The 105948-nt window shown below is 40.1% G+C and overlaps 2 protein-coding genes and 2 long non-coding RNA genes across 9 annotated transcripts; 2 read left to right on the top strand and 2 right to left on the bottom strand.

Moving 5' to 3' along the window:
• The first annotated feature begins 239 nt into the window (after nt 1-239).
• On the top strand, nt 240-31667 carry CD302 (CD302 molecule). Of its 2 annotated transcripts, none has more exons than XM_081936069.1 (6): nt 240-419; nt 4689-4799; nt 5767-5889; nt 11740-11913; nt 19045-19071; nt 31345-31667. In XM_081936069.1, exons 1-6 carry the CDS (start codon nt 332-334, stop codon nt 31449-31451), a joined length of 630 nt encoding a protein of 209 aa, XP_081792195.1. In that variant the 5' UTR covers nt 240-331; the 3' UTR covers nt 31452-31667. The 2 variants fall into 2 exon arrangements, with proteins under 2 accessions (XP_081792195.1, XP_081792194.1); XM_081936068.1 differs by lacking the exon at nt 31345-31667 and adding an exon at nt 20751-21555 and having other exon boundaries at nt 251-419.
• MARCHF7 (membrane associated ring-CH-type finger 7) lies at nt 23997-52406 on the bottom strand. Of its 5 annotated transcripts, none has more exons than XM_081936064.1 (11): nt 52276-52406; nt 47659-47821; nt 46146-46304; nt 40297-40474; nt 39721-39882; nt 34452-35559; nt 33237-33406; nt 31674-31783; nt 28249-28362; nt 26606-26654; nt 23997-24888 (listed from the first exon to the last, which is right to left on the bottom strand). In XM_081936064.1, exons 2-11 carry the CDS (start codon nt 47809-47811, stop codon nt 24824-24826), a joined length of 2268 nt encoding a protein of 755 aa, XP_081792190.1. In that variant the 5' UTR covers nt 47812-47821; nt 52276-52406; the 3' UTR covers nt 23997-24823. The 5 variants fall into 5 exon arrangements, with proteins under 5 accessions (XP_081792190.1, XP_081792191.1, XP_081792189.1 ...); XM_081936065.1 differs by lacking the exon at nt 52276-52406 and adding an exon at nt 52089-52208; XM_081936063.1 differs by lacking the exon at nt 52276-52406 and adding an exon at nt 51978-52203.
• Nucleotides 52407-52997: 591 nt separating this feature from the next.
• On the top strand, nt 52998-66217 carry LOC309383468. Its single transcript, XR_014173848.1, has 3 exons — nt 52998-53222; nt 53317-53438; nt 65854-66217. It is a non-coding gene; the product is annotated as an uncharacterized lncRNA (long non-coding RNA).
• A 5501-nt stretch (nt 66218-71718) lies between these two features.
• LOC309383469 lies at nt 71719-105456 on the bottom strand. The gene is made up of 3 exons (XR_014173849.1): nt 105325-105456; nt 103977-104050; nt 71719-71788 (listed from the first exon to the last, which is right to left on the bottom strand). It is a non-coding gene; the product is annotated as an uncharacterized lncRNA (long non-coding RNA).
• Between the last annotated feature and the right edge of the window lie 492 nt (nt 105457-105948).

Here is a 105948-nt window from a genome sequence, read left to right as displayed (position 1 = left end):
GATTTTATTTTTTAAAAGCTTTTTCCAAAGTCTTATTCACTGTTGTTTTAACCGGAGGATTTCTATTTCTTCGGATGAAGCGCCGCTGAAAGTGCAGAATGAAGCGCAAAAAAAGGAAAACAAGGGAGACTTGGGGAAGCCCCGCACCGGTGCAACGCCTGCCTCGTGCCTGCTCCGTGTGAAGGGAAAGCGCTTTAGGAGCATGGAGGACGTTTCCTCCCGCTTCCCTCCCTTCTTCCTCGCCCTGGCCCAAAGGGTGGGCGGCGCCTGGGCGGCCCCAAACCCCCGCGAGCGACGCGAGTGGGTCGGCCAGGAGCTCCCTTGCCCGGCCATGGGCGCCCCTTCGCCCGCGTCCTACTCCGCCTGCTTTCTCGGCGGCTTTCTCCTGGTGGCCGCCTTGCCTTCCTTGGGAGCGGACGGTAAGAGAAGGTGGGGCGGCGCCGAGACGCTGCTTTGGGAATCCCCCGCCCTGCGGCTCCTTATAGCTGCCGCCTCTTGGAAACGCGCGGTGCGCTGCCTTTGCCATCCAGAGTGAACTGCGCGCACCGGGCAGAAATTCTGCAGAAGAGGGAGTTTTGGGCGCTGCCTTTCCACGGCGTTTTCTCGCCCTCTTTCTCTCAGGGCGACGCTAGGGAAGGGTTCCTCTATGCAAGAAGTCTTCAAACTTGGCAACTTTAAGCCTTGTGGACTGCAACTCCCATAATTCACTGTTTTAACCGGAGGATTTCTGGGAGTTGAAGTCCACAATGCTTAAAGTTGCCAAGTTTGGGGACCCCTGAAACATTATAGGGCAATCTGAATAATACCCCGGCGCTCAAAGCTTCCCCCCCCCCGCTCTTTTGGCGTAGGGGGGTCAAATATCAGTTCTCTAAATGGGTGGGCTGCTGCGAGGCCTTTTTTTAATGGTTTTTAGAAACCTATTTAAAAGCCCCACAACTCTGTGGGGTAGGAGAGAGGAAGGGAGAGACATAGACATAGTGCCTGGCTGATCTGTTTGGACTGGAGGGAAACTTGAGAATTTGCAGAGGAGAAAAAAAAATAGGTGCTTCCCCCTGCTTTTCATTCGCCACAAGAAATCTAATTCAGTAAAATGACAGTGTCCTGTTTCGTCCTTAAGAAGATGAGAAAATTGCATTTGGTTGGGAGGCAGTTTGGCTGATGTACAGTTATTGTGCAAAGTAAGAACGCAAGCAAGGCTTTCAGACCAGAGGGCCTAAAATAAATATTTATGTAGCTAAATTTGCACTCAATCCAATCGAAGCCTCTGTTCAATTGAGCTTGTACTCCTGTGCGTTCATGGGTCCCCGACCTGCCTAACAATACAGAAGAGGATTGCCATTGTCGTCTGGAAAGTTTTTTCCCCCTCTTAACTTTATGGACTAGCCTGCAGCCTAATAGTCTCCCATCGAAGCATTACATATGCTCAACCATACTAGGCTTCTTCTGGGTCAACCAAGGTTGGTAAGGTCCTGTTGTGACTAAGCATAAAACCTAATGATTGATTAACCAGTTTCGAAATTAGAGGATGACTTGGATTATGTGGAAGTGGACGATTTAGGGAAATTAGTCAATGTTTGAAAAAGAAAAACAAAGGGGGGAGGGAAAATTTACTAGGGAAGGAGGTTTTTTTGTTTTTGTTTTAATTGCTTAGCCACTATCTTTATTCAATTTCCACTAGAGCCATGTTACAGCCAAGATGACTTTAGTAATAAGGAGGCGTTGATTTTTATCCAGAAACAGTATACTATATTGAAATTTGTATGCTAGGTTGGTGAAATAGAGGGGGGTGGAGCAGGGGTGAAATCCAGCAGGTTCTGACATGTGAAAAGATGGTGAAAAGAGTAAGGTTCTACATTTAGTCAACAAAAACGGAATGCACAGGTACAGTATAGGACTATAGGTGGTACCTTGCTCAACAGTGGTAACTGTGAAAGGGATCTTGGAGTCCTAGTGGACAACCATTTAAATATGAGCCAGCAGTGTGCAGCAGCTGCCAAAAAAGCCAACACAGTTCTAGGCTGCATCAACAGAAGGATAGAATCAAGATCACGTGAAGTGTTAATGCCACTTTATAATGCCTTGGTAAGGCCACACTTGGAATACTGCATTCAGTTCTGGTCGCCACGATGTAAAAAAGATGTGGAGACTCTAGAAAGAGTGCAGAGAAGAGCAACAAAGATGATTAGGGGACTGGAGACTAAAACATATGAAGAATGGTTGCAGGAACTGGGTGTGTCTAGTTTAATGAAAAAAAGGATTAGGGGAGACATGATAGCAGTGTTCCAATATCTCAGGGGTTGCCACAAAGAAGAGGGAGTCAAACTATTCTCCAAGGCACCTGAGGGTAGAACAAGAACCAATGGGTGGAAACTAATCAAGGAGAGAAGCAACTTAGAACTGAGGAGAAATTTCCTGACAGTTAGAACAATTAATCAGTGGAACAGCTTGCCTCCAGAAGTTGTGAATGCCCCAACACTGGAAGTCTTTAAGAAGATGTTGGATAGCTATTTGTCTAACTGTATAGGGTTTCCTGCCTAGGCAGGGGGTTGGTCTAGAAGACCTCCAAGGTCCCTTCCAACTCTACTATTGTATTGTATGTTCTGGAGAACCAGTAGCCGAAATTTTGAGTAGTTCAGAGAACTGGCAAATACCACATCTGGCTGGCCCCAGAGTGGGGTGGAATGGAGATTTTGCAGTATCCTTCCCATGTCAGGCCCACCAAGCCATGCCCACAGAACTGGTAGTAAAAAAAAAGTTGAGATTTCACCATTGGTGTGGAGAGAAGTGAACTTGCCAGTCTTCTCTGCTACCAAGGAAAAACAAATAAAAGACTTTTTTCAAATCAGGTATATTTCTCCTCGCAGCGCTAAAAAACATCATTTTCAGCCCTAGGACTCATTTTTCTGTTCATTATCAATCCACCTCATTCTTTTTTATTACTGCCCTTACTACTCTTTGTTGCTAGTACTGCCCTCTAGCAAGACAGGGTGGTGTATAACACAAAAAGATCACAATTAAAAATTCATCAATCCACATCCTGGGAGGGGGTTGTGCTGAATAAAGTGGTCCCTGATGTACTCTGGAGCTGCACCTGCACCACCACAAGGGGTTGTATCGGTATTGAATAGGACTTTGGATTTGGCCCAAAAGCCCATTGGCAGCCAGTGCAACAGTGGCAAAAGAGATGTTTCTCTAGGTCTCCTTTGTTAATCTCCTGGCCATGGCATTTCCAGCAAAACTTCTTGATCTTCAGAGGCATCTCCATATGAACCATCTTGCGATAATCATTTGTATAGTGATAAGGATAATAAAGTCATCACTACCAAGTCTTTTCTAAGCAAGAGATCTGTATCTGTGTTTAAGGAGAACTTTGGCAGGTGCTAACACCCTCCTGTTTTGCAGAAGCAGATTCATATGTCCCAGCACCCAGATTGTACTTCTTCTGTGTGAAACCGGTTGCTAAACTGGGGTGTATCCTCTTGAAATGCTAAGAACAACATGGTTATTAATTGAGTGACTAGCCCATCCTTGAAGGCATAGTGCTAAACTCCAAGGACAAGAAGTCATAAAATATGACTGCATGTTTTCTGAAGAGTTTGGTGAAGCCTTTTACTTTGGTGACATAGAATGAATCAAACACATCCACACATATCTTCAGCTATCAGAGTTGTAGGATTAATCTGATATTTAGCTAGGCAGAGTATTGCTCTTTCTATTATATGTCTTTTTTTTCCTTATCCTGCTCATGACCTATTTCTCTGCCATTTTCTTTTTTCCTCAAATAGAATCTGCATTGTTTCTGATGTCTTTAAAAGAGGGTGGAAGAACATTCACAAATTGCTCTTTAGGCCTCAAAGTTTAGGGCTTACCTTTTTTTTAGGCAGATCTCTGCCATGTCCCTTTAATTCTGTTAAAATTAGCCTTCTAATGTTTGACCTACCCTTCACCTGCCTGGTATTTTTTGTTACAGTCCCCATAATCCTGATTCTGTTGTTACTGACTGGAGCCAACTGGGACCTGATTTCTTAATGGTTTCCCATCCAGTTTGACCCTGCTTTATTCTTCAAGATCAGCCAAATCTGCTAAGTGATTCTGGAGATAGATGTATCTAAATGCTAAATATAACAACATAAAGAGTTTTCAATAGCAAGATTAATATTACAAAATAGTAGATTTGAAAACTAGAATCAAAATGAATGTGAAAAGTAAGATGCAGTTAAACATGGGCCAAAACAGCAATAAAACACACCTACATCAAAATAGCTGCAATGAATGTTAAAAGCTATGTGTATTTTATCCAAAGGGAAGTCTCAAGAATAAACAGTTATAGTAGATTGTTCTTTAAAGCTAAAAAGTAAATGTTGCTTTGGTTTAGGATTGCTAGGTCTGGGAAAGGAAGGTTCCCTTTTTTGCAATCAAACCCTTCCCTTCTAGCAGCTATTTGTTTTACTAAAGAAATAAGTGCCTGAACGTCACACTTAATCCTTCTTCACACACAAAAAAATGGACAGCAACATAATTTTTAATATTGCTGTTACTCTCATTTATTTCAAATCTGATTAGGTTGTGTCCAACTTGTCTTGAATGCTGCATGAATATTTGGAGAAACTCATTTCACTTCATTTGTATGTTGTGAAGCTGTGACTGACAACAGAAACAGATGGTTTCTTGTTCTCTTCCTTGTGTAGCCTGCCCTTCCATTGCTTGGATTCCATTCCAAAAGAGCTGCTATGCTCTACTTCAGGGATCCTCAGAGGTCTACGGTATGGATGATGCCAGGGAGCTGTGCCAAGGCAATGGTAAGACAGCTCTGCTCTGTCCAATCTCACCCCAACCTTGTGTGATGCACTGAGACCAATCAGTTGAGCCTACTATGAGCAGAAAGGGGTGGGGGAGGTGAGGGGGGGGGTCCTTTCAACATCTGAATGTTTGTTTGCCATTTTGAAGAATGTTAGTACTCACAGTAGTTAACAGATTGTGTTACATTACTTCCTCAGGATAGAGACCTGTCTGCTGAATGTAAGCTTTTGGGTTTCTATGGTTGATCCCATTCAATTTCATTCTGTTGCTGGAAATGCACACTTTCCCAATTGCATTGATCTAGCATGCTTGTATACTGTCAATCATTTCTAATGCTGGAGACAGAGAGAGCTGCTATTTCACTGAATTCTACCCCAGAATTTTCCAGACTGTTTATTTTAGGGAAATCTTTTGGCATTTTCTGTCATGCAGCACAAGGGTGTACATGCATGCACATGCACCCTTGAGTACTGCAGAGAGTATTTAGATATTTTTGGAAGCCAAAAACAGGCCAGTAACTGTATAATAAAAGAACTGAACTTGCCTATTCATATGGCCAGGATCGAAGGTGGTATTCAGCAGGTTCTGACCAGTTCTAGAGAACTGATAGTGGAAATTTTGAGTAGTTTGGAGAACTAGTAAATACCACCTCTAACTGGTCCTGCCTCCATCTATATTCTCTGCCTCCTGAGTCCTAGCTGATTGGGAGGGAATGGACATTTTATAGTATCCTTCCCCTGGAGTGGGATGGGAATGGAGATTTTACAGTATCCTTCCCCTGCCCTGCCCACCAAGCCACACCACACCCAAGCCGTGCCCACAGAATTGGTAGTAAAAAAAATTGAATCTCACCACTAGCCAGGATGATCAAGGCTAACAATGTACCAAATGAACTACAGCATTTATTCCCATTCACAGGAACTGACATTCAGTCTTAATGTTTTGTCTTTTATTTCCCAAATGTAGCTTCCGGAGCGGATATTATTACTATAAACAGCAAAGATGAAAATATATTTATTCAGAGTAATTTTCGCTCAAATTGGCATGGTCCAGACTACATATCTCTTGGCATGTTTTTTGACACAGATGGTAAGTAAACAAATCCTGTTAGAAATAGGCTCCACCTTTTCTCGATTTTTGAACTACATTTGAATTAAGAATTATCCTTCCTTTCTTAAGATGAAAAAGCTTTCTTGAAGGAGGAGCCAATGTCGCGACAAGACAACGTGCGATCTCAATGCTCTGAGATCACCGTTGATACTTTTGCTGCTGGGTGGTCCAAACGGACCTAAACCGTCCCGCAGAGATGGTGAGCAGGAAGAATATGTTTTGCTGATCTCAGGGACATCGCAAAGTCCCTGATCGATCCAAGAGTAGTTCTTCAAGCCGGCGACAAAAAAATCCAGTCATTAGGCTGATGAAGTCGGGGCAGCTCCAAAACGGAAGGATACGGAAAGAGAAAGTGTTTCCAGCTGGTGAGGAATTTTTACCATTTTAAAAGAGACTGCCTATAAAAAACTTAAAACTAATTTAAATTGGAGAACAGAAGAAATAAGCGGCGGAATTAAATTTGAAATGGTTTTGGACAGTGGGTTATCTTACTTTTTAAATGCTATCTTCATGGATGGAATTTATGCAAGCCTTTTAAAACGAATGGATTAAGTTTTCTATTTTTTTTCTTTTATTATTCTTTGTAACCTATGGACTAAAATTCTCCTCTTTCATTACTGTGGGTGTTCTTCTGACTCATTCAAGAATTGGACTTTTTAAAAAAATTGAAATACAAAAAAGATACAAAAAGAAACAAAGAAGATTGCAACAATAACACTGCTACTCGGGAGCTGGTGGTTTGTGTATTGGAAACGAAACACACTTACATTTCTCACTGATTATCCTGGCTAGGCACTCCAAGGTCTCACTGCTTGTTTATAGAGAGTGATAAGAAGAAAAGCATACAGATGTCCCTTTGAAGTATATCTTTAACCAGAGAAAGGTGAAAATAAAACATTATTGTGAATCTATGCTTAATCTTTTTTTTTTAATTGAAAAGTTTTAATAAATTTTTACAAATATTTTCCCCTTCCCCTCCCCTCCCCCCTCCCTTCACCCCAACCCTACCACCCCTCCAAACCTCCCTCTCCCCAACTTCCCAAAGCAAATACAGGGTATAAACCTTTAACAATCATACACTAACATAGGCTAACTAACTATAATATCTTTGCTCCCTCTTGTACTTTAACTCCTCTTTTATTAAACCAAATTTAGATAAACTATAACATTCCTTATTCATTCCTAGACTAATTAAAGTTCCTTCGTCCAATGTTTATTTTAAATATAGTTAGTCCATCTTCTCCATTTCGACTTGTATTTCTCTTCTGAACAGTCTTTCCAATATACTGAAATTTTCACCATCTCTGCTTGATTTACTACCTTTAACATCCAATCTTGAATGATAAGCAATTCCTCCTTCTTCCCACAATCTTGTTGCCATTAAGTTCAAAATCAACCTAGTCTCTATAAGTATACAGTCTGTAATTATACCTAGCAAAAACAACTGAGGAGTGAACTTCAAAATGCTTTAGTTTCCTTACAAATCCACCATACATAATAATACATAGCATCAACACAATCACATTTCCATTTAAATTATAAGTTGAGATACACACAAACTAACTTTTTAAGATCTAAAAACCATCTAAAAACATCTTATGAAGAGTCTCTATCAAATTTTATTCTTGCATAAATTATCATTTCTTACCCAAATTTTTTTCCGTATTCCCATCATTATTAAAAACTATTGTAAATCCTCCCATTTACCGTCTCTATCTATATTTTATGCCCTAATGTTCTTAATTATACTTATATAATCTCCCAATTAAAATTGTAATATAAACTCCTAAATATGTAACCTTTTTTATTATCTCACATCCTATTAATTTTTCTAATTCTTCTTTTGGATTTATCCTGGATCGTGAAACGCTTGTAGTATTCCATTCCTTGTTTCCCTAATAACAAAGTAAATTACATTATCTCTTGATAGTTGTCTCTGTCTGACGATCCATGAACTAACCCGATAATTTTTTTCAACCTGCCAGCCATATTCTGCTTTTAGTTCACTAGTTAACTGAGTGAAAGCTTCTACAAAAATTTCTTTCAAATTTACTTCGTTATATTCTTTCAAAACTCTTATTCTCAAAACAAATTCCATCACTGTGTATTGTATCATTGTAACTTCTGCCTCTTTTCAATCTTGATTTGAAGCTCATCGACATTGTTCTCCAATTTCTTGGAGATAGGGTGATTTCTTCCACCCTATCACCCAATGATGTTGCAAAAACAAACTAGCCCTTAAACACATCCACTGTAGCCTCTCTTATTTGTGGACTACGGGCTTGAATTAAGTCCTTAATTTCTGACATTTCATCAGACACATTTTTAAGGGCAGTTGCAATCCCCTCCTGCAAAAACAAAACTTGTGCCTCCAAAGCGCCCTGGAGAGCTTCAAATGTCACCATTTGTGTATCCGTTCCAGCACTCTTAGAGGCACTTGTATTGGTTTGTTTTAAAAGCATTTCTGAATATCCAAATCACACTTTCCAGCAACCAACTTATTGAGTCCAGAAAGTCCACTTAATCCCCAAGCTTGTTAAATCTTGTAACTTTAGACATGAGCTCTTGAGACTTTTAGCGACGATAACAAACAATTAAGAAATACTTTCCTTTTAAGTTTCGCTTTGATCACACCCTTTGACTTGCAGACGCCATCTTTATTACCCTTTGTTCTTTTCAATTTTCACAGAAGGAAGTAAAACTGCATCGGAGTTAAGATTTGTGCTCGCAGTTATAAAAAATCCCGTACTTGCTTTGCCTGCTTTTTATTGAAATGTAGATAAGCATTGATTGCAGAGGGTGGTCGCGACGTTTTGTTTCTGCTGCAGCAGAAGCGTCCCGAGATGCAGAGCTTTGTTGGGCTGCTGGAGAGCTACCTTTCTCACCACATAATTACTCCTGAGGGTTTATGGGGGGCTCTACCCGAAATGCCCGGCAGCTCTCCTCCCCCTCTTTTCCCGAGGGAGGAGTTTTCAAGCCGCTTGACAGCCGGTTTGCACTTAAACACGATCTCGAGGCTGGCGTTCCCAAAGAAACGTCTTCCAATGCCTACGGTTCCACCCGGAAGTCCAATCTATGCTTAATCTTGTTAAAACCTTCCAAATTAAAGCAGCAGTGTTTGTTAGCTGGAGATAATGGCACAATTTCAACAGCAGAAAGAAATTTTAAGTCTGCAAAAGATATTCTCAGAAATACAGAATCAAACACATATGAGAGGATAGAGATGAAGTTGGAAGACTTAAGAGTATCTAACAGTAAAATATGACGAAGAAGTTGGAGATGTTTATCAAATGGAAAAAGTGGTGGTAAAAATCCTAAAAATCGAAGAGGAAAATGAATATAAAGAAATTAAAATTGCTGATATTTATGGTGATTGGTTTGTCTTTGAAAATGGAAAGAGTGGAATACAGAAAGAGGAATTAAATGGAGGGGAAATCTACCCCAGATGGCAAGATACAGAAGATGAAAAAACAAAAGAATTTATGGATTTAAAGAGAGAAATTTTATTAGCAATATCATTGATAACACTACCGACAAAGATAAGCTGATTAAGGAAACAGAAGAAGGGCATCAAAATTACATGATAGATTTTTATAAGCAAGGAGTTGTTAAGAGGAGTCCATACAAAGTTGATTAAGGAGATGATTAGAGGACTGACACCACAAATGGCAGAAAATATGAGACTGTTTTGCTACTGGAAAGATACAGGTTGATAGATGGAAGAGTATAATTTAAAACTAGTTAAACTTAGTGAAATTTAGTGACGATAGTTAAATAATTGATAATGATAATAATGTATACAATGTGTAGTGTTATGATAAGTAATAATTGGATATGAATATTGAATGGTACCCATGAAAGGAAGATTAGAAATCCTTTAGGATTATATATAAAGGTTAACAAAAAAGAACTAAGTTAGGTACAGTTAAGTGTTGATTATTAGGGGGGAAATGTTATGATACATGATATAGTTAAATAAAGGAGGGATAATGATAACGTATATACAGGTATGGGTACAACATAAGGAAATTGGATGTAAATTGTAAACAGTGGTTTGGAAAGGAGGATTAGAAAACTTTGTTATTAAATATTATGTTTAGCTAGAATAGGATATAAGGATTCAGTGTGATTGGAGGATTTTAGAAATAGTAAATAAAATGCCAGTATGTGGTTATGTATTAAATCTTGGTATATTTTATGATGAAGGACATTTAAACAATTATAGTCAAATGAAAATAGAGGTGTGATGGTAACATGTATAAATATGTGAGTTAAAATACTTGAGTTAATATGAATTATGTTTGTTGACTGTGGAAGAGATGCACGAAAGCCTTTTTGTAGCCAACTGATACACTTTCTACAGTATGTAAAGGAGGATGTCTTGTGTTTGTTTTGAAATAAAAAAAATATTTAAAAAAAATTAAAAAAAGCTTTCTAGATATAATTTCAAGAACTCTCTTGTTCTGGTCTATGGAGATTCTCAGTCATCCAGGTCATTGTTGTCCCAAAAGTACTTTTTCAAGAGGCAACTGGACTTTCTGGTTTTTCTTTGAAGTCGTTTCGCTTCTCACCCAAGAAGCTTCTTCAGCTCTGACTGACTCTTCCCTGCCATTCAGTCAGAGCTGAAGAAGCTTCTTGGATGAGAAGCAAAACGACTTCAAAGAAAAAATAGTAAGTCCAGTTGCCTCTTGAAAAAGCAGCTTTGCATCTCTTGTTCCGGGTTTGGAAAATGGGCCTTATGGAATTCAGAGAGAATTGTGAATGCAAAGCCTAGAGCAGTGATGGCGAACCTTTTTTGGCTCGCGTGCCACAAGTGGGGGGAGCACAGGGGGGTCGAGTGCGGGCGTGCTGCACCCATAATGCAATGCGCGACCCCCCCAGTGCGCATGCGTGCACAACGCGCCCCCCCATTTTTACATGCTTTTTTCGCCCTCCCCAGGCTCCAGGGGCTTTATAGGAGCCTGGGGAGGGTAAAAAGAGCCTCCCCCGACCCCCCGGAGGCCCTACGGAGGCTTCAGGGACCATCCGGAGGCTTCCCTGAAGCCTTTGGAGCGCTTAAAACCACCCTCCGAGCAAACCGGAAGTGACTTCCGGGTTGCTCGGAAGGTCGTTTTAAGCGCTCCGAAGGCATCAGGGAAGCCTCGGACGGTCCCTGAAGCCTTTGGAGTGCTTAAAACCACCCTCTGAGCAAACCAGAAGTTGCTCGGAGGGTCGTTTTAAGCGTTCCGAAGGCTTCAGGGACGGTCCCTGAAGCCTCCGGGGGGGGGCAGGGGAGGCTCTTTTCGCCCTCCCCAGGCTCCTATAAAGCCTCTGGAGCCTGGGGAAGGCGAAAAATAGCTTTTAAAAAGGTGAAATAAGCTGGCCAGCGCGCGCATGCACGCTGGCCAGCTGAAAGGGCAGCGCCTCGCGTGCCCTGACAAATGGTTCCGCGTGCCACTTGTGGCATGCGTGCCATAGGTTCGCCATCACTGGCCTAGAGGAACACTACCAGGGGTACAGAATGAATACAGTGGCTGAGGCCTCTTCAATGAGTGCAAGAAAAGTGAAATAGGATGAGACTTTTACCGGGAGGGAATCTTAAGTTTTATCTGCTATTGATCAAAGGTATCACTGTTATTCATAAAGGGCTGTCCCTGGCCATCATTGTACCAGAACTAATGTATTTAAGGAAGGCAATGGGGAAAAATCCCTCCCTAAAGCATTCTACTGTTTAAATTAAATTAAATTAAAACCACTTATTAACAAATAGTCAAGTCAATGTAGGTTTTTACTTTGGCTCATGTTTATGAAGCAAACAAAAATAAATTGATATCTGCTCTATTATTACAGATGATATTTTCAAATGGTATGATGATTCCAAAGTGAATTTTACAAACTGGATAGAGGAAGACAGTAACAATGAACTTCTAAACACTTGTGCTACTATGCATACAGCTTCAGGTGGATGGGAAAAAGTCTCCTGCGAACACCTTCCACTGACTAAGATCCTGTGTGAAACCACTGGTATGTAAGAGCCATGCTACATTGCCTCAAAAATGCTACAGTATTGACGTTTTTCTATTATAGGAGAGGAATTTCACAGGCTTTGGAAGGGCTTTCAAATAGAGAAAACTCCTGCTGTTATTTACCTCCTCTTCAAAACACACTGGGGCTCTTCATCAATTACCAGTCATCATGGTCATTAAACTTAATCCCAGTGTCATTTTATTCCTGTACTGGTCATGTATGCAGTATAATTATGATAACACTAATTAGATGCAAATGAATTCTTCAAGAGAAACTGGAAACAGTACGCTATCTTGCTACTGGGCTTTTCACATAGCAGAATACACAAGAAAAATTACCTACTTGCTTCCCTGTTAAGGAGCTTAGTCCCAACTCTGGTAGGGTTATTGCTAAATGTCTTCCCCATTACCAGATTTAGGAAACAAATTCTTTTGATTATTCCTACTGCAGGCGTAATTAGGATGAGCATTGTTTTTAAGAAAGCAGTTGCCAAAGATTAATTTGGTTTGTGTGTTTCCTGATTCCAGCACTGAAACTGAACAGACTTCCAAGACTTCAAGATTCACATTCTAGGTTTTATCAAGTTTTAACTTGATAAAGTTAATAAAAATGAACTGTGCCTTTCCTATCTATCAAAATTCTTATCGGTGGTGATATACTCTCAGGCTATCAGCGCAATGCTGTTTTTTCCTTTCTGTGGGCGGAATCATTCTCTTGGGAAAATGACCTGGGAAGGATTTTTGCTTGTGAGATTTTTAGAGGATACTTTATTCATTATTATGGTGTTCAATCTATGATCAATATATAATTCATTTACAATGAAAGCAAGAGGTTATCTGCCCTTTTAGAAATTATGCAAATCATATTCCAGTCATTTCCTATTCACAAACACATCCAGTCATATGGTATAGTATCTGGTTTACTATGCTAACACATGAATAAACACCAGAATCAAACTACAGTCAGTAGGCCTCTGTGGATGAACAGTACTGTACCTGCATTTGAATACCCATCTAATTTACATCCACAATTTCCAATCTCAAGGAGGTCCCAGCACAGAAATTACTTCAACTGGATTTTACACACATATTCACTCACACACTTTTGAATGACCGTTGGCTTACCTGAATGGTCTTTCTCTAGGCGCTGCTTGGAGTGTCCAAGCACGGGTTAACATCAGCTTGCTGCCCAAGGACTGAGTTCGAATTCTTGTAGCTCCGCCTCTTGCTCCCCTCAGAGGCTCAGTTTTAAAAACTCAGTCGCCCTACAGGACGCAATTTGGGGAGATCCAGTCCTTGAGCAGCAGACTGGACCCTCTGGTTAGTGTAGTTTGCTCCATTTAAGTAAAATTTCAAGTTTAGTTAGCTCCTAGATAGAAGTTTGTTGTTTTTTAGTATTTTTCCTGTATTTTTTCGAGTTTTACAGTTTGAATTTCGCGCGCGAGCCAGGCTGCCTGGAGCGCGACTCGCTTCTCGCAGCGACGAGAGCTATCGCACTGGAGGGGGTTCGTTTGGCGGCTGCCGACGAACAGCTGGGGAGTAGGTAGGAGTCTAGGACCCCAGAGCACAGCATTAGGCTGTAGCCTTTTCCCCCGGTGCCGCTCCAGGCGTGAAAACGCGAACGGCGGCCATTTTTTATTCAAAATTTTGGCACGCTTTTTTTGCCGGGGCTTTTAGCCTCATCGCGTTGCCTGCGCTCTCTGCAGATCGTCGCAGTAGGAATTGAAGAGGACCAGCGCAGGGTCTCCTGACTGGGTCTCTTCCCTCCAGACCTACAAAGCGGCCGCAGGGGTTCTTTTGGTCATCCAGACCATTCACCCTTGCCTTCTTCAGCGCGGATCTGCTGGCTTCCAGCCTCATCTCAGCCGGATCCGTTTTCCAGCCACCACTTGCCTACAGCACGAGGTTCCCAGCGATGCAAGCCTCAGATTCTACAGCACCTCAGCCATCGGGAAGGATTCCCAACGCTATGGAGAAGCAAGTGGATCAGCAGGCTGGCCCACCAGCAGCTAAACGCAGCAGGACCAACCCTGCTGCTAAAGGTGAAGGGGTGGGATGCCCAGCTAAGGGGAAGGCTCCTAAAGCCAAGCAGCCTTCTAAGGCTGAGGAGAGACTAGCTGCTAGGAGGCAGAGGGCCCTTGAAAAGCAATTCCAGAAGGCCCAATCTGTCCAGCAGGCCCTTCCCCCAGCTCCTACTCCTGGGGAGGAAGGGGTTCCTGTTCCATCCACCTCCCAGCAAGGGATACTTCCCTCCCTTCCAGGGGAAAGGGAGGAATTTGATTTTTCCCCTAATCCTTCCAGGGCCTCTATGGGTTCCCCAGGCCATTCCCTGGCAGCAGAATACCTTGATGAGGCAGACTCCCTGGTAGAGGAGGGTTCCTTCATCTATTCAGTAGCTGGGCCAGATACTCCTCAGGCCCATGATCTTCCTTTGCCCAAAAGCATGCAGGAGGTGGTGCCAGAGGCCATTACTCGGGGTATCACTGATGGGATGATGCAGCTGGCATCTAAACTCCCCTTTGCCTCTGCTAATCCCAGTAAGGGAAAACCGGCTAGGGCACAGGGGCCTCCAGCTAGGGAGGCCTCACCTGCCCCCTCAGGCATCAGTGAGGTTTCTGATTCAGCGTGATGCTCCAGACCTCTCTGAGGATGAAAATCCTACACCAGAAACCCCCCCCCCTCTCTGGGTCTTTTTAACTCTTCCATGTTTCGGGCTATCCTGACCAAGGCCCGGGCTGCAGGACCCCAAATGGGCCTTCCAGCCCCTACGCCCAAACCTGTCTCAGATCAGACATCCATGGAGACCATCGGTCCCCAGGACCCAGGGGCAGGGCTTTTCAACGAGGTTTCTCCTCCTCTAGACTTGGTTCCAGCCCCTCAGCTGTTCCTCGATATTATCCAACGCCAATGGGCCCAGCCTGGCTCCTTGGCAAACCCCAGTGGGAACGACAAGAAGTTATATACCATGGAGGAACCTCTGGAGGAGCTCCTAAAGCTCCCCCAGGTTGATGACCCCATCATGTCCCTTACCTCTAATTCGGTCCTCCCTGCTGAATTACTGGAGGGGCTCAAGGCAGAGGACAAGAGGGCTGAGTCGTCTTCCCTCAAGACGCATATGGCCACTGCTTGGGCCATGAGAGCATCTTCTGCCTCTTCCTACTTCGGAAGGGCAGCTCTCTTTTGGCTCCGCAAACTGTTGTCCGGCCTACCGGCTGGGGACACTAAAATGAGACAGAACGTGAATAAGATCATAGCAGCCATAGAATACTCTGCTGATGCCTCACTTAGTGCCACCAAGTTTTCCTCCAGGGCATTAGCCGCCAATGTGACCTCACGTTGCCTGCTGTGGCTCCGCCCCTGGCAGGCAGATGTCAAGGCAAAGTGGAAGCTGGCTTCCACTCCCTTTAAGGGTGGGAAACTTTTTGGGGAAGCTTTGGATTCCTTTCTGATTGAATCCAAGGATAAGCGCAAGGTACTCCCAGCCATGACCAAGAAAACTGAACGCAAGGGCCAGCCCTTTCGTAGGGGTTCCTTTCGGGGTTCCGAGCCTTCCACCTCCTCAGGTGGTCCTGGCCGTCCCTTTTCCCAGTCACAGGAACGTTCCCAGGACAGACCATCCTACAGGGATAGAAATAGGCAACAGGGCTACCGTAAACCTTCCCGAGGGGGGTTCTCCAACCGCCCCTTCCGGAAATCCAAGTGACCGTCACAGGGACCCTCCCATAGGCGGCCGTCTCCAACTCTATGCCGCCCAGTGGGAGGAGACCACGACGGATGCGTGGATCCTCAACACGGTCCGTCACGGCCTGACCCTGGACTTCCTTTCCCCCCCTCCAAGATCCCGGGTTCGCTGCCCCACTCCCAGGTCACCTCACAAGCTCCAACTAATGAGGGCGGAGATAGACCACCTTTTAGAGATAGCGGCCATAGAAAGGGTACCCGAGGGTCAGGAAGGCACAGGCTTCTATTCCATCCTGTTCCTAGTCCCCAAGCCATCGGGAGGGGTGCGGGCAATTTTGGACCTCAAGCGACTCAACAAACATCTAGAGTACAAACGCTTCGAGATGCAGTCCCTGCAGACCATCCTGGGTTGCATCAGACAGAGAGACCTCTTGACTTCGATAGACCTGAAGGAGGCGTACCTGCACGTACCAATTCACCCGGCGCATCGCAGGTTCCTGAGGTTCCAGTTTGCCAACCAGCATTTTCAGTACAGAGCCCTTCCCTTCGGACTCTCATCGGCCCCACGCACCTTCACCAAACTGCTGGCCGCCATCGCAGCTCACCTGCGCTCAATTCCAGTGAGGCTGGAATGCTACCTGGACGACATCCTTATCCACTTGTCATCCAGGGAGCAGGCACAGCAGGACCTCAACACCACCATTCAGGTCTTGCAACAGCACGGCTTCTTGGTCAACCTGGCCAAGAGCCATCTCAACCCGACCCACAGGATCCAGCATCTCGGCACCATCATCGACTCGGAATCCTGCAAGGTCTTCCTCACACAAGAGAGAGTGGACAGCATCAGATCCCTCGTGCGGAAGATCCGGTCCACCAGGTCAGCAACGGTAGTTTCCCTCTCCCAACTGCTAGGGAAGCTGGTGTCCTGCATTTCGGTGGTCCCGTGGGCATGCCTCCATGCGAGGGACCTCCAGTGGTTCCTGCTGCCTCTCCAGAGACGCATGGCCAGCAACTCCAAGAGGGTGATACGTCTCCCTCCCAAGGTAATTCGTTCCCTTCGGTGGTGGCAGTCGGATGCTCTCCTGAAGGGCTCCTACTTCAAGGAGCCAGAGCGCCTGGTCATCACGACGGATGCCAGTCTCTTCGGGTGGGGGGCGCACCTTCAGAACCAGGTGATCCAAGGCAGATGGTCGCCAGCGGAGCTCGCCCACAACATAAACTGGCTAGAGCTCCGGGCTGCCAGACTGGCCCTGCGGCATTTCCTCCAGCTGGTCAGGGACAAAGATGTGCTGGTCCTGACCGACAACATCGCCACGAAAGCATACATCAATCATCAGGGCGGCACACGATCCCTTGCTCTGATGACAGAGGCGGAGTCCCTGGGTCGGTGGGCGGAACGGCACCTCAGGTCCCTGCGGGCGGACCACATCTCGGGGGAGGACAACGCGACTGCAGACTGGCTCAGCAGATCCACCATCCAGAACACAGAGTGACGCCTTCACCCAGAACTGTTCCGTCAGCTGTCTCTGCGATTCGGCCTTCCAGTCGTCGACCTCTTCGCGTCTCCGGCCAACGCCCAGTTACCCAGGTACTTCACGAGGTTCCAGTGCCCAGGGGCGGAAGGCACGGATGCTCTTCGCTCTCGCTGGCCCCCGGGCCTGCTGTACGCCTTCCCGCCTCTGCCGCTAATCCCACAGGTCATCGGGAAGATTCTGGCAGAGGGAGCAGAGATACTGCTGGTGGCTCCTCACTGGCCGAGGAGATCCTGGTTTGCCGACCTGATCAGTCTCTCAGTGTCTCGTCCCTGGCGCATTCCTCAGGACCGCATATCCCTCAGCCAAGGGGCCATCCAACACCCGGAACCCCAGTGGCTGAAACTTGCCGTGTGGCACTTGAAGGGGAGATCCTGAGGCTCAGCGCATATTCGGATAAGGTGATCCGCACCATCCAGGCATCCAGACGTCCATCAACGGTCAGAATTTATGAAGCTACCTGGTCGGCCTTCTCTCGCTGGTGCCTTCAACACCAGATCTCTGCCACTTCTGCCACCGTTCCCCAAGTTCTGGACTTCTTGCAGGACGGTCTTGACAGGGGTCTGGCACCCAATACTCTCAAATGCCAGACTGCCGCCTTGGCCTCCATCCTGTCTACAGGGTCGCACCTGCCCCTCAGCAAACACCCGCAGGTGCGCAATTTCCTCAAAGGAGCCACCAATCTGTCTCCTCCTACCATCCACAGATATCCTACCTGGGACTTGTCCGTGGTGCTGCATTCTCTGTCCGGGCCACCATTTGAGCCTCTTCGGACAGTTGGACTACGTCACCTGACCCTCAAGACGACATTCCTCATTGCCATCACTTCGGCACGCCGGATCTCTGAACTGGCAGCCTTGTCAGTCAGAGAGGACCTTTGCGTCATCCACTCCGACAGAGTGATATTACGACTGGACCTGGCATTCATACCAAAAATCAACAGCGTTTTCCACCGCTCGCAGGAGGTGATCCTCCCGGACTTTTGTCCGCATCCCAAACACTCCAGGGAACGTGAGTGGCATAAGCTGGACGTCCGCCGTGCCCTGCGGATCTACATGAAAAGAACAGCTCCTTTCCGCAAGTCGGAGGCCCTCTTTGTGTCCTTTCAACCTGCCACCATGGGTAAGAAGGTCACCTCCGCTACAGTAGGGCGCTGGATAAGGGCGTGTATCCAGCTGGCCTACGAACATCAGGGCAGGCCGGCGCCTCCTCGTATCACTGCACACTCGACAAGAAGTGCTGCCACATCGGCTGCATGGGCCACCCAAGCATCCATTGAGGACATCTGCCGGGCTGCTACGTGGTCAGGCCCGTCACCGTTTGTCAAGCATTATAGACTGGACACCCTTGCCTCGGCTGAGGCAGCCTTTGGGAGAAGAGTTCTGCAGAGGGTTGTGGCTAGCCCCGCGCCCGTGAACAGTTCTTCCCTCCCTGGGGGATCATAGCTTTGGCATGTCCCGTGCTTGGACACTCCAAGCAGCGCCTAGGAGAATGACCGTTGGCTTACCTGAATGGTCTTTCTCTAGGCGCTGCGGGAGTGTCCAACCCCACCCTATCAGGGGTCGCGGGGTAGTTCTCCATTGGACTTGGCCTATTGCATTGACAGTTCCTTTGGACCACTCCTTTCGTTTTTAAAACTGAGCCTCTGAGGGGAGCAAGAGGCGGAGCTACAAGAATTTGAACTCAGTCCTTGGGCAGCAAGCTGATGTTAACCCGTGCTTGGACACTCCAAGCAGCGCCTAGGAGAATGAGCAGGTTTTTCAGGTTTGATATTGATCACTGTTATTTGGTCAGAAAGTGGCTATTGCCAACTATTGGACAGTAATTATTTTCACTACTTCTCTATGAGATAGTAAAATGTATGTATGTATGTATGTAATTAATATGTTCTTATTTTTTCCTTTGCATGTTGCTAGTTCTTTATGAAAAGACACGCTTATTTGGTGAGTAATCTTTTTTTTTCTTTATATTGTAATGAAAGAGTGCTAAGATAGTGTCTTATTATTTCAGTTTCCTTTTTCAGGAAATAACATTTGAGTTATCATGGATTGGTTCCATGTGTGGATATCATTAATAGCAGGTCCATCAATGTAATTTAGCCATGACTAATTTAATTCATCCCACTGATTTTAATAGACCTTTTCTAAGCAAGGAATTATCGTTGTGTATTCTATTTGGATATGCAAGAAGCCATATTAAAGATATCCATTCACTGTTAAATGTCACTGATTCCACACATTTTTGTTGCCATTTGTCTGGTACATGTTGGATGATTTGTTTATATCATGGAGACAGGCCCACTGGAAGCTGAATCGGTCAGGATCACACGGAAAATCAGAGCTCCGTAAAGACAATAACTCAACCATTTTTCAAGCTTATTAAAATTCTTATTAAACTAATTAAATTGTTAGGGTGAAAATGGTAAAATTATACTTGGTGCATTCTAAAATGGAAAATGTGAGCATAAGGAAGATAGTTTTGCGTGTATCTGAAGCAGCATGATGAAACATGCTTCAATGGTAGAAGTTACAGTACTTACCACATACACAAGAAGTAATACAGGTAGTTCTTAACTTACAATTGAATGCAAAATTTTCGTTGTTAAATAACACAGCTGAGTTATGTTCCATTTTATGGCCTTTTTGCCAGAGTTGTTAAGGGAATCACTGCAGTTGTTAAGTAAATCATGCAGTCATTAAGCAAATCTGGCTTCCCCCACTGACTTTGGTTGTCAGAAGCTACCTAAGGGTACAAATGGTGCTCCCATGACCCTGGGATAGTGCAACTGTCTTAAGTACATGCCAACCCAACCCAATTGGGTTGCCAAACACCCAAACTTTGATCACATGACTATGGGGATGCTGCAACAGTTGTAAGTGTAAAAATCGATCATAAATCACTTTGTTCAGTGTCATTGTCACTTCAAATGATCACTAAATAAATTGTTGTAATCTTTGGACAATGCAGGCTGCCTCGGTTAAGAAACAGAGATAAGAACTGCCCCTTAGAGTCAGACACGATGGGACAGGGAAACCTTTCTCTTTTTTAAAGTTGAGGACCATCTATAATAGAAAGTAATAAGTGACATGGTAACATCAAAGTATTAAGGAAACATTTCTAGATCTGTTTATTATCTCAGGTAATTCCCCACATCCTAGAGAACTAGGATTGTGGTCCATTGACCTGTATCTGCTCTATCTAAGAGCCGTGGTGTCGCAGTGTGTTAGAATGAAGTATTGCAGGCTAATTCTGCAGACTGCAAGCAGGTTGAATCTCACCAGGCTCAAGGCTGACTCAGCCTTCCATTCTTCCGAGGTGGGTAAAATGAGAACCCGGATGGTTGGGGGCAGTATGCTGACTCTAAACTGCTTAGAGAGGGCTGTAAAGCACTATGAAGTGATATATATGCCTAAGTGCTAGTGCTATCTTAAAAGTCTGTGGAGATTCTCTGTAATTAAAAGATCTTAAAAGATTTACTGGATAAATAAAAAGCTGTGCATAATCCAATCAGGGAAATGGTCCAATAATATCAGAATGTTAAACAGCTGAAAAGTATTTGCAGTTGCAGAAAACAACATATCTGATTAATTATGTACTTTTCTTGTAATCTCCGACGTTTCAGAAACTGCTTGGACGAGCATCATAGTCATAATATCAACAATAACTGTGGCAATCTCTGCAGCATTTCTCTGGTTTCTTTTTCAAAGGTTATCTTCTAGACCAAGATGTAGCATACATAATTCCATCACTCAAATTCCATGTGACAATGAAACATTTTTTATAGATGAAGATGAATATTCTGCTTAAACTGTTTTCATTTAGATACTGTTACAGAAAGAGGCACTGGCACAAAAGCAATCTTCAAAACCACTATCCTCTAGTCTAATGAAATATAAACCAAATAATGTTTCTTAAATTGTTTTACATATACGAAATGATCTTCTATCTAAATGCATTTTTCAACATGCTTGATATCCTTTTAATAATATCATAGTTTAGAAATCATTTTTATCCAAAACGCCCAAAGATCCTTTGGAAGGAAGAAGCTCCTGCATTGTGCTAAATTTATTCTGGTGAGACATTGCCAACAGTCTCACAGCACTCATTTGTTTATGAAGTTCAAAATTCCAATTGTGGACTAACAGTCAAAAACTCTTTTTATCATTACCAAAATTTTAAAGTGCAGGACTTTAAAATTTTATCTTTAAGAAATGTGGAGCAACTGCAATTATGAACAATGGACAGGACAACGTATTAAAACCTTGTATCTTTATCATGAAGTCTGCTTATTCTCCTAGTGAATGTCAACTTTTTTTTTAATATTAACAAAATATGGAACGATGGCAAGGACCTTCAACATAATCCCAATCTTTTTATATATGTCTATTTTAATACTCTGTTCTTTGAAATAAAATTTTGATTATCAATATTTGCAGTTTTTGGAGCTCGAATAAAAGCGATAACTAAAACGGGCCTTTCTAGAATTGCATACATAAAGCAATTCAGTATTTACAATTAGGCTATCAATTACTGATAGGCACATCGTGTTTGGGAATTACTGCTTATCATACCAGAGACTGAATAAGAAATTGCTTAAACAACATTATTCAATGGTTGCCTCATGTTATATTATATCTAGCATTGGTCACAATTAGGCTAAAATATACATACATTTCTGTATGAATGAGCATTATATCAAAATAATCATTTGGATGGTTGAATATGTGTATCACATCTTTACTATACTAGCTGACCTTTATATGCCCCTCGGTGCCAGAGAAAAGGCCATATTTCTTAAACAGGTATAATATCCCGTACCGTCCCATCTCTCCTAAATTAGTTTTAGTCAATTTTTTCATAAACAAAAGGGAAGAGAATTTAGAAGAATGTAGCTCATAACATTGTAATTATTATTTTTTCTCTACTCGCCTTTTTTTTCCAAAATGAGGTACTAGCCTTCATAGGCAGCACTTTTCAGATTACAGCTCCCAACAGCAAATACAAAAATTTTCTATAGAACAAAATATGAAGACTCAAAATAAGTAAAAAAAATTCTTGACATTACTTGCTCTCTTTTAACTTTTCCTCAAGATTGGCCTTTGTATCTCTATTCCAGTATTTCAAAAAACAGCAGTTAACAGTAGAAGATACACAAACTCTGGACTGCAGTTTTAAAGCATTGAATAAGTGTAGAATACCTATATGGATTTGGAAAAGTTGATATTGTTTGCCAGGCTGTTAATCTTTCTTGAAGTAAAACAAAAACCTGTACTGTAGCGATCCATTGGGCTAAGGGTATCTTAGAAGAATATAGAACTTCTACATATAGTCCTTGTTTAGTGATTGCACAGGGCATATTCAGTTAAAATTGTGTTGAAGAAACAACTTTTCAACCAATAGTTGTATTTACAATCTTTGCAGCTCTGTAAAGCAAAGGAAAGCTGAAATAAGATCATAAGCAGACTTGCAGTTTCACTCGGCAACCATTTTATTTAACAAGTTGCCAGTTCTAAATGTAGTCACTAAACAAAGACCACCTGTACTCTATTTACAATTGGGCAAAGTTGCCCACCAATGAATATCCAGCTGTATTCTATCAACTAAGATTCATAGAGGTAGTCCTTGGTTTACTATCATAATTGGGACCAGAATTTCTGTTGGTAAGCAAGGCAGTTGTTAAATGAGTTGCGCTTGATTTTACAACCTTTTTTACCACAACTGTTAAACAAATCACTTCAGTTGTTAAGTGAATCAGTTTCCCCCACTGACTTTGCTTGTCAGAAGCTGGCCAGGAAGGCCACAAATGACGATCACATCACCAAATGTCATAAATATCTATTGGTTGCCAAATGCCCAAATGTGATTGTATGACTATAAAGACGCTATGATGGTTGCAAATGCAAGGACTGGTTGTCACTTTTTTCAGCGCCATCATAACCTCAAACGGTCACTAGATGAATGGTGTAAGTCAAGGACTTTGTGTTAGGAAGAAATATTCAACTACACAGAAGTAATATGGAAAACTGTTTGAGTGCAACAAGGATTTTTTTTAGATGCAAAGAATTCTGTGAGAGCTGAAACTCTTAATGCATTAATTCTAAGTGGGATTATTATGTGGAAGGAACAAGGTAGCACAATGTACTTTGGATGACAGCTTTACGACTTTAGTTGGATCTCAAGCAACTCATTTTGAAGCGGTCAAAAGGATAAGTTAAGCAATATGAATGTATTTTATATGAATGCATCTGCAAAGACAATATTCTGAAGCTGCTGATTTGGAGTAAATAGAATATGTTCTACAGGTATTCCTTGACTTATGACCGCAATTGAGCCCAAAATTTATGGTGCTAAGTGAAACATTTGTTAAGTGAGTTTGCCCCCTTTTACTATCTTTCTGGCCACAGTTGTTAAGTGAATCACTGTAATTGTTAAATTAGTCAAACTGTTAAGTAAATCTGGCTTCCCCATTGCCTTTGCTTGTCAGAAGTCGCAAAAGGTGATCATGTTTTTCAGTGCCATTGCAACTTTGAATAGTCAGTAAACAAACTGTTGGAGGTCAAGGACTACCTGCATTCATATAAGGGGAAAAGGATGCTCTCTGTAAAGGGATCATTCTCAGAAAGTGCTTTCCTAGAAAAAATGGCAATGAATGGTTGCCAGGAAACTTGTATGGATGCAACCCTGAAATCCTAGAGCTAACCTAGGAGGAAACATTAGTCTTATGAGCAACACAGAAAATATATCCCCATTATGGTTTCACCCCAACAGATTCAATCAGCACTGACATTCTTAAACAAAACAAAATTCCTATGTGGATACAGTTTAGACTCTAAATGTTACCTTATTTTAAAGAGGTGTAGACAAACTATAGGATTGCAATTTTTATTTAACAAACAAGTGACAACACTAGAAAACACATTGATAACCAGTGCCTTAACAGTGAGTGTGGGTTCTAAAAAATGTTCATTCAGATAAATAGCTTGGTTAAGATTCTAAACCATAAGTTTTATTCCTTCCTGGAATGCTGAAATGTTTGTGTTTACTGCTGTAATTCCTCATTGGAATTTGTACATAATATTATCAAATATAATCCGCAGTTTTGAAATCAATACTTATAAAAGCCTTAATTAACACTTATTAGTAGCCCCTTGCAAGTTTATTGCTTTGAGTTAAACACTCCTCCAGAAAAACATAAGAGAAACTTAACATTAATTACAGAACCCATTCACTCCCTCATTCAATCTAGGTTGTTAACACTGGAACCAAAATGATGAGACTTCCCAATAGGTATTTTTAAGTGGTAAGTTAACAAAGAATTATCCCCTCCCCGCGACTTGAACTTGCAAAGTCATTTAACAGTTCCACTTAGTGCCGGCAGAAGAGCAAAACATGAGAAACATTTCCCAGAATTTATAACCGATTTCTGTAAGAAGTTTATACAAAAAGAATCCTTCCTTACAGATAAAAATCACACCCTTGAGAAGAAGGCATACATCGTCATACTCTGAAAGAAGAAAGATACTCTTGCAGACTGAATGAGCAATACCCAGTATCTATGGATACCAGTGTGCAACAGCAGGTTTTCTGTTTGACTCAGCAGTTCTTCAGAAATCTAATAGAATTCAGCATGGTTTACTAAATAAATGTGCACTGGTGATACTTGTGTCAGCTGAGCATTCAGCCCTTTCACTCCATTTATGCAGCATCAAAGGTCCTATCGAGATCACCATCTTCAGAATCATCATCATCATCTGAAGCTGCTGGAAGTACAGAATATAATCAGAAACTTTTATTTTCAAGGACATTATTTTTAATGTGACATAACTTATATTTATGTATGTTTGAACTCGGTGCTTCGTAATGGAGTGCTTCCCTAAACTAATATCTATGTACAACTTTAACTTGACATCTCTGAAACTAAAAATCAAAATGCACCTATGTATACTTATGCTAAAGTATACTGCTTTTAGTAAGCACATGAATGTAAAAGGATATCAAACCTTGTTTCACAAGTAATTTGAGAAAGGAGAAGGATAAAGTTTAGAAAATTAAGTAAAAATATGTAAAGCAATTATCTTTTGGTACAATTTTAATAATTCTCAATGGGAGCCTACTAATGAAATTCTTGTATACCTTCTAACAACTACAATTCTATAAAAATGTAGACACTTACTTGCCAACTCTCACAATACTGTTCTGCCCATCATTTCAATTTAACATATGTTAGCAACCTATAGGAATAGTTTGTGGTTTTTTGTTGTTTTTTTACAGCTGCACAGGTTAAGAATGATAAAGGGCCAGATTTTTATCAATGCAATAAAGTGTTCAACATCATATATGATTTTGCTTTGGTTTTCATGTGCAAGTATAGATATATGAATGGCAATATATGAATAACTTTAGCAGGCATCTTAAATACCAAAAAGACTAACAAAGGATATCTTTTCCCCAAAATCCAAATAAACCTAAACCTAAAAGAGTATGATTAAATTACATGGTTAAGATTATTATGGAATAAATGTGTTAAGGAGTAAGCCCTTTTAAAGCAAAAATCCAGATGTAGCTAGCATAAATGAATGGTCCAAATCCAACATGTCCTTAACAGGAAGCCTAAAATTGTAAATGAAGTAAATAATACCAAATAAATAAACGAGGTTTGTATTAAATACCTATATGTGTGTGAACAGGGAACAAGAAAATGATATATCACCAAGGAAAACTTTTATGGACACAAATAACGTTCATTCACAGAATATAATTCTAGTTTCTTTTATCATCACCCTAACCTATGTAATGGACGGTAGGATATGTAAGTGGGGCCTTTAGGCATAGAGATGTATAGGAAAAAGACATCAAATGTACACACAATCTAAAGAGGCAGCAGAAAAATGGGTTGGCAGTAACAAGGGTTCATTACAGCTGCTGTATCAGCAACCGTGTCTTAAAAGGAACTACCTCAAACAGACATCACCCCGTAAGATGTTTTATTAAAAATATACATTTCCCAAAAGATAATTAGATTCCTATTGAGACTATTCTTCAAAAATCTTTAGCTGAACACAATCCCAATGCCTACCTGAAAGCAAGTCTATGATCACATGTTTGAGTCAGCAAGAACAGCCTTTCTTAGGTATATAAAAACTGATCAAGGCTAACCAGGTTCTAGTAATTTCAGTGGATGGACTTTGTTTCTTTCAATTATAAATGTTAAGTATATGCATACTATGGTGAGTTTAGTTTAGTTTTTGCCATTCAAACTTTCTCAGAGAACAAAGTGCAGGGGACTTTGAAACAAGTAAACAGATTGCGTTTCCCCAGGAACCAGATTTTGAGATTTGAGTTCTTCAGGTGCCCTTACAATTTCTTCTAATTCTATCTGAAAACTGCAGGTCAACTCAGATATTTTGGTCCTTAATATTACATATAAGAACAGACTGTACTTTATCCTTTTTTAAACTTAGTAGTAAAATCACCTACTTTCAATATCATCCATGTGTGCCTGAAGAGTTCTTGCAAGATTAATAAACTAGAAGCAATGCAAAAAGGCAGTTTTAAAAGATGCAAATCACCACAGGACCTTACACCATTAAAAATCCAATACCACAATTAAATTTTTCAAGAATTCCTCATTTCTCACATATGTGAAAAGTCCCTACTGTCTACAGGAACACATCTTATGTAAAAACATGTGAACTGGTGGATTATAAATGCATTTAGACCCTCTAAAGTAGAGAAGATTGCATGCAGCAATGAGAATGGCTGTGACCCAGCGGTTCACTTTTTACATTTTTCTGTTAAGAAATGTAAGGCTGCATGCAACTGAGTCAATGCTGCTGGAATGTAAAAGCAAAAATTATGCATGATTTGAGCATGTTTTGAATTTAAATTCTCCTGGAGGTTTTAGCCTGAGCTGATGAATGGGCAAAATTAGCAACACTGCCATTCAGTTAAACATACGGTATTTAAATCTCCACCTTATAAAAAAGAACTATTTAAGAACAGAGTCTAAATATTAAGGGCACTTTCTAAATTATCAAGAATTCAAGAAAGCTGTTAAACTGCTGTAGTTCTAATAGACCAAAACATTACAAAGAAGAGTCCGTTAAATATACGTGCATATCCAATTCATATTTCATCATTTCTGATACAACTAAGTGCTTAACAATTTAGTTGCAGATTGGGATATACATTATAAAAAAAGAACAGAATATAAATAAAAGAATATCCCCACATAACATTTTCCTAAAATATATTTAAGATTTGTTCAAAATAGATATGTAGAAGCTAGAAAATGAGAAAGACAATAAAAATATTATGGTTAGTAATAATTACGACCACAATTTCTGTTGCTAAGTGAGACATTTGTTGAGTGAGCTTTACCTTATTTTATGATCTTTTTTGCCATAGCTGTTAAATTAATCACTATTCTGGTTACGATAATAACACAGTTAAGTGAATCTAGCTTCCCCATTGTCTTTGCTTATCAGAAGGTTTCAAAAAATGATCACATGTCCCTGGGACATTGCAACCGTCATAAATATGCAATGGTCACAAGTGTGGAAAATGGTGATGTCACTTTTTTCAGTACTGTTGTAACTTTGAACGGTCACTAAATGAACTGTTAAGTCAAAGACTCAACTGGACAACTGGAATATTTTCCCTACAAAGAAAAACTAGGATGTTCCCATTTTGGGAAATGGACTTAGAAAATTAAGACTTTCCTTTATTTTCAGGGGGCCAGTAAATCAGCCAATAAGATAGTTGCCAGATTACAGTAAAATACCCAAAATATATTCTGCTTTGTTGTCTATCCCAGCATACCTTTTAAAGCAGGTGTTACCTTAGCTATGTAAACCCTAAAGCAGAAAGGCTGAATTATCAACACAGCATACGTCTAGCTACTCTCTGGCCACATTCCTTTCATTGCTATGGTTTTAAATGGAACCCCTGACCTTCTTGAATGTCTTTTGGGGAGCTGTGCAGAACATTAGGAAGAAGAGCAGAAAGCGTTTGAAATTAGGCTCTTTTGGTTCTGGACATATAATATTTGAAAGAGATGGAATGTGCTTTAATTGTAGTAACAAACTGGTTCTATTACAGAAACAAGTCATATCCCTTACCCGGATACGTGTGTTGGCCTCACTTGTAGTTCCCAGCATATCTGAAAAGCGTTGTTCACACAAATGTAACAATACTACAAGGTAAAGCCCAGAACTGATAAATTCATAGTCTGCCTGGAAAGAGAAGGCATTAGAAGTCAGATACTCAAGCTTTCCAAAATATATACTGTGTTTTCATGATTATGTTCCCCTTGATCCCAGGGGTACAATTACTTCAGACTTGGATCTGAACATTCTTGAACATTTGAAGAAATAACTCATCCAATCATACTTCCTGATGATTCTTCATTTCAATTTACTGGCTAGTTCTCCATTCCAGTAATTATTGTGAGAAATCATTTGAGTAAGGGGAGGGTTGAGAGCTATAGAATTTACATCAACTGTTTTGAAGTCCGTGTTGCTAAACAAGCAATGCCTTTAATACCCAAGTTCACAATCTGATGTTCAAATTTAAACAGTTATAAAAAGTGAGATCCAAATATTAGACAGTACATTTCAACTATTCTAACTGGAAAATTAATACTGTTTAGCATTTATGAGAAATAAAACCCGATCCATTGGTATATAAGAAAGTAATTAAGAAAGAAAAGAAAAGATCTGGGGAACCAATCAGAAAAAGACCCTTGGATTCCAATTCTCCTACAGACTTTTTCCCAGTGGTCAACTGGGCAAAATAGTATAGGCTCAAATTTAGTAAAGTGTGTATTACACTGCAGTACTTTTTGGAAAGGAAAACCAATTGTCACTGCCAAAGAAACCCAGTGTCTTGAAAGATTTATGCATGTTCCTTAATCCCAAGGATCCTTATTTCAGCAGTATTAGCAAATGAGACAGGTTTATTAAAGTTCATTCTCACTTCCCATTTGTATCATTTTCAAATTCTAGTCTTCCAAAACCCCAGGCAAATGAATTTGAGAACACATAACACAGCACAGCAAGTTAGACGATTCTAAGACGTCCTTCATTCTCCGTCACTTTCTCACATATGCTCAAGAAAAAGCCACAAAGTCTAATAAATGGTATACAAATCGAATACAAATACCCTCGTCCAGTTCCCAGGACTCCTAGCAGGAGCTAGGGTTCAGATCTTTGGAGCCTAGACACTCTAAAACCTATTAATAGCATAACTGTCTGTAGTAAGATTTTTCTCATCAACGATTTGATGGGAGGACAGATCTGGGCTGTATTGCTGCACCTGGATAGGGGAGGAATGGAGAATTCCCCTCTTAAAAATCTGCCCATCAGTTTCAGGTTTGATATCAACCACTGCCTTTAGTAGCAGCAAGACTCTATTGCATCAAGAGGTGCTACTCCACAGAAAACCAAAAGGGATGCTTTCTTTGTGCATGTAGACTGGAGGGGTCAGTTGAGTAGGCTGCTTCCCATGCTATTCAGTAGCAACTCAACCTTGCAAGACAGATCCAACTACTCAGATGCAAACTGAACTGTTGTCTGCTAGTGAAGATAACTGGACATCTTGTGATCTGGAATCATAAGTTTTTGAGTTCCAAGTAAGTAGATAGGAACCTATGCATTTAGTTCCATTATTTCTCCATTTGTTGGTTCCCTGCCTTCACAGTTTAATAAAGCCTCCTGTGAGATGGTAGAATCTGAGTAATCAGTAATTCTCTGAATAAGAGGTTGTTACGGACATCTCTGAAAATGCCCCTACTTAAAAAAAAATATTTATTTGATCCAACTGACTTGTTCCCAACCTTCCTCTTCTTAAAAATAAGTGGTGACCTACAAATGAAAAACGCCCTAGACTGAGGGAGCAGATTGTTTGGACTCTTGGCAATCAGAATTCAAGCTGGGTTACAGCACGGAAATGGCAGGGGTTGTCCTTGTAGATGATCTTTGAAGAGATTGGGATTTGGGAGCGCAACCCTCCTCCCTTCCTTGATCTGTCAGCAGCTTTTGATACTACTGACCATGGCATTCAGGAACTATCTCCAAGGGACTGGAATAGAAGGCCCTGTTTTGGAATGGTTTGCTCCTTCCAGAAAGCCCAGTTCCAATTGGGTTAGTAGGAGAGGTCTATGGGCAGATTTTGTGAAGCGCCTCTCCCCACTCTCCATTCCTTTTTAACATTTACATGAAGTCATTGGAGGTGATCCTCTGTGGGTTTGGTATCCATATTCTGATCATACTGAAATATATGCCCCATTCCTGATACAATAGAAGTGCTGACCTGGTGACTAGAGATTATCAGGGTCTGGCTGGGGATGAAGAGATTTCAACTGAACCCTTCCAAGATGGAATTTGAGTTTGTGGCCTGAATAATATCAAGGAGATACCATATTTTATTCTGAACAGGTTGTACTTCTTTGCAATTTGAGAGTCTTCCTAGACTCAAGAGTTCCTGTTTGAGAAACAAGCAGCTTTAGCTAGGAAGACATTTGTAATTACAGCTTTTGTGTATGTATACACACTCTACATGGGGCTGACTATGAAGTATCCTAGAAGCTACAGCAGATGCGGAACGCAGTGGCCCAAGCAGTGATAGACATATATTGATATTCTTATGTGACCACACAACTTTAGAAGTTGTGCTAATTACCAAACCCAATCCAGGTGCAATGCAAAGTGCTGAATTGAGGTCCTAGATGGCTCTAGAGCTGATTATCTGAAGGATCACTTTTCTCCATATTTACTTGCCTACTCCAACCAGATCATATAGATATACTTCTTACAAGGTGTCCCTATGAAATTGTTATCTAAAAGGGCAAAGGATGCAGGCAGGCATTTTCAATGGATGCTTCCACTCTTTGAAACTGTCTCCCAATAGGAATTCTATCAGCCTCATCCCTCCTATGTGTCAGAAAAACTTTGAACTTCAGAATCAATTTTGTTCTATTTTGCTTAGGGGAGTGCACTTTGACCAGGAGATATGTTTGTTGGTATATGGTATTGGTATTTGTTGGTGCTTGTTTTTTTATTTTTATGCTTATATGTATATGGAGTTTAAATATATATTTTTATGCTGCTATGCATATGGAGTTTCAGCAGTGTGATGTCCTAGTGATAAAGATGCTCGCCTCCCACTCAGAATGTTGAGAGTTCAATCCTAGATAGCTAAAGCTGTTTCTCTCCTAGGGGGCAAAGAAAAAATATATGCTGTGAACTCCATGTGGCATCAGGAAGGGCATCCGGCCATCAAGCGCTCATCTCCATCTAGTCTCCCTGACTCTACCCAGAATTAAGGGATTACACAGTTGTAAAAAGGGAGGTGTTTTATGTATATGAAGTTTCTTGAAGTATTTTACATGTTTATATTTCAGCCATCTAAAACTGAAGAGTACAACATTAAGCAACATCAATTGTCTGTCATAAACAGATTAATACTTCCACAGTTGGGGGAAAAAACCTATCCTAAGTCACAAGCACTAAACTGACACTTACCAAATTAGCCAAAATATACTAACTTGTTCATTTGCATGTGCTCTATGGAGTTCATGGATATCAAAATTGTCAAGATTGAGCTGAAGCTTTTCTTTACACAATTCACAGGTAGTTACATCTTCCAATGAAGAACCTGGGGGGGGGGGGGAGGAAGTTATACCTTTTATTTTATTTAGCCTTGGCATTGAAAACATTCAGAAACAGTCAGCAATTATGTTGAGAAAAGTACATCATTAAACAGAAAACTAAATTCACTACTATATATACAACTATGATTCTAAGAGAAATAGGCAAGAGCAGAGAAATCAGAATAACCATCTAAAATTCAAGTGTCCCTGTTGATTGTTTTCACAGATTATGTATTAAGGCTATATTATTATGATAGTTAAGATCAAAAAGATGAAATAAACATTTAATAGCTGTCCGTTCTATTGTTTCTGTACATTATGTATTTTTCAAAAAAAGATTTGCATTAAAATATAAAATATCACAGGTTTTTCTAAACACATATCTCAGTATGTATGTATGTATGTATGTATGTATGTGTGTGTGTGTGTATATATATATATATATATATATATATATATATATATATATATATATATATATATATATATATATATATATATATATATATATATATATATATATATATATATATATTTCTGTGTATTTCTTCTAATGAGTAAAATTCTAAATGAATTTTGAAATATTCTTGAATAAAACTCATGTTGAAACATGGTTGCTATTTCTGACTTCCTACTGGCTTTCCCATTCATTTCACTTGTCAGAAGTCAGCAAAGAAGGTTGCAAATAGTAACCACATGGTGCTTTGATATCATAATCACAGCCAGGGCTGGCGGGAGGCGGGGGGGGGGGGGAGACAGCATGGATACCTCCTGCAGTACTTTGCCAGCCAAAACAGGCCGCGGGGGAGGGGGGGTTGTGAGCCCCCCCGCGGCCCATTTTTGGCTGGCAGAGCACTGCAGGAGGCAAAAACGGACCCCGTTTTGGCTGGTAGAGACACCATGGGCCAGTCCTTTGATATTTCCAGGCCGGCCCCATGGGCCAGATTTAAGCACTCTGCGGGCCTTGAGTTTGATACCCCTGTGCTAGATGCTTTCAGTGTTCCCCATAATAGCCCTGGAGAGGCAGCAAGTTGTTCCTTCCTGGCAGGGAATAGGTCACTTTAAATAGGCCTACCGAGCAATCATCTGGGGATTTGTTAAGAGCAAAAGAAACCCATTGTTTTGCTGTTCTTATTGCCATGATGCAATTCCAAATATGGACTCTTACTTGTACCAATAAAGGAGAATATTTGTAGCTCAGGGTTAAAATGAGGGGTCCTTGGTGCTTTCTGAGCTTGGTTGTTTTCTTTCAGACAATGATGTTGCATGCACTGATGATGATGCCTAGTTTGGATAATGAAACATCTGCAAGAAAACAACCAAGCTCAGAGAGCACCGAGGACCCTCAATCTTACATGCATCCAGCCAGTTTCATTCATTTTCCAAAATCCCCTTTTGTGATCAACTTTCAAATTAGTCTATTTTTCCTGAATTGTGATCTTAAAAATGAATTCTTACCTGAGTTAATCTTGGATTGTAGCCACTTTTTCATACATTCCTGGTGAACATACTGCAGACTTCCAGCACATTTACATGGCTCGATTAAGAGATTAGTGGCAGATGTAGAGGACATTTGACAAATCCTACATATGTCTTCTTCCTCTTCTTCCTCTTCTTCTGAAAGAAGACTGAACAGAGATGAGAAAATTTATGATGTTGAATTAAATTGTTTGCATATTATGACATTAATCAGATATATCAGCATCCCCAAGATATTATTTGTTGCAATAAGTATAGGACTTACTTACTTACAATAAGTATAGGCCCAACAAAATGTATACCGTATATACTTGAGTATAAGCCGAATTTTTCAGCCCACTTTTTGGGCTGAAAAATCCACTTCGGCTTATACTCCAGTTAACAAAAAAAAAATGTGGCTCTTTAAACATTTTAATGCGGCTCTTCTGTGTGCCGGGCGCCCGCTTCCCTCCCTCCTCTCGGGCTTTGGAGGGAAGCTTCTGCATAACCCCGGCGAGTGACAAGTCTCCCAGGCTGTAATTTGCCGAGCTGTACGTGCGCGCCTGTTTTCCACGGCGTGGAGCAGCAGCGAGATTCTGGGCAGCAAGCGATGATTCCGGGGGCCATCAGTGGGGGGGGGGCAGGGTCCCCCCTCGCGTTCCTCATCTTCCCAGATGGCCCTGGAATCATCTCTCGCCGCGCAGAATCTCGCCGCTGCTCCACGCTGTGGAAAATAGGCGCGTGCGCACAGCTCGGCAAATTAAAGCCTGGGAGACTTGTTGTCACTCGCCTTTGCAGAAGTTTCCCTCCGAAGCGTTCCGAGGGAGGGCTGTAAACTTCCCTCCGAAGTCTTGGGATGTTCTGAGGAGCCCAAGGCAAAACGCCGCTGCCAGGTAGTTAAAAGTACGTCTCTGATTCGTCTCTGTAAGTCTCTCTCTGATTCCCTCTCTCTCTCCCTCTCTCTGTTCCTCTGTCTGTCTGTCTCACTCACATACACACACACTTTTAGCAATTTTATTGTTATCTACCTGTATTTTTATTTTTGAAATTTACCGTGAGCTGCTGCATTTCCCAGCCTCGGCTTATACTCGAGTCAATAACTTTTTCCAGTTTTTTGGGGTAAAATTAGGGGTCTCGGCTTATACTCGAGTCGGCTTATACTCAAGTATATACGGTAATTAAAACATCATTCAAATGATAAAAATAGCTGTTTACCTCTCTTTAATTTTCTGAAGCTTTTCTGGGTCTCTTGAAGATGATATTTTAGATTTGTCACTATCTTGTCCATTAGACTGACTCCAATTTGATGGAATAATATCTACAGTTATCATAACATTGTCGGACAAGTTATTTCCCAAAGTTGGTGGCATTGCAAACCGAAAAAGAGAGCCGGGAAACATTCCTGATATTCCTGAATTTCTTCTAGGAGGCACTGGCTCTGACCCCGAAGGAACAGGTACAGTACCACTGGGTACTGCAGGTATCGATGGCCTCGGCCTGAGGGACTCCCTTTGTGCTTCAAGAGGTACATCCCCCGCAGATTCTCTTCTCCTAAAAAGATGCAGTGACCTAGCAGATGTTTCAGAGGTAGAAGTTCTTGCAGTTTCATCTCTTCCTTCTCTTCTCCTTCTTGAAAACAAAGGCGTACATCTGTTCCTCAAAGATGATGACAGCCAGGAACCTGCATTTCTACTTTCAGAATTATGTCTGTAATTTCCAGATTCTGACTCAGCACTAGGATTTGGTGAAATACCTGCCAAACCCCAGCGTCTTCTAAGGAAGCTAAATCCCTGAGGACCAGGATCAGATGTTTGAGCTTCTGTACCTTCAGGAGTTGTAAGTGGGTTAGAAGAAGTCGCCTGGGTAGAAGCTTGAGCTCTTAGAGCACTTATATCTCTAGAACCTAATGATCTTGAAGACGTCAAAGAGTCTTGGCCAGACCTTCTTGGGAAAAAGGTGGAGGACATACTAGATGCCAAGCGAGATAGTAACTGCCTTGTTGAACGCCTTCCTTCAGTATCAGCAGAAGGCTCACTTAATGACCTTTGGGTTGGCAAAACTCCTTCAGAAAGGTTTGAGGTTCTGGTCCCACTTCTCATGGTATCATGGGTAAACTCTGGCTGTATATTCCTTTCAGAAGTCTCTGCTTCTCTTGGGACATAGTTAGATCTTGAATTCCAGCTATGCTCTCTAGAGAGAAATGAAGATTCATGTTCAGAAGGCAACTGGCGGTTCATGGATGTGTTCAGCCTTAAAGAACTCAATGAGTTTTCCTTTGGTCTAGCTCCCTGTGCATATGAAGAGGCAGGTCTTTCCTGCAAATCTAAGAAGAATAAAAGAAAGAATTAAAATTATACACCATCTACAGATTTAATCAAATTAAGGAAATATACTTCTTACAACATAGCTCTATCTGTGGAGTCCTTGGTGATCTCTGAGCTTGGTTGTTAGGCTACATACATTTTGTTCTCCGACTGTCTATGGTAGGGCTAGAGAAACTCAGCTTTCCCCATTCCCAGTCCAGCAGCTGACAAGGCTGGCTTTCAGTTGCCAAATAGGCACAACTACTGAGTAAGCACAAGTTAACATCTGACCTTTAAAGCTGTAAGCGACTCAGGATCTGTCTATTTCATAGAAGATTTCTCTTGCTATGAACCTGCCCAGATCAGCAGGAGATACTATTCTGAAGATGCCCCTGCTGCTGTAAACTCAGCTTTTTGGTATGTGGGAGAGCGTCTTTTCTGGGGTTTCCAGGCAATGGACTTGCAACATTCTACAGGGAGATGGATTTGGTCTTTATTTTCTCAGTATTTAGGAAAACAATATGTTATTTTGCAAACATCAATTGTTAATTTATTTTAATTGCAGTAATGTTAAATTCATGTTTTACAGTTTTATCTTCGTTTCAATTGCTAAACTTTCCTAAATATTTACAGGGGCAGAGAAGCAAGGTATATTCATTAACACTTTTATTCAGATTTTACTCTATTTGGGCTTTAAATAAAAATGAAAAAGAAAAAAGTTTTAAATGAATTTATGAATCATATAAATTGTTAATCTCAATCCTATAGTAAAGCTAGCTAAAAGCAGTAATTATTCTTTGAAGAACAATTAAAACACCAGGTGTCATAGAATGAAACATTTTTGGCTGTTTGAACTGGCTTAAAGATCAAATATGTTCTGGTAGTTACACTGCTTTTCATTAGCTGAAACTAGTTCTAAGAGTGATGAAGGCTATTTAAAATTACTGGTCCAGTATGTTTTTTCTATCTGCTTTAATGTATAAAAATGAGGGAAAAAAGGGTAAACCCACATAAAAGGAAGCAAGGGGGGGGGGGGAGAGAAAAGGGAAAAAACAAAGCATATTACATTACATACAGGAAACCGGGTATATTTTTAAACATTCCATATATTACTGAGCAAGATCAGACTAGAATACATTTCATGATAATGCAGGTAGTCCTTGACTTATAATAGCTTGTTTAGTGACCATTCAAAGTTACAACACACTGAAAAAAGTGTCTTATGACTGTTTTTCAGAGTTACGACCTTTGCAGTATCCTCACCATCATGTGATCAAAATGCAGATGCTTGGCAATTGGTTCATATTTATGATGGTTGCAGTGTCCTAGAGTCATGTGATCCCTTTTTGCAACCTTCTGACAAGCTACGTCAATGGGAAAGCCAGAGTCACTGAATTATTAAAGGGTTAGTAATTTAACAATAACAGTGTTTCATTTAACAATTGTGGCAAGAAAGGTTGTAAAATGAGGCAAAACTCATGTAACAAATGTCTCATTTAACAATCGAAATTTTGGCCTCAACTGTGGTGGTAAATCGAGGACTATCTGTATGGGATTTTATTCCGGCAGATAGTGTATACATTTGAAATTGAATCTGCTTATTGGATGGGTTTTCATTTCTATTTGACCCAAAACTAAATGTCAGTGTTGTGAGATATCTGAGATCTATAATACAGGACTATATTCTTTATCTGTTACACCAAGTAAAACCCCTGAATGAAAAGATGATAGATCCAGATATTCTTCCATTGATGGTTCAGAACTGAAAATGATCTAGTATACAAAAAGAGACTAAATCTTTTTTCTTTTTCCAACTTTTTAAAAATTGCAGGATGCAAATTAAACAGGTAATAAACTTAAATAACTTTTTAAAAATCTACTATTTACAATGGGCCCTGGAGGTGGAGTTTCTGTATTATAATTTCTGAACATCCTATTTAGGAATACTTGTGGGTTTAGTTTTCTTTTAGTTTTTATTCCAGTATTTACTTCTGGCTTTTTTTAAAAAAAACTTTTTAATAAAAACATTTATTACTTGTCCTTGTGTGCTTTTTTTGTTGTGCTTTGCTTTGTTTTTTTTCATTTTTAAAAATGTGTATCAGTCTGTTCCTGACTTATATCAATTATTTTAAAGAGTTGCCCCATTTTTTCCAGATTTAAATATTTTAAGTTGAAAGGATATCAAAGCTATTTTATGTACCATGAGATTAAGAGATACACTGAACCATTTAAAAAAATCAAATTTACAGGTACATGTAATTGCTGTTATTTGTGTAGCTCAAAATCAAGAACTTTTACAATTTGATGTCTTTAAAATTAAAATTAAATAAAATTAAAATCATGAGATTTTTACTGCTTACTTTCTTTATAGCATATAGCTTGCTTCAAACAGCTGTGACTGAAGTTCATATTCAATTTAAAGACTCTTCCATGGATTTTAATTAAATTATTTGGGAACAGCTATTCCAAGGAAACTTTCTTCACATATGTATATAAATATTTCAAACATTTTAACACAGTAGATAAAGTTGATATTAAAATCCCATCAACCATATAAGGGAAGATAAATATAAAGATGCATATCACTTCAACGCTGATGTACTTAAGATATATTCCTTGCTAATATAATGAATGTCCTTTCCATTTAGTGCTGTAATATTTCTAAGCTGCTGGATTTTCTTTATTTAAATAATAGCTATCATATGATAATGGAAGTTTATCTTTCCTGATTCTCTGCTTTATCACTGAACACATATTTTGAGTTCAATGTGTCTATGGATTGTTAAGTGATAAAAGTCAAACATATTGTTGGCAGAGTTAGAAAGAATGTGACCTTGCTGACATAATAGCAAGACAATTCCATCTTCAGCCAAAGTCTATTATAGTTTCTGCATTAAAGGACAATTGGAAAAGCTAAGATGTGGTAATTTTTACTCTTATTCACATGACAAATTTACACTCTGGAATAATTTAAATTTGAAAATTGCAAGTAAATCTCTTGGATGGGAACAAATCATGAGAATTAATACCTTAAAGCTATTTACTGCCAAACATTTTTTAAACAATCTGAGGTACTATAAGAGGAGTTTGAATTGCCTAAGACTTGAAAATGGCAGAATATTCAAAACATATCCTAATTTCACTCTGTGGTCCAGATGCATTAACAGTATCTACATTTCCCATATTATTATCAGTACTGAAATGAGTTTTAAATGTTCTAAATGTACAGTATTTTATAAACTGTTAAAGAATATTGCTAAGGTAAATGGCAGTTATTTACAATTAATAAATCAATGGCTAAGAATCTTACAGAATATTATGTTATTATCTTACCATGAAACAATTTAATATAAATATAAATCATACAAATGTAAGATACTTTTTATATTTGTTGGATATTTCAAAACATGTTCAAAATGTTTGGCTGTCAACCTCACTATGTTGAAAAGGGGTAAGGTACGTTTATTCAAAAGGTATGGACCCACTACTGTTTTATTTTAGTTTAAAATTCCTAAGACTACAGTAATATCTATATCTATATATATTATATTATATACAGTGTAAAGACATAAATGTACATCTGAATTATGTATTAAAACTTGGACATTCTGTCTCTAAAAATGTCAATTCATTGAGCAAAGGGAACAGCAAACATTACTTTTTTGGCATTTGAAATATACCAAAGATCTTGAATTTCCAATGTGCTTGTTATCAACTTCTGAGCTAACTCGTTACTGACATACTGTAAATGGAAAGACTGATCAATAATACTTTATGTGGTTACAGTTTAATTATGCATTAAAATTAGACCAAATATATTTCGAAATGGCCCAAATAGGGGCTTTCATGTCCCTGGCAGGAGCTGGAGCAAAGGACGGGAGCTCACCTGCCCCACGGCAGCACTTGAGTCTTGAACATGGGCCTGTTGTTTGTCAAGTCAGCATCCTAACTATGTGAGCCACCATGTTCCTTATATTTCAAAATAATTTTCATTTAAAAGGCACAGTAGAGTCCTAAGATATTTAAACAATTAAAAATTAACTAGATCCTTGCTAGTAGACAGCAAGTTGTATGTATGAAGCAACTAATCAATAGTCAGACATTACGAGAGCAATATAAACATCCCAGGCAAGTTTAAGGAACAACATGTAACTAAACATTCTCAGCTTTCCAATACATACATGCTGATGGAGGGAAATCACCATTCCTTTGACTATAATCCAAAAAACCAACAGGTGGCTCTGTCCTTTCTAGCTCTCTTCTCTCTCTCACAAGTTCAGTTGTTAATGATCCAAGTACCATAGAAGAAGATCTGGGCACATCACTGTACCTCCATGGGGAATCTAAAGACAAGTTAAAACTATTTTTATTTTCCAGCCTCGTTATTTGCTTTAGAAATTCTACATTTAATTTAAGGCAAATCCACTTCCTATTAGGTACTGCTATCTGCAGAAACTTCAAAACCATACCCTTTCAATTGCTGTTCCCCTTCTCTGAAATAGCTTGACGTGGACATCAGAAAGGATCTATCCCTCATGGTTTTTAGAAAATCAATTAAAATATAGTTTGCCAACAGGCCACAAGTAACAAGAATGCCATTATTACTCTGATGAGGAATGGTGTTTTAATTTTGACTGAATATGGCATTCTTGTTTTTTACACCTTCTATTTATTTTCCCTTTGGAGAATGGAGTGGCAGTTTGGAGTGCTAATAAGCCTTATTCTACTTTTTTTTTACTATTTAACATACAACTTACCTGAAACTGTGCTTAAACCACTACTTCTCATACTAGAGGTAGATGTATAAGAAAGTTTAGGTCTTTTTGAATCAATATCTTGTTGTTGGCTATGCAGTCTTGAAGAATATGCTCCCTGAGTTCTTTCAGATTCACTCAACCAAGATGGTGCAGGAAGTGATGATGATGATGAGGTAACCTACAAATTGGGATTTGAGAAGGTTATTAATATACTGATAAATGACTTGTTCTGCAATAGTAAACAAGAAGAAGATTCAACCAAAACTATTATGCTGAAAAGGCTTGGATAAAACAACCGAGAACCAGTAAGTAAATGAGAACAATTTTAAAAGAATAGTCTAATAGGCTATTATTCAAACATTACAATAAAGTATAAAAAAATTGCATTACACTAGAGATAATACACAAATGCATCGTAGTCCTGGAAACAAGGTAACAATTGTTCTTTTTGGAACAGTTCTGTCAAAACAGTTTAGCATTATAAACTCTATGGTATTTTCTTAGTATTTGGAAAACTTGTCTGAAATGTAAATCAATGTTTTGTTTCATATGAATATTTGCAAGCTCTTTTTTTTACTCAGATTTCATGCAAAACTCATTTAAATATGTACAATCCTTTGAAGTTGTTATCCCACTATTTACTTTCATATTACATAAGAATGTATCTTCCACATTCAGGCAGCTTCTCAATTTAACTGAGTTGCACCTTAGGGCAGTCTTGAAAATAGTTGAGAAACTTAACATAAATTGCATAGCAGTTTCTCAGTTGGAACTGCATATGAAATGTATCAATACCTGCATTTTAAAAAAATCTGAACTGGCTGCCAATTCTATTTCAGACTAAATCTATCCTGACCTTCAAAATTCCAACAGTGTAATCCTAGTCCTTTTATCTGATTCAGAACTAATTCCCACAATCTTACAGAAGTGTATTCCAACGCAAAAATGTAATCTGCACAAGTTTATCCCAAAATCTTTGTCCATACATTGCCCTACCCCAACTCCATTAAAATAATGTATGGGATTAAATAAAGGTACCAATACCGGAGGCAATATTAATTCCAATAAAGCAGAGGACTTTTAGTAGTGCATTTTTCTGGGCTTTAAAATTATTGATTTAGGATATTTTGCCATGAGTGTTTTCAATCTATGATTTTATGTTTACTATACCTTTTTTTAAAAAGAATTTTATTGGTTTTTAAACATTTATGGGGAGAGGTAAAAGGGTACATAGAAAATTTTGGAAGCTCCCGTGCTAGTGGTAGAAGTCCCCCCAAATCTCACAATTTTTACAATGTTAAAGACAACGTATAAAAGATAAGCAAAAACAGAATCTTGTTCTACATTATATCAACCATGTGTTCAATCATCTTTTTTGTCACTTTCTAGTATATCAACAATTACAATATTTCAAATGCATTTATTTTTGTGACCTGAGCCTTTTCGATATTGCTCCCTCCTCCCTGTCCCCAGATGGAGCCACAGCCCCTCCCTCCCTCATATCTTATTTTATTTATTTCTTAGATTTTTAGACCGCCCCTCTCCCAAAAAGGGACTCGGGGCGGTGTACAGTCAATACAATAAAACCAGTCATAAAATTAAATACATTTAAGCTACATTTAAGATACATTTGGAGGGGAGATAGGCTGTACTAAGAAATAAATAATTCTAATCCTAAAAACATCACAATTAAAACCCCAAACCCTAAAATAAAATAAATCCCTGGGAGGTAAAACTAAGAAAGTGCCAGGCCAGCTGATTGAAACAGGTGAGTCTTTAACTTTTGCCGGAAGGAACGGAGGTCGGTGGTAGTTCGAATGTCGGGGGGGAGGTCATTCCAGAGGGTTGGGCCCATCACAGAGAAGGATCTACTCCTAGGTGTCGCCCGCTGGCATTGCCTAGCAGACGGCACCAGGAGGAGCCCCTCCCTGTGTGAGCGGATAGGTCGCAGGGACGTATGTGGAAGGATGCGATCCTGCAGATAACTAGGTCCTCTGCCATGGAGCGCTTTAAAGATGGTGATCAATACCTTGAAACGCACCCGAAAGGCCACAGGTAGCCAGTGCAGCTCGCGCAGGAGAGGTGTTACGTGGGAGTAACATGTACTTCCCATAATAACCCGCGCGGCTGCGTTCTGAACTAGCTGCAGTCTCCGGATGCGTCCCAAGGGAAGCCCCATGTAGAGGGCATTGCAGTAGTCCAGGCGAGACGTCACCAGCGCATGAGTGACCGTGCGCAGGGCACTCCGGTCCAGTAGGGGGCGCAATTGGCGCACCAGGCGAACCTGGTGGAACGCCCCCCTTGCCACGGCTGCCACATGGTCCTCCATTGACAGCCGGGCATCAAGGAGGACGCCCAAATTGCGCGCCCGCTCCACAGGGGACAGTTGTTCGCCCCCTATGGCCAGCGATGGGGTCAGCTGGCTGAACCGAGGTGCCGGTAACCACAGCCACTCGGTCTTGGAGGGGTTGAGTTTGAGTCTGTTGTCCCCCATCCAGACCCCGATGGCTTCCAAACACCGGGACATCACTTCGACAGCCTCGTTGGGGTGGTTTGGGGTTGAAATATACAGCTGAGTATCATCAGCGTAGAGATGGTACTCAACCCCAAAACCACGGATGATCTCACCCAGCGGCTTCACATATGCGTTGAACAGGAGAGGCGAGAGGACCGACCCCTGTGGCACCCCACAAGTGAGTGGCCTCAGGGATGACCTCTGCCCCCCTGTCAACACACATTGCTTCCGGTCGGAGAGGTAGGAGCCGAACCACCGCAAATATCTTGTACATTACTACCTTTTTCACTATCTCCCATATTTTCGTCTTCTAGGAGAGAGCCGTGTTTTTTAATGAAGGCTTCTGCTTCCCCCACTGTATTAATTCTAATTCTGTTTCCCTCCCAAAAGATCAACATTCCCTCTGGCAATAACCATCTAAACCAAACTCCTTTATTATATAATTTCTTTGATAAGGAGGAATACTTCCTCCTTTTCTCTTATTTTTTGGGGGAATTTGCTTAAGAATGATAATTTCTTTGTCTTTATATTTTAGTGGTCCCCCCCCACTTGAGCCCCTAGCACCTCATCCCTTGTGGTCCTCCTAAGAAATTTAACATATACCTCCCTTGGAACATTATGTGTTCTAGCGTATGCTGAATTAATCCTGTAAACCAGATCCATATCCCACCACAACTGCCAAATGCTGTTCCCTGCCCTCCCTCCGTTCCCCGGCTCCTGGGGCGAGGCTGGAAACACCCCCGCCGGCTGCCGCCGCATCAGGGGGGCCTCCAGTAAGCCGCCCTGCGGCAGGTGGCCCCTCCGAGACCCCCTGTGCTCCTGAAAGGAGCCTACCAGAGACACGAACAGCGGACAAATGTCTGTCGCCTTCAGTAACCGGAAGTGATCTTCCACTATATCTTTTTATTTTTTACAAGCAATAGTAAAGCAAATTACAGAGTTTAGCATTATTTTTTCATAATGTTACTATCTGATTAAAAAATAAGCACAGAATCAACTGGAAGAACAAATTGATGCAGTATATTGTTTTTTTTTTAACTGAAACAATATTCAACTGCATATAAATAATTATGATTTGGAAGTACCTATTACTTTAAAAGAAACTTTTAAGTTTAAAATAATAATGTTATTTACAACTTGCATTCATACTCTGTGATGGAATTTAGATCTATATCAGTAGCTGTCTGAACATCTAAAAAACTAAAACTAATTTATTTACATTTTCTTTAATTTACAAAATTTGGAGACTCTGACTCCAATGCAACTCTGCATAGTCTATATGGAGAATAAAAAACAGTAAGAGAGAGCCAATACACAGAAAATATAATTAACAAGGTTCCATAACTATTGTACAGTACACTTAAGGGCCAGACAGAACAGTTAGCTTTTCAAAGATTTCTGCAAGATCATTGAGAGTCCCAGAGATCTCTGGGGAATAATGTTGCAAAGAGTAGGCAGGATGCAGAGATTGCATGCTTCCTAGGTCTTGATAGATCAATTGAAAGGCTCCAAAACACACTGTCTGCCCTTTTCTCAGCAAGGCGAAGCTAATAAACAACCTCTTTAAATTGTTACTAGATAGCAATTTATTAGAAATACTATTAAGAAATAGAAGTTACATGGAACTAATTAAAGTCAAGGCAAGATTTGAAAGACCAAAAAAAAAAAAAAAATCTGCTGGAATTGCCCCCAAACTTGGCAGATTTGCAAAACAAAACTTGCAGGCCAATGCAAATGACCTGCTTAAAAGATTAGATCATTATAGCATTGCTTATACATCAATAATCCTGGAGAATTCTCAGAAGAAAACCCTTTCGTCATCACACCTTACTGCCTGATATCCATAAAGAAAACCTTAATCAGATTGTAACACTGAAATAAAATATTGAGACTCATTCAACAAAAAATGAACTATCCAGCACCAACTACACAAAATACATTTATGAGAAAAACTATGAAGCATAAAAAATACCATTCCAACTATTAAGTGGTATATGTTTGTGCATGCAACAATACATAGCCAATATTGAGAGAGATTCAATGACATATCGATACATCCCAGAAGCTAATTTCCCACAATCAGTGAAAAACTGATGCTGAAAAGATGTAGGATCGAGGTTTATCTCTAAACAACCATAAAATATTTGCAGAAAAGGTTAAAATAGCCTTCACAATCATAAGATGTTTGTATTATTGAAATCTGTGGAAGAAACCTCAAAAGGGCAGTACATGGAAAGATACTGAAGAATATTTCTGAGCTAAACAAGTTCCATAATGAGCATTGTGGAAAAAATTCCAAAAGCAAAAACAAAAAAACTCTTAGTTGGCTACAGAAAATATTTGGAGACTGATATTTCTGCCAAATAAGGTGTTACAAAGTACATTTTGGGGTTTGTAAACGTAAATTTTGGGGTTTTTAACTGTTTTAATTGTTTTAATTTATTGTTATTTATTTGAACCCAGTGGCTTCCATTTGTATTTGACTGTTAAATATTGATGTCACCTCCTCCATGCCACACTTGTATTTTGATTTAATTGTACGTCGCCCCGAGTCCCTTTGCGGAGAGGGGGCGACTGATAAATCGAAACAAACAAACAAACAAACAAACAAATAAATAAATAAGGTAGTCCTTGATTTATGACCATTCTTTTAACAACAGTTTGAAGTTACAAAAGCACTGAAAAAGTGACTAATGGCCATTCCTTTCACTTACAATGTTTGCAACTTCCCTGCAGTCACATTATCAAAATTGGGTGCTTGCCAACCAGCATACATTTACAATGGTTACAGTGTCCCAAGATTGCTATTTGTGACATTCCTTGGGGGGAGGGGCACTCCAACAAGCAAAGTCAGTGGGGGAAGCTGGTTCCACATTTTGGATCAAATGCCCAGAAAATATCTTCCCTGTCTCTTTCACTGCCTCCCAGCTCCCTCCCTGCTTTGAGCCAACCTCAGATTACAGAGAGAAACAGAGACACCCAAAGGGGAAAATAGACTCTGGCTAACAAGATGTGTCAGAGTTTGTTGGAGAAATCACTTTCAGAAAGCACACACAGATAACTGATTCAGCAGGATTCATTAACTTCTTTATATACATAACACCACATGAGTAAATGTACAATCCCAGTAGCTGATTCTTCCAAAGTGATAGTAGTTACAGGCAAAACACAGGCAGAAGAGAGAAGCAGTTTCAGTTCAGCAATCTAGTTTGCTTTAGGTTTTTTAAAAAAATGTTTTGTATTTTAATTTTTTTTCAATAAACTAAATGTTTTTACACACACATAACATACAGACACAATTTTAACTTCAACAGATTAACTATGCAACTCTTACCAATCTATTTCTGCTTCCCAAAAATCTTCCAGACCAGGGACGATCAAGTGTTCCTGAGTAGTGAGTTGGAGAAGAAGCTGGAAGCTTCCATGAACTTTCATATGCTTCTCGTTCTTCAACTGACCAGTCTCTATTGGAACTATGCAACCTGCCAGATTCCTACAAAAAATATGTTTATTACTTAATGCCTTGCTTGGGCCATCATTCCACACAAGAAAATAAAATCTATAACATCTGCACTTTTTAATTAATCACACTTAAATATTTTCTATAAATCAACTGTTCCTATCCCATCTACAAAAATAAGTTTATCTCATCCTAAGTGGGTCATAACTGTAAGTTTACTTCGTTAAAAATTCAGCTTCCATTAAGTTATTTTCTAAGTCGGATCAAGCATTACTATTCTCCTCTCACTGAAGAGAACGACTGAGATTCTGCTATACTGGCAACATTTGAAGCAATTGCAAGTCACTTTAAAACAATAGTTGTAAATTACTGTTTTATACAATTACTTACACTGGGGGGAGGAGCTGAAAAGGCTACAAGTACTTGGTAAAACTCCTTGTTTTAAATTTCTTACAGAGAAATACTAAATTTGAAAAGAGTCATGTGAAGATTTTCTATTTTCGGGCACTGAATTTTGCTAACCCTCTAAAATGCAAATTAACTCATACCTCACAAATTATTCATATACTTCTTTTAGCCAAAACCAAATCATGCCTACTTATTTAAGGAATTTAACTAGTTTTAAGAAAATAAAGTACTAAACAGACAAAAGTAGAACTGAAAAGGAAAAAAACAGAAGTGTATATATTCTTAAAATAGAAATAATTTCTTATTAGTTTATAATCAATTAATTCTGTACCAGCAAATCCTTTTTCCAGGGATAAAGCAGCATATACAGTATGCTGCAGAATGAACTGTGGTAACAGCCAAAAATAAGTGGCAGAATACATGCAGAATTCCCAGGCTCAACACCTATAATTTTCAGTCATGTTAGAAAAATTTTGCTTGAAAAGCCACTGTTGGTGTCAATAATACTTGTCTAGGTGATCATACTTAGGACATAGCAGTAAATATAACAAAATCCCAACTGAAACTAAATCCCAAATAGATACTACAGTTATACTTTCTCTGTAAGTTTTTTTTCAATAGCTATAATTTCAATAATTATCATTACAATGAAGAGAGCAATAGAAAGAGAAGAAAAGGAGTGGGGGATGTATCTTCTTGTTTATTATAGGAAATAAAGTTATGCACTTCCATGAACTCCTAGCAAACAGCCTGGTCAGCCTCAGCACAGCCTGATTTAGCACGAGCAGCTGATTGGTGGTTTGATCGGCTTCCTGGAATACCAACGATCAGTTGTTCCAGACTGCGGGGTTCATTGCCTATCACCGCCTTCACGCACCCCATTTTCAGCCTCCACAAGCCCGAGTTTTGGCCAAAAAACTTCAACAATTTGAACTCATCAACTAGAGAAAGATGGAGAATATACCATCATAAAAGTTACCTGGCGTCCAGAATCAAGTCTTACTGAAGACTCTCTCGTACGGTATGAATCAGTTAAACTTGTTCCACCACTTCCAGCTCCTATCCTACCACTTCGAGAACCAGATGGCTGAACAGATAACCTCCGTGGGATTCTTGATGGCTTTGATTCCATTTTGTGTGCACTATATTAAAACAAATATTCAACTTTGCTAGTTAGATAATGAACTGTGCAAAATATAGGAAAAGCTATAGATTTATAATTCAGATACTAATCAGTGGTTAATTTTGCCCCTATGTTTGTACACTAAACCACTGATTAATATTTTAAGTACTACAAATGAGATATAAGCATCAAAAAGATAAATTTTATAAGTTGCTGGTGATATTTAGCCAGGGTTAGGTGCCAGGTCACCTGAGAGATGCCATGGAGGTTCAATCTCAGTGCCTAGAGGATATGATAGGACCTGGATAGGACACAGCGGAATTCAACCTAACAAGACCAAGTGGGCTTTGAGTTTTTTGGACTATCTGATTCTAGAGAGTTGTCACTTTTGGTTCTGATGCGGTAGCACTGCGTCAGATAGACAGAGAGCACAATCTGGGTCTTCCTGAACTTACAGTTCTTGCTTGAGAAGCAGGCTGCAACTGTGGCTAGGAAGGCCTTTGCATAGCTTTTGGGTGTCATCAATTCCACCTAAAATCTAGTATCACTTTCTAGAGACCACTAATCTGTAAAATCTGCAAACCCCAAATTCATAAAATCTAAAGAAAGGACATCAATTGGCTAAACATTTCTGAAATGTGCATTAGGTGTGAGTAAAGCATAGACACCTCATACATATATGATTTACATTATAATCAAATTGGACAAAAGTCACCATTAAACATCACTTTTCAATAATTTTTATTGCATCTTTACACAATCATGTAATCTAATAAACTTGTAGTACAGCATTAATACACTTCTAAAAATTTAGTTTAGAAGATATTATTATACCTTATTTTACAATTCATATTGTCCCCCCGAAAACTGACTTCGGAATATAAAGAATATGCAATTCATTAAACACTGGTTTAGAAACAATTATTTAGACACATGGCCTAGAAGTAAACCTTGCAGGCAAATAGAACTTTTATCTTATTTTAATGCATATAATGTATCTCTGTATTTAATCAAGTATTCAATATTATTTTGTGTGAGAATCTGTTCTGTCAATCTCTGGTTTTCTACTATTATTATATATATGGATTGATTTTGGAATATTAAAAAATTGAAAAATATAACTTAGATCATGGGATGGTTAGCTAAAAATACATTCTGACCAATACTGGAAGCATACCTATATATTAGATATCTATATATCTTAAATCCTTAGGATCTTAGGAGATTTCATTATCAAAAACACATTGCATTTTTTAAAAAAAATCCAATACAAGCCAATTATATTGATAGAGGAGAAATGACTCAAAGTACTGTATATTGTTTCATTTCTGCACAGCTGTAAGCTAGCAAATTCAATATCAAACTAGACCTAAAACAGCCAATATAATTACTTTGAATGTTATTAATGTTGCTACTCTTCTCTCAGACTGAATTCAAATATAATCAAAGTTGTGCCCTATTGTTCTACTTTTGACTATTTTGGCCACAGCAAAATCAAAACTAAAAGAGAAGATAAATTAAGCTCTTATCAATAAACAAGAGTACATACATATATATCTAGCTGAACAATCCAATCTTCCTTTCTGCTCACAAATGACATGGTATGCAACAGAAAGAAGTTATAATCTTTTTAATGGTGCAGCTTAAAACAATACTTCTTTCCTTACAATGTCAATTTCAAAAAACTGTGGCAATACTAAGTAGTAGAAAAAATTGTAGGCTTATTTGCAAACTGATCCATGAGAATATCTGAGCAATTTCCTATTTTAGAACCCATTTATTTCTACACTATTAATGTACATCCAAATGCAAAAGAAGCAATCCTAAAAAAGTCTCTGTAAAAGGGTTAGTAGTCACGTATCATGTCTCAACATTTTTCTAGCAGCTAGTCATTTACCAGTCTTATTTCATAAAAAAATAAAATGGTCCAGAAAATTTCAAATATGATTCAAGATGGGCCACAGAATTTTAAATATCGAATCTCCAGGTCATTTTAATATGAACCAGACAAGTCTTACTGGATTGTTCTAAGTACCAGTTTTAAATGGCAAAACTGCATTAAACAAAGGGAAATGCATTCCAGGTGTGTATTTCAATAATAGAAGGGCTCATGACTGGTGCTGTGCTTGCAACATCCCAATTAGAGGAAGGAAGAGAGAAGCAGTTAAGTACTATTTCCTTAACTGTTACAGGAAATCGGAGTTTGGTAGCATTTTTTAGACTAACAATTTTATTAAAACATATAAAGTTTCAGGAATTGTAGCTCACTTTAACAGATATATGGAACGGTTAACAGATTTAAATTATAATGGGACATGAGGGAGGAGAACGGGTTGGTACATATGAAAATAGTTATAAAAATTTGATGAATTGGCTATTGTAATGTGTTAAAATCATTGTGCTTGGCTGGGACCTTCTGGGATAGGCAGAAGAGTGTCTCTCAGATCTTTGAAGCAGATGAAGAGGAAGGATACAAGCAAAGGCAAAGATAGAAGGAACCAGCAACATAAGCATCTTTGTCCTATTCAATCCACAGAATTTAGCTGTATCAAACTCCTGCTGATATAGAAAGAGCAATCTATCAATTCACAGGTTTTAGACAAATCCAATTTAGGGCAAGTTAGCACATTTGTTATTCAATAGATAACATCCAGCCTCCATGTTCTCCATCTACTACATAGCCATTTCACTGTAAAAACCATAGCTAGAGAATTTTTATTTATAGAAGTTACACATATGCCTCATATACACATATGCTCAAATTAGTTGTGATATTTATTAGTCTAGGCCTCATGCTAGGGGCCTCAAAATTGCTTCCTTTCACAGGGGGCTTATATGGCTTAGCTGTATTTGCTGGTGACCAGTAGGAGGTACTACTCAACTGGTTTTGCCCTTATTGAGAGTTTCCAGATGTAGGCATCCTCCATAATGGACTTTAAAGAATTAAAGACCATGTAGTATGGTGGATACTTATCCCTTGAAGAGACCCAATAAAGTCAAAAGTAGCCAAGTGGCATACTTGGCCAGTAACTAATATAATACTGATATGGTCATAGGGTTGCAACTAAATACAATACTTTTCACTGGAGGGAAATCATACCGTTAGTGAAGGCAAATGAACAAGTCCTCTAAAAATCGGATACTCTCAAAACTGCAATAATTGCTGGGGATTTTTTTTTACAGTCTGTTCTAAATACTAAAAAAGCCCCACCCCAATCCATCTATTTCAGTGGTTCCCAACGTGGGCCCAGGCCCCACAGGGGAGCAATTTGATTTTTAACGGGGCAATTTGAACCTTGTTTAAACCAAAGTTAATGGCCTTTTAGGCTTCCTCCTAAAAGCCAATGTAGGTTTTTAGGAGGAAAGAGTTCTTTTTGAGTAAGTAAGAATTATATGTGGGGAGGGCATGGGGCATGGGCAAAAAAAAGTTGGGAACCACTTAATTCAAATAGATTCTATTTGAATACGAAATTCAAATCGAGACTAAGCAGCACCAAGGGAGAAGCAGCAAACCGAACTGTTATTGGCATTCCTTTTTAATCAGATGATTTTTTTTTTTTAAAAAGGCCATCCTAAAAAGCTGGTTGGGAAGAGAGACTTGTAAAGGATTAGTCATGTAACCTGAATGACAAGTTGACTTAAGCACTCTATAATAAACACCCCAATGACCTCATACTGGAGACAGACCAGGCAACTCCGGGTTCCGACATTAATTTAACCACCTGAATATAAGAAGGCTGGCTTCTGACCCCTCTGAAACTGGATTACCACGGAATAAAAAAACCTCTTTCCTCCCAAAACCCCCTTCTGCGCCAGCCGACATTAAGAACAGCGGAAGGTTTCTCTTTCCCGGACTCGATTGCACAACGAAAGCCCCATGGAGGAGGGCGTCTTTTCGTCCCTCCTGCGGACGCGCCCAGAGCAGGCGTGCAAGCCCCGGGGTCCGTTTGCCGAGTCAGAGCTCTCTTTCCGAGCCGTACAAGGCGAACGGGGAAGGGGAAGGAAACGGGGCCAAGAACGGCCAAGAACTTCGCCGCCCCAAAGCCCCACAAAATGGAGACCTTCCTCCCTCCGCTCTCAAAACCGTGGCACTTCCCTCCCGCAAACTCCCGCGAAGCCATGGGCCTCCGCCTGCCTCTTCGGCTTTGCTTTCTCCCTCATCCGCAAGGCATCACCTGCTTGCATTGGCCGCCGTCTCCCCCAGCGCCGCTCGCCGCCTTCACGGGCTCCCCCCCCCTCCCCAGCCGCTTGCCGAGCCGACAATGGCGGCAGTCTGACTACCGTACGGTCTGTCCTGAGGAGGAAGCTCTCTCTCTCAGCGCCGCCTGCCAATCACCGCGGAGTCAACGGACAACCCGTCCCTTCAACTCTCGCGAGAAAAGCGGCCCTCTAACCCAGCCCGAAGCTTTTATACGGAAGTGTGGCTCTCGGGCTCTCCCCCCAAGACGTAGTGGGGTGAGGCGAATGGCTCACCCGGAGGCTGCTGGGAAAGCGGAAGCGGTGGAGTTGCGTTAGTTGCTCTGAGCTCGCCTGGCGCTGGTCTTCGGTGGCTTCTGACGTACATCATACGTCACTGGGCGGCATTACATATTGTGCGGTGGATGAGAGGCTCGGGGCTCTCAGAGAGGGAAAGGCGCAGGCGCGGCCGGGAATAAAGGGGAAGAGACCTTTTTGCAAAATTTAGGGATCTTACCCGTGTACGCTCACACCACATAAGAGGAACTGATTGCACCAAAGAAGCTGCAATCCGAAAATAAATTGCAAACAGTGTTCATAAGCTTTCTTCACTTTATTTATGCTGTAGTGGTGTAGGGTATCCTGCTTGGACGGGAGGGGGGGGTTGGACTAGATGACCTGCAAGGTCTCTTCTAACTCTTAATCTATGCTATATAAGTGTTGATGTGCAACCCATCAATCCGAAAAACAGGCTGCCAGTGATGGCTCAACCTTCTTTCTCATCAAGAAGGCTATAACCAGTGGTACTGCTATTGTTTTGGTTTAAAGGCAAAAAAACCCCAACCCTTTAATGAAATTGCATTCCCTTGACATTGTTTCTCCTCTCATGAAGTGTCTATCACCTGCCACTGGGAAAAACAATCATCAGTTACTTAATTTGCAGTAGAATGAAGCCAGGTGAGCATAGTTGGATATTTTGAATAGCAGGTATAGCTGCCTGTCAAATTGTCGTCCTAAACAATTTTCAGACATGAACGTGGCCTATGCTTGGCTTGTGATTATTATGTTGAATCATTTTTGAAGTGGGTCAAGTACTCTTTCAAAAGAATACTAAGCCAGTGTCCAAAGCAGCCTGGATGATGGGTGGCAGGTACAGAAGCAGAGAATAAAGCAGGAGGAAACTCTTGGTGTAAGCCTGAACTAGCCATTCAAAACCAGAAAAATACCGTATATGTTGGAATAAAGTAAGCATCAAGGGGGGAAGTGGGGGGCAAGAAGGTACTTCAAAGCAGGAATGGGCAAGCTTTTGTTGCCTTAATTCAAATGCTTTTTCCCCAGGATGGGATTATGAGCCAAGGAGATGAGGCAGCTTTTTAATGAGATGCTGACAGATGTATAGCACATGGTACACCTGCTGCAAAGCATCTTCAGCTTCAATCTGAAGTGTTGCATATCCCTTGGTAAGTTTATTAAACATGACAGATAAATATATTTGTATCAATAGTATTGCATTAGCAGGACTACTTACACCTTTGTCCTATCCAGGAAGAATCTTCAGAGGTTCTCATCTTCTGTTCTATGAACAGGAAAGGCTTGTCAACCATGGATGCTGTAACATCTGTATTTAAAATTCCTCAAAACTTAATATATAGGTAGTTCTTACAACCACAATTGATCCCAAAATTTATGTTGCTAAGCGAGATATTTGTTAAGTGAGTTTTGCTCCATTTTATGACCATTGACTTTGCTTTTCAGAAGTTTGCAAAAGGTGATCATATGATCCTAGGACACTAGGCAATGGTCATAAATACAAATTTTCAATACAATTGAAAATAAGTCATATATTTCTTTTCTCCTAATTGGACTGTTGAAATGAAGATATCTTGAAGAAACAGAGCTTACTGAGCTTACTATAATACAGTGCTGAAAGTGTATTTATGGATTATACATGCGCACAGGAGTATCTGTTAATTCTAAATCTAGGCTTATTTCTTCAGGTTTCTATTTTGTACCTTCCATTAGCTGCTGTAGCTTCATGATTTTTAATCTCAGCAAACAGTATACAACTTCAGCTGAAGGTTAACTCTAAAATATCCTAGAACCTCACTTCCCTTTCTGATAAAATAACAGACCACCTGTTCCAACAACTCTTGAAAATCATCAAAGATGTCCCTCTCTTCTTGTCCTCTATTATAGGATATAGTACAGGGAGTACAAAGAGTGACCTTTGCATAAAGAGTCAAGATTTTTTACCAAATCAACAAGGCAGAAATCATGGCTTAAGCCTGTCATGCAGCAGACATGCAAAAATGTCTCCAGTAAGTACTTCCCTAATTCACAGCAGTATAAGAGGAAGGAGGTAAAGCACAGTCAGACTTGCACATTTCTTTTACCATAGTAAATCTTAATTTTTAAAAAAAATAGTTTTAGTTTCTCATCTACATTCCAGAACTGGCATCTGATCACTTAAGATCAAATCAGAAACTTTTGTTTCTGCTTTTAAAGCAACCACAAGATGCAGTGTTGCACAAAGCCAAAAAAAACCTGTTGTTTTATTGAATAAAATTGTGTGATAATTTAGGGTTGTAACCTGTTTACTAATTATATTGATTTGGATCTAAACAGGTATTTTGAAAGATGTTGGTTAAGTTCCATGATCCCTGGACTACTTGCTTCTCTGATCCCACACCCATGCAAATATTATCCCTTCAGGGCTGAGGAACCATGCCAAGTGAAATGGGTCATGATGTGGATTAGGGTAAAAGGAGGAGGTCACAGGACCATGTATGGAATCATGTTCAACTTTAATCATGAAAATACTTCTGTCTGCTTTTTTCATACTCACTTTCCTAGCCTTCCCCTACTGCAATCCAAAAAAAAAAGTGTATAAAAAGTACCATCTCACCACAACACAGATAAATAAAATTGTCTAAACTACTGAAATATAAAACTTGGGGACAATAAGAGAAATATCTCTGCCTATGTCTTTACATGAAAGGGGATGCATCGGTGTTCCATAAAATAGCCCTGCTAATAATAAATTCCTCAGGAACCATTTGGTACAGGTTGTCCTTGATTTATGACCACAGTTGAGCCCAAAATGTCCATTAGTAAAGAAGATAGTTGTTTTGCCCCGTTTTGCTATCTTTCTTGTCACAGTTGTTAAGTGAAGCACTGAGTTAAGTTAGTAACACAGTTGTTAAGTGAACCTGGTTTTTTCATTTACTGTTTGTCAATGAAAATCCCAATGACCTTGCGATCTTCTGTAACTGTTGCAAATACATGTCATTTGCCAGGCGGCTGAATTTTGATCATGTGACTATGGGGATGCTGCAACAGCCATAAGTGTGAAAAACAGTCATGTCACTTTTGTCAGTGCCATTATAACTTAGAAGAGTCACTAAATGAATGGTTGTAAGCCAAGGACTATCTGTAATGACTTTAGTTTTAATTTACAGTGGTACCCTCCTGGAGCAAGATATATGGAATGCATCCCATTGTGTAAAACATCTGAATCATATTTATAACATTGGATATTTTCTCATTCCAGAATTCTCATTTCAGAAACCTACTCTGTATATAACAGCAATCAGCCATGTTTTTCTCCTTTATTGATATTTTCTCTGGTCCTTCTACCAAACTAGTTTTTCTAGAACTGAGTTCCATGGCAACTGATTCAAGTCTGAGTTAATACAAATTCATTTCAAGGTTCCTAATCAGGATAGCACAGTCCTCTATTAAGTATATCACAACACTGTTTGAAGTTGAATTCACATCTTTGAGATACTGGTTTTGTAAGATTTCCCAGTCATTCATTCATTTATTCACTCAAAATCTATCCTAATGTATCCCTGATCACTTGCTGCTTTTCAGCATATCAACATATACTTTAATATTAAAAACCAAGATTCTAAAGAATGACATCTTATCCTGAGGTAATATTATAATAGACAAAATTGTAATTTGAAATTAAAATAGGTGAGCAATCTCAAAGTACATTGTAAATAACAATATGATTATCCTGACTATTGAAGTGGAAAAATAAAACTATATGAGTTGGTGGGTGCCAGTTCAAGGGAATTTCCTTGCTATTCCCTTTCTTGGAGATTTTCATCTATTTTTAGGGTAGAAAGTTTTCTCAGTCCACAAGTAATGGGGCTAAGACAACAAGTTCAATTTTGTTTACAGTTACATTTATTTAAAATTATAGTTAATATATTTTGATGGTCATTTGTTTCATAAAAAAACAAAATCTGACTTTTTTTTGAGGCCTCTATAATCTACATCCAAGATTTTCAGAAACCAAATATATCCCTGAAGGTTATGGCATGCGCTCAATAACCTGTGGGCTTCAATGACGGATCTCGTTCATTCATTTGGTTAAATTAACTTTGTACACATAAATTTATTTAAATCATGAAAATATTCAGCTGCTAAATGGCAGTGGTTAAAGCTAGATTTAATCATATTTAAAGCAATTCAATTTAGAACTGTGATTTAAATTAAGCATTTTTAATTGATCCTTGATTTTAATCTGTCTCCTACTCAAAATACGGTTAATAATTAATACTTGGGCCCCTTAGACATTTATAAAACAGATTGCTCATCTTTCTGCCTCTTGAGATTAAAGTGAAAAAAGAAAACTACTGCCAAATTATCTCCTTCATCTTTTTCCACTGCTGTATTCTTCCTGCAGCATCCTCAATATTAGAAACACTCAAAAAATCTGGCTAAAGTTTAATAGAGAATAGAAGAACTGAAGTTTCAAAAAAATCCTCGGCACTCCCAGCTTTTTACCTACATTATGTTTACTACAGATTAGACAAGCTGTTTCTGTATAGTTGGGGGAATAATTAAAATGTTATTTTCTTTACTTCAAAATTGTTCTGCTAATTCACATTCCATCTTCTTATTGGGTTGTTGATCAATGTACAGGAGGAGGAGTTACCATGATGAAAACTATTAAGAAATTTACCACATCAGACGTTGAAAGTTGACATGTAGGGGGGTATTAAAAGATACATTGGGTCAAATTGTTTGTTCTCAGACAAGGTATTCATTGTAGGTTGCGTTTTTTTTTAATGTAACCAATTACTTAAAAGAATTCCATTCCATCTTGTTACTGATTCTACTTCACTCACTTTAGGGCAAACCTTTGAGCTGCCTGCAGCTCCAGTAACTCTGAGATGGTGCCACTGAAAATTCAGTGACAAAATGACAGGACCGGACAGGACCGGGAGGAACCCACCTCTGACTGGAATACTGCAATCAGTAGCTCCCCCCCCCCCCCGCAAGTCCTTCTTTTTTCTAGACTAGTCAACCCCAAATCCTGCAACTGTTTTTCATGTTTTAGTCTCCAGGCCTTTAATCGTCTCAGTTGCTCTTCTTTGCATTTTTCCCAGAGCCTCAACATCTTTTTTGTAACGGGGTAACCAAAACTGGATGCAGTATTCCAGGTGTGGTCTTACTAAGGCTTTATAAAGTGGTACTAATACTTCACGTGATTTTTGGCTACTGCCACACACTGCTGATTCATGTTTAAGACTCCAAGGTCCCTCTCATAGTTACTGTTTTTGAGCCAGGTTTCGCTTAATCTGTACTTATACCTTTGGTTCTTCCTGCCCAGGTGTAAAACCTTACTTTTCTCCATGTTAAATTTGTTGGATAGGGCCCATTGTTCAAGTCTGTCAAAATCTTTTTGGCTCCTGAGCTTGTCTTCTTGTGTTATTTGCTATTTCCAGTGGTGTATTAATCATTAAGCAGACTAGGCACATGCTTAGGGCACCAGGCCCAAAGGGGGCACCACAAAGTTGAGAAAGAAAGAAAAAACAATGAAGATTTGTACAGTATGTACAAAGGAGGGGGGCATCCAGATTTGTCAGTGCTTAGGGCACCAGTGAGCCTTAATCCGCCACTGGCTATTCTGCCAGCTTAGTATCATCTGCAAATTTGATGAGTTCCCCTTCTATTCCCTCATATAATACCTGTGTTTCCAAACATACCAAAGTCAGAAATGTGAGGCTGTGTCAGCAGACACCTAATTGTAACCTATACATAGAGGTAGCCAATGAAATCAGGTCAGGAATACACTCACAACACAACTTCCTATGTTACGCACTCCCTTCTAGTCAAGGAAGGCTCTATGATTAGTCAAATCCACATGATATTCATTTGGAGTCTCCTGGAATTTATTTTTGTGAGAGCAGTCATGATGTGCTGTAATGTACTTATTTATTCATTTAGTTGCTCCCTGCACCTTTGGTGGGTACATAAAGTGGTTAATTAATTTAAGAAGAATGAATATTGTTAGATCGGGCAGTAAGAAGACAGACACAGGCTTAATGCAACGACAGCTCTTTATTCAGACAGTCAAGTATGTACAATCCAGCAACTGTTCGGTCTGACAGCTCTCCTTTTATAGGGAGATGTCAGACCTCTTAACCAATCAGATTAAACCTCTGCTCCCGCCAGAACAGAGGACCAGAGTGGAAACTATGGTAGCTAGTGTTAATATCTAATACCCCTCCCCTCTTGGTTGGGATGTTCCTATTGGTCACATATACTTTGAGGTAGGCGGGTCTTTGTTTCGCTGTACCAGACCTGCGCAGTTCAGTTGGAACCGGTTCTTCAGGCAGGTCAAACGGACCTGTCTGCTCTCCAGCTCCGCTCTGTGGAACCTGCTGGAACTTACCCCAGGCCACGGCTGGAGTTTCCTGGCTTTGCTTGCTTGGAGCTCGCTGTGGGCCTGCAACAAACTCAGATAGGTTTTCCGGTATCTGCGGGTTTGAGTTGGCTGTGGAAGGAGTGAATGTTAGCTCCTTTTGGGTAGGGCCTTGGCTGCTTTGTTTCAGAATTTTGTCTGGTGCCCTAAGATTGGAGTGGGAGAGGCGACCACGGAGTTGGTCAATATGCCTCCTCCAATTTCTACCATCCTCTAGCTCTAATAGATAAGAGCGAGGCCCGGTGATGCCTATCATCGTAGCAGGAATCCACAGAGTTCCCCCAGCGTAATTGTGGGCGTATACTGAATCCCCTACGCTAAAGTTTCGAATTTTGCTTGTGGAGTCTGGGGGCGATGTGGTAGAGTAGTTTGGGTGTAGCTGGTCTAAGTGGGACCTTAGACAGCGACCCATGAGAAGCTCGGAGGGGCTTCTCCCGGTGGTGGCGCTTGGCGTAATATGTTGGATTAGTAAATAGTGATCAACCCGTGTTTGCCAATCACCCGGGCCCATTCTGGCGAGGGCCTCTTTAGCCGATTGCACCATTCTCTCTGCCTGACCATTGGAAGCCGGGTGGAATGGCGCGACCAGGGCATGCCGAATTCCCTGGCTAGCTAAGTAGGTCTCGAATTGCATGGCCGTAAATTGAGGCCCATTGTCTGAGACCAAGATGTTGGGCAGGCCGTGCGTGGAGAAAAGTCTCCGTAGCACCTTGATGACTACCTCTGACATGGTAGTGGTCATCAGGGCTACCTCTAACCATTTCAAATATGCGTCCACAACTATGAGGAACATTTGGCCATGAACGGGGCCTGCAAAGTCAATGTGCACCCTAGACAAGGATGCCTGAGGGCGCTCCCACTCCTTAGCGGGGGCCTCTGGGGGAGCTGGTCTGGATTCCTGGCACCGAGTGTAGGTAGCCATCCACTCTTTTATCTCCCTGTTCATGTTAGGCCACCAGACGTAGCTCCTAGCCAAGGATTTCATCCTGACAATGCCAGGATGCCCCACATTTAATGCCTCCAATACTGCCTTTCGCAGTTTGCTTGGAGCGACCACCCGGTCCCCCCACAGTAAACAGCCCTTGATTACCGACAACTCAGCGCGTTTAGTAACAAACATTTTAAATTCGGCCTCAACAGGCCTCTTGGGCCACCCCCTCCACACCCAGTTCAGAATCTGCTTAATAGTAGAGTCTTTAGCAGAAAAGCGGGCAACGTCATTTGACAATACTGGTCCAGAGTCCAGGCAGTCAATGAGGAGGACCGGTGTCTCGGGAGTGGGGTCGGCCAGCAGTTCAGGTAGGGGACAGCGGCTCAAAGCGTCAGCATGTCCCAACGTGGAACCAGGGCAGTGAACCAGTTTCTATGAGTAGGCAGCCAGGAAAACAGTCACTATAGGGGTCTCCCAGCATGCATGGTCGACTGGCTCTAGGATCCACAGGAAATTGACCAGTTTGTCAATTTCCCTATTGATTTTAGGGCGGAGAGCAAAAGGTACTCTCCTGGGTTTGAGCCTAATAGGTGCTATGTTGGGGTCCAAGTTAAAAGAAATGGGTGTCCCTACATACTTACCGAGACCGGAGCCAAAAACGTCCTCGAACTCCTTAAAAATCGCCTCGGCGGCGCTGTCTTGTATGGCGTTGATTCCGGTAACTTCCAACCCCAGGGCTTCAAAGCAATCGAGCCCCAGGAGGCTCTGTAGCGGTGCACTGGCCACGGTCACGGGAAGCTTGGCGCTGATGTCTTTAAACTGCACTCGGAAAGTGCCTTGGCCCACGATGGGGACTCGGTTCCCCTGGTAGTCATGCAAGCTGATGTCTGGGGTGTGCAGGTGCCGTTTTTTCAGGCTTGGGATGGCTTGCTTCAGTGTCGACTAGGAAATGATCATAAGGGACGATCCAGTGTCGACTTCAAGCTCGCAGGGAGCGTCCTCAATGAGGACTGTGACTTTCAGCTTTTTTGGCCTCCTAGTGTGGACTTGTCCTATCGTGGTTTGATAGGTCACTTTAGGTTCTCTCTTTGGGCACCCTTGAGTTTTCCGCCAGGCCCCTGGGTTGGACCTCTGTTGGTGGTTTGGATTTGGTTTTGGCTGCCAAGCGGTGGCAGGGAATTTGCTTCGGCACACTTTGGCAATGTGCCCCTTCTTGTCGCAACGCTGACAGGTTGCGTCCCGGAAACAGCAGGTAGACTGGGCATGGTCCCCTCCGCAGCTTGCGCAGGGCGGCAGGTGTGAGTTGAAACTTCGCACCGGTTTTGTGCGGCTACTGCGTATGCGGTAGCTGTCATCGTCTTCGCTGTCAGAGGATTCTTGTTCAGCTGCCTCGTAATGTACGGGCGTTTGCTTCTGCGCGGTTTGTGGCATGTTATGTTGGTGCTTCAAAACTTCCGTGGACTTGCCTGCAGATTCGGACGCCTTGGCTTCGTCCAGTATGATCTGCAGAGACATATTTGATCTGGCTAGCAGACGTCTCTGCAGATTAATGTCCCGCACACTGCAGATTAAACGGTCTAAAATTTGGTCGTCCAGGTCATGGAAATAGCAATATGTTGCTGCTTTTCGCAGGGCCGCAACATATTGATTTATGGACTCTCCTTCTTGTTGGTTCCACATGTTGAATTCATGGCGGCGAACGTGCCTCAAAGGTTTGGGCGCGTAGTGAGTTTTTAGAGTCTGTTGTAACGCCGCCCAAGGAACTGCTTGGCTCGGAGTTGGCTCCAATAAATCCTTCGCTGTTTCGAAGACCTCTCGGCCGCCGTAACCTAGGAAGAGGTTCTTCTTGCAGGAGTCGGGAACCCCCATAAGGTCGTTTGCCTTGAGAAAGCATTTGAACCTTAACATATACGATTCCCAGTGTTCGGCCACCAGGTCATACGGAGTTGGTGGGGCGTGCATGGCCATTCTTGACTGAGGCGATTCGAATTTGCCGCTCGAAATGGTCACTCGATGCCGCGCCGAAGCTCCGGGCTGGATTTACTTGCTGGATGTCTTGTTGTTGGTTTCTTCGCCTATCTGCCTCTCAATCCCACCTTCATTGCCAGTGTTAGATAGGGCAATGAGAAGAAGACACTGGCTTAATGCAACAACAGCTCTTTATTCAGACAGTCAAGTATGTACAATCCAGCAACTGTTCGGTCTGACAGCTCTCCTTTTATAGGGAGCTGTCAGACCTCTTAACCAATCAGATTAAACCTCTGCTCCCACCGGAACAGAGGACCAGAGTGGAAACTATGGTAGCTAGTGTTAATATCTAACAAATATTACAAGTTAATAAAAAGTAACATTTGCATTAAAGTAAACTCTTAACCAGGGGTGAAATCTTCCCAGTTTGGCTGAACCAGTAGGGATGATTGTCCTTGGTTCTGCGAACCAGTAGTAAAAAAAAAAGCTTTTGAGGATTGCACAGCTCAGCTGTGAGCTGTGCAATTGTCGGAAGCTTTCCCCCTGCTTTTTAAAGTATTTTTTTCCTGTTGGTTTGGGCGAATAGGCAGGGGAAAATGTTTAAAAAGCGGGGCGGGGGGGGGGTGTTGTGCTGCGAAAGAGAGAAAGGGGGGGAGGGAAAAAGGAGAGGGAGGGAGGACCACAAACCTGGCACTAGATGCAGCTTCAGAGGATACCTTGAAAGAGCACAGCAATCCAGGGCTGAAAGGGACCTGAAGGTCATCTAGTTCAACCCCCTGCTCCAGCAGGACATTGTTAAAGTGAGTTTCTGTCTTTTGACCCACCCAGTCACATGACTACATAGCCACACCCACTCAGTTACATGACCCCACCACCAAGCCACGCCCACGGAACCGCTAGGGAAAAAAATAGATTTCACCACATCCCTTAACTAACCACTGAAAACCCGAGAAAAGAGATGTGTTGTAACCTGGAGTCAATATGAAAAGTCCCATTCTCAAGGGAATGGGTTCAATGAACTGGGTGCAACATAGGAGAAGGCCCCTCCCTGTCCAAGAAAAATAGGGTCCTAGAAGGAAGCATCTTCAAAAAAAAACACCATATGGATATTTCTTCTAACAAAGTCTGCAAAATCAATGGTTTTGTTAGATAATTAGTTTTTAATTGGGAAAATGTAGTTCTGTGAAAGGATGTGATCCTGGCTTTACTCCTTTGCTCTCCCAGAGCCGTCTGGCAAGACAGGAGATCTTAAGAGCAAAGAGGTGTTATGGTGATGTGGCGGGAGGTGTGGCTACCCTGCAACCATCCTTGCCCAGTGAATGCATTTCAGATTCCTAACATGCTTTCTTGTTAGCTTAGGGGGGGGAATCAGTAAGATGCTGGCTTGCTTCCAGCTACACCTTCCTGTTTGTAACTGAGGTGCAGGCTGCACATTAAGGGTGACAAATGACCTCAGGGCACCAGTTTAGGGCCTTACCAGATCTTAATTCAGCCCTGCAAGTTTCCCAACCATGTTCTAGGCCAGGGTTTCTCAACCTTGGGAACTTTAAAACGTGTGGACTTTGAGTCCCAGAAATCCCCAGCAAGTAAGGCCCGCTAGGGAATTCTGGGACTTGGAGTCCACACAAAGTTTCCAAAGTTAGGAGATACTGGTCTAGACTAACTGCTGTTTCCCAGACAGAATTTCACCTCAAATTGCTCATCAACCTTTTTCTTAACGTTTCATCTTTTTATTCTAATTTGAATTTTTTTTAGCACATTTTAACTTTTCATTCTATTGTAAACTGCCCGGAGTCACTGTGTTAGTATGATGGGCAGCGTAGAAATTTTAAAAAATTAAATTAAAATAAAATAAAATAAAACACTCATTCTGTTTTCTTGCTGGCTAATCCCTATTTCTTCTTTTTTTCCCCCTTCAGCTTTCTTATGCAACAAGGAACTGAGTTCTATCGCTTGGCAATAGCACCAATAATATTTTTTATATACTCGTGCACAAAGATGTGACTTTTTGCTGTGTCATACAGGTAGTTCTTGACTTACGACCACAATTGTACCTAAAATTTCATTTGCTAAATGAGTTTTGCCCCACTTTACAACCTTTGTTACCTCAGTTGTTAAGTGAATCATTGCAGTTGATAAATTACTAACCCGGTTGTTAAGTGAATCTGGCTAACCCATTGATTTTGCTTGTCAGAAGGTTGCAAAAGGGGGTCACCTGATTCCAGGGCACTGCGGCCATCATAAATACGACCCAGTTGGCAAAAACAGAATTTTGATCATATTTTCATCATGGGGATGCTGCAAAGGTCGTAACTCTGAAAAACAGTCATGAATAACTTTTTTCAGTGCCATTGTAACTTTGAACGGTCACTAAACAAAGTGTTGTAAATCAAGGGCTACTGTATTTAGTATAAAGCTGGGGCTTTTAATCAAGAATATTCTATCAATAGAACATGATATTGCCTCGTGCAAATTCATGCTACAACAGTTGGGTATGGGAGAGATAGCAAAGATTTACTTTTTTTAGGCAAAGAAATAGGGCACGTGTGTCACTCGCCACATCACGTTGCCGTCGCGGTGTTTTGTGATGATTTCCCATTCGCGGAGCTGGGGTGGGTGTGGCCTGTGCTACACATGACGCATATGGGCCGCCAGTTTAACTCCCCTGAGATGGGGGGTATCTGACATAGATTGAAGAGCCTTCCTGATTTAGAGTAATGTAGCAATTAGGTGGGAGAGAACATCTATAAATACCAGGAGAGAATTTTCAAGACAGGAGATAGAAATAAGAATAACCTTTGTACTTTCATTAAAGATCAGTTGTCTTTGACATTTACATATGAATGGCATATTCCTCAAGAGTTTTTAAAGTGTTAGGAATAGGAAGTAGATTTCTGAAACTTACTTACCAGCTAAAAAATTAAATAGTCTTTTTTTTACTTCTTTAATATCAGATATCAGTAATTTAATATCAGATATCAGTAATTTCTAGAGTAAATCATGTAGTCCAAGTGCTAATTTCACTGCCTTCTCCAGAATATGCTTAAGGTATATTATACATATTCAGTTTATTTTGTAAAATCATAATCTATAGCAGTGTGTTTAAATACGCATGTGTGCACATATACTCACTTAAAAATCTTCTTGCTACAAATATAGGTAGTCCTCGACTTATGACCACAATTGACCCCAAAATTTATGTTGCTAAGCGAGACATTTGTTAAGCTTTACGACCTTCCTTGTCACAGTTGTTAAATGAATCTTGGCAGTTTCTAAGTTAGTAACACAGTTGTTAAGTGAATCTGATTTTTCCCATGGACATTGCTTGTTAGAAGATGATCCCTGGGACACTGCAACCGTCATAAGTATGAGTCAGTTGCAACTGTCTGAATTTTGATCATGTGACAATGGGGAGATGCCGACCTCCGCTCCTTCCGTAAGAAGCTAAAAACCCACCTGTTCAATTTAGCCGGCCTGGCCTAATTCCCAATTTTAGTCCCTCAAGCCTGCATTTTTAAGTTTTTTAGGAGTATGCTTTTTAGTTGCTTTTAATTCTTACTTTTCTGTACAGCTGTATCAGGTTTAATTCGTTTTTAAGGGGATAGGATATTTATCTTTTGTATTTGTTTTAATGAGACGCCTGTACACCGCCCCGAGTCCCTTCGGGGAGAGGGGGCGGTCTATAAATCCTGGAAAATAAATAAATAAATAAATAAATAAATAAATAAATAAATAAATAAATAAATAAATAAATAAATAAATAAATGCTGCAATGGTCATAAGTGTGGAAAATAAACGTAAATCACTTTTTTTTCTGTGATGTAGCTTTGAATGGTGACTAAATGAACTGTTGTAAGTTAAGGACTACCTGTAAAGCAGAAATTGTTGCTGTTGAAACAACTGACTTTCTTTACTGGGGGGAAATAGCCAAGAGAATAAAAATAGGACAGGCTCCTGGCATTTGTACTCCCCCCATTAAATGATCTGAAAGAGAAAAAAGAATTTCAATAGAATAAAGCTGGAGATGCTGTAACACTTTATTCCTACAACAAGCAAAGGCTTACAATGGGACCAGTGCTCAGGGTCTGAATAGCAGCCTCTTGGGGGGTGGAGGGGCTGGCTATTTAGCAACTTTTGTGTGATTGCTTTTGCTGAGAAAACGTGGCATTTCAGCTGTTGTTCAATGCAGAAAAAGGTCAGAGAGCAGGATCTCCAGAAACTGCAATACATTATTTTTCACTTTCTTTATGCACAGAAGGAATCCGCACTGCCAAGACTAGGCAGGACTCATTCAAAATAAGGTATTCCTGGCAACCCTGAAGTATTTACTGCTGTTAACAAAGACTGGCATATCAATGGAATTGAATCACAAACCCAGTCAACTACTGAAAAAAGAAGACCAGAAGCCGTTCACTTTCTGTCCGTTGGCGGTTGGTTGGAGTAATACAATCAATTTTTGTTTGGAAATGTGCCGAGTCATTGCTATTGCAAAGCTTGTTTTAAATAAGCAAACAAAATATTGCTAAGGTATTAAAAGTTACCACTATGGGTGTAAATGCTGTGATGCAGCCGTCGGGTAATCAAGAGCTTGTAATATCAATTTGTAATACCCCCCCCCCCCCAGTCTCTGTAGAAATATGCCCTGTTTGTGCGATTTCCGTGCTTTCAAGATTGCTGTTACCCAAACATTCCTGCGTGTTAAAAGTGATCCAATTAAATGAAATGTATTTTCAATATATTTTCTGTGAAATTCATTCAGACTTGAGAAAAGCTTATGAGGTACTATGACAGTGATAGCTAACCTTTTTGGTGGCGAGTGCCCAAAGTGCATGCACGCAAAACCCCAGAATGCAATGCGAGCGCACCACACACATGCATGCACTTCCCCGTGCATGTCCCCCCCCTGTGCATGTCCCCCCCCCGAGCAAACGTTTTTTGCTTCCAAGTTGGTGCAGGAGGCCTCTCAGGCCCAAAATGGGGTGTGGGGGGGGAGCACACATGTGAATCCCCAAAATGCAATGTGAGCGCCCCCACCCGCACATGCGCCCTGTGCATGTGCAGCATGAAAAACAGTTGGCTGGTGGGAGGCGCACACACATGCGCGGTGGAGCTGGGCTGGGGCGACAGTTGGCATGCCCGCAGAGCGGGCTCTGCATGCCAATTGACAGACCATGGAAATCAGCAATCCATTGCTACATTTATCCTCCAATATTGTATCGTATTACTTTTGTCCAGCTTTCCAGCATGAAAACTTCACAAAGTTTTTGGCTAGCTCCCCAGCATGAAAACTCCAAAGTCTTAAATTCTACCTGCTCACGATATGGCTAAGCTAAACGTATGTCTCTATAATTATAACTTACAGTATACCTGCCTGTAAGCTAAAAAGTTGAATTTTTCTTTTCTTTTCTGGTCACCGGTTTTTCTGACCGCTGCATCACACCTTTTCTTCCCCAGGCACCAAAAAGCCTCGATTTTTAAAAACAGCAAGTAACATCATTTTCAAGCATGGAATTACACGCTAAATCCCATACAGGCATCCGTTTTTGCATTTGGGTTAAAAAAAAAATGTCTTTCCTGGCCACCGGTTTTCCTGACTGCGGGATCAGGCGTTTTCTTCCACAGTCACCCAAAAGCCTCAATTTTTTAAAACAGCAAACAACACCATTTTCAAGCATGGAATTCCACCCCAAATCCTGTGTCGGCATTCATTTTTGCACTTGGCTTGGGGGAAAAAACCACTAGTTTTCTTGACCGCTGCATCACACAATTTCTTTGTCCAGGCACCAAAAACCCTCGATTTTTAAAAACAGTAAGTAACACCATTTTCACGCATGGAATTGCATCCCAACTCCCATACTGGCATCCATTTTTGCAATTGGCTTGAAAAAAAATTTGCTTCCTGGCCACTGGTTTTCCTGATGTGGCCTCACACATTTTCTTTCCCAGGCAGCAAAAAGCTCTGATTTTTAAAAACAGCAAGTAACACCATTTTCAAGGATGTAATTGCATCCAGAATCCACTACTGGTATCCATTTTTGCATTTGGTTTGAAAAAAAAAAGCTTCCTCTCCACCAAAAAGTCTCGATTTTTAAAAACAGCAAGTAACACCATTTTCAATCATGGAATTTAGGGGTGGGTGCTGAGGATTCGCAGGGGTTCAGCAGAACCTCTAGCTAAGATTCTGTGCATTTCAGAGAACTTCTAAATCCCACTCCTGCCTGGCCCCGCCCACCCATCCCCTCCCAGAAATCCCCCCGCAGCCCTTTTTGGATACAGATAAATAATAATAATAATAATAATAATAATAATAATAATAATAATAATAATAATAATAATAATAATAATAATAATAATAATAATAATAATAATAATAATAATAATAATATTTTATTTGTTAGCCGCACCCTCTCCCGAAGGACTCGGGGCGGCGTACAATAAAACACATAAAATATACAAATGAAAAATACATAAAAATAAACACATACACGTACGTACACATATACATATACATATACATGGAGGAGGTATCAAATATATAAAATAGAATTTAAAATAGACAATTTAAAACACCCTCGATTAAATTACACGATATTAAAAAACCCGTCAGGAGCGATAAGGTAAAACTATGGTTGAGCCAGGCCAGCTAATTGGAAGAGGTGGGTCTTGAGCTTTGCACGGAAGGAGCGGAGGTCAGAGGTAGTCCTGATATCAGGGGGGAGGTCATTCCACAGGGCTGGGCCCATCACAGAGAAGGCTCTGCTCCTAGGCATCGCCCCCCCGACATTGTTTGGTAGACGGCACCTGGAGAAGTCCCTCTCTGTGCGAGCGAATTGGTCGTAGGGATGTATGGGGCAGGATGCGATCCCGCAGGTAGCTAGGTCCTGTGCCATGGAGTGCTTTAAAGATCGTAATCAGGACCTTGAAATGTAGGGGATGTGCAGAAGCTCCAGGAAGCTACCAGAAGTTCAACATTTTTGAAGCCCACCCCAGAAGAAATTCCATTCTGAATCTCATCCAGACATCCCTTTGGGCATTCGGGTTGAAAAAAATGTCGCCCTCCCAGGCCCCCACACCCCTGAGCTTGGCATCAAGAATATTCTTTCCAGCACACAAAAGACACTTTTTAAAAAAATAGCACCATTTTTAAGCATGAAATTCCACCAGGAATCTTGGCCCGGCGTCCCTTTTTGCATTCATGCTGAAAATAATTTTTGCATCCTAGACCACTGTGACCCCAACCTCAGCATCAGGAATTTCCTTCACCCAGGGAGAGGAGGAAACAACGTTGTGACGATACAGACATGCGGTCTTGATGCTCCAAGATCGCAGCTGATACGTTTGCCGCTGGGTGGTCCAAACGGACCTAAACCGTCCCGCAGAGACGGTGAACAGGAAGAATGCGTCTTGCTGATCTCAGGGACATCACAAAGTCCCTGATCGATCCAAGAGAAGCTCTTCAAGCCGGCGACAAAAAATCCAGCCATTAGGCTGATGAAGTCGGGGCGGCTCCAAAACAGAAGGATACGGAAAGAGAAAGTGTTTCCAGCTGGTGAGGAATTTTTACCGTTTTAAAAGAGACTGCCTATAAAAAACTTAAAACTAATTTAAATTGGAGAACAGAAGAAATAAGCGGCGGAATTAAATTTGGAATGGTTTTGGACAGTGGGTTATCTTACTTTTTAAATGCTATCTTCATGGATGGAATTTATGCAAGCCTTTTAAAACGAATGGATTAAGTTTTCTTCTTTTTTTTCTTTTATTATTCTTGGTAACCTATGGACTAAAATTCTCCTCTTTCATTACTGTGGGTGTTCTTCTAACTCATTCAAGAATCGGACTTTTAAAAAACTTGAAATATAAAAAAGATACAAAAATAAACAAAGAAAATTGCAACAATAACACTGCTACTCGGAGGCTGGAGGTTTATGTATTGGAAACGAAACACTCTTACTTTTCTCACTGATTATCCTGGTTTGGCACTCCAAGGTCTCACTGCTTGTTTATAGAGTGATAAGAAGAAAAGCATACAGATGTCCCTTTAATTATATCTTTAACCAGAGAAAAGTAAAAAGAAAACGTTATTGTGAACCTATGCTTAATCTTGTTAAAACCTTCCAAGAAACTTTAAGTCTGCAAAAGATATTCTCAGAAATACAGAAATTATCAAACACATATGAGAGAATAGAGAAGAAGTTTGAAGACTTAGAGCATGTAACAGTAAAATATGATGAAGAAGTTGGAGATGTTTATCAAGTGGAAAAAGTGGTGGTTAAAATCCTAAAAATCGAAGAGGAAAATGAATATAAAGAAATTAAATTTGCTGATATTTATGATGATAGGTTTGTCTCTGAAAATGGAAAGAGTGGAATACTGAAAGAAGAATTAAATGGAGGGGAAATCTACCCCTGATGGCAAGATACAGAAGAAGAAGAAGAAAGAATTTATGGATTTAAAGAGAGAAATTTTATTAGTAATATCATTGATAACACTACCGACAATCAAAGATAAGCTGATTAAGGAAACAGAAGAAGGGCATCAAAATTACATGAGAGATTTTATAAGCAATGAGTTGCTAAGAGGAGTCCATACAAAGTTGATTAAGGAGATGATTAGAGGACTGACACCACAAATGGCAGAAGATATGAGACTGTTTTGCTACTGGAAAGATAAAGGTTGATAATGGAAGAATATAATTTAAAACTAGTTAAACTTAGTGAAATTTAGTGACAATAGATGTAGTTAAATAAATAATTGATAATGATAATAATGTATACAATGTGTAGTGTTATGATAAGTAATAATTGGATATGAATATTGAATGGTACCCATGAAAATTAGAAATCCTTTTGGATTATATATAAAGGTTAATAAAAAAGAACTAGGTTAGATACAGTTAAGTGTTGATTATTAGGGGGGAAAAGTTATGATACAGGATATAGTTAAATAAAGGAGGGATAATGATAACATATATATAATGTATGGGTACAACATAAGAAAACTGGATGTAAATTGTAAACAGTGATTTGGAAAGGAGGATTAGAAAATTTTGTTATTAAATATGGATGTTTAGCTAGAATAGGACATAAGGATTCAGTGTTATTGGAGGATTTTAGAAATAGTAAATGAAATGCCAGTATGTGGTTATGTATTAAATCTTGGTGTATTTTATAATGAAGAACGTTTAAACAATTATAGTCAAATGAAAATGGAGGTATGATGATGGTAACATGTATAAATATGTGAGTTAAAATACCTGAGTTAATATGAATTATGTTTGTTGACTGTGGAAGAGATGCACGAAAGCCTTTTTGTAACCAACTGATACACTTTCTACAGTATGTAAAGAAGGATGTGTTGTGTTTGTTTTGAAAATAAAAAATAAAAAAAATATTAAGAAAAAAAGAATTTCCTTCACCCAGCAACCAAAAACACTCAATTTTTAAAAACAGAAAGCAACATTACTTTTAAGCATGAAATTCAACTGGGAATGTAATTTTGGCATCCGTTTTTGCATTTGGGTTAAAAAATATTGTTGGCCTCCTGGTAACCTGCGTCCTGACCTGGGCATCAGGAATTTTCTTCCCCAGGCACAAAAGACTCTTGATTTTTAAAAACAGGAAGCAGCAACATTTTTAAGCATGAAATTCCACCCTGAATGTTATCCTGGCATCCGTTTTTTAATTCAGGTGGTATTTTTGGGGGGGAAGGGGGCTTCCTGGCCTCCACATCCCTGATCCCCAGCATCAGTAATTTTTTTCTCCCAGCACCCAAAGGACTCTATTTTTAAAAACATTAATGGTTACATTAAGTCTAAGTATGCTTAGATACATAATAGCACTTAGACTTATTCTGAAAACTGGAAATAGGAGACCACTAGGTGGAGGTGTAAACAACATAGTGCTTGTTGCTTTTTCTTTGCTTTGTTAAAGCCGCATCATTTTGCCAAAAATGTGAAAGGAAACAATGGAGAATCAGTCATACACAAATGTGGCTTTTATAGTTTAAAAATATTCTCATTCTTTGTAAAATATATTTATTGTAATAAATTATTTTTTCTTAGAGTTGAACTGATTACATTATCATCCTTGGCTTGTAATTCTTCTCCTTTTTTTTGACTCTCTCATAACTCTTTTTCTTCTTGTGATGATGTCTTTCTCCTTTTCCTGAATGGTATATCAGCCCCCACTTGACTGAGAAAAACAATGAGGGATATCAGGAAATTCAGGTAACTATGAATGAAAACCATTTAATACTTTAATACTTTGTATGCTGGATTTCACTAGTCTGCCTACCTAAAGCTTAATTCTGAGGGTTCCCATTCCACATACAGCTAAATGCACAGTGTTGTGTATTTTCTTTTTAATGTCACATTAACCTAAAAAAGAGCTGACCAAGCTACAAAGCAGACCAAGCTATTTCTAGTTATCTGAATCTGACTTTAAGTACCTTGCTAAGAAATTGCTTTGTTGTGCAAAAATATCATACTGCTGTGTTGTGTAATTTATGCATTCTTTCCCAGAGTAATGTAAGGAGAACAAGGTCACTTTTTACATCACTTGAATGATTGAGTACATATTCTGGGGTTAAGGGACTCTCTTTCTTTCCTGAATGTCCAGGCTTTCGTCTTTTAATAAATCTAGATGGTCTCTTCTCTCGATACACAATCCTCCCCCCCTCCCAAATTGCCTTGCATATATAAAACATGGACACCAGATTCATTATTTTGTATGCCATCACCAATGTTGAATATTGTCTTTGCAGCTCAGAAAAATACTTGGTATTAAGCAAGAATCGTAACGGGTGACATTCTCTCCCCACCCCTGCTTGGTCCTAATCAATTAGGCCCTTGCTAGGTTTGAAATCCGTCAAGGCTTTTCACTTGTCCATGGATTCTTACTCAAGATCATCACTCTTCCTCAGCTAAGGTTGTAATAGAAGACTTAGCATAATGCTGAACAAGGAATATTTGTCGTGAATTTAAATAATGTATTATACAGTAAGGGGAGAAATCTTTATATGTTTAAGTGCAGCTATATCAAATTGTGGATTATTGCTTATCTGTGAAGTTTAAGACCCTGGATCAAATATATTTTAGCATAAGCAAAATAATAGCTAAAGAAGACTGTGAAGCTTAGCTAGATATAGTGTATAATGCATGCATTCCTGAATAACAACCAACAACTGCTTTAAACATAATTATTTGATTCATCTATGCCAGGGGTGTCCAAACTTGGGAACTTTAAGACTTGTGGATTTCAACTCCCAGAATTCCCCAGCCAGCTTCGGTATGGTATGCTGGCTGGGGAATTCTGGGAGTTGAAGTCCACAAGTCTTAAAGTTCCCAAGTTTGGACACCCCTGATCTATGCCATAAGATGTGAGAATGGGTGTGTTTTGGTTTTCACTGTGTGAACGCAATCTTTATTTATTGAAAACTGTGGTTTATGGCTTAGCATCTTGTGCAAGATTTGCCAATTATTGTGTATTGAGTTCACCTAGTTAAGAAGTAAGGGTGAGTGATAACTTCAGTCACTATAGGTAGCTGTACAAAGTACAAGCTTAAAAGGAAGAAATAGAGAAATGTAAATGAATGAATCAGAGATATAATTACAGTGCATCTAGGGAGGTGAATAGTCGAAGTGCAGGTGCTATTACAGGCACTTTTGTCCCATAGTATTGTAGCATTCAGCCTTGTGACTAAGTGAATGATGGCCTTTCATCCACTTGAAGTCAATTGGGATAGTGACCTTAGAAAGCTACTGGACTTCAAGCTTATTTTTAAAAGCCCTTAATCTTTTGATCTGGGTTGGGAAATCTATTGATAGTCAAATCTCAACAGATTTATGATATTCACAAAGGCCTTTTTAAAAAGTACATCATAGAAATTTATCTAGTTTGTGAATCATTTTCATGCATTACTTATTTCTTGTTATCCTGAAAAGAAGTTTCAGGTGCATGGTATATAGTTTACTCAAAAATCTGTTATGCAAAAAAAATATTTCTACAATTCATATTAGAGCAATATCATTAGCAGGCTAATTCAAGGCCATAAAATGTTCAAAATGTCAACACTAATAATAAAGATATGAATAGAACAGATCATTGCTGAGAGTAAATGACATTTCCATTTTAAAATGTGATTTGACTTTTGATTTAATGACAAATGCATACATTTGCTGTATAGAATCCAGATGGCTTCCCAACATTTCTATTCTGTCCACATCATGATTTTCCAACACCGAAACTATGATCTGGGGAGGGGGCGGGATACATTTTTCCACATTATCGATGCCACAATTATTTTTTTGATCTGATTTCTCTCTAGGAGGAAGTTGTGGGAATGCCCTGATAAACATTTACTTGATAATCAGAGAAATAGAGAGAAAGAGTCAATTGAAGAAACAATTTGTTGGCATTCAGGTCTAGCCTGCTCTTTCACCTTACCCGAATAAGATGTGCACCCATAATCTGAATGAAAGGCGGATCTGCACCTGGTCTTCCAAGCCACATGTTTTTAAGATGTTCGTTAGGTAAATGATTTAATGGAAAAACTCCAGTCCACCCATTCTTCATGATGCTTGCATGAACTATAAATCCCTCAATTTCCCACCAAGATCCCTGATATTGCAGAGAAGTAGAAAATACATCAAAGTCTTACTAGCCTCCAGTACGCTATTTATATACATAAATGTACATTCGCTTTAATATTCATTTTCCCCCTCCCGTTTTGTCTCTTTATTTTACATTAACCACAGTGTGATGGCACTATTATTAGCTAATAATTGAACTAAAAGATAGGGAATGTTTTAATAACCCCTGTCAAATCCATCATTCCAATGATGGGAACAATGGACATATACGTGGTATCCCAACCCAAATTCTATACAACCAGTAGATTTTTTTCCAGTTACACCCAAATAGGATCAGATTATCATAGAGATGGCTACATTAGCTTTTTTTTTCTGACAAGGAACACATTAACAAACAGTTGGTGGGCCCATTAACACTGTGACATTCCACATACAATCTCTTTTTTCAGACTGATAGGAATACACAGATCTCAAAGTTGATTTAATAAGCCTAATGTTGGGTTCTCTGTGCTTTTTCCTCGTCCCCATCTTTCCCCCCTTTTTGTAATATATTGCCAATATATTGTAATATATTGAATTCTGAAAATCTCAAAAGGGTACAAAAGTAATACCTGGTCATGGATTCCTTCTCCCACCTCTTTCCAAAATGCAAATGATATTAACCAAATTAATCTTACATCTATTTTGGGTCCGACATAGATTACATACCAAAAGTGTTAGCAATGTGAATTTAACTGACCTACATACTATATATACATACATACTCATTATTTCCCTTGTTGGAAGTAAGAAACTGTTTATTTATAGTTTCTCTAATTCACCTGAATCCCAGAGTATTCTGATGGTGTACAACACCAACAAAAAGAAAACAACAAATAGCTATTAAAACAAAATAAAAATAATCACAGATACTGAAGATAAACCCCAAATAAAACCAAGCATAGTCCCAGTCAGCTGGGATTAAAAGCTCATTGAAATAAAACAGTTTCAACCTGTTTATGAAAGTGTAGCAAAGTAGGGCTGCGTGTTGAGGCGAGGAGTATTTCATTGGGTAAGGGCTATTACCAAGAAGGTCTGCCATGCCTTAAAGCTCTCACGTTCCACAGCTTGTCTTGTTGAGAGGACCAGATGGACAGATTCAATTTTGACAAAGCATTGCCTATTATATCCTAAGCAAACATAAACTCAACATTCAGCTATAACTTCTGTGTTGGCTCCAAAGGCAGCCTCACATAGAGTTGTTCCAGTAGTTCAGTTAAGATAGGATCCAGCCATGCATGATTGAAGTCTAGACATCCTGGTCCAGGTAAAGTCATAACAACTGCACCAGCCACAGCTGCCTAGTGGCTTCCCAGCTGCGCCTTCTACCTATGACTTGAACAAAAGTTGGGAGTCCAGCAGAAACCATGAGCCACCACATGGTAGCTATCAGGAACAATTATTATTGGAATATCTATTTTCTGCTGACCACAAACAATTCTGTGCAGGTATTGGTAAGTTTTTATCTGCATTTGTATCATCCAATTCAGATCCTCACAGCTTCCCAATATCAGTTCAAGCTTCAAGGACATCAAGGCACAATATACAGAATACAGAAAAGGAATATGAAATAGTAAGTTGAAGAAATCAAAGCCAGGCAATAAATGCAAAGAAAAGGAAATTAGCTACAGTAAATCAAATTTGCTATATTCATACATTTTTATCTTTGCAAACTATCCTTGCTTCTACTACACCCATGCACTAATTCATATCTCTCTCTCTCTCCCTCCCTCCCTCTCTCTCTCTCTCCTTCTCCATCTCCCTCAAGTGTCATGGTATGGATTTATTTAAGAGTACCTATCTACAGGTACCACCCTAGAGAGTTCTGATTCAGTGGAATCATCCTTGCTTTGTAAATCAGTTGATAACTGAAAGTCAGACATATTCCATTACTTACTGGCAAATTTCCCAGATTGCCTACTGTGCTTCATCATGTCGAACAGTTTACAGCCAGGGAAGCTATCATGAATTTCTACGCAATCCTCACCTCCCAAATACTTACCAATATTTAGATCTGAAAAATGGTCATACACTGCACATAATAGAATTTCTACCAGATCCAAGACTATCAATGGAGAAGACAATCTGGTCAACACTCAAGACTGCTCCTTTCCCTCCTTCTCCCCGCCCCGCAAAGGTTTTATACCCCAACATCAACAGCTCTGGGATCAGACAATATCCCAAAAAGGTTCCATGAGGTTTGTATAATAATTCTCAAGGCAGAAAAGTTGGACTACAGAGAGAGTTAAGAGAAATATTGTTTTTGAGAAAAGAAAAAATATTTTAAAAAGAAAAGTCTTGTGCCCCTAAAAGAAAATCCGGGATATCCTCCTCTTTTGGGGTAGCAGCTAAAGACAACAAAGAGCAGATTTAAATACAAACAAAAGGTTAAGAAACATTCTGTAGCCTAAGTTGAGACAGAGTTCCTTCTTATGTTCCCAGGTTTTGTTCGGTTTTGTTTTCTTGTTTTGTTCTCTCATAGAATTCCCAATAAACTGTTTTCCCCCTTGGTCAAGTCAAAAAAGGTTGTAAAATCAGGCATGGTCACGTGATGACCCACTTAATGATTTGAACATCACAAATTATGATCGTAATTGCATGCTCAATTGCAGTCATAAATCAAGGAGTATCATATAGCAATAGCAATAGCACTTAGACTTATATACCACTTTACAGTGTTTTACAGCCCTCTCTAAGCGGTTTACAGAGTCATCCTATTGCCCCCAACAATTTGGATCCTCATTTTACCCACCTCGGAAAGATGAAAGGCTGAGTCAACCTTGAGCCTGGTAAGATTTGAACTGCCTAATTGCAGTCAGCTGACAGTCAGCAGAAGTAGCTTGCAGTACTACACTCTAACCACTGCACCATCATGACTCATATGTGTCATATGGTCAAGTTGCTGGAGTTTTATGCCAAAACTGGGAACTCTATTTCTTCCTTATATTTAACAAAAACTAACATTCTGGCTTCCATTAACAGTCATATATATTTAGCTGTTATTTCTATGACTTTTATCTTTTACGTTTTCACTAAAAAAAAAACCAGAATACGGTAAATCTATTTTTCAAAGGAGATTGGATATCTTTTTTTCCATTCAACATTCAACTCCAGTGATTTCCCAGAGAAGCAAACTGTATTTATACAGTCTTGTATTTAACGTTTGTTTAAAACATAAGCAGTGTTTTATATTGGTGCACTGTTCCATTAAATTCAGTAACAAACACCACTTTGCTCTTTTAAAAAGTAAATAAAAGAAAAAAAAGAATAAAGAGGTATTTGAAATCTATTTTATATCAGCATAAGCACTAGATAACCTTGAAATATTCCAAAGTGAAAAAAAGATAAACGTTTCTGGTCTGCTCCTTCAGCTATTAATTTTTCCCCAAGTTTTTTATTTTTTATTTTTTTATAAACATCAATGTGTGAACAGTGTGGCAACTGAGTGTCTTACATTTTAGTACCAATAAAATAATACTCATCATATTTACTACATTTGACAAGCTTACATAATTCTGGTAATAGTACATCTATTTTTGTTGAGTTATAATCTCATTATTTAGTTATTCAATATTTCAATATGTTATTTTATGCCAATCACCATATTCTGAGTGTCATTCCTTTTACTACAAATAAAAGATTAATAATCATATTTGTTACATTTAGCAGGTTTATATGGTTCTAATAATAATATCCATATTTATGTTAAATTATAATCTTCCATTATTTAGTTATTCAGTATTTCAATATGCTATTTTTATGCCAACCACCATATTATTCAAGCATGCTTAATAATACCATCGTTCAAGTTCTGATTTCTCCTCTTGTTATTACTTCACCTGATGTGGTGATGTTGCGGCGATATCAGACTCAGGAACGGGTTCCTGCATTCCCTGTGCTGAGTTCTCCCTATTTGTGGGCTCAGAGAGGAGCCAAAACCACCTTGTAGGGGAGGCAAAGCTAAGTAGGGGCACCCTGAGAGGTTGCAGGCAAGATTGCAACTCTCCCGCTGAACCCCACGCTTTTTTCCCCTCTATGCCACAGCGAGGAGAAGAGACAGCCTAAAGATGGCTGCCACAAAGCTGGGACAGCCGAGAAGCACTTAAGAACTGTACTGGTGCGGAGTCGGTGAACGGTGTCTGGAACTGGGGTAGAAGAATCCTTTTTATTTAAAACTCAACCCCCAAAAGATATCCAGGAAAAGAAAGGCTCACTGCTACTTTTTTTTAAACAAAATTTTATTGGTTTTTAAAAACTGTACAAGGAAAGGGGTAGTGGATGAAGTACAAATTTTGACAGTTACATTATGCAGGAATGGCCCTCCCCCCCCATTCTCATAACTTTCATTTATTAATACATTAGATTGTTGTTACTTATTAGTATTTTGTCAGCATATAAACTTTTATCTTAAAATAATTTCAATCATTTTATATCAAACAGATTTTCAAGTTCATTTTTGTGATCTGAGTTTTCTCAATGTTGCCTCTTCTCCTCCCCCCGGCAGAGCTCCGGCACCTCCCGTATCCTGTATGTCCGGTGTAGTGTCATCAGGTTTATCTAGAAGGACTTTATTTTTTTCCATGAAGGCCTCAGCCTCAGTAGTTCTATTAATTCTAACTCTCGTGTCCTCCCAGAATATTAGCATACCTTCTGGAAAAAGCCATCTAAACCACACCCCTTTCTGGTATAATTTCTTCGCTAAATGGGAATAGTTTTTTCTTTTATCTCTAACTTTCTTTGGGATCTGTTTCAGAATGGCTATTTCTTTATCCTTGTATTTTAATGCTTGTCCCCTTTGTGCACTCAGAATCTCATCTCTTGTGGTCTTTCTGGGAAATTTAATGTGTACCTCCCTTGGAACGTTGTGTGTTCTGGCATATGCTGAGTTTACTCTATAAACCAGGTCCATGTCCCACCCCATCTGTTGTCTGTCTTTGTTAGTATATTCAGCCAATAAATTAGTCATAATATCCCTCAAATCTTCATCATCAGCCTCAATTACATTTTGAAATCTAAGGGAAAAAGACATCCGTTCAAATTCCGTTTTTATCTGGTGGTTCTCAAGTTCTTGATTTCCTTTCTGGACCCCCTTCACCTCTCTCCTCATCTCAGCCGTCCCCTCCTCCAAAAGTTCCAGTCTCTGTGAATTTTGGATCGCGCGATCTTTATTCTCTCTGAGCTGCTCGTTCATTTCTTTCAATTGGTTTTTTAAGTCCTCCTGCCCCTTTAAGAGTTGTTCAAACATCTGTTGAAAGTCCACCTCAGAAGGCTTAGGCTGGAACAAAGAAGTTAGTGTCTGTTGTCCGCTGGGGCTGGACGTTGAAGATGTTGGGGCGGAGCCCGCAAATCCCGGCTTCCCCGGTGGTGGTCTTTTAGGTGGCATTGTAATAATCAAAGCTCAGAGATGGAGATGTCAGTACAGAGAAGAAACAACTGGGAAGGTGGTTAGCCGAGAGAGATCGTGAGGCAGGGAGCCCAGGCAGATAGGGACCTAGGCAATAAAGCGATAAAATCCTTTGTTCCAAGTCCAGGGTAAAGTGTAACACAAGATTTCTCTGAGTGTCACAGAGACAAAACCAAAATGCCTGCAATTTCTGTGGGTGGAGTCAAATTTCAAAGTACATAAAGACAACGGAAGAGCTCACTGCTATTTTTAAAAGCAGCAATCTAACATTTTGAGAAGAATTTCAATACAAAAAAATGGATTTCTAAATTGGATAGGTGTTGTTTTGGATAGGGATTTCAAAATGCTGGAACTATTTACTTAAAAAACTAATATCACCTTTATATTATAGATTGTAACTATTAACATTGGATAAAACTGGGTAATATTGAAATTTGTGTTAAGAGTGCCACATGCTAAGAAAAGGAAGGCATAATACATTCCCCAAATCCTGGAAATACTTGGCTATTGGAGATTTAAATATGAGAATAAGAAAGATATTATTATTAAAGTGAAGGCTACAATACAAGACTGAATTTATAGAGGGATTTAAGAAGGTTCTGGGGGGGGGGGGGGAACTATCCAGAGGAACAGGTCTATTAGCTTTGGGGATATAAAGATTCATGAATATTGAACTTTTTGAGGTGACTTTAGATATGAATATATGATTTTTAGATTATTGGACAAAAGAGGGACAAAATAAAACTAAATGAGATTCTCCATCAGCAAGAAATGAGTAGAATTTGGGAAGAAACAGCATTGACAACTCAAAGTATTATGGATACTTTGACAAGAAGTTACAAGGGGATTATGAATAAAATGCAGAGCATAGATGGAGAGCTGGAAAATATGATACAAAGGACAAGGAGTGACCAAGACGCCCAGGAAGAGGAGGAACCAATTGAAAGAATAGATGAAAAAAACAGAACAGATAAACCAACAAATAAAACAAGATGACAAGAAGGAGATAACAACAAAAATAATAATGGCTGATGAAAGAAGCCCAGGGGAGAGTATTTTAAGGGAATTAAAAAAGGAACTGGGATTGCAGGAAGAGTTTTTTGGAAGAGAGATAGGGGCAAGATAGATATTTTAAAAATTAGACAATGGAATAGGGCAGAGAAGGGAGAAATATTTAAAATGATTGGTTAAGATGTGGATACAGATAGAGATAAAGATCCAAGAGAGGAATATGGGAGACAAGCTAAGAAACAAACAATTAAAGCTTTAAAGTGGGCAGGGCACAATGGATAGAAAGGGAATATTTTTTTAAATATAATAGTGGCATAATTAGAAATTAGAATAGGGATGGAAACTAGAGAGGGGGTATTAATGGAATACACATTTTTATATAATAAGGTGCTCCATCAGTTATTAATGAAAGGGGCTATAAGATCTTTGGAACTGGTCCCTTCAGGCAAGCCATTTAGCACACAAGAGCCCTTAGGAGGTTCTCATGGTTGAGATTGTGCTATTTTGTACCTCCGTTTTCTATATATTTTGTTTTCTGAGGTTTTCGCGGGTGTTTGTATGTACATCTTTGGTTGTTCGGGTTTTCGAACTGCTCCTGGAAGCACCAAGCCGGAAGCACCAGCCTGAAGATGATGAATGAGACTTCATCGAAACGTCGTGAAGATACTTCCAATTCTACGTGGGAGAAAACCCAAACAACCAAAGATGTACATATATATATATATCCCTCCCATATTTGGGCATACCAGGGGTTGTAACACAAACACATACTTATTTCCCTGGCTTAGCTGATAAAGGAGGAGAACCGGTGGTGTAGTGGCTAGCAAGTCTGCCTAATATGTAACACATCCCAGGTTCAAATCCCAGTAAGGGTATGGCTAGCTGATGAGAGCTAAACAGCTTGAAATGGATCCATACTAGTCTCCCTTTATTTATTTATCAGCACAAATACAACACACACACACACACACACACACACACACACACACACACACACATATATATATATATATATATATATATATATAATATATATATTAAAACAAACAAAACACGTAACATAAAAACATCTTCCATTCCGTACAGTGTGTTGATTGGTTACAAGGTTTTTGTGCATCCTTTCGTAGTCATCCCTTAAATTTTATATAAAGTCACATATTGTCAAGTATATTTGTATACATTATTATTATAGTACTTCATTTTTTTGACTGTCACTATTATTTGTTCATTTTAAACAAGGTATTTTAAATATGGGTTCATATATATTATAATAATTATAATAATTCGTTACATCATCTTCAATGCCTCCGTTTCCCACAGTGAAATATATGTGGGTTCCTATAAAATTTACAAACAAGGTGACATCAGAAACAGGTATGCTGTTATCCAACCCATCATTACTTGACATTTTTTTCCTGTATCATTTGTCAAGTATCGTGTAAAGAATGGGCAGCTGTGCAGCTGATTCCAAACAATTCTGGGGTCCATCAAAAGTTAGTTGCACTGACTTTTGCTACATTGTCAAATGCATCAAATTATCAATTCCTATTTGCTAATTACTTATCTTGCTAGGCAAGAACAGCTCAATTCTGTTGGCTATATAATTTTAGCATGCTCAGTGTTCAACTAGTGCACAAAATTTGGAGGGGTTCTATGACTTGTCGGTTTCTAATTTGACCATTCATTACAACAAATAGATCTTGGATAACTTGGGGTTTAGAATTCAGCAATCCTTTTAGCCTTTGAGATATAGCCATCAGAAAGGAATGTTTAGTACTGAGAAATGTTCGTCATTCACTTTGATCTCCTTTTTTTAAATACTATAGCTGCTGATTGATTACATTCCCTCTTCACTCACCCTGATTTCAGTAGGTTTAAAAAGATAGGACAGTATGATTCAGGTAACTTTAATAGAGTTCTCAACTGTAAAACACACTCTAGAATTTTGATCAAATTGTAACAAAAAATGTTTCCTCTGTATACTTCATCACTGTGGAAATCAAAAGCTGCTGATTCTGAAAGCTGCCCACATCCATCCACTGACATCTAAAGTTACTCTGGAAAACTGTCAGCCACAAGAATCTGAATGTGGTTTTTTTTAAGTTATGGGTTTTCCAAAACAAAAGGGGTGTGGAAAAAAAAATAACTTGAAGAGACTGGTTCAAAAATCTTGTTGACTGACAAGACTGTGCAAAGGTAAAACAGAAGCTCCACAGCAATTTCTTTTCGATCTGTTAATTTGAGTCCCCCAACAGTGCCCTACAGGTACTTACAGTAACAACTACTAGTTTCTTTTCTCTGTCTGAGGTTTTCTTTATTCTCCTAGTCCTTGGCTCCAGATTACTAATGTCTTCCTTACTGAACAAAAGACAGATCTGCTGAATCTAGTTCTTTGAACATGGTTCTAATGGTGTGAAAATGGCAAACTGCTGACAGTTTGCCCTTGTCTGCACTGTTATTTCAACAGAATCCAACATTCTTTTAACTGTTGCTGACATCCTTCGCTGACAGCAGATAAATGTCTGGGTTGACACTACCTGTAATATAAGAATGGCTCAGTGATAAAAGTGTAAAATAATTTCTGAGAGGAGAAAGAGATGCAGAGTAATTGAATGAAGTACCTGTGGGAATCTTTCCTGGAAAAATACTGGAAAAATTCAAGTGCCTGAACTACACTGACAGATAAAGAGAAAATGCTTTCTAGAACAAATTGATGAACTAAAATTTAAAAAGTTACAGCTATTATGCTATATATCAAAGATTGAAAGAGCAGACCTACATTATTCGGCTTTTTCCTAAAATCAGCCTTCTTACCACAAAGCTGAAATTAGCCAATATAAAATAATCTGACTACATAAGGAAATAAACAGAAAATCAAAAACTCATTAATCTTGTTAATCAGATGGCCAAATATAGAGTTCAGGGAGATCCAAAATCTTCCCAAATAAACCTATGCATAATTTAAATAAGGGTTCTCCAACCTGCAGTTTGTGGACTGGAACCAGGCTGCGGCATGCCAGAAACTGGGCAGCACAAACAAGTGAGATGCAGGCAGCACCGAAACCACTCTCCTTCCGGCCCATGGAAAAACTTCTCTCCATAGAACTGGTTCCTGGTGCCCAAAAGGTTGGGGGTCGCTGCTTTAAATAATCCCCAAATATCTGGTTCTATTGCATCGCAGAACATTGCAACTATGGGGCATTTTAACTAACAACAGTTCAGTACCAGCACCAGGGATATAAAATTCATTTCACAGAAAAACTGAATTTTCAGATAAGAGTCAATTTAATTTTAAAGAACATTTGGAACATAATCCCTTTCTCTTTTCTCTTTGCATACACACATGTACGGATGAGTGTTTGTGTAAATGCACAGTACACACACAAATAATTTTTGATTGTGCTGTTTTATTGTTCAATGTGTTTATTAATTGTTCCTGGTTATATAGCTACATTATTTTATAAGATATTTTGTGCACAGATTAGGTTGTAAAACAGGACAAATATATAATCTGGTAGATATCTATGTGGTCACTAAGAGTCAGTACCAAATTCATGGCACATATTGAATCAACCAATCAAATATTGTAGCACATTTTTTGAAAAATTGGAAAAATGCCTTGCTGATGTTTTCTGAGTAAATTGAGTAGCCATTGTTTATTACATTATGCTTTCTAAAATCACTAAGTATTTAAAAGGAATAGTACACAAGAATAAATTAATACTATTTTAATAAAAATAATTAGTTTCACTACAATAATTTTTGTTATTGAGATTCAGGACAAAGAGGGGTTTCTGTGCACATTGCATAATTAATATTTGTTCCCTTAAGATGTATTGCCTATTCCCCTCTTTTGTATACAACAAGCCTCAGATTTAATCCCAGACACTTCCATCCAGGTCTGGGTCAAACTCCCTTTCTTAAATTTGGAGAGGCACAGTTGGTTAGGATACTGAATATTAAACCATATTCAATGAGAAGAAGCAATGGTTCATTGGTTTGTTTAGCATACATAGCTTGCTATAAATTGCACGAGCAGACTTCATCTTACTTAATAAGACCTTCTGTTGTCCTCTGCATTATGCCCCACTGTGGTTCCCCAGATCTCCTCCTAGAGCAAAACTGGGGTTGCAAGAGAATTCAGGGAGAATGAGTTTGTTCAGCCATGGTAATTTTTTTCTGGAAAGCAGATGGACTTGCATAACATCCTATGTTCCTTCTTGGCAGTAGTTCTCTAGTTCCTCATTTTTGGATTTCGAGTTTTCCAAGAGTTTCCTCTTAGGTAGTTCAATCCCAATCTGATTGGCTACTTTAATCCTTTCCCAGTTTTATGCTGGGGGTGGGGGGATTCTACAATTCCCCTTTTGTATGCTTTTCTCCTCATCTTCACGCTTTCACTGTTTATGTTGCACTGATTCACAAATCACTATTGTAACAGGTTGTGTTGCATAAACTAAAATGGCTAGATTCACATTTAAGGCTAAAATATAAACCAGGCATGAAAAATCTTTTAGTGTTGTGATGAGATTAAAAATATGCATACAGTAAACCTGATCCAACCATCTTTTTGTGACTCATATGCATATGATCATTTGAAAGACCTGTGTGTTTCATCAGTTGTAAATAGGGCATGGGACCAGATTATTTGAGACTACTTCCAGATTACATGTCCTGTCCCATCAGGTCAAGCAGTTGGTGTATGCCATGTGTCCTTTCTACTAAGGACTTATATCTGGTGGTACCCAGGCATTATGCCTTTTCTGCTATGGCCCACACTATCTGAAATATCATTCCTCTTGAGGCAATGTTGGCCCCATCTCTACTTGCCTTTCAGAAAACACTCAAGACATAGTTTTTCCATCTATCTTGGGGATCACAAGCTGGCAAGATGTTGTATAATATTAAGATAGCAGAAGAGACAATATCATTTGAATTTTTATCTTTTTTGTTTTTCTGTTTTTAGTGATATTGTTTTTATGTATTCTAGGACACCCAGATTCACATTTTGGGCAGCCCTATAAATTTGCTAAATAAATCAATACTTTGATATATTTGATCTGTTTATCAGCCAAGGTCAACTAGTTCTCCCGGGTTTTAGAATAGTCATGTCACTGCTGAGCACCTTGTCTTCACTGACTCTCCTCCCATGTAAATAATTTTCAGATTTGGTGTTTGAGCCAGTGTTTAATAAAGCATCAAAAAAGCATATTTTCCATTAATTATTTAACTTTTGCTTTAACCCTATTAACACATAGACATTGATACTGTATATTATATGGGCCTTTTAGTATAAAGCAGGGGTGTCAATTTCAAGGTTAGATCTGCTACCCTGGAACCAGCGAAAGAATGGCCTGGGATGCCTCTGTCAGTGAAAATGGAGCTCAGGAGGGCTGTGTGCAGCCCTTGTGAGCTCCATTTTCGCTGGCAAAAGGTTGCAGGAGGCCGTCGCAGCCGGAAATGGAGCTCGGGAGCCCGTTTTGCTGAGCACTCAGGCCACCACAGGCACCCCTGACACGAGTGACGTTCATCTGGCCAAGCCCAGCCTGGCCACGCTCACCCCAGCCCCCTGCAGTCAAACACAACTCTGCTGCAGGCCTCAATGAAATCGAGTTTGACACCCCTGGTATAAAAGTTACTTATTTCCAACTTTGATTTGATCTTTGACTGCAGTTTGTAGTAGTAGTATTGATGTGTAGTCGCCATGTTTACTGTGCTTAGTTATATAAGATAGAATAGATAAATGTAATACAGGTAGTCCTCAACTTATGATTACAATTGAGCCCAAAATGTCTGTGGTTAAGTGAGACATTTGTTTTGCCCCATTTTACAACCTGAATCCAGAATTACACCCAATAAAAAGCAAAAGGCAAAAACATACCGCCTGAGTCATAAACTTCAATAAATTCTCAGGCCATCAGTCCGGTGACTCCAAACTCCACCTTCCTCCAGCTGCAGCCATCTTCTCTGTTCTCACGGGAAGGAATGCCACCTAGACATAACAGTTCCCCTTTATATCTATAATCCCCCTTTCAGGGACGTGCGGTCAGGGGAGGCAGGGGAGGCAGAGCCTCACCTCTCATCATGAAATAATATATAATATATAATAATAAATTATAATATATATTTCCTCCCATCCCTTTTACATGGTTCCCGCTAAGCTCCGGTAAGGAGAAGAGCTTTTGGGGAGTTAAGAGGAAGAGGAGGGAGGAGGAGGAGGTGCGCGCGCGGGGTGGTGCCAGCTAGGCAACCGGCGGAGGCAGGAGGGTTCTCGGAAGCCCCAATAACCTTCCTGCCTCCGCTGTACTTTGCACGCTCCTCGCGACTGCAATAGACGTCCAGAAGTGGCAGGGGCTGTTGGGCTGGAAGCCCAAACCCCATTAGCCACAAAAGCCGCTTCTGGACGTATATTGCAGTTGCGAGGAGTGCACGAAGTCCAGCAGAGGCAGGAAGGTTCTCGTCATTCCCCAGTCGCTTTCGTGGCTTCGTCATCAAGACGAAGTCCGGGAGCGCCGACAACATTTCTGCCTCCACTGAACTTCGTCTTGATGATATCGCCACAGCTCCTGGGACGGACGGTGGTAGCCAGAGTGGCACTGAGGCAGTCCGGCGGGCGAGCGAACGAGGATCAGGCTGCCTGATCCTCCATCACTCGCTCGCTCGCTCTTTTGTCCGCCCAGACCGCCTCAGCACCGCTCTGGAGGTCCGGCCGCGCCCAGCCGCTGCGGCGATATCATCAAGATGAAGTGGCTTGGAGGCAAAGTGCTTTTCAGTGCTTTTCTGTGCATCTGGCATTTAGGTAGATAGCTGGATGTCCTAAACGCCAGACGCTCAGAAAAGCACTGAAAAGCAGCTGCTGTTGGGGACTGCGGAGCGCGAGCCGGCGGAGCGCGCTCAGGAAGGCGGGGAATGGGATCACGTGTGCTGGAGGCTGAGGCAGCCTCAGCCTCCAGCACACATGGTCCCATTCCCCGCCTTCCTGATGACGTCACCAGCCTCACCAGCCATAAACCTCACCGCATGTCACTGCCCCCTTTCAATAATTAGAGAGTGGCGAGCCTGAAGTAATATTAAATTCCTTTACTAGAAAACTGAAAATCTAAGAAAAGAATAGACAAAGGCTACAATAAAAAATGGCTGCACATATGTCATCTTCAGAGTCAACATAATGGCCATTAAGATAAAAATCAAACAACACAATACCGGTATTCCTCATCGTAGAACCACAATTGACCCCAAAACATAGGTTGCTAAACTAAGTGAAACATTTGTTAAGTGAGTTTTGCCTCATTTTACAACTTCTCTTACCATTGTTGTTAAGTGAATCATTGCAAGTTAGTAACAGGGTTGTTAAGTGAATCTGGCTTTCCCATTGACTTTGCATGTCAGAAAGTCGCAAAAACCGATCATATGACCCCAAGACACAGCAACCATCATACATATGAAACAGTTGCCAAGAAGCCGAATTTTGATCATGTGACCATGTGGAATGCTGCAATGGTCGTAAATGTGAAAAACGGTCATGTCACTTCCCCCCCCCAGTGCTGTTATAACTTTGAACAGTCACTAAATGAACTATTGTAAGTCGAGGATAACCTGTATTGTAAAATATTAAATCTTATGAGGGGCAATGTTGCTCAAGCTAAAAATGTCCCGAAGACTCTTCTTTTTCATAAAATGGCTCCTCACGGATCCTGTTGCCCCATATACACGTCCTCTGCAGACCCAGTGAGAACCCAATGGAGCAGAGGTGGTATTCAGCAGGTTCTGACCAGTTCTGGAGAACCAGTAGTGGAAATTTTGAGTTGTCCAGAGAACCGGTAAATACCACCTCTGACTGGCACCGCTCCCATCTATTCTCTGCCTCCCGAATCCTAGCTGATCGGGAGGGAATGGGGATTTTACAGTATCCTTCCCTGCCACGCCCACCAAGCCATGCCCACAGAACCGGTAAATTTTGAATCCCACCACTTCTATGGAGCCCACCTTCCGTGGCAGATAGGATACAGTCTCCAGGCCGAGATATAGCCATCCTCTCTCCCTTGAAGGGGGATAATTTCTCTCTCTTTCCAAAAAGTCCAACCTCTTTTTCTTGCAGCCGCTTCATCTTTTTCGCTTTTCGCATTCTTTTTTTTCTGAACTGCTGGAATCTGTTATTTTACTCCCAGATTTAATTCTCTTTACTGGGGACTACATTTTCCAGAAATTTCCTCCAGAACCTCTTGCTGTCTCAATTCCAGAAGCAAGGCCCCAACCAGCCAGCAGACCAGGAAATGCTGCTAATGGACCAGGCTACCATAGTAAACCAAGATGACCCGAGGAGACATACGAACACAACCCAAAAGGAAGGAGGAAACAAATTTCATGGGCTAAAATGTTGTACAGAGACCGCACTGGCACACAAGACATTTATAAGCTAAGGAGAATAGGACAAGAAAATCCTGCTGATAATGTTACCTAGTCTGGTAATAAAATGTTCAGAAACTAATTTGAAAGAAATATTTTATATTATTTCAGAGTCAGTGGGGTCTAATGGTTAAAATACTGGATTAGGGCAATAGGCTCAAATCCATTCTAAAGCATGGAAGCGCACTGGGAGACTTTTAGCCGTCTACCTGACAGAACTGTGCTTATGAGGATAAAAGTGGAGGCTGAAGTATTAGGTGTGCTACCTTGATCTAAGATGGGATATACTTTTACATAATAACAACAATACAGCAGGCAATGTGCTATGCTTTCTAGAGACAGGATATCATTTCAGTGCCTAGGAAGGAAGGCCAAAATAAGGGCATCAGGCCCGAAACTAAGACAAAAAAAAAAAAAAGGCTGGCAGACCCACCTGAGGACACAGATTGTGGTGAGAGGCAAAGCATATAACAGGTAGCAGCTGTTTTCCATTAGTTTAATAACATTAATCTCAACCCAGCATTTGCAATCAAGATACTGTTTAGCCCAACAGGGAAACAGGGCCAGCTGTCACCATGTTTCTTGTTCTTCCTCCTTGGCAGAGGTGGAATCCAAGATGGGGATTGAGAAGTGAGACCTAGGGAATTAAATGAGGCTTGCAAAATGTGTACTTCTTAAAAGACTGTGTAGGAAAACAAAGGGAATTTCCATAGATGTTTCTAACAGACCACTCAGTTTGATTGAGCCTCAATCTTATTTTAGTAAAGATTGAGGGGAACTAAGAAAGGCCCGTTCCTGGCATGACTATTAATCCTTGTCTGTTCTTAAGGGGTGATGTACAGAAAAAGCTGAGTTTGATTGGAAGCAGTTACTAAAACAGTAAGTCCAACATAATTAAAATGGTAGGTTTATGCAATTTAGGAAAAGTTCTTCTGGTTAGAACTGAAAATGGTTAGGAATTTTCAATAATTTCCCCTAGAGGTCTCACTGTTGGTAAATAACTATTCTACCAAGCGATAGTTTGCTGGCAAATTTGATTGCAGCCTTGTACAGTGTAATCTGTATTGCATTATATAATGGCAAAAACTTGTAATCTTGGCTGCCAGACATTCCTTAGACTAAAGCATCAAATAATCTGCCCTTCTCAGTGCCTTGGGCCACTGGCCTCAGGTTAAGAACCATTCTAAAAGTTGCCTCAGTGTTTAATCACTCAGAAGAAGAAGAAAAGTATTGAATACATGAAGGTTTTATATTGACTTCAATTGCCTTTAATTTCAATTTATACTGATTTAAATTAAATTCACCACAGCTTTTGTCCTGGCCTTCATTCCTTCTTGGCATGTGATCTCCAGCTTTTTATTCAAAAATTAAATGTGGCCTTTGGCCAAAATCTAGTTAAAACATGTGTGACAATATGAAGTGTCTCAGTCCCTCTGTGAGTCCTGTGCTTTGGGCTTAAATCATCATAATCCTGCTAAACTAATTCCTTGCCCATTAGTCAACTAGTAACAATGAAATGGCAATTGAGTAAATTGTCCATTTGGTATGTTTTTCTTTTTATATCAAGCATAATATATACTGTGTGACTCCAGCCTTTATCTCTCTTCCACCTGCCTGTTTGAATTGCCCAGAGGAACACCTGAGATCAGCTTCTAAGCAAATAGCTCAAGCATTATAAAGAAAGCTTTTTAACTTCTTGTAGAGTTCTGTCTTGTTTGCTCAGGTTTGTTATTTATGTTGTTGCAGTTGCTTCTGGCAGAACTGGTTTTTCCTACCCTTTCCTTCCTTCGCTTCTACTATAAGAACTATGACAGGAACATGATACTACATACTTTTTTTATATTGCAACCCCAAAAATTCAGCCTTGTGTAAGCCTCAGTTCTTTGGCTCTTGAAAAGATGCCCCAATGGCTATTGAGTAGATTGGATCAACACCCAAGCTCAGAAAAAGATAGGCACAGCCAATCAGCTGAGTTAAAGAGATATTCATCAGTTTTAGAGTCAACAAAAGAGTATGGTGGTGTAACTACAATTGTTCAGCCCTATTCTGTCTCAGTAACGTGAGGTGTGCTTATTGTTTTCATGCAAGACACATTTTTCAAACCAATGAATTGATTCCCCTGGTTTTGCTTCTTTTAACAAGCATTGCTTACTGACGGGGAAAACAACAACTTTCCATGTGTGGTGGGATGGGAATGGAAAACTGTGTGTAGACGTGTTTATCAATCAGTAGGTTGCCCAATTAATAGATGGCACATGCAGAGGTACACCTGAATGAAACTGGTCCATTGGGCTATTTCTCAACATGGATTTAGTGTTCTTATGAAAGAAAAGTAAACATGTATTCAAAAATAGGCCAGCTCCAAAGTTTCAGGCATAGGAAGCAGTGAATGGGCCTGATCAATAATACTGTACTAAGTAAGTTCTCTCCTGGCTGCAAAGAAATGGCAGAGTTAACAACAAGTTCAACTTTCTCCTTGTAGCTGGATGCAACATATAGTCAGGTATGGAGTTAGAAGCGCATGTACGTACATTCCGGTTTGGGCACTCGGTGCCGAAAAGGTTTGGCATCAATGTTATAGGGTATTGTTTTATGGGATCCTTTAGTTGAGGGACACTGAATTGCGGCCGTAAGGTCTACTTGAAGTAATCTATTGTACTACTGATCATAGGGCAGTTTCTGGTATGTGATCATCTGATCTTTCTACTGAAATTAGTGGAAAGGCCTGCATATGCTTGCCTACTAAAACTTGATTTAGACTTGTTCACAACTACGCATGGGAATTGACGCATACCTACGCTGTGAAGGGGTTGATGGGTAGGGTATTTGCAGGTGGTTACAGACGGATCAATGCATACACCTTCCAAATCTCAGCTATGCATTGTGTGGAGATGAATGTCTTGCATGCTGATTAGTTGACCTGACTTCCTGTTGAGAGGCAGGCTGAAGGCAAGGCACATTCAAATGACAAAATGGAGCAGCTAGAGGAGAGACGTGCTGGCAAACTGAGGAGATATAAACATTTGAATGATGTAATGGATAAAAATGAGAAAACCCAGGAGGCAACAGCCCATTCATGGAGGGAAATTAGAAATAGTTCGGCGGAAGGAGATCCAGACGCAAAGAAAAGTGGAAGCAACTGCGAGAGTAGTTTTCCTGTGCCCCCTAGCCAGGAAATTAACATTTGCGGAAATATAAATGTAACAGCTATGCAGCCATCTCCATATGTTCTCTGACACATATGTTCTCTGACATGCAGTGGCACAGAAGTCCAAATCAGACTTAAGTCTTCCCCGTGGTCACTTCACTGTTTAAAGTGTTAGTTTAAAGAGTTCATTGAGTTAGATGGTATTCCTGTTACATGCTTGTACAGCCTGAGAAAAGTATATTTTATCTGCCCTGTTTTAGCTCCTATGTTATTTTTCCTTGGTTTGATATGCTGGATATATTTGTCAAAATGCAAAAGCAGATGATAATCCTAATGATGGGCATAGCTTCCAGCCTTACTGGCACTCTGGGATTGGAAGCAATTAAAAAGATTTGTGAAATAGAAATAATATGGCCTGTAATCTTATACTTATTTACATTGGTGTAAGTCTAACTGAACTCAAAAGAAGCTTTGTTCTGAGTCAACACCAGCATTTCAATTATTATTAGAAATCAGGGGCATACTCTCAGAAAAGAGGCAAAAAACTTCCAAAGATCCCTGTTTTGTTTTTCCAGCTCAGTGTAGGAGTTCCTCTCCCCACTGTGTGAGGAAGGGAACTCATTAATGGACTGGAGAGATGATATTCAGGATCCCCACTTCATCTCTCCAGCCTTGTATAGGAATTATTATCCCCTCTCTGTGTATGGAACAGAGGTGGGTTGCAAATCCCAGCGCTACCGGTTCGCTCGTGCTCACATGCGTGCTTGCACATGTGCTTGCTCACGCACACAACCCTTCTGCGCATGCACAGACGCATCCGGGTGGGTGGGCGCAGCCTCCCACTGCTGCCACTACCAGTTCGCCCAATCCGGGCCAAACCAGGAGCAACCCATCTCTGGTGTGAAAGGAAATTCCTGTGCTGGTTGAAACAATTTTTCCATGGACCTTGGATGTGTGGTTTTGCACGCTACCTAGATCCTGCGCATGCGCAGATGAAGCTTTGCTCACTTGCACAGACTGGTTCCTAATGCACTGTGGACTGGTACCGGTCTGTGGCCTGGGTGACCCCTGCAATAGAGTGTACTGGGGCTGTTTCAGCACCCTTGAGGTGCTCCCGGTGCAACTGCACTTTTCAATGGTTGCTACCTAGCAACCAGTATTTAGGATACGCTACGTTGTATTCTGAAGATTTTATTTAATTTATATCCTGCCTTAATCATTTTTACAAATAATGTAAAGTAGCAGGCATATCCAATATGCTTTACTCCTTCTATTTTCCCCACAACAACAATCCTGTGAGGTAGGTTGGGCTGAGAGAGAGACTGGATGAAGGTCACCCAGTCAACTTTCATGGGTAAGGAGGGACTAGAACTCATAGTCTCCTGCTTTCTACCATGTGCCTTAACAACTAGATAGCATATAACTCTCATGTCCACGAAGAAATCTCTGAAAATGTTGGCTTTCTCCTAAATTTTAAAAACAGTCTAAAATGGTTGCCCTCATTGCATTTGGTGTCCACAGCTTCCATATTTAACTTTGTCCACTGCAAATTATATAATCCTTTTCTTTTTACAGTTGAACATGGCTTACATTTAGACACGTTTTTTCCGCTTTTACTTCCTTTTGGATACATTTCTTGCTTTGTTTCTATTAATAATTGCATTACAATTATTACACAAGTCCCAGGGGTAGGCCTTTATTTCCTTTCAGTCCAACTATTCTATGAAAGATTAATTTTTATTTGATTTTTAAGGAGCCAACATTGGGATTGTAGCAAAGTAATTTTCAAGAAGGCAATGCAGATAATGCACACAATAAAGCTCAAGCACAACATAAATTTTCTCACATGTGAGGATTCCTGTGACTTCATACAGAACCACAGATTAATTGTTACTCAATGCCAGAAAGTGCTTTAGGCATTTTTTTCCTTCCCCGAATCTTGCCAAAAAATCTCTCTAGGGGATAGTAGTGAACTTAGGTGGCTTAAATACAACTTGAAACAAAGGGGAGTTAATTAAAAGAAGTTGTGGGAATTAGATGAAGAGGAAAGAAAAGACATCTCTGGGTAGATTATATGCTGCTTTTACCAGGGTATTGCTGGAAATAGCTTTTTGAGATGTTCGACGATATCTAAATCTAATCAGAGGTTTTTGGCAGTGTTGGTGGTCTTTTAAATCCCTTACAAGGAGGAATTGTGGATATGTGTTCAAAATATATGTGTTCAAATTTTTAAACTACTGATTCTGTGGGCGTGGCTTTGTGGCAGGGGTGGATTGCTGCCAGTTTTACTACTAGTGCGCAACCTGCGCGCAATTTCGCGCATGCACTGTTCAATGAAAACTGTCCTTCGCGCATGCGCAGAACAATTTATAGTGAACTGCGCATGTGCAGTCACTAAAAACCAAAATGGCGGCGGCCCAGTTGCAGCGAGGGAACCAGTTCAGAGGTGTGGCAGGCCTGAGTCGCTGCCAGTTCTGTAACCCAGGCCTGAATTCCACTACCCGTTCAGCCAAACCGGGCCGAACTGGGAGCAACCCACCTCTGCTTGGTGGGCGTGGCAGGGGAAGGATACTGCAAAATCCCCATTCCCTCCCCACTCTCAAAATTTCTGCTACCGGTTCTCCTGAACCTGTCAGAACTGGTTGAACATCACATCTGGTTATAGGTAATTCTTGACTTAGGAGCACAGTTGGGATCAGAATTTCTGTTGTTAAGCAAGATGGTTGTTAAGTGAGTCACACTCAATTTTATGACCTTTTTTTTACAGTTGTTAAGCACAACACTGCAGTTGTTGAATAAAATCAGTTTTCCTCCATTAATTTTGCTTGCCAGAAGACATCTGAGAAGGTGTCAAATGATAATCATGTGATCCCAAGCTGCTGCATAAATATATGCCTGTTGCCAAGTGCCCAACTTTGATCACATGATGTTGGGAATGCTACAACAGTTGTAAGTGTGAGGACCAGTTGTAAGTCACTTTTTTCAGTGCCATTGTAACTTCAAATGGTCACTCAACCAACGGTTGTAAGTCAAGGACTACCTGTACTACAGTGATACTAAATGCATCTATAAGGCTCCAAGTGTTGCTTCGTATTAGTCTCTCCAAATACAATTTAAGATGAAAAAGCATTATTAGCACTGCCTGTTTGAAAATGATTGGAAACTTAACTTTGTTCCAAGAACTTTTTCAAGTTGGCATGCAAGTTTTAAACAAAGCTGTGAGAAATAGAACTGATGGTGGAAGATAGCACTGATCTGCTCTGACCCAGCATTCCAAAAGAGCATTAAAAATCTGAGAAATCAAATCGATTATGCTGAAAATCTGTCTGGGTTAAGAAATTGCAAATTGGCAGGAAATCCTAAAACTGGCTGTATAACAAGCAATTGGCATTGAACAATGTTTTGCAATGTGCTATGAGTGCAAGTGAATTAAAACACTTCTGAACTTCTGCTGTTTAACACAGGGCAGAGCTTTTGGAATGCAAAGAAATACGATAAGAGCCCACTGGGGCTAATATGACTGCTCTCTCCGGTGAGGAACAATGTTTTAATTTTTGGGGCTGTTGAATTCCAAGCTGTGTTAATTATGCAGCAAGTCATTTCCCCTCTGTTTTGTATTTAAAAGTTTATCCACGCACCCTGATCTGCATTGGGATTACCAATGCATAGGTTGAACCCTACCCTTTCTAGCACCTTCCCCCGCATAGTCCCCTTTCAAAACATCATTAGCAATAGCACTTAGACGCTATATACCCATGATGGCGAACCTATGGCACGCGTGCCACAGTTGGCATGCGGAGCCCACTCTGCAGGCACACGAGCAGTCGCCTCAGCTCAGCTCCACTGCGCATGTGCACTTGCCTCCTGCCAGCCAGCTGATTTTCGGGTCTGTGCCACACATGTGGGGGACGGGGCGCATGTGGGAGATGCATGCACATCTCACGGGGGGTCACGGGCACATGTGCAGGGGCAGGGGGAGCACTGTGGGGATGTAGCATGCCCCCCACCCCATTTTTGGGCCCAGGAGGCTTCTGGGAGGCCTGGGAGGCCCAAAACGGAGTGCAGGGTGTTGCACACACATGCACGGGGGCCTGGGGGGAATGCAGGGGGTCACGTGTACATGCGCAGGGGGCACGGAGGGGTGTCATGCACACATTTCATTATGGGTGTGAACACACGCACGAGTGCTTGCAGCATGCAACGACAAAAAGGTTAGCCATTATTGCTATTTATTGCTTCATAGAGGTTTACAGCCCTCTCTAAGTGGTTTACAGAGTCAACATATTGCCTCCATTAATCTGCTTCCTCGTTTTACTGACCTTGGAAGGTTGGAAGGCTAAGTCAAGCTTGAGCCAGTCATGATCGAACTATTGGCAGTCGGCAGAGTTAGCCTGCAATATTGCATTCTAACCACTGTGCCACCAGGGAGTGCCATTCCTTGAATGTTGAGATCCTGAAAGTCAGTTGGTGTAGTGCTTAAATGTGCTGGCCCAGGAGGAGAGAGACTTAGGTTCTAGGCATCCCATACTCATGAATGCCAGCAGGGTGACTTTAGGCCAGTCACCCAGTTGGCATTCAGCCTTGGACTAAGAAGTTGAAAAACATTCTGAAAACCGTCATGGATGTAGAATATAGAATAACAGAGTTGGAATGGTACTTGGAGGTCTTCTAGTCCAACCCTTGCTGAGGCAGGGAACCCTATACCATTTCAGGCAAATGGTTGTTCATGCTCTTCTTAAAAACGTCCCGTGTTGGAGCAATTTCTCCTTAGTTCTAAGTTGCTTCTGTCTTTGATTAGTTTCCACCCATTGCTTCTTGTTCTACCCTCAACTGGCTTGGAGAATAGTTTGACTCCCTCTTCTTTGTGGCAATCCCTGAGATATTGGAACACTGCTATCATGTCCCCACTAGTCCTTCTTTTCATTAAACTAGACACACCCAGATCCTGCAACCGTTCTTCATGTGTTTTAGTCTCCAGTCCCCTAATCATCTTTATTGCTCTTCTCTGCACTCTTTCTAGAGTCTCCACATCTTTTCTACATCGTAGTGACCAAAACTGGACGCAGTATTCCAAGTGTGGCCTTACCAAGGCCTTAAAAAGTGGCATTAACATTTCATGTGATCTTGATTCTATCCCTCTGTTTATGCAGCCTAGAACTGTGTTGGCTTTTTTGGCAGCTGCAGTGCACTACTGGCTCATATGTAAGTGATTGTCCACTAGGACTCCAAAATCCCTCTCACAGTTGTTACTGTTGAGCCAGAGTACCATGTATCCATATAGACACCAGGAGCAAAGGTTGACTTGTGTCCATAAGGTGACCAACTGTCCTCCTTTAGGGAGGACAGTCCTTCTTTTGTAAGTTCTGTCCTCCCTCAAAAAGTGTCCTCCTACATGTCCTCCTTTTCGATATTTGAAGACTAATCTGTTGCGCGTTATGTGACGTATTTGTATTTGACATGACAATTCGTCAAGACTCGGTATAGTGCGGTATAAAACGCGATTATGAGACGCATGTGCTCCGCACGGGAGACCTTGAGAGAGAGTGCGTGTGCAAGTGGCTTTGTTTACTTCTTACCGAAACACAACACGGCACATACGCACGCAGTAGACTCATGGCACGTCGGCAATTGAATGACTCACGGTAATTATTTCTTTCTCAGTGAATATTCAATTATACAGAGGTAAGTACAATTCACGTTTTATTAAACAGTTTTTAATGGTGTTTTTTTTACTTCATCGCAAGTATATTGAACAGATATTGAATCTTGTGTTGAATTTTTATCTAAAGAAATGCTAGACATTAAAATAGACGACAGTTGTCTCTTTGAAGAAATTAGAAGACTGAACGTATATTTAAATTCTGAAAAATTAATACAATGGGAAAATCAACATGTTGAAATTGATAAAAGATGGGTGGATATTTTCAGCCATTTCAAAAATGAACATATTCCATGTGAACATTTATTTATACTTGTTCAATTTACGTTGTGCTGCCCTGGAGCTAATGCAGCAGTTGAAAGAGTTTTTTTCAATTGCCAATGATTTTTCAACAAGTGAGAAATCGAGATTGAATGTTGATACTCTAGCTGCAGCACTTGCCGTAAAATTCAATATGAAGGATATTTCTTGTCCAGATATTTCCAATATATTGTTAGAAGATGATACATTGACAAAAAATATTAATTCAATGGAAAAGTACTCATTTAAATAATAATTAACAGGCATGTAAGCATAATTACAATATAAAATGTTGCAAATGTTTTTATTATGCATATATCATATTTTAGTGTATTATTGTTGCAATGAATAAAATATTTCTTTTATTTACGATATATTTTTTCCAATTTATTTGTCCTCCTTTTTATTGTAAAAAAGTTGGTCACCTTAGCATTTTGGACAATAGAACGTGTTTTGTCCTTTTCATTGTAAAAAAGTTGGTCACCTTAGTGTCCACATAATCACTGGAGTCAAGCTTGATTTGAAAGACTATTACATCAGCTTGGGATCATATCCTAGGTGGGTCAACTGCATCACAATCAGAGTAAGAATCGTTAGGTTAATACTAAAGTAATGCTATTTTTTTTAGTGTTTGTGGGATGATTCTCCCTCTCTCCCTCTCTGATCTCTTTGTTCATATTGTATACCTTATCTTGGAATGTAAACATTTATATATATGTTCAACCATTACAATTTCAGTACCACCGCCAAGAATTTCCACCTACAGTACTGATGGATCCCCTTCTCCCATCATCTCTGTGTGACCTCTTGTTCTGTCGTGGAAGATGGGAGCTTTCCAGAATGGTTTGAGAGGAAGAAGGACAAAACAGCAAATTGAGTTTTCAATGCAAACATCTACTAGAATAGTATTACATGTACAGGTCGTTCAGTGTCTTTGGAATAGAGGCAAAATCTGGCCATACATCTTAAGGATACCAGTTAAATTAGGAAATTATTACATTCTAAAAGAGAAAAAAACTCTAAATAAAGAAAGGCTAAATTAGAGAACTTGGCCTACCCTAAAAAAGCTAAGCAGTGTCAGATACTTGAATGAAATGCCATGGTGAAACTAGACTAGAAAGTCTCGAAGGAAAAAAGAAATACCTAAGAAGAAAACATTTCTGAGCTGCAAAAATCCAGATTACCAGTCAGCAGCAGCAAAGGGAAACAAACCCTCTCTTTGCTGCCATCTAGTGGTTGTTTTAATTTTCCGCTACTTAATTATGTTAGCCCCAAGAATGGTGCCAGGACAATGACATATTGTAGACTTCTATGTTCAGATAGTCACCAGGAATTCTCCTCATATTGAGAGAAACTATGTAATTGTTTACAGTTTATCAGATAAACAGAACGGGAAGCAATCTGTTTTCTTTGCAATGTTGTTCAACATAGAAATGTCCATTCTCAGTTTTCTCAGTATTCTGTTATTATGCCAGTTTGGTGTAATGCCGTGATGGTGAACCTATGGCACGCGTGCCAATGGTGGCACACAGCGCTCTCTCTGCAGGCACCCCAGCTGTCACCCCAGCCCAGCTCCACCACACATGCACGTCCATGCGCCTCCCACTGGCGCGCTTTGGGTCTCTGCCGCACATGCACAGATACATACAGGAATGTGCGCACGCACGCATGCGTGGTGGGGTGTGGTGCATGCATTTTGGGGCCTTGTGCAGCGCCCTCACGCCCCGTTTTGGCTTCCAGGTTGGTGCAGGAAGCCTTCCAGGTCCAAAACAGGATGCGGGGGAGGTGTTCACACATGCTCGGGAAGTTGCAAGCGCATGCGTGGAGGGCGGGGCGCAGATAGGGAGGTCATGTACGAATGTGCAGGGGGCGCACAGGGACCACGCACACATTGCATTATGGGGGTGGGCAGGCGTGGGCGCTTTCAGCACATGATGACAAAAAGGTTAGCCATTACTGGTATAATGGATATGTTTGGTGGTTAAGATTCTAGGCTAGAAGGCAGGAGATTGTGAGCTCAAGTCCAGTGGTGGGTTTCAAAATTTTTTAGAAGCTCTTCTGTAGGTGTGGCCTGCTTTGTGGGAGTGGCTTGCCAGCCATGTGACCAAGTGGGAGTGGCTTGCCAGACATGTGACCAGGTGGGAGTGGCTTGGCAGTCATGTGACTGGGTGGGCGTGGCCAACTTGTAAAATGTGGTGAAACTCATTTAACAATGCTCTTGCTTAGCAACCAAAATGTTGGCTCAGAAACTCTGGCATTTGAAGCACGCAAGTCTTAAAGCTGTCAAGTTACAAGACCCTTGCACCACTAACCCTTTAGAAAATATAACCCAGGGGTGTTCAAACTTGACAGCTTTAAGACTTGTGGACTTCAACTCCCAGAATTCCTCCTCTCGCTCTTCATCTTGATGATGTGCGGACGGGCGGGTGGAGGGAGCTAGAACCGGTTCTAAATGGCACTGTAGATTTATGGAACCTCTTCTATAGAAGAGGTTAGAACTGGCAGGAACCCATCCCTGCTCAAGTCCTACCTTAGGCGTGAAAACTGGCTTGGGTAACTTTGGGTCAGTTACCCTATCTCAGATCAACTCACCGGGTTGTTGAGGAAAAATAGGAAAAAGAAAGTAGGTTGGATATATTTGCTGCCTTGAGTTATTTGTAAACATAATAAAGGCAGGATATAAGCAAACAAATAAACCGTACTGGCTGAGGAATTCTGGGAATTGAAGTCCACACATTTTAAAGTTGCTGAAGTTGAGAAACCCTAATTTAGACTCTTCAAGTATTGAAACAAAAAATTAGAAGCTTATAGCTGATGCATTAACAAATCAGGATTTATCATCTTGGCCGTGATCTACTATAAGCTACAATTCCCTTTTCCCATCTCCATTAACTCTGGTTTCTTCTTGATGTGGCTCAGTACGGTTAACACAAGTCATGGATTTTTTGCCTCATTGAAGGGAATAAGAAAAATTTGATTTGCTATGAAAAAGATATGCAACCTTGTCTTTCACTCCATGGGAAAGGAAGGAGGTGAGAAGGAGAAGTGTATGATCCTGCGCCTCTTTGCTGCTCTTCTCATAATCCTCATTTGTCATCTTACCTGAAACATGAGCCAAAGCATGATACCATTTGGAACATTATTCAAACATAAGCTTTTTTTAAAAAAACCCACTAATGATGTTGCAGCCATGAGTGCCGGGAAGTCTTTTGTGTAAGCTTTCCTTAGCTAGAGGCTTTAAACAAACCTTACGGAAAGACCGAGTGGAAAGACACTTTTGAATTAATCTTTCTGTAATCCTAAAATAAGAATACAAGTCATTTTCAATTTTCAACCATTCGTTTAGTGACCGTTTGAAGTTGCAATGGCACTGAAAAGAGTGGCTTATGACCGTTTTTCACACATGACTGTTGCGGCATCCCCATGGTCATGTGATTAAAATTCACTTGCTTGGCAACTGATGTTTATGACAGTTGAAGTGTCCTCCGGTCCTATGTTCACCTTTTGTGACCTTCTGATAAGCAAAGTCAGTGGAGAAACCAGATTCACTTAACAACTCTGTTACTATCTTAACAACTGCAGTGTTTCATTTAACAATTGTGGCAAGAAAGGTCTTAAAATGGGGCAAAATTCACTTAACAAATGTTTTACTGAACAACAGAACTTTTGAGCTCAATTGTGGTCTTGCGTCTAGAACTACCTGTACTGATTTACCACAGAGGTGGAATTCAGCAGGTTCTGACTAGTTCTGGAGAACCGGTCGCGGAAATTTTGAGTAGCTCGGATTACCAGTAAATACCACTTGTGACTGGTCCGGCCCCCATCTATTCTCTGCCTCCCGAGTCCCAGCTGATTGGGGGGAAATGGGGATTTTGCAGTAACCTTTCTCTGGAGTGGGGAGGGAATAGAGATTTTACAGTATCCTTGCCCTGCCACATCCACCAAGCCACGCCCACAAAACCGCTGGTAAATTTTTTTGAATCCCACCGCTACCGGTATTATAGCAGGACTATTGTAAGAACTGCTCAGATAATTCACGTATGTTGTCTGAAGTAGTAGTGGCCAATTATTGTGCTTAGTATCCTGGAAGTCAAGTCCAAAGCTGACTTTATATCACTGCGAAGTGGACTACAGTACATATACAGTCTTCTCTAGTTGGTCATGTTGTTTCTGGTCTCTTAAGTACAGATAGTCCTTGACTTACAACCATTCATTTAATGACCTTCCAAAGTTATAATGGCACTGAAAAAAAGTGACTTATGACCGTTGCGGCATCTCCAAGCTCATGTGATCAAAATTCTAATGTGGCATGGATGCAGATGAGCAGATTACAATGGAATTTTAGTTGTGACCCATTGTAAAATAATCATAAGGCTTCAGAGCACGCAGAGCATTGTACTGCCTTCAGTGTTTATGATGGTCAGGAACAGATACGAGAGAAATAGCAAAAATTGGATTCTTGGGCTGGTGCCTGATGAAATTCCCCCTCAGAAAATGAAGGGGAAAATAATGAAAGAAGTCTGCCCAGAAATCAGATGCCAGCAGAGACAATGAGTATCGTACATTAACCTGAATGTGGTGGACGCAATCCTATTTTCTCAAGAAGTCTTCAGTGAGAAATTCATACCTTTCTGAACCAGTAAAGCCTGATGACTATGATCCATCCCTTTGTAATCTTAGACCAGTGTTTCTCAAACTTGGCGACTTTAAGTCCTGTGGACTTCAACTCCCAGAATCCCCCAGCCAGCTGGGGGATTCTGGGAGTTGAAGTCCACAGGACTTAAAGTCGCCAAGTTTGAGAAACACTGTCTTAGACCATTGCATTGTACCATTGTATGCTGTAGGTGGGACTATTTATGAGGATGTTTCACGGACCTTTGGTTACTACAGTGATGCCAAATGTTATTACTTAGTTTGTAATGTTATATATACGGTTGGAATTATATCATAATTGGCCTTATCTTTTATACTTCTCCTGTCCTGTGTTCATGCTCTAAGCCATTTTAAGAAAGTTTTCCCTGGACTGTCACATTTCAACAACAGGTTGTAAGGTATTCAATAAGCTAGCAGGTTACCATCGCTTCCCATTGGATAATTCCACTCCTGCTATGCTCTCCCATCTTTTGTTTTAGGATACCAATCACTTTCTTTCCTGCAGGCAGATTTAGACATATATTTGTGTGCGTGTGGGTGTCTCTCTGTGTGTATATTAAAACGTACATACGTGTAGCAAAATCTCACTGATGTGTTTTTCTTTTTGATCCATTTTGTCACAAGTGTGCTACTTACGCAAAAGCTATAATTCTTGTTTGATAAACATGAGATTCTCATTCAAAATGTGGCAAAAATATAGGTTTATTTTTTCTTTCCCCAAGCCTATTATTCTTCTCTGTGCTTTTTTAAAAAAATGAAGCTCCAATGATATATCATCATTTTCCCAATTACTTCAAGTATAAGAATTTTACCCCAAATTTTACAGAAGTCTTTTGTTTAGTTGTTTTAAAGAAAGTAGAGGTAAAAGTAGGCAGTTTACAGAAAGAAAATAGTTTTAACAAATTATGCTGGCTTTCCAACCAGCAATCTTCTATTTGGAAGGCAAATACTATACTCAGTGTGCTATTATTTATATTCAAAGTAAAAGAGAAATCTAATAGATACTAGAAGTAATGGTAAGCAGTATCTCTGTTATACAAGTGTGCTTTTTTCTGCAAAATAGTCAATGAATTGCTGGTGTAGCTTGCAACAAATGGAAGTGTGTCATCTCAAATGAGCAGATGTGCCCAAGTGATATAATATAGAAAACTGCAGGAAAAAAGTGCACTTACTTTCTTTGATGGTGAGTAGTGGATTAACAGAGCGCAATGTTGGTGTTTCCACTCTCTAGGAATGGCTGCCTGCCCTTTGGGAAAATGGGATAAGGGAACAATGCAAATTCTTTTCCAGAGACTGGAATACATTCAACCTGTATTTTTGTACTTCTATAGTTTGAGAATATATATATAATATTTTAATTATAATTATATTATAGTTGTTTATATTATTCTAATTATGTATAATTTCATTGTTAATTTAATAAAGCAAGAATGTTGTGTTTGTGTGCATGTATACTTTATTACATTATTAGCTTTAAAAACATTGGTAGTGACAATAATAGGAAAATAATATCTTTAATATTTAACATTAATGTTTTATTCCATTATAATATTTAATAGAAGTATTACATTTTCTATTACTGTTATACAAATACTAACAAACTGCGTGGTCTGAATGAATTGTGTAAGGAAAAATTGACAAGGCCTCTTTCTTGGCTTTCTGTAGGAATAAAAAAAGGCCAATTCAAAAATTTAACAAATAGTACACATCAGCAATTCACTGCTGGAACTATTTTTCTATATAAATTCAATAATCAGTCAATCAGTCAATAGTAGGCAGTGCCTTAATGACTACCTGGCTCAGGAGTCTCCTCTTGAGAAATGAAGTTGTTAAGCTAAGCCTCTTTTTAGAAATCATGGTGGTTTTTAAGCTGCAATGGAAGTACAGACATCTTATTTTTAAGTGCAATCTCTGTGGTAGAGAAACTAGTACTGTCCCAAAACCACACTCCACTGATGCTCCTTAAAAAGGGTGCCATTTTCCAGTCTCATCCCATTATGGCTTCTGAGGTTTTGATAGGATTAACATAGTTGGTTCAAATCAGTAAATCTGTTTAAACTGTAAAATACATCATTTTTTTAAAAAAAGAAAGAAAAAAAAGTCAGGTGCAATCTAAAACAAGGAATTGCAGAAAGGACAGTGCTGTCATGCTGCAAATAATTTTTTTTATAGTGTACCTGTATATATCGAAGTATTGTTATTGAGAAACCTGGAAGAATTTTTTTTTAAAAAGCTTTTTGGATGGCACTGAAAAGACCCCCGTTTAGCATCAGACAGACGGGAAAACCACTGCAGATTAATTCACCAGAGCTACTCTTTAGCAACCAGTTGCATTACAGTACTTCATTCGGTAGAGGCTCCCAAAGGCTGCAATAGGAGGAGAAATTCCTTCAGGTAATTGGTCATAAACCGATTGGGACGTCCAAAGTGAAAAACAGTAGCTTGAATTTAGGCAGGGAAAGGACCAGAAGCCAAGATGGATCATACATACTGTAATAAAAATCATAATGGAGTGAGCACTTGCTGCCCCATTTTGGAGTTGTAGAAGTTTCCTTGGCACTACCCTCTCTCTCGAAGATTAAGCATCATCTTTTTCTGACGGAATTTCAGTATATTGGCTTTTAGCTCATTTACCTTCCTGCAGAATTGTTCAGGCCATCCATTGCTTTGCTTGGACATGAAAAGAACAGATGTCATATCTGTTCCAGGTAGCCCGACTTCATGGTTTCATGTGAGTACTTCAAAAATCTGAACTTTGTAGAACCATTAGGTAGAACCACACTCTCTAAGTACTGGGTTTTGAATTAATCATTCCTATAACAGTGTAGTATTTCCAAAATCAACTCAGATCATCTAATCAGAAGAGTCCCACAACTGATGGTGTAGGAAGCCTTTTAAAAAAATTTAGGTCTAAAACCTAAAAAGGGATTGTATCAACACTGTTGTCAATTTGATTTATGCAGGATATGAACCTAGCCTTGATTTCATTCTCCTAAAGGTACATTTGTTCTCTTTTCCCACAATGGCACAATGAAATGCAATCCTTGGAAAGAAAAGCTGATTTTGTCTCTCAGATGTGGATCTAATTTCTACACTCCCACCTCTGAAAAGCCCACCCTTCATGTTCTGTAAATCACGAAACCC

Source organism: Natrix helvetica (assembly GCF_964273705.1).
Source record: "Natrix helvetica genome assembly, chromosome: 1".
Lineage (NCBI taxonomy): Eukaryota > Metazoa > Chordata > Lepidosauria > Squamata > Natricidae > Natrix > Natrix helvetica.
Note: the sequence above shows the minus strand (reverse complement) of the source record. Positions and strands in the feature narration are given on the sequence as shown.

Bases quoted from the DNA above. Each gene is read 5' to 3' on its own strand.
- MARCHF7 (XM_081936064.1), bottom strand. From the start codon at position 47,811: ATGGAATCAAAGCCATCAAGAATCCCACGGAGGTTATCTGTTCAGCCA. The intron at 39,883-40,296 runs GTAAGTTGTATG...ACTTGTCTTTAG, and splicing joins TGGTTTAAGCACAGTTTCAG to ATTCCCCATGGAGGTACAGT. The intron at 28,363-31,673 runs GTTAGTATATTT...TTCTCTTTCCAG, and splicing joins GAGCACATGCAAATGAACAA to GCAGACTATGAATTTATCAG.
- CD302 (XM_081936068.1), top strand. From the start codon at position 332: ATGGGCGCCCCTTCGCCCGCGTCCTACTCCGCCTGCTTTCTCGGCGGC. The intron at 420-4,688 runs GTAAGAGAAGGT...TTCCTTGTGTAG, and splicing joins GCCTTCCTTGGGAGCGGACG to CCTGCCCTTCCATTGCTTGG. The intron at 11,914-19,044 runs GTATGTAAGAGC...GCATGTTGCTAG, and splicing joins GATCCTGTGTGAAACCACTG to TTCTTTATGAAAAGACACGC.